At 43.4% G+C, this 128985-nt stretch overlaps 3 protein-coding genes and 1 long non-coding RNA gene across 4 annotated transcripts; 1 reads left to right on the top strand and 3 right to left on the bottom strand.

Annotated features, from left to right (window-relative positions):
• Positions 1-8748: 8748 nt before the first annotated feature.
• Positions 8749-9825, bottom strand: C5H11orf96 (chromosome 5 C11orf96 homolog). Its single transcript, XM_072338456.1, has one exon. It carries the CDS (start codon positions 9487-9489, stop codon positions 9127-9129), a length of 363 nt encoding a protein of 120 aa, XP_072194557.1. The 5' UTR covers positions 9490-9825; the 3' UTR covers positions 8749-9126.
• A 6475-nt stretch (positions 9826-16300) lies between these two features.
• On the top strand, positions 16301-18211 carry LOC140253556 (uncharacterized). The gene is made up of 3 exons (XR_011903891.1): positions 16301-16388; positions 17202-17347; positions 17529-18211. It is a non-coding gene; the product is annotated as an uncharacterized lncRNA (long non-coding RNA).
• ALKBH3 (alkB homolog 3, alpha-ketoglutarate dependent dioxygenase) lies at positions 16383-31902 on the bottom strand. The gene is made up of 9 exons (XM_072339227.1): positions 31817-31902; positions 31496-31608; positions 30652-30686; positions 29606-29653; positions 28497-28600; positions 27238-27326; positions 23818-24027; positions 17273-17371; positions 16383-16852 (listed from the first exon to the last, which is right to left on the bottom strand). The coding sequence occupies exons 1-9, from the start codon at positions 31884-31886 to the stop codon at positions 16760-16762; spliced, it is 861 nt and encodes a 286-aa protein (XP_072195328.1). The 5' UTR covers positions 31887-31902; the 3' UTR covers positions 16383-16759.
• Positions 31903-32126: 224 nt separating this feature from the next.
• Positions 32127-101947, bottom strand: HSD17B12 (hydroxysteroid 17-beta dehydrogenase 12). Its single transcript, XM_072338777.1, is given in 12 exon segments — positions 32127-33946; positions 34144-34293; positions 39356-39421; positions 43615-43696; positions 49042-49076; positions 56266-56310; positions 57224-57288; positions 61671-61781; positions 74564-74639; positions 78526-78572; positions 101525-101875; positions 101878-101947. Coding segments are annotated over 12 exon segments (1203 nt in total). The 3' UTR covers positions 32127-33841.
• Positions 101948-128985: the final 27038 nt, after the last annotated feature.

The raw sequence follows: 128985 nt of genomic DNA, 5'->3' as shown, positions 1-128985 counted from the left end.
CAGTGACTCTTCCCTCCAGGCAGTCAAAATTCTGAAGGAGCTGGCATCCAGCCCATGCTTATTCTGATAAATGCTATTTGCAACTAAAAATGGATTAAAATAACCTCTGAGAACCCATCTGAAGGGGAGCAAGCAGTCTTGCTTCAGCGATGCCATTAGCAGGAAGAGGTGGAGAGAACTATTCTGAGGGCTGCTTATTTTGGGTTTCACCCCACTTTGTCATTTGCCCTGACCGAAGCAGAATGAGAGGTCTATAATTAGCACTTGGGGCACTGTTGGTGGGAGCAATGAACAGGCTTTAGCCAAAATTCAGACTCAAGGATCCTCCAGTTCTTTGCCCCTTCCTCCAACAAAATGGAGCCAGGGAACCCAGGCTTTGGCCCCAGTGTCCATTAGTAGCATGGGTTCACTGCTGACCATGGAAAAGCAACACAACCATCTCATATGGAGCCCTCCTTTTGGTGTAGAGTTGCACCTTGAGGATCACTGCACTGGAGTACGCATTCATCTGCTGATCTACTGTGGCCCTTCCAAATGGGAATTGAAATCTCCCTTCCCAAATGACGGATGCAGACAGGTGGGCATTAAAATCCTCTACTGCCACATGGGTACTTGAAATCCAGGGAATGACAGAACAGATAAAATGTAGATGTCACTGTGAAAACCACAATGACTCCTGTATAAAAAAGGAGGAATATGGAATGCAGATGGTTTTCCATTGCCTTTTAGTGAAGTGGAACAAAGTTACAGAGATGCAACGTTCATAAAATGGGCAGATATAAAGGGTTGTTACAAAACCTGTTTGACACCTAGTGTCAAAAATACTGCTGAAAAATAAGCTGAAATGTGTCTTCTGAAGGGGCTGTAATCAAAAAGTTTTTCATCTGACAAAAAGTGTTTCCAACTGGGCAGCTCTAGAGCCATCCGCTTCACAAATGCATATTCTCATGGATTCATCAAGGGACACTGTCATGACCATTGGATGTACCAGGGCTGCATGATCCCTGCATGCATACTCTGCTGCCGGGGGACAGCACCAGCTGCTGCTGCTGCTCATTGCTGCTTAGCTCAAAAACTGTGTGAAGTGAGGTTTCATGGCAGCAGCAATAATCTTTGTCTTGCAAATGGCACCAAAATTAGAAGAGGTTTTGTTAAGAAGAGCACTGGAAATAAGCAGACAAACTAATCTGTTACTGGATCACTCAATTTTCATGACTGAGCTTCTAGGAAAGGCCTCACAAGGACAAGATTATCATGCATTACAAATAAGCAAGCAAACAAAAAGAACCCTACAAATACCCCCCAACCTTCAACAGGCAGAGCAGTTCCCTAAGCCATCAGACCATCCATCATCACTGTGAGAAAACAGCTATGATTGCTCTCCTCCAGTGGGGCCCCGCGTTCCCCCACAGACTCCCTCCAAGATGAGACTGCTGAAAAGTCATGCTTAGGTCCTAATAGCTGATGCATTTCCCCTCTCTTTCTCCAAGCCTGCAGAGAATACTGGAATCCCATTTCCAAGCTTCTTCTTGCCATAGACAGGAAGAGTGGGAAGTGTTACAAAAGCAAAAGCAGAGATTCTTGCCAGACCAGAGGCTTCTGGGAGCCAAGATTGTAAAGAAAAACAACAACAACAATCCCCCCACCCCTCCCCCCAAAATAGTTGCAATGAAACAAACAAACAAACAAATAACAGGAGATTTACAGTTCCACTGCAGAAGCAGGAATGCAGGCATTACTGTGCCATGAATCACCACGAGCACCTGCATGATGGCAGCTCATCCTGAACACAGGACTGGACAGGGTGCCAGCTCCGGGGGCCCTTCAAGGCAGAGCGTCCCTGAGGGACAGCTTTGCCACCAGAGACCAGAGCAAGTGACAGAAGTGGGAAGGAAAACCTCCTACACAAATGCCCTCTCCAGGTCAGCCCCTGTATGTCTCTGCAGCCAGCTCATGCAGCAGCGATGACACAGCCAACTCTTTCAAGTGCCTGCTTTGGGAAGGTGGGAAACCAATGCAAGGGGCAAATGCCCACAACTTGCTTGATGGACCATCCACAGGCAGCACTTCATCCTTCACTGCTGTGATGGCTCTCCTAAAATGCTTAAGGCATAACAGGACACATCTCATCGCATGAACCAGCACAGGGCAAATGAACTGCTGTTGGTAGACATGACAGGGAACTGTCCCATGCCTCTGCACTCTGTGTCTCTGTGTCTCTGCTCTGGTCCCTGGGCTGGCAGCTCTCACCTCAGAGGGCTCCTGCAGCAAGGAGGCAGGACGAGAAGTCAGTGACAAGAAATGCATAGCAAGGGGAATATTCTGAGAAAGGCTAAAAATAGACCTCTAACCCTGCTTGTTTATATATAGCCAGGTCTATACGTGCACTGCCTGGCAGCAAGGCAGCACGGGGGCAAAGACATCCTGCAGTGCTGACAAAGAGCTGAAAGAGCAAATCTGCATGGTGCAGCAGCCGGGCAGCCACAAAACAGGCAGAGGCAACGGTATGAAGGATGAAAACCTCAGTCCTCCTATAGGAGAGGTTGAAAGATCTGGGTCTTTGGCCTGGAGAAGAGAAGGCTCAGGGGGATCTTGTCAATGTCTGTAACATCTGAAGAGGGGTGCAGAGAGGATAGAGGTGGGCTCATGTCACCAGTGCCCTGTGCCAGGACCGTGCAATCAGGTCCTCCATCCTCCTGCCCACAACAAGGGGCCCTGCCACTTCCTTGTCATAACAGTATTAAATAAGACGTCTTACCAATGCACATAAGAAGTCTGAAGACTCTGACAGAGGCACTTGAACGTTTTTCACACGAGCAATTTAAAAGGTCACCCCTGGCAGCTGCTTGTGCTGGTGTGCAGCATCACACATCTCCTGTGCTTCTGTCCTCACAACCACATGTGGACGCTTGGCTGAAACCAGTATCAGCTTTTGGAGCGTGACAGGAAGAGAAGTAAACGGTCCCCTTCTGGAAAATGTTTGTCCTCCTGGTAAAAGAAACCCAAAATTTCAAAATCTGACTTTGGAGGGGTCCCTCACCCAGACAGCCCATATGTGCCCCCACTCTGATGCAGGGTGGATGCTGTGGTCAAATGCTGTCAGCAGGATGCTGCCATGAGCTCTGCCTTCAGACCCATCCTACCAGCAAGCAGGGGCAGATGGTAAAAATAACACTTATTTTGGAAGTGGGAATGTACTTGACAAGCTGCTGGGTCTGACACACTGTCCTGCTTGAGCATGCGTTGGGTCAAAGGACAGACAGTGAAATGGAAAATGTGAATGTGCTGGGCTCGTGGAGGCAGGCAGCTCCATGCGGTAGATCAGAGCTATGAGAAGAAGGGCTGGGGCAGGCAGTGTGAGCATTAAGTGGAGTTATGGCTTTCTTTGCAGTTTATTCACCTTGGGACAATGGCAGAAGAGCAGAACAGGGTGTGATGGACAGAGAGTACTGTGGTGGGGAGCTGCTCTTGGCCTCTTTGGAACCAGAGCTGGGAGCTCCAGCAAAACCTCTTCACAGCAAAAATGCATTGGGGGAGGGCTGAGATAAACAGCTGCTCAACCAGAAGAGGCCCTGCTCCCAGCACTGTGAAGAAGCCTAGAGGGCAAGCGGAGAAGCAGAAGGCTCCCAAGTGCCAGGGGATGGACAAGGGAGTCTTGGCATTTCCTTACTGTGACAGCATTAAGTAAAATTCCCAACAGCATCTAAAAAGAACCGCCTGGGGTCCCAGACATGGGCAGTGCTTGTGTGAGCTGAGCAAAGGGGCTTGGAAACCCAAAGCATGAGGGCAGAGGCCACCACTGGAGCCTACGTGCCCAGCCCACAGATAAGGAGCAGGAAACACGTCAGGCCACGCTGCGAGGCCCAGCCATGGCCCTGTGTATGTGCATGGGTTTATTTGTGCAGGAAGTGGGGGCATCACACAGTGACAGGAGCTTCCAGCTCGCTGTACGTGAGATGGAGACATACTGAACAAAAATAGGCACTGCACATCTGGTAACAGCAGGGAAAAGCACAGCCCCTGCTTTTCACGCACAATCCCAGTCTACCTGTTATTATTGTCTGGGCTCCAGCAGTGGACCTGGAGCCAAATGCTGGGGTGATTTATTCCTTGCTCAGTATAATTCCATTTACTGAGTGGAGTTATTTAGTCATTGCAAAATTCGGCCCAGTTATTTTCATTTGGACATTCTTCTTATTTTCATAACCATGCCCCCTGAAATGCTAGCCCTGCCATCTCCAGAAAGAGCCATTTTCTGCAGCAGGGCCAACCCAGCATTTGGAAAGAAACCATATGCTGGCATCCAACTTCTCCTGCATTATTTGGCTGAGTTCTGGAGATGATGCTGATGCTCATTTCGAGATCAGCCCCCAAATGTTTATGTAGGCATCGAGCAGAGGGCAGGAGATGGAGCACACATCCATAGGGACTCAGACATGGGAGGATGAGGAGTGGAGTGTGATTCCACAGTCCACTGTCGAAGAAAACTCTTTGCTATTGTTTGTCCTAAACCTGCTGTCTGCTAACTCATCCGGTGCTCCAGCCCAGTGTTCTCAGAAATCATGAACAAGCTCTTTATCAATCTTCTCAAACTGCTCAAGAATTCCTGCAGCTGTCTCCTACCCTCATTTTATTTTCTGAACTCTAAGGCCCCACACTATTACATCTCCACCCTGCCTTCACTGAAATACCTTTTTATGGAAACAAATGAACCAACACAAGAAAACACAGGTTTTTCTGTTACTGGCCTATCCTCTCTGAGGGTTCATTTTCTTCCCCATTCCAAAGAATGGCCAAAGACTTCCTAGTGAGCCTCCTTCATTCAACATGATCAGCAAAGTTGCTAGAAGCAGTTTCTAGCCTGCAGCATCAGCATCATGCCCCCTTGCAGTTGTTTGCCCAGTCTGTATGAAGTTTGATGACAATTCTCATTAATCTGCTGTCTACCTCATCGGCTCTCCCAGCCTGCATTCCTAAAGCCAATCCTGCATCTAAAGCTGGGCAGAAATCAGGGGCAGTCCTGTCCTTTCCCTGTTTTATCTGTATGATAAAAACACAGAGGGACACTTCACCAATATAGACACAGTCATAAAACTAACAGCTGAACTCCTAAAGGTAGCGGATTTGTTGTTTGGGGCTCGTTTTCTGGGAAAGGGAGGAGCTGATTGGTAAGTCTCATGCTTATTTTGGGAAGCAAACAAAAATGTCACAGAACAATATCAATACGCTTCCTAACTAGAATAAGCAGGCAACGCTGCAACTCGTTTCCTTGAATCCCTGGGTGCTCCCCATGGCAGATGGTGAAGGTGAAGGAGATCAAGAGCCAGCTGTCCCATGTACCTTCTCAGGCAGAATGGCCACATACAGCTTCTCTCAGAGGTCAGGTATTTTCACCACCAATGCGTGGTGCAGTCAATATAATAGAAGGAAGGGATTTCATCCAGAGGGAACTGGACAAGCTGGAAAAGTGGATCTGTGTGAACCTAATGAGGTTTAACAAGGCCAAGTGCAAGGTGCCACACTTGGGTTGGGGCAATCCAACCCAATGCACAGGCTGGGAGAAGAGCTCTTTGAGAGCAACACTGCAGGGAAGGACTTGAGGTTCTGGTGAATAAAACCTGGACATTAACCAGCTTATAACCAGGAGGGAGACAAACTTTTTACATGGTCTAACAGTGATAGGACAAAGTGGGATGGCTTTAAACTAAAAGAGCAGAAATTTAGGTTAGATGTAAGGGGGAAATTCTTTACTCAGAGAGTGGTGAGGCACAGGTTGCACAGAGAGATCTCTGGAGGTGTTCAAAGCCAGCTTGGATGGGCAGCCTGATCTGGTGGGAGGCAGCCCTGCGCATGGCAGTGGGTTGGGACTAAATAATCTTTAAGGTCCTTTCCAACCTAAGCTTTTCTATGATTCTATGTTCTTCCCTTCCATGCCACCTCTCCCTGCACCTTAGTTTGCCTTTACTTCAGGTACAGTGAAAAAGCTGTTCTGCCTTGCTGCCTTTCCCAAAAGGCTGGAAAGCAGAGCTCAAGCTCCCTCAGCCATTTGAGGCTGCTGTGAAAAGAGACAAAAATGGGTCTTTAACAAGCATGGGCAGGACCTCCAAACATTTCTCAAAGGGAAAACACAGACTTGCCAGAAGCCAGGACTAAAAGTAACAAGCACATAAACATCCTTCACGCAGCTCTGAGCTAGCCAAGAGCCATTCCACAAGTGAGCTGTGTTCTCTCCCTCCCTCACTGCCTTTTTGCCAGTCCCCTTCCCTCCTGCCCAAGAAAGGTCATTTTCTTCACAGGCAGGGAAATCTTCCACAACAACACAGTTTTAAATCAAGCCAAGGAAGAAAACTTCCCTTTCACCAGCTCCTAATAAATGACTTCAACCTCTTCGATGCAAGTATTTCCAAACAAAGAATCCCTGTTCAAGACAAAGCTGTAAATTACTGCAGCCAATCTTGCTTTGTTTGAAACCAGACCCAGGAGGACCTTGCTCATCTATGTTCCAAAGCAGTCTTCTGCTTCAAAGGTCTTCTGCTGCTCCCTACAAGCACTTGGTGGCTGAGGGAAAACCCTTTCCCATGTCCTTCCAGGAGCTCAGCTCCCCAGTGCACCTGGGAGACATTTGCAGGGCCATGCAAAGCTGAGGGGTGCCCAGGACATTGTAGAATTTCATGCCAGCTTGTGAACGTGCTCAGAAACATCAGCACAAAGCTCGAGTTGCTAAGGGAAAGGGACCAGAGCCAGGCTGGCACCACCGTGGCCAAAATCAGGAGCTGACTCCATGCTAACACCAGGGTAAAACGACCCAGGTCAGAAGCTCAATAGCCCTGAAGCTATTTCTCTGACACTAGAAACACCGATGTGACTCTGACACCGCAATTAGGAGCTGTGCAGCTTTAAGGCACGATTCCCTGTCCCCTGGCACCGGTTACACTAATTGCACTCATTAAATACCCAGAGGAGCCCTGCTCCATGCTCACACTCTCAGGCAGCTGGAGCTGAGGCGCAAAGCCGGCTGGAGGCAGCACCAGAGCTGTGCTCAGCGCCTCGCTGGGGCAGCTCAGAAAGCCCAGGACCACGCGCTCTGCTCTTTCTCTCCCCGTGTTCCCCACTCCCTCCCACGAAGATGCAGGCTGCCAGAGCCCTCTCGCCGAGTCCCGGCTCTGCCGCACAGCACCTCTGTGTGCTTTAGGCTGTGTGCTGCTGAAGGGAACGGAACGCTCAGCCCACATCTGCAGCCTGGGCTGCGGGTGGCAGCCTCGGCAGCCTTTGATGCAGTCATTAGCCTCAGCGAAGTGAATTTAATGCAGTGGTTTTGCAGCCCTTACAGGACGGATGTCCACGGCTCTAAAAAAAACATGGTAAGAGGAACCTTCAGAATTCAGTGAGGTGGCCTGGCACTCAGTGGGGCCACTCTGGGATGGAACTAAAGCACTTTGTGCTTCTCTGCTGCCCAGGGCAGAGTGCTGGGCAGGGAAACACCAGCCTGCAGAGGGCATCTTCCATTTGCAAGTTATTTGCTTTGAGAAGAAGAAGGAAGTTCTTAACAAGAAACTACTGAAGAGGAACTTATTCAGCCTAAACACTGGGATGGGGTTCTTACCTTTGTATTAATATCCAGCACGTTCTGTCTCTCAAAACCACTGCTTCTGACCATCCTGCTTCTTGAAGCTGGAAGCCGCTCTGTGTGCAGGTTGGGCATCGAGGGCAGCCAGGGGCAGCAGGCTGATGAAAGAGCAAGCTGGGGCTTATACACCGTGGGCAAAGCTTACTGTTTACAGCCTACCCCTCCTGCCTGGCCAGGTTGGCTCTTGCATTGCACAGGATACTGTAAGACTCTTCTGGTACTCAGAGAACTTGCGGCAGGACCTGCCCAAAGGAAGCTTCCCCATCCTGCTGCTGTCCCTCAGCTCCAAGGCAGAGGCAGCTCTGAGCATGGCACCCCAGCAGCCCTCAGCCACTCTGTGGTGGGTGCCATACAACCCACTGGGCTGCTCCCGGCCCTATCTGTCACACTCACCTGCACTCCTGCCACCAACGGTGTGGCTGCACCCAAAGGCAGGACATAAGGAACCTCCTCTCCACCTCTAACTGTAGAGATGTATGTCAGAGGCTCCCAACCCACTACTAGGGGTAACCCCAGTATCTGGGACGATCACAGGGCCCAAGGGGAGCTGCTGGCACAGGGATGCTGCCACTGGACAGAGGAATTACAGCAAGGAGATTCCCAGTCCTGTGATCTGCCTCTCACTCTGCAGAGAAATACATGATTAGAGACTGGGAAGCCTCACACACACTCATGCACCCTGAAGAGTCAAAGAATTCACTTTCGTCCCACACCAAAACCCTGTGCCCATCAGCTCCAGGTGAATCTCACCCCCCTGCTGTCAGATGACAGCGACAGGATAGGAGCCCGAGTCGGCCCCAGGTACTGAATCCGTGTGCAGCACTGTACAGCTGTGGGCAGGGAAAAGGAATGGAAACCCTCGGATGAGAGCAGAAAGTCAACGTACCGAGACACGAACTGCACCCGCCCGGCTGTGGCAATGCTTTTGGGCACAGCCAGTTCCAAGCGGTCCTTAAGCTCCAATCCAATCGAACACAACCGTCTTAACAAAGCCAACGAAGCTGCGTAAGATCATCCCGCAGCCCATCTCCGTCCCGTCGGTGCAGCCGGCACCTCCGCGAGCGGCAGCAGCAGCAACAGCGAGGGCAGGGCAGGGCATCGCAATAAGGACGGCCCGGGGGTACTGTGCAAATATATCGGATTTTATTACTCTTTTATGGAAATAATAACAGACATTCAGGTAGAAACATATTAAATTAACGCGGTCGACAGTTTAAATGCAAAAATAAATATAAAGTCCGGCAGCTCAATGCATCTAAAACAGCTCATTTCTTCTAACGGATAGAAAAGATTTTTTTTTAATTTTTTTTTTTTTTTGTCTTTTAGACGGAGAGTTTCGTACAATCAAATAGAAACGAAGGTACAAGCGCTTTCTCAGAAAACACCGCGACCCGGCAGGCGGCGGAGCCTCGCACCGCCGGATCCCCGCCGTCACCGGGAGCAGTCCGCGGGCCGGGCCGGGTCTCGCCGAGCCGGGCCAGGCAAAGCCGAGCAGCCCCTCAGAGGGCCGAGTCCGAGTCGCTGGAGTCGAGGCTGTTGCGCAGGCGGCAGCTGCCCAGGCGGTCCCGCTGCAGGCTGAGGTTCTGGGTGCTGCGCCGCAGGCACTCCAGCGACTGCAGGAAGGACTTCTTGGCCTTCTCCTCCTCCATGGGGGACACCCCTTCTTCCTCCACCTCCTGGATCTCGTCGAAAGTCACCGGCTGCGTCTTGAAGCGCGACTGCCGCGGCCGCCGCGCCTTGCCGCGAACGGGTCGGGCCGGCCGGGCGGGCGGCGGAAACTCCTCGGCCACGCTGACGAAGTGCGGCATCACCGCCTGGTAGCTGGAGCAGACGCCCAGCAGCTCGGCGGGCTTGGCGGCCATCCTGCCGCCCGCGGGGCCGCCCGCCGCGGGGGCCGGGGCCGGCGGCGCGGGGGGAGCTGCCTCGGCCGTGCCGGGCAACGGGGCCGGAGCGGAGAGGTGAGCGGCGGACGCGGAGCGGACGCGCTGCGGAGCCGAGGAGCGGTCGACAAGCTGCGCGGTGCCGAAAGAGATGCGGTGCCGGGCGATCAGGGGCGATCAGATGCGGTGCGACGCGATGCGATCCAAGCGCGTCCCGCCTGCCTCTGCTGAACCGGCTGCGCCCGCCGCCGTTATATAGAGCGACGGTGCCCACGCGGGAGCATGCTCGGCGGCGGCGGAGCCCACCCGCGGCCCCGCCGCCTGGCACCGCCCCGGTCCCCCGCCCCCGGCGCCGCCTCTCCTCCACCGCCCCCCGGCCGCGGGGGAACGGGGCGCTGCGAGCGCGGGGCAGCGCGCCTCGATCCGCACCTCCCGCGGCCCCCGAGCTGAGAGCCGCGGGTCCAGCGCTCAGCCCCGCAGCGCTGCGCTCAGGGCAAGCCCAGCTCTGGACCGGGATAAGACGCCCCAACGCCACAATAAACTACAGCGATCGCATAGTACTACTCCATAGCAGATCTCCTCCCACTTCTGCCCCTTTTGACGTGGTTTAATAAGCAGGGTTAGGTACCTGCTTCAGCGTGACCCCACGTCCGCTTATCTGAGGGAACCTAAAATTTTCCACTCCCCTCAGCCTCGGCCGCACGGGTGATGCACAAGCAGAGCAGCAGACAAGAAATGGCATACACTAGCACTGAGCCGAAACAAAAGCCCGCAAGTGAGCAGAGGCTGCAACCACACCTTGAAGCCAGTCAGGCCAAGGGGACACGGTCATAGAAAGTCATCAACATGAGGCAACATAGGGCAGGGATGGGGACAGAGCTAGGGGGAAGCAGAGAAGGAAAGCAGGAGGGAGGTAGAGCCTGATGTAGCTCAGCTGTTCCCTGTGCAGAGCCGATGTGAGAATACACCACTAAGACACCCTCTGGCAGCTTCACCCACACAGAACATTGCTGAGGCCTGGTAAGGAGCTGAGCAATGGCAGCCCCACTGCAGCCTGGCTCCAGAACATGGACATGGGGCTGGAAGCAAGGTATGGGCAGCACAGGAAGCACTGCCAGTGCTAAGGCAACGCTTCAGCTTCAGCATGAGGAGGCATCTGGCTGCAAGCAAGCGGCTCGCTCCTTGGCTGCTTGCAGCAGCCTCAGGGCCAGGCTTAGTCTGAAGCCTTTGTACTGGGAGATACAATTAACTTTAAAAGCGAACAAGCTTTTGGTTGATCTCAGTGGCTAAATGTATCCCCTTAGCCCTTGGCACACAACAAGGACTTACAGTAGGCCAATCCCTGGATCTCGGCTCTGCCATCACAACCACACCAGGGACAGAGCTATCGTCCAGGGGTCTTTGGGGCTGAGCTCTTCCCTGCAGCAACCCAGATGCTGCCCACACCAAGCCTGGTGAATGCAATCTGCACTAGCAATGGCCTCGGCACCAGAGGATCCCAGGCCTTGCTGAGAAATTCAGCACAAGCAGCCCCAGTCCCAACTGCCCACTGAGTTCGTTCAGCACAAACACAGAAGTTTTCTTTCAGGTACCTGAACAGGCAGGAGTATAAAAGGTTCTGGGAAATTCCAGTGTTGAGTTGGAGAAACATCACCATGGCAATAACCAGGAAGCCTTAAGTTTTTAGTTGAGACAATTTGGAAAAAAATATCCTGTGACATAATCCCCCCAAGCTAGGCCTGCAACGCGCTAATGTAACAACTATATTTATTCCGGTGGCTTAAATCATACCTTTAATCTGGGTGCTCCCAGGGTTGAAATGCGACCTCACTGCTGGGATGGCAGAGCCCGCTGCCAGGGGGCTCCCATGGAGGAGGGTTCTGTCTCACATAGTGAAGAGCTGAGGTCATCCCTGTGCACATGGCCCCGGTGCTGTGGGAATCCACACCTCTCTGACAGGGCATACAGGCTGCAGAAGGCCCATTGGAAGCCTGACTGGAGCCTGCTGGCTGGAGATGCACAGCCACTGTAGCAAGCAGGCAGCAGCACCCCAGATGTGCTGAACCCCAGTGCACTGAGCCTGCTGCTCCCTCAGTCAGCCTGCAGCACGATCTGACTTCTCATGTACTTCATGCCATCGTAACCTGAAACGTTTCTTTCTACCCATTGGACAATATAGACACTGGAAAGTTTGCATGTATTAATGCTCCACACAGAAATGCGCTGCGTTATTCTCTGCTTTGAATTATTTTAGTTATAAAGCCATAGCTGAAGTGAAGCCAGTATGTCAGTAGCAGCCACAGGATAACAGCGTTTTTGCTGTCATCACACTACTTCTAATTAATGGGGTAATAAAGCTCTTTGTTTTCAAAAAGAGCTGCAAAATGTTCCCTGACGGAAACTGCTATGCTGAGTTTCCTCTGTTTGGGCTGATGGGGTCAGGGCAGGCTGCAGCTCCTCCAGCACTGCCACAGACACAGCAGCATGCGGTGTGTGGGGATACACCATGGGAGCACGGCTAGACAACAGGAGCTGATATTTGGGGGGATCTGCTGCTTCAACAACAAAGCTGTGCTGTTAGCTCATGCAGACACCAATTGCTCTGAACATTCCCATTGCCTTTGGTACAAATCGCAGGTCCTTGGGACAAAGCTGAGCTGTCAGCTTCCATGGCTATACCTGCTCACGTATTTCTGTGTCTAATGGGTACTGCGATACAACCAATTAAGCAGTTTGCATTTCTAGTTCAATAACACACCTTGTAGCTGATGAAGTGCAGGCTGCCCCAGGTTGAAAAACTTGAAAAATGTTTTTCTCTCGTGTTTTAAATTCTTCTGGTTTAAAACCCTGAGCTGGAGCCACACGTGGGATTCCAACATTCCAACTATCAACTCCCAGTTCCTTCTGTGGCTACAGACACTGCAGGGAATCCATCTGCTTCAGAAGAAACTTCCTCTTTCCCCTCCTCTTTCCTTTTAAGCCTGTTTGTAAGTAATTGAGACAGAAATCAGCTTCATTCTAAGGATAAAAACACCAGAACTGTGTTGTGCTGGCAGAAATGGCTTTTGGTTGAGTACCATCCAGCTGGGTGATCCCCAGGACCTGAAGTCTTGCTCACCCATAGAAAAACCCTCCTAAGCGATTGGAGCACAAGGTGGCTCTGTTCCTCTTGGGGAACCTAAGGCAAGTGGCAGCCCGGTGTGACAGACCTCCACGCTCTGTATTCTGATAACAGCCCTTGATTTACTTCCCCCACTTCCTTCACTTAAAGCAAAGGAAAGATGCATCAAACCCATCTTCTGGCCGCCCAGAGACACATCCTCATGGTGTGGGGAGCCAGAGAGCTGCCAGCCAGTCTGGGTGCTGCTCCCACAGGGAGATCACACGGCACTCTAAAGCTGCACGGAATGGTGCACAGGAAGAGGAGGTAAATCAAACAGGTCAGCAAGCGAGAAAGCCCACATCTGTCATCCTACTGAGCGATGGCCCTCTGGGAAGGGCCCATGTTTTTACAGAGACCTGCTGGTGAGCCACTATGTGGTATTTACGAGTCACTCCCAGGCATGTCAAGAGAAGGAGTGATAGCTGCAGGATCCCAGCAGCAGTGAGGTGCAGGAGGACAGGCCGGTGAGCTGCAGTTTAAACAAATGGCATCGGTTACTATGGAAACCTTGAGCATTTACAAGAAGCACTTCAAAAACAAAACAGAGTGAGGCAGATTTCATATCCAATCTGAAAATGTTTATGACCAGAAAAGGCAAAGCGGGTGTTAAACGCTTTTTAGCTAAGTCAATAGCAGCAGTACTTGACAAGGAGGCATTATGGATTCGCAGCACCCATCCCAGGGCTCCTATCCGAAGCCCCCAGGAGAGCAATCTTCTGCACTCAGCCAGTGCTGCAGTACAAATGTTCTGGCTCCTTAACCCCTTCCTGGCACCCCATCTCTCTCTCAACAGCTACTGGCAGAAGCAGATTTCAGGTAGCTATAACTTAATCCATTAGTCATGACAAGTGGAAAACATAGAGCTAGAATTAATCTGATGTGAGAGAAATAAAACAACGGATTGCTTTAAAGTCAATGAGAACTCTAAATCCTACGTAATCACCTTTTTCCTGACAGAAATGATGAAATTTACTGTTGTTTTTAAACAGAACGTGCTCAGATCAAGCAGCTGTGGCCCAACAGCACGGTATTTAACCAGCTGTACTAGAGCTTTATCAAGAGCTTATGCTTGAACATTCAGGTATCCCATGGTTAGATGGCTACTGCAAGTAGTGCAGAGACATAGATTCCTGATATCACCGTGGTTTATTAATAATGCTACTGCTTATGTATGTGTTAAATGAACAACAAAACGAACTATGGATGGAACAACCCTGTGCACCAGTCACAAGGCGGTTGTTTTGTTTGGCTGGTTTGTTTTTGTTTGCTGTTTTCTGTTTCTTTGTTAAGAACAGCTCCATTCTGCATATTCTCTAGGGGCAAAAGACCACACTCTATCTTTACCAAAGACAGCTTCTAACATCTACCCCTGACCACCAAGCCTGAGAGTTGTATATTGGAAAACGTGGCGGTTACTTGGAAAAGGCAATCTGTAGGAAAACCACAGGCAATGAATGGTCTCGAGGAATGCAATTTTTCAGCTTACCGTGGAAAAGACTCTGCTGAAGTTCATATTCTGCTGGGAAATAACACTTCACAATGAAGAAACAGGAAAAAAGTAAAGGCGCAGTTGAAACCTGCTACATCACACACCTGCTGTTGGGAGTGTATGAGAAACAACTAGAGATCAGCGGGAACAAATAACATAGAAGTAGGGTTGGAACAGCAAATGGCTACAAAAGGCAGTTTGGGAGAGATGGCAACAACACCATGTTGGAAATACAGAAAATGAAGTCCAAAAGCACTCCATAGGCAAAGCGGCTCCTAACATCTGCTCCACCAGCTCATAAGGGCAGACAACTTCATGCTTTATTCTGGTGAGAACAGCAAAAACAAAACTGTCCAGGAAAAATCCCCTCTCTGAATCCTTTGTGTATGTAAAAACATTCGGTTTGGGATCAACCCAACAGCCCTGCAACACATTCTACTTTAAATTACTGTCACGAATTCTGAGTTTAAAACTTTTTTTCAATAAGCTTTTGGCTGGGAATGCTGTACTGTCAAAACAATTCTAGGAAGGAAGTAAAGCCTCATGACTGGAAAATAAACCTCTGGATAGCGCCTTTCGGAGGCACTGTTTTCAAATCCACTTAATGAGGGAAAAAGTTCCTTCAGCTATCTAAAAGTTGGACACTCTACACATTTAACATCTTAAATGAACATCACACTGTGCACTTGATTCCAACAGCAGAAACACCTGAAATTTTCAGTCTGGCTGATTTCCCATGAAAAATCAAGCCTTTTGGTGACACTAAACAGCACCAGAAGCAAGAACCACGAGAGTGCTTGCAGTATTAAGGAACAAATCTCTGCAAAGAAAATGTCCCTGCAGAAAGACCTCCTGAGGAGATGTGGGCTGAAATCTCCTCTGCTCTAAGCCATTTCCTGCTGTTCCGGCGGGCAGGAGGCCACAGTTTGCTGCCACCTGGCTAGGAGACATTCTGGGAGGAGGTGGGGGGGAGGAAGGAAGGACCCACAACACCCAACACCCCATCTGGCGTGAAGAAACCTGACCTCTGTGCCAACTGTTCCCCTTGCAGGACAGGGGGAGGAAGGACGCAACATGCCTTCTTCCCTCTGCCACTGATGTGGAAAAGCAAGCAGCACACAGGGGACAGCAGCGATAAAACGACATCGCCCCAGGAGAGAAATATGGGATACGGCAATTCTCTTGTAAATTGTTTTATTTTGGGGGCAAACCTTTGTCTTCTCACAGCTCAGAGCAAATAAACTAAACAATTTGCTAACATTATAAACTGGAGCTGAGAAAGTAAGTGAGAAACTGTTTTTCCTCAGCACAGCCCTGTCATCAGTTACACACCAGGGCTTCACTGAATTCAAACCAGTTGCCATTTCCATAGGCTAAAGTTTGGGGATTTAAAGGTTCCCAGTAGCCTTCACCTACTAGTCGCTCTAGCAGCATGACTACAGGTAACACAGCGTGAACAAATGCAGCTTGTCTGAGCTGACAGATGCTAAAATGTTGCCTTGTCAAAATACCTGGAAAAGTCTGCAGAGCAACTTGGTTAAGGGAAAACACTCTCTATAAGAACTGCCAAAACTGGGCATGCATATGGGGTAATAAAGTATCAGTTACCCAAACAAAATAAACATTAAAGGAAACAGCCGCCTGCTTCAATGCTTGCTCTCAGGAGGTACATCACAGAGCCTGGAACTTAGACTCAAATTGAAGGAATTAACATCAAATTGAAGATATATTTCCAAAAACATATTTCTGTAAGAACTGGGATGAAAGAGGAGACATTATTAGATAATGAAGCAAGTTTTCTAACAGCATTCATTCCTTTTAGAAGAATAAGCTGTGTCTAAAGCCATAAGGCAATTCAGATAAAGAAGTTGTTAACAAATTTGGCTGATACACGTGGAATTAAAGAGCTCGACAGCCTGTCCTGGAGGCTCAGCACCTTAACATACAGGCATAACTGAGTACTGACAACCTGACCACTCCTGTCAAGTAACAAACTTTAACTGCAGAAAATGCTCGCTAACAGAAGACAGACATCTTTCTAACACCAACTTACTCCCGCACCAAAGAGGTTTTCTAACGTGTTACACAGCATTGAGTATTTACCCATGCTTGGATCCTACTTGAAACAGAACATGAAGACAGCCCAAACCAATGTTCTAGTTCAGTACAGTGGGTTTCATTCAACTGCAGCAAGAACCATGCATACACTGTACCGGGCCTAACAGCGAGGTAAGCAATCACCAGCTTACTGGTTCCTAACAACAGGTAGGCCAGGTAAACTCCAGTATGGCAACCTAGAGTCAGTTCTGAGCCGCTGACAGCTCTGGTCAGTACCTCTCAGAGATTCCATGTTCTTTTAAGAATAGTCTTTTTTTTTGCAAACCAAGTATATGACTTAATATTCACCCGAATAAAAATATCACCACTTCTGAAAACAGCACAGCTTGCATAACAGGTAACTTCTGATCGTCAAGGATCTTCATGACATCAGTTCTCTTTCCCATCAGACTTTTCTCAGAACTCCTTCCTGTAAGGTTTCTTTTGAATCTGAGGCTCTCGATCTCCTGTGGTTTACGTTCAACAATGCCCAAAGTGCCTTTTCACTTCCAAACTCGATCAGGTTCCGGATAAATGATCCTAAAGGTCAAGTTTATCCGTGCGTCTCTGGAATGGTACTCCTTAGGTACTCGATGCTGTGAGCAGCATGATGGAAAAACAAACAAAACAAACAAACATCCATGAGCTTGTGCATCTAAAATGGAGGCATAATCAGTGTAAAGAATTGTAATATTGCAGATTACTGTGGGCTTGTTAAACTAAACTGCCTAAACTAAGTTCCTAAATTGATTTTACTCTTTCAGCTGCAGGCTGCAACTTTCACTGAGGAACTGCGATGAACACCTACATGTGAGACAGTTCTTACTATCACTTAGCAGCTGAATAAAAACCCGTAACTTTTTGGGGGTGCTTTGACATTCTGAAGTAATATCACGTACTGAAATATTTGTTCCAGTAGAAAACATATATTCCATATCTTTACAGGAGTGCCTTGCATATATTTAGAGAACTGCACTGGAAGTAAAGCGCAATAAGGAGTGCCAGTGAATTCTTACCTGCCAGTCCTCCTGGGTAGCTCCTTCCATCAGCAGCAGAGTCCCGTGATCAAGTGGGATTCTTAGCTTCTCTACGTAAGTATAGTCTCCATTCTCTTCCTAAAAAGAAACAGTGGACACTGAGGTAGGCAAGCACATTTGGCAGATAACCAGACCTCCATAGCAGAGCTTAAAAAACAGGGACATGGGAGGAAGAAAGGAAGCTCTTACAGGATCAGGAAATCTAACTAAACTTCTCTGCAACCATATTTCATAGAGAGATCAGGAGCCGAGCATGTTAAGGATGAAAGAAGCTGTATTACATCTCGCTGTCTGTACAGCACAGATCAAGTTCAACAACCGCTTTCTACATCCAGTGCAACATCCTGGAGAGAGGCTGCGACTCTTCTGGAGACATCCATATGGATTAAATGGTTCTGTGTGGAAGCGTTTTGCAATCATAACGGCGACCCCAATGGTTAGCTTCTTCATCAAAAATGAACACCTTCTATCAATCGGTTCTGTTTCAGATTCCAGATAGTACTTGTTGGTACAGTGCTATCTGCTAGATCAAGAGTTCTTAAAACAAGCTCCCTTCAAACTTCATTATTATTAAGCAAAAGAGATTGCTAAACTAGAAGACATGCATCAATTGCAAGACTTTTACTGAGCTCCCCCAATGACATACAACAGTTTTAAGCATGAACTATAACTAAATGCAGCAGTACCACAACCTTGGTCTGACACACGTGACATCATTCAGAAGAGGAACTCCTCATTTCCAGTTCTGCATCAGACCAACACATTGCCACTGTCGCATTGCTCAGGGAAGCCAATTACACTAACACACTTATCTTAGTCAGTCATCACAGTTACATCCTCATGAAACCACACTGCACCTGATGCCAACCGTCTCCCAGAACGCCACACGGGCAGGTACAACACTCCATGTACTCTTCTAATATTGGTATTAGCCTTCAACAGGTGCAAAATTTGCTACAAACCTTATGCAACTTCTATTCGGCATCTCACCTACTTACCACTGACACTTTAATTACTTCATCTTTATTAAAGTGCCAAGTAGGAGAAACACTATTCTTCTCCCAATACAGAATCCAAGTACATAGTTGGCACATTATAGATGTCTGCTGCCAATTTAAAAAGCTGCTTAGGAAGAGTAGAAAGCAACTCTCTGAAATAAGGAATTCAGAGGATTCAGGTAGAAAATTGCTTTCAAAATACAGGAGGGAGGAGGGGAAAACTTGTGCACTAATGCATCTCTGGAAGCAGAAAGACGGGCTTTTTTTTTCCAAACGGATCACCAAATCTGTTTTTAATTCATGCAAAAAAACCCCAACCTTGGTCAGGGTAAACTCAAATCCCAGTAACAAAAGCAAGCTTTCTGTCCATGCCTAGGACTGTTAGGCTTAGTGTGACAGAATACGGTTATTCACTCCTGCTGGTGCAAGGGGCAGTACTGGCTGGCAGTTCCACATTAGTACCTTGCCTGGTGATAGCTGAGGCTGTTCCTCACTTAGTTACGCTCATTCAACCTCTGACATCAGGGAGTGCTGAGGGCACTGAGAACCACTTGTAGTATTTTCTTTTTCAGAAGGACAGTGGCCATTTGCAAAGTATACTTTCAAGCATGTGGAATTATTCGGCATTTATCTTGCTCTCTTAGAAGTAACGCACAATGTCATTTCTTTTCCCCTTAAACATCGGGGGAAAAAAGGAGACAGTTTCAAGAACAGATACAAACATGACTGCTGATGAAAAGCAGTGAAATACCATTGCATGGCTGCTTTTTTGTTTCATGGGATTGCGCTGTTTCACTTTGTGGAAGGACAAAAGCGGACTTATTTTGAACGTCTCTTTCCTGCTGATCATAATTAAAATTAATCTTTTAAGTCAAATGATTCAGGAGAAAACATTCTTTTGGCTTAGAAAAACCAATATCTAAAAGCAGCACTTACAAAATCAAAAAGCTAAGATAGAGAAAAGATCTGGAAGCCAGAGTGCCAGCTCCTGGACTTCTACTTTACCTATCACCTCAAGCGTGAGAATTATCCTTACAAACTTTGAATCTTACATATTTTGGATTCCTATCCCTCTTTTCTAGTTTTCTCCTCTACCACCAGCTGTGGAAGCACCATTTGAATCTCCATGACAAACTGGGCTCATCTACAAGGACTGCTCTGAAAGTAATGCCTCCCCTATTATTATGTTGGCCCACGATGTCAGAGGCGGATGTTGGTGGTATGGCAGCAGAGGTCGAACTTTCCCACCAGTAACCCATTACATTTTGGTGCCATGTGACAGATGGCAGCAGAGGGGCAGCCTGACATGGAAGTGCATATGAAGCCAAGGTATGCCACTGAATTCCTCCGTGTTGAAAACATGGCACCCATAGGAACTCATTGATGTTTGCTGAACATTTCTGGAGACCAATCAGTGGATGTGAGCACAGTGAGGCAGTGGGTGGTGCATTTCAGCAGCGGTGACAATGGGCCACCTCTGCTGCTGCAGACCAGTAAGAGCATTCATTGCTCACTGTTCACTGCTGGTAAAAATGCACAGCTAATGGTGGTGACTGTTGAAAAACAGCATTTGGTAGCTGAGATTTTACTCTCCCAAGCAGTGTTGTTATGTTTTTTGTATTTGTTGTAGTTTCCATGGAAATAAACAGAAGGCATTACATTCAGAGTGATCTATGTATAAACCGTTTTGCATTTTTGCCTGTTTCTTCTTGCCACTTTGATGACATCCTCAGTGCAGCTCTTTTATGGATTCAGTGAGAATGAGTATCAGCATTATTGCTGTTTCCTCAAGTAATCCCCCCGCCCTCCTACACAGGACTATCTTTAAACTCCTTCTGCTGACCTCGCTTTCTGCAATTGTGGCAGCCTGAAGTAATTGCCTCTTCCTCTTACTAGTCTATAGCTGCTCACGCCCTGCCAATACCAGCAGAGAAAGCCACCTCCTCTACAGCTGCTGTTGCCCACAAGTCTCCTTCCTGCCAATCCACCCATCCTGATCCAAGTCTTTGTTTCTACTGTGCTCCATATACTCCTGTGTCAGTCTTCATTGAGGGCCATGAGGACACCAAGGGTTATTTTTCTGCTGTTTACTAGGAGTGCTAACTTCCATTGGAACAGCTACGCAAGGACAGCAGGACCTTGCCTTAGCATTTCATGTGAAGGACAGACCCACGTGAAGGCTGGTTCTCAGAATGCTACAAACACCCTGCTGTTACCTGACACGCACAGAACTCCCTCCATGCCCAGCACCCACCAGTCGCCATAGTTACCAAGGACCACAGCTGGCAGTGACTTGGCCCAGGCCTCTGTGCCCTCAGCTGTGGGCAACACAGGGCTGCTGGAGCATCATGTAGTTCCCTTCACCCTTCGGCTGAAACCTCTCACGCTTTCCAAAAATAGCTAATCAGGTACCCTGGTGCTGCCTGAATTGAACAGTGATGAGCAATAATAAGATGGTCCAAATGAACAGAAAGGGCTTCGTTTTAGAGAATGAACACTTGAAAACTCCAGTGGGTAAAGATAAACTGTTTCTGACATCGTGTTAATTTCTACAAAAAGTCCCTGTAGCAATTCTAGTGAGGGATTTGCTTCCAAAAAGCAGATGAGGCTTTTTCCTTGCACATGTGCTGGGCTGAAATCTGAGTAGGAATTATCTTCTACTTACTCAGAAGGGAGGCAATGCAGATACAGGCAGGCTCTGCGTGCCTCTCTGCACTCCTTCCCCACCTCCCCACCTATTACATGGTGAGCACTTACTCATCCAGTACAGCAGTCACCAAATAGGAAAAAAAAAGAGGACTGGACCTTTCCTTAGCCTCACTCTGGAATAATTTTCCAACAGCAAACAGCACCATTTGCAGCTAAATAGCTTCACCCTTCCCCCCACACCACTCCAAAGGACATAAAGATTGTCCTTTGTGGCAGTTTCAGAGTGACCTGTGTAAGTTCCATCAAATCTCTACAGAGCACATGTAAAAATCTCACACAAACATGCAATAACAGCAAATACAAAACAACCAACCTCAAACAAACACCATCATGACTTGTCTTTGCCATATGTGACTAAGGAAAATAGGTTTGTAGTCTCTAATAAGTCCATCAGTGTTTCAAGATGAAGTATGCTAGTACAGATGCACTCTATTACAAAGCAAAGTCTCTGAAGGCCCTGCTCCGGTGTTCCCCAATGGCAGTACAAGGTATTACTGACTTCTGGTACATGCTGTTTTGTGCCTGGTACACAATCACACACAGGCAGTTGCTTTACTTTTTTTGCAGCATCACTTACCACACCGAGATTCTACTACAGTACTTCTCACCCTGTATTTTCATGATGCCTTCCATCTCAGAATACTTAAAAGCACGCACTTGAACAGAGAGAAGCGATGGCCTCTGAAACACTAAGGTCAACATTAGTAGAATGCTGGCCCTTAAAGAAGTTTAACACGGGGATGAAAAGGAATTACTTTCCTCTTTTCCACCCCAGAGGAGATTGCCTCCAGAACTTCTTATGTACAAACAATGGCAGATTTCAAGCCAGATAAGAGCCTGAAATGCCTGCGATGACTGCTAGTGTAGATTCACCCTTCCCTAGACTACATCCCTCCTCATGCAATTTGCTTTTGAACGAAGTAATGATCAAGCTTCAAATGTCTGCAATCAACTTTAACTTTCTCTTAATGAAAGTGAGAATGCCACATTACAATAGAGCACAAAAATTACTTCTTTGCTGGTACAGCCTGAAAGGTTGTAATTTCCGTCAGAGACTCCAGCAACTCCCACTTGGCAGAGCACCTCGTGCCATAGGATGCTCAGAAAATTGCAGGCTTTTGGAACGCGCAAAGAATAAGTAACATGACATATAATTTCAGTAAAATGCCCTTAGGCACAGGATATACAGCTAACAGCAGTGTGTTCAAACGTCACTCTGCACGTGGGGACCTCACTTTAGAAACAGGTACGCCACAGTTGCAAAAGGAATACTTCATAGGTAACAAGACTGAGCTAGTCAGAAAGAGCTGATCAGAGACACTAAAGAAAAACATGATGAGAAGACCTGATGGATACATATATGAAAAATGATCCAGCTCGGGAAGAAAAAAAGGAACATACTACAGACCAAAGAAGCTGGCCAATTATGAATGGCATAGATTGAATTCCCCCTTTACTCATAGTAAGACATCTTGCCTAAGAACTGCGCCCAGTTTTTAAGCAGAAATTGCAGTCTATGCTGAAATCTAGGTGGCATAGACTGTGATCCATTGAAAGGGCACACATGCAATCTAGAAATGAACTCAAGCACCATTTACAACTTCCCAGAAGAATGAACTTGCCAGCTGACATTTTGTTAGAATCACAGCATCCGAGATACTTCCTCATGCTATGTCCAGAGATACAATGCACTGGTTATGTGATCTCATACTCAAGTACCACTGGATTAAAATCCTTTCACACAATAAGGGATCCACAAACTAAAGAACTGGTGAAAAATACAAATTATTTAGTTTTCCAATTGCAATTCTGATCCGTTCCATTTACAGCTGGGTAACCCATGGCAGGCAGATTTCAGTACATCAGTGCAGTTTTCTTATACACTGATCATCTCCACCTCTGCTTTCTGAACCAGTTTATTCAGAATTAATAATGACATAAGTAGTCAGCAAACTTCTTCCCTAAGATTCTGAAGTGCTTTTCAGACTATATATGCATATATTTAAAGAATAATAATTATTCTAACCAAAGCTCATCGCAAGCATACCGCCTCATAACAGAAGACATGCAGAAAAGACATCTGAAGCAAGATACCCTAAGGTAAGGCTCAGGTTCTCAACAAAGGAATGTGTGATTCCTTTACTTCAGTCAACACACATTGCAGAATTGGAGTGTGAAACTGGCTTGTAACATGGCATTTTATCTAGGAAAAGTATTCTCCACAGAATCAGCAACTAACCCCTGAGAGGATGTTCCACACATGCTTCCTATCCTAGTAATGACCCCTGTTTATTCTCTGAAGTGTGATACCAGAGTTTGGTATCTTAGGGGAAAGAAATGAGCAGTTCCTTCCTGCTGTTCACTGTCTCTCAGTCTGAACATACACAGGTCAGAATGCAAACAATGCAAAGGGGATTTTTACTTAGAACAGCGGTCAGAACTACTCTGCATCCCATACATACTATGAATTACACAGTGCTTACAGGAGTTTAACAAAATGGTATCAAATCTATGGTTCATTTACACAGTGAAAGCACCCTTCTAACATTACTGATGACAAGGAATGGGAAAGGACCTGCTTACGGCAAAGCAATACCTAGGCTGCAATTACACTGCTGTGTGTTATTTTGAAGACGTTCCATCCCCAAACTGAACACGTCACACTTCACATGATGGACTTTTTGCTTCCTAAGCTTACTGCGCAGAACTTTATGAATGCGTTTTCACTGACTACGAACATCACTAAATGTTTCTAGTGATTAAATTATATAAACAGAGGGAAAGTACTGAAGATACGACACTGCTGAGTGTACTCACAGCAGAGGGTTTCTTCCTCATCTCAAAGGTCCGGGTAGCACCAAAGCTGAGCGAGGCAATGACGGGATTTTTTCCCAGCGATGGCTCATCATCACTGTGCCAGTCCACGCTATCCTTCTCATTTCGGTACAGGTTGCAGAGAAGGGAGTTGAAGGTATGGCCGGTGAACTCCTCTATGTGCTCCTTTAGCATGGTCAGCACGGGATGCCACTGCAATTGGCACAAGAGGTGTAAGATAAATACAAAGAAAGCAGGCTAGCAAACAATGGCATTAGACACAAGAGGAAAATTGCTCTTGGACAAGAAACAAAGCACACTGCACTATTATCACAATAAACTTGAAGCTGAACAAATGCCTCTGCAAAAATCTCGCTGAAATTTTAGCAAAGCTGAGGAATGAGCTTTCTGCAAAACATGTTTCTGTTACCTATGGCTCAATACTATATCACCTCTTAAAAATGTGAAGCCAGTCTGCTTTTTGTACTGATGATGGCAGCCGCCTCAATTAACTGTAAGGTGAGAAAGTCAATGGAGTAAGACTTGTCTAATCTGACCATGAGCAAACAGTATCAGCTCTGAACTAAAACAAAAGCTATACAAGCTCTCCCACACATACCTCTCTTTGTAAATTTCCTGTCCAAGTCAGAACAGTTTAATGCATGGGTCTGACAGCAGCTGACTGACTTAACCACTGCTAGGAAAAAGTTGGACTTGGTGACTAAGTGACACACTCAGCTCCCTGCAGCTGACACAGATCCAGAGACAATAGTTGGCCAAACACTAGCACGGCACAGCCCTCTGTTCCCAGGTCTATTGGCACAGCTCGCTGAGCCCAGCTCATCTTCTCTTGGGGTTTTGACTTCAGCGTTGTAACTTTTTGGTGGTTCACAAAATGAGCATCACGGGTCCTGAATTTTAGCCTTTCCTTTGCTGATATCTTACTGTGCCCATAGCCTGTGGCAGCTATGCACATTCCATTACAACTCAGTCCAGTGAATCATTACTCAATGTTATAAGCTTACATCATGGCTTTCATCTGTCAGAGTGCTTTTAAGCACGATATAAGCTAAAAGAAAAAAAAGGCTCAAAGCAATGTAGGCCAGAATCTTTGGCCATTACATAAGCAGATCAAGAGAGGACAAAGAACTGTCTCCAACCCCCTGAGTGAACACTGGAAGGAGGAAGAACAGGCAGCAGGAATTAATTCCCAGTACCAACCTCAAATAATCAGGTCTGCACCACCTCCCTTCCACGATCCCCTGCATTTTGGGGGGGGTTTAACCTATTGGCTACACTGCAGGAGCCTTCAATATGTCATCTTTCTGTTTGGGGTTTTTTTAGCTAAGTCACCCCTTCAGTGACTAAGCAACCTATGAATAATTAACTATATTCGAACATAGCTTGTAGCTATGAGATACATAGGGAAATCAGTAGCAGCTGCCAAAAGTGCTACAGCTTGTACTTAGTTGGGTTGCCTAAAGGAAAACCACTGGATCTCAAGAACTGCAGTATGAGGTAAACATGCAATGCAGTGACAGAAGAACACAACGAAAATTACTGAAAGTACTTTTCAGAGACCCACCACACACTGGATTCCTTCAACACCTATCACAAATGCAGTATGGATGAAAATGTTATATAGTGAATTTTACAGTTCAGTGGAAACTTCACTATAAACCAGCAGTGATGGAAGTCATGTTATCACAAAACATTAGTGCTTCTTTAACTACACCTCTACTTAGAAAGAATTGTTCCTCAAATACCAAAATTCACTAGCACCAGCACTGCGTCATACTTAGCCATGCTGCCATCCCGCTCAGTCTTACCAAGCAAAAAAGGAGGGGCACAAAACTAATTACTCCTATGGATCAAAAGATCAAGGCAGTTAACTGGCTTTGGCCAAGCTGCATATCAAATGACATTTGCTTTCACGCAGGATATTTCTGTGATATAAATGCTATTCTGCAGGTAGGGGCAGTGTTCTTCACACCATCCACAGCTTCTTCAGGCTGCAGGAACTTCCACCTACAAAGCTGAGTAAGATGTCAGAGTGACTCTACACACATATGTGTCTATGGGCAGTTCTCATGAACAGTTTCCAGACAGCGGCAGGGTTGGTTGCCAGCTAAGTAAATCTGCTGGTGCATGTCACTTTCCTTTCCCCAGTAAAAAGGAGAAGGATTTGGGGGATAAAAGACGAGGTCAGTATGTGTGACTTATTTGGTCCTTGCAACTCAGAGATAAAAAAAAAATCAAATCAGAGTCCAACGGTGTTAATTCTCAGCTTCAGGTAAACTAGACTGAATCAGTGAACTTCAGGGCACATGGTCTCTACCCAACCTCTGAGCAGCAACGGCTTCCACAACAGGCAACTCTGAACTAGATTTAAATCATTAGCGTACAACAGAATGATTCTGTGGGTGCACTTCAAAGCCCTAAAGCCATTCAGCTTCTACAAGAGTCCAATTAAAATAATATTCAGTGATTAAGCACAAAAAAAATGCCTATTTTCTCACCACAAATTCCACAGGCTTCCAACTATGGAATTTCTGAGACTAGAAAAATCTTTAGAACTTGTCTTGTTAAGTAACACTTTCCTGCCCTCTAACTGAGTTTTGCAGGGGAACTGTTCCCCCCAGCAGCAGTTCTGGGACTCAGGATACTGTTTGCACACCATACAACCTTCAACAGTCCCAATGTATGGTTCAGATCACAGCAGACTACTGTCTCAGAATAGTGAAGCAAAGCAATATTAAGAAATAAGCAGATAGGACAACACGCTGGAAGCCAGCGAGAGTAACTGAACAAGAAGAAAATATCAACACGTCACTTGGAAGGTTTCTGACCATTCCAAAATAGCATGGGTAATAACGTGAAACAATCTGAAGCTGCTGAGCAGGCACATGATGTGCTGAATTCACACAGGAATCAACAACATGCCTAAATTCTCATTTCAGCGGTATTGAAGTGTTTCTAAATGTAAATATTTCAGCAGTTGATATTCTCACATCTTGACACTGAAAAACTCAGTATGACTGCATACGCTGTAAGCTCAGTATGACCACGTAGGCCACAGCCTTCGACATTACAATACATAGAGTAAGTCACACAGAATAGTTAAGAGTTCTGTCCAAAGCTACATAGCAACCCAAACCCCAAACTTGGAATTAAACCAGAGAAACTATTTCCTTTTCCCCAACTTTTATCCACTACATCATGCCTCTCTCAACCAGTCCACTCATAACACTTATTTCATACAGCTGTCCACAATCCACTGCAGCCTGATGCTGATCACAAAAGAAATTCTGATAGATGTTCCAGATAAAAAGAAGATGGAAGGGATTGTTTGACGCTCAATCTCCACAAAGTGTTTTTCATTCTCCAGACAACAGTAAAAGGAAACAGTGCACATATACATACGTGTGGGTTTGGCTGCATCGTTATCCTGGAGTAAGTGTAGGGAAGTTCCCCATACCAGGAGGTAAGCCGTGGCTCCTCAAAAGATCCCTCTGAAAAAGAAAGAACATGAAGGCTTTTCTCAGCCTTTTCTCAATCAAAGGGCTTGAAAATAGAAAATAGAAAGATGCAATTCTGCCACAGAAACTTCATCAGAAAGGAATGAGTGCCCACTCTCCTCAGGTTTAAAAGCAGCCCCTTAGAAATTCCTCAGCCTTACATAACGAACCCAAGAGAAGGAGTATTACTCAAGAGCAGGCCTTGTGCTACACAGTTTTGATCCCATGCAAAAAGGATCATCTGGCAAAAATCTTGGAACCACAGCAATTTTCTCATCCCTATGCAGGACAGGGCAACAACTGGACAAATTAAAGATAAAATTACACTGAAACTTCATTTACAATCATAGCCGCTTTGGATTCTCCCAGTTTCAGTACCCAATACACTGGCCTCTGCTGCAAGGTGTAACCATGGGGAAGCAAGAAGTGGAAAGTACTGCATCAGTGGGATTTTACAGAAGCAGGAGGCAGCAAAGCTGCACAAGATGTCACGTTTTTGTTAAATATACACGCATTCCTCGGTGTAATACAAACGCTGGGTATTTTCAGCTTCTGAAAAGACTATTTGGGTAGCTATATCTCATGTTTGATGGGCGGCATTCTCCATTATACAGTACCTTTATTGCCAGCTAATAAGCACAGATGCTGAAGAAATTTTCCAGCCACAATCAGTAACTACTCCAATATAATCTTTTAAATCAACTCCTGACTAAAAAAAGAGATCTAGATAGAACAGGTGCCCCTTAGTGAACAAATCCAGAATAGCAGACTCTTACTCACCAGATACTGCTACCAAAAGTCAAAGACAAGGGAGAGTAAATGTGCCCTGCTTGGATTTTAAGTGAGAGTGGCAAAAATATACTTGGTGATAGAAGGCAACGAACACAGTTTTTACATCATCACCGGGAGACGGTTAGAAGGAACGGAGATGGAAAATAAAAGAACAGGAAAAAGAGCTGGAGACAGCACAGAAAGAAAATGCCTTCGGGGTTTTAAGATAGAAAGGCACCTTCACTTTCTAAGCAGCAGTGCGCTTCAGGTACACACCAAAGAACTGGAAGGCAATGTGGAAAGGCAATATATAACGTGAAAAACAGGCAGCGTGTGGTTTTTGGTGCAGAAATGACATGGAGATGACCTGAAAAGTCAAGCTACACACCTTACCCTGCCTGGTGTGAGTTCTCTGACCCCAGGGTATGTCTTGGAGGAGTTGTTCAAACATCCAGTCTGCCTGTTCCGAGTCAATGAAGCCAGGAACCAAATGAATCCTAAAGGAAGAACACATAGAAAAGAACAAAGGAATAAAGGCTTCTGTATATGCTCTGATAAAATATCCTAATTTACAGGATTCCCAAAGAAGGTAAGAATGCCTATAATGCAAGCACAGAAGTCAGCAAGAGCTCCTGATGGATCTTCCTTTAACCAAATATACCTCATTGTTTTTCAGACCTACAAAACATGATGACAATGAGCCACAAATCCCACAGACAGCCATATGCTGAGCAAAGAACAGCATTCTTATCATACTCTATAAATTAGATATCTTCAATTATGGTACTACCATCAACACAGATGACAAATCCCCTTTACTCACCATGTCCATGGCACTTAGAAGACAACAGCCCTTTATCACTGCTGTCACTCTATCCTTTCTCTTGCAAGCAGAAGAGCGTGAGAGCATTTAACCTCCCCTATTTTTACGCGTATATGTATTTTTACTGTACTAACAGCAGAATGCAAAATCTCTGGCTACTGCGTTTGGCTGCAGAGCAGTGCTGCTTATAAGGGGTTAACTCTTATGAACGCGCATTGCTCCAATAAGACAGGCAAAAGATGTTAAAAAGAGATATAAAAGTCTAATTATTGACTTCTGATAAATGTTTGTGATCCAACAACAGCATAGGAAAATACAAACTCCAGTGACAGAATAACGGTACTGGCTGTGTACCATTTATCCATGCCCTTGCTGATACACAGTACCAAACCAAATTTGCAGCAGTAGCTTTGGAACATGAAACAAACAGACATGCTTCAGCCAAGAGCACTAGATGCAGCACATTAGAAGTGCATTCTTCTCTTCACTGCTGTTCAGAACTGTGTGAGTCTCTGCTGCTTGATAAGCAAATCACTTCCAGAGGCGCTCTGAGCAGACTGAAGGGCAACGTGCGCCTCCTACAGCCAGAACTATGCAAAGACCAGATTGCAGAGAGCTGCCTTCAAATCATTCAACAAAAAGCACAGAACAGGTTTCCAAAGGCATGTTCTTCACTTACCTAGAAACACCGGTTGGCCCTGTGCTGAGCTCATACATCCCGGGCTTGCTGCAGGTATAGAAAAGAAAGAGCCATCAGACCGACCAACAAGAGATCTCACACCAAACAGCACTGACCTAACTGCTGTAAGTGTGAGCTAGGAAAGCCTTCAAAAGACAGCAAGGTTTGTGTTACTACAGGAAGCAAAAGTGTTCTGAAGGGGTGGTCAGAGTGAGGCAGCAAGGGATGCTGCAGCAACAAATGAGTTTGTGAGTGCTTCCTGTCCTCCACTCCTACTCTTGCCCAGGCTCAGTACCTGGTTTTAGGGCTGTAGAGGTAAGTAAATGAGGGATCCCACCAGTAAATGAAAGGAGGCACCAACAGGACTATACTTTGACCATTATCCTTACAGTTATGGCTACACTAAGAGCACACTAAGATGCAAAGTAAATGGGTATCAATCAGAAGATAGATACCATCATCCTGACAATAGCAAAGCATTCATATGTCTGCAAGACGCAGAGAAACCAACCCACATGTAGGGAAACAACATTTTAACCACCGGAACAGGGAGTAGAGCAGTTCTTTCCTCTGTTACAGGCTGTGCTACTGTGAACTATTACTCTCAAATGAGCTGCTTGTTTCTCCCACTACCTCATTCTTCTCCTAAGCCAGCTCCATATTTTATATCCTTTTTTGCCTAAAACATCCCAGAAGCCAATCACTGTCCAGCATTGCTCCTCCAATATAGTTTACACTGGGAGTTTTCTAGGAGGACGCACGCTGTTAACTAAAGCAGACATGTTTGTGGTTCTCTCATTCAAGGATCCCCCTACTGTTTCATTCTATACCAAAGCTGCAGTAGCTACTAAAACAGATGTGAATTCTCTTAACTGCTGACTCTGGACAAAAAGGTTCATGTTTTATATTGAAATTTCTTTCAAAGGCATGGACATTATAAGAGGAATGGACGTTATAAGAGGAAAAGGAACACTTTTTTAGCAGTCACCCTGTCGAGCAGTGCAGAAAAGCTGCAGGAAGGGCAGTTAAGTCCACTGCATACTCACTCTATCACACCTGCCTCTGGAACTCGGCGTTCCACCTGGAAGGTAATCAGACAACAACAGGATGAGCACCAAATGTTGAAGCACCTGACACACCTCAGCCAAACAAAGGCCACTGCCACCTCTGGTGACTCTAGATAGGTGAACACTGTGCCACCAGTGAGAAAAACACAGCACTGGACAGCTGCTAAGCCGCAATATACCTCCCCCCTCCAGAACCCTTCTGTGCAGCCAAACCTCTAGACAGATTTTAACATCCAAATGCCCCTTCTAAAGGACATCCATTAATAAATTATTTGGATTACCACCAATACTGAATTACAATTTTAAATAAATCTTAGCCTTACATTCAGAAGTAGAACTATGTAGCGAGGAGAAATAAATCTCAGCCGCAGTCAAAGAGCAAAACATCAGACAGATCAGGAGTCAGCAGCTTAAAAGGTGCTGTGGGACAGCTGTTCTTAAAGGCCAGTTGTTTAATCCAACTTAGATGAGCTTTCTGGCTGCCCCGAGCTTCTCCCTGAGCTCAGCACTGAGACACAAGGTGGTACTGACAGCGAGCAAGCAGCACACAGCACTACGGAGGTACCAGGGCTCTGCCTGAAGAAAGAGAACCCTCCCAGAGCACCTCCAAGCCTTGAGAGCCAAGATAACTTCATGATATCTTTGCCTAGACTGAAGCCAAATGGACGGGCCGCACAGTTTCGAACTCAGCTTGGTAAACGCCTCCAGAAGTTCAGCTCAGTTTTTCATCTCAAATGTGAGACCATACCCTCAAAGCCCGCAGATTTTATTAATGAAAGTTTCAGAAAGCTTGTCATTCCGCTAGAAACCGCCTCGCTTTTACCTCTGATGGCTTTTCAAAGACAAACTGCGTCTGGGAGCGGAGCTGATCCCTCCTCCCCCACGCCTGCCCGCCGCTTGCGGGGGAACGGCTGCCGGCCTCGGGCGCCTTCGGTGCTACAGCAAAGGGTGAAACAAACCACGTGAAACTACACTCCACCCCAAGGAAAGCGCAGCGCTTCGTGTCACAGCCGCTTACGGATCCCGTGAAGAAGGAAGAAGTGAGCCCTGCCGAAGAGCGGGCTCCGGTGCTCGGCACCGTGGCACACAGCGCGGCTGCCTCCCCCGGCTCTGCCCGCCTGCCCCAGCCGCCGCCCCGCCTTGCCTGCCTGCCGTCCAGCCGCACCGCCGGCCCAGCCGCCCTGCACGCGGGCCCGCCGCCGCCTCTCCGCCATGGCGCTGCCGGGCACACGCGGCCCCGCCCCGGGCTCCTCCCCGAGCCGCGTCTCTACGGGGCCGGGAGCTGAACGGCGTGTCCGAGCTCCTATCTCCCTCTGGTGGCTGCAGCGGAGCCTGCAGGGCTGCGTCTCGGCACGGCGGGGCCGGCCGGGGACATAACTGAGTAGCTCCAGCTAAGGGCTCACCGCGCTGCTTCAGTGATGCATCTTAAGAAGAAAACCGACATGCCAAAGATTCAGAGTGAATGCCATTTTATTTGTTTGACCAAGTGAAAACCCGCACAGATCAGTTAGTCCAATGCTTCCACGTCACCTCCCGGCTTACAGAACTCTTACGCCTCTTCATCCCAAAAAAGTAGTAACAAAAAACTACGGGATAGGATTCTTCAGCTCAGATCTGATCAGCACCATTGCATCGGTATTTGGATTTTTCTCACCGTATAGGAATGTCAGCTCCAAATCGTGTCTCAGTGCAACACTTCAAAACCGGAGCTTGGAACTGCTCCTCAGGGACCAAAAACAACCTGCAGCCACAACACTGGTACCACATGCCATTTAATCTGGCTTGGAAGTTCTGGTACACTTCACACTTACAGAAAGGAATGTTAGCAACCATATCTTCACAGATCAGGTAATAGACAACAGCAGTGCAGGCCTCTCATGTACTCGGACCCATCTCTGAGCTGGCTAACTTCTGTAGCACAAATCAGTTACATTAAAAACAAAAGAGTTCTACCTTTAAGGAAGTTTATTGGTTCTCATTTGTAAGTCAGTCAGTATTCACATTCTGAATGGCCTCACCAAAAGACAGGCTGACATACTACAGAAAGAATGCATCCATCAGTGCTAAAGGAGAGTAACTCATTTCAAGCTCCACATTTAAAGTGCCGTTAGTCTTTTACAAGTAACATGTAACTCGTAGCATTTATCCACACTGTGTTACCACCCTCCGTTACAAACAGCAGGCACTGAACCTTTAAAAATGTTCCAAATTGAAGTGACGTACAACTGAAAAGTTTGATGACTTCAAATTCAAGAAGCAAGAATTTAAATTCTTATTGAAATATGATTTTATGTATGTAGCTACCGATGAGCAATTACACTCATTGGGGTTGGGGTATTTTTTTGGCCCACTTCCCTCAATTTTACAACCAAAAGTCACACTCAACCCCTGAAAGTACATAAATGACCGCTCAGGTTTTGGTGCAAGAACCCATTTCAATACAGTACCAACCCATGAGCAGACTTCTGAAACCATCAGGTTAAGGCCCATTTTGTGATCATGCATCCCAATAAGCGATCCTTTCTAAGTTTCACAGACTGTGCAAACACAGAAGTCTGAAGTGGAGGTACTCTTGTTTTACAGGGAGATGACTTTGACATAGCCTGAGTCTGTCCCTCCCTGCCCATGGTGTCCCTTGACTGGGTCACGCGGCAGGAGAGCACTTGCTAGCTGGCTGACGATGCTGAATCCTTGCAAGTATCCTTAACCCGAGCTGGGAAAAGCTACACTCTGAATAGAACCAGGTTTCCTTTTCAAACAAATATACTCCCTTCCCACACCTCCCCACCTTTCTAGGAACATGTCAGAGAACTACTATTGTTCTGCCCATCACCCACAATCATAAGACACTGATGTGATGGATGCTATATAACCAAGCTGTTCTTCAGCAGCGCAGTGTCTGATTGAGTCCATTTAAGTATTCCTTAAAGCACAGAGTTATTTTAGTCCAAAACACTTCCCAATTCAACAAAAACCTATAAGCAAATAAAGCCTATTACGAAACCAGTATTAGAAGTCAAGAATTTGTATCCTCTAAACGATACCGTTCTGTTTATTAGAAAGCACACTTACAACTGCAGATGTTCAAAACATTAGGTCTACAAGGTGCCGAGGTGCAGGCATGGAACCTGCACGAGTTCCAGGCTTCTGAGATTCAGCTGCCTGCTATTTATTTCTCCTTCAGCTTTTTCAAAAAACGAGCCCGTATTTGTTTGTTTGATTTCATGACTAAACTCTTGGCAGCAGAGGTAGGTAGAATAGAGAAGATCCAAGCCTAGAAATCAAAGGAGAAAAGCCTCAGTTTTTACAGTCTGTACTTGGCTAAATCAAACTGTTACCAGCTCATGTAAACATTACAAAATGATGATTAAAAGTTAAATAAAAATCACTTTTGTTCTTTACGACTCAAAACTGCTCTTCTATCAGGCAGGTAGAACATACCAGATCCTTGTGCCTCCCAAGGTAACTTACCATGACGGCGTGGGGCAGACACCCGTTGGTCTGGGACTGCAGGCCTACTGTGCCTATGGCAGCTCTCACATACGTTTCAGGACTGGGCTTACTGAAGGTCGGCTTGCGGATTTTGGACAGTTTTGTTGCCACGTAAAATGGGAGAACACTCTGCAAGTAGGAAAGATCACAATAGGCACAGAACACTTTCAAATTAACTTACAGATTCAATAAGGAGCCAAAACCCTCAGCAACCAGGTAACCCACATACTGAGTTTTGAAATGCACTACCCCTGTTTTTAATTCTGATTACAACATCTCAGTGCACAGCACTGACACTTCTAATCAGCTGTCCTGTGACACACTTCCTAATGGGCCCACAAGCCATGCTTTTGCTTTTTGCATGCTTGCTTTCAACTGCTCAACCTAGGCCTCTGAAGTAGTCAGAATGGCACAGACTATAGCTGTTCAACCAGGTATTAATATCTCAGAAATCTCAATCTTACAAACATTGGAACCTTACCAGCATTTTGAGGATACCCAAAGATACGCAGTCCTATACCAGTGATTCAGTACCTGCATTCCCTACGGTTTGCCACTGCAGCGAGCATCATGAGTAGCAAATCTTTATTAAAAAAAAATAAAAGCACCTTTTCCCTTCTGTTACACCAGTAGACCTCCAAATAAATAAGATCATCATCTCTAAACTCAGTGTATTTGGGCAAGTTACACTCCAGACACTTGTGTCAAAACATTTAGTCTTTAAGAGAACAATGACCACATGTACTCGATCTCAGAAACATTAGCTTCACCTCCTCTGAAAAGCGTAACATGGGTGAAAGGAACAACTACAAATCTCAGTGAATCCAAAACCACAGCTGTATAGCTATATATTCAACCACCACAAAGAGGAAGCATGACTATGCTAGCAGCTTAAAGAACGTGCACCTCTCTCTACAAGCGGGACTGAGAATACAGATAACATACTGAAAGATTCCACGTTCAAATGGAGAGAAAAACTTGGATACCTGAATTTCAGAAGTGTAAACAGTCACCACTAACTTCGAAGCCACCGAAAGCTTCAATAAGAAAGCTACTCAGTCTGTGTGGTGGTTTTGCCTATAGAGGTAGCTAAGCTCCACCACAGTGTTTTCTCATCTCACATCCTTGAAGAAAGATTCAGAGAAAAAGGGCACTGGAGTTGAGGTAAGGACAAAATCGCTGACCAATTACCATTATGGACTGAACAAATTCAATCTAGGGAGATATCCAATCATTTATTGCTTATTACTAACAGACTAGGGCAGTGAAAGCTATAACACACTAAAGACACCTTCCTCCTACTCGCCCTCTTCTACTCCTCCATATGCTGTACATGGAGATCTGCTCCACATAGTGCCTATGGGCTGCAGGGAGGCAGCCTGCGCCACTGTGAGCATCTCCTGGGCTGCAGGGAACAGCTGCTCCGCACCTGCAGCACCTCCTGCCCTCCTTCTGCAATGACTTCAGTTCCTGAAGGGCTGTTTCTCTTCATTTTCTAACTTTTCCATCCCAGCTGCTGTTGCTTAGCTCTTCCTTTCTTAAATCTGCTCTCCCAGAGGCACAACAAGCATTGCTCAAGGCTCAACTCTGGCCAGCAGCTTGTTCCTTTTGGAGCCAGATGGAGCTGACTCTTAACTCACATGGGGCAGCTTCTGTGCTCTGCTCACAGTAGCCACCCTTGCAGCCCATTCCCCACCACTACTAAGACCTTGGTGCATAAACCAATGGAGCCTGATATTGTAACAGCATATGTGTCTAGTTTAAACTTTGTCCACTTTTTGTTACATTTCTAAATTCAATTTATTATCTATATATCAAAACCAGCCAGCCCTCAGAATGGTATTCAACATCATATGGATACAAGAATGATTTCAGGTCCTGAGCAGAAGTTTCTAGTTACACTACAAGGACATGAAGAAACAAGAAATCGGAATAGCTTGTTTACACAGTCCTATTTCACTTTACTTTTAAAGAGAAAGACCTAAACTTCCACGTGTTTCCCCAGCAGCATCTGACACTTTAATACAGTGAATATGGCTGAAGAAAGGTAGAAGTTCTCACTGTTCCACTTCAGCCGTGCGTAGTAACCAAGTTTAGATGGAAAATGCTGATGTTAACAGGAATTTATAGAGTTGTTAGTAAAATACAGGGTGTTAAAGAACCAAGCAATGTGTTCAGATGCTCAAAGATATGTCTGCAGAAACTGTGGAGATTTTTCCAATTGATGATCAGAAGAAGTCCTCGCTGTCCTTCCCATTCCTTTTCATCTGATTACTGCTACAGTTCCATACCCTTCCCACACAGATGTAAACTAACACAGAATTAATCCTTTCATACGGTGAGCCCAACTGGAAGCACAGTTCTGAAATTAAAAGCACTATATTTCTGAAGGTCAGAGCGATGAACTTCAAACAGTCCAAAGTGAGTGCAGTTTTCCTAATGGCTCCAAGGAGATGTCAGCTAATCTTCACAGGAACGCACTTGTAATATTCATTAGTGGTTCACAGTAGCTTAGGAATGAGAAGAGAAGGACACAGACTGCAATAAAATTAGCATAACAAATGGAAACTGTGACAGGTATTGGTCATCAAGCCCACCTAACCCAGAACGGCAAAGCACATTCAGTGCTATCTGGAATTCAGCACCCTTACCCAACAAGTTACAGTTTACCAACACCCATCAAGTTTTCTGAAGGAAAAGCCTATCTGTTGATACAGAAAACCAAATTTAATCTTCATTCCTGTTAATAATGTAAGGAACTGAAAATATTTTTGTAGCTTTTCTGTATCCAAAGCTAGAAAGTATTTCCTCCCCATACTGTGCATGTTCATACTGCATTTAACACCTTGTCCTACTGCGGTTTTTTTGCTTGTTCTTTTTTTTCTTTTCCCCTTCATCTTTTCAGTGTGCATATAGATATTCTGTAACACGCTGAGTCATAAACGAGCAGCACATGCTCCTTCATTTTCCACTTAAAGCAACAACACTACTTAGAAAAAATACTGGGAGGATGATACCACCTGGTTACAAATACAGATAGGTATAGCACATCTCAAGGGCACAACGCTTCCTTCTCCCCATCTCTTAAATACTCTCACGCTGAGATAACCATCAGCACGCTTATACTTGAGAAGGCAGCAGAAAATGAAGATCAGACTCCCTAACTTAACAAGAGACTTTCCTAAATGAAACAAAGTATCTGAATCAAACTCCTAAATGCTGCTCTGGAAGGCTATTCAAGGATAGTATCTTCCACAGAAACCACTTATGTTGCCAGAGCTTGTTTCAACATCCTGTAAGTAGCTGGTAACCTCAGTAGCAGAAAAAACCTCACAAATCTCATGGAAGGGTGGGAGGGGGAGATCACAACCAGCTTGGCTGTAGCAGAAGCTGTGTGCTGTTAAGTATGTTTAAGCAGGAAAGAAAGGCTATCAGACGACTTATTGATGATGGATTATTGATGATCAGATTGACTTATTAATGTAGAAAAGAGAATCAGTATGCTTTATTAGGAGAACGAGGTGTTTTCAAAACAAAGAGCTAGCTGATGTTTATACTTTAAAATATAGCAGACTCAGCTGAATGTCCTGATCTAGGCTGAGGGTAGTGAGCTCTAGAATTAGACAAGCCAGGACCTGCTATCATTTGATGATAGGTGGCTGAGCAAGAGAGGATTAACAAAAGGCATCTTCCCAACTCCAGAATCAAAGACAAATCCAACAAGAATCCCAGAAACACGCTCTTTGCTAATATCTCAAAGCAGCGTCTAAACTTGGTTAAGTCTGGAAGATAGCTAAGATCGTCACCCACCCCCATCGTGTTTTTTATGCACCCTCTGTTGATGAGAGAAAATGGGTTTGGCTGAAGGAACATCCCCAGTGTGCCACTGCGGCATCAAGCACTCTGAAAAGTTATGTTAGAACTTGTTAGCCACACAATACTAATGCTATCTTACCTGACCTCAAGAAGCTCCATAACGACAGTGGTTAAGATGCTCTTTGGGAACCATTTTTTTGCTAGCTTTCTCTCTCTGCTTTGCTAACAGGCCCCAAAATAAACAGCACCCTTTAAGGTGTTTGATACAGGTTTAAATAGGGCTGCCATTGAATGGTAAGAGACCAATGGGAATAGCTCACCCAGTAACTTTCTTTCTTAACAGCCTAACACAGTTCTCTCAGGAACTGGGACAGGATATTTACTAGCCATGAGTTCTTTTCAATAAATACAGTTGAAAGGAAATAATAAAGAAAATCCCGCAAGTCAAACAGTAACACAGCCTTGAGTTTTAAAACCTTATGTTTTAATACCAACAACAAGAGCCGCACCCCCACACTTAATGACTGTAGAAATCAGACAAGCATCTTTATTCCTTACTCTTCACAGTGCCCCTGGAGTCGGGTGGCTTTGAAAATCACTGTAATAGGAAGGAAGCGAAGACAAAGGAATGGATGCAGGCTAACACTGTTCATATGAACCCTAACTGAATATTAAAAGATTCACAATTGTCTTTGCAGGACAGGTAAGATCTTACACCACTTGTATCAAGGCTGACCATTGCTCTTGAGAGCAACAGATGTAATCAGTAATGAAGAACTCAGCAGCTGTGATCCATAAACCAAGTCTGGACTGGGAAGCACTTGGGAAGCAAACACTAATATTAGTGCAAAATCCCTATAAAGCTGAGAGCACAAAACTCACTAGAAACATAGAAATCAAATACTGCAGAAAACCTACATCAGCCTATTACATACAGGGAGTCTAAGGTTGAAGTTCTTGTTACTATGCTTATCCTAGCAGTTGGTTCACTGACACTGTAGAGAAGGGACTGCTACTGTTTTAGTCTTTTCAGTAGTTACTTATTCAATACCTGTATGAAAGCAGTTCAAAGGTAGATTCCAGAAAATTGAGCTGTATAGGTGTATTTTAAAGAGTAATACACAATTTTCTGGAATGCACTGTACTTAAAAGTGCGATTACCAACTTTAGGTAAAATATACCTACGTATATATATATATTTGTTATTTCCAGATGCATTGTTTCAGGTAACTTAAGAAAACCACTAATAGGATCAAAGGAAATCCTCATCCCTAATCTGTGTCATGTTCATGAATAAAAGAATATGCTGATCTCCTTTTGTTTCCAAGACACCAGTGTTGCTGTGGTAACCACACTTACATGAGAAGCTACTCACCTGCACAATGATGCCCTTGGTCTTGTATTCTGCATGGAGGCCTCGAGAGAAGTAATCCACAAAAGCCTACAGAGGAAAGAGAAATATGCAGCATGCTATGCATTAAAATGGAAGCTGTCGTTTGGAGCTTTATGTAAGCATATTTGATTTGCTATTTATAGCTCCTGTTTTCAAAGTGAAAAACCTCTGGCTTTCAAAGAAACTTTGCAGATTACAGCAATGCCGTCTAAACAGAAACCTCACGCTTACGAAGCATTTTTACAGATGAGTCTATCTAAACAAACAAAACCCTTTTTAGTTTACAAGGAAGATGAACTAGATTTGTTACATAAAGTCCAGTTAAAAAAGGAAAATAATACTGAGTTCACATTATTCATTGTGTGTGTCATCTCCTAAGACTTCTGGTAAAATGAGCAATGTAAATTTCTCCTATGCGTGGTTTTAAAAACGTGTTTAAATACCCCACCTTTTGCCTTATAATGTTTAAGAATACTAAGACCATTCTACGATGATATATTTTCCAAGTCTCAAAGTCCACTACCATCAACTGTCTTCCAAACTCCTGGAAGTTTTAGAATTTCCAAGACCAATCATTTAAAGAAGGAAGGAAAAGGGCTATAAGAGATAACGTGACCCTGCTGTCACATCAGATACGCCACTTCCATAAATGGAGGCCCACACGCTCTCTTCTCCCTTACCACTTAGTCCAAGATGCACATCTCACACCTCAACAAAAGTACTGACCTAATAATCCAAGGCTATTCAGTAGCTCAAAGCAGTACAGATTCCCTCTTCCTTTCTTCTAAACTGTCTTCTCTCCCCAGGTCAAAAGAAACAAAATACTTTCTTCTGCTGTCATTTCTTGTTTTAGAAAAATGGTATGGCTCAATAGGATAAACAGTGCCCTCAACTGAAGGAGCTGAACTATTATACCACAACTGAAACCAAAAATAAATACAAAACAAACTGGTTCCAGTATTTAAGAACCACAGAGAATCACAGAACCATTAAGGGTAGAAAAGAAGAGACAGCTCTGGAGAAAAAAAGGCTATTAAAAATAACAGTATTTGCTTTAGACCAGTGCCAATACAAGCAGCAAAGCTCTAATATTGCACCTACTTTACAATTTTCTTTTGCTGACCATGTCATTAGTGGATTGCCACCAGTTCTACCTGAAACTAGTACTTAAAGTTTGCAGCGTCCAGTGTTTTCCCTATTAAGATCATCCTCCTGAACTCTGCCAACGCACAAAGCAAAGAAACACTCCCACACTGCTGGACTACTTCTATACTTTTCTAAGCATATACAAGATCTGAAAGAAAAATAGATTTTGCTGTGTAGCCAATATGGTTTTTTTTACTCTTCAAGTTGCACGTACCAGCTAGAAGTAGGCTCATTAAAGCAAATAAGCTTATCTTCTGCACAACTGTTCTTTCTCTTTTCCCTACCAGTGTAAGTTCCTAATGAAAGACAGTACTCAACATCAAGTCTCTGAAAATCAGACCTACCGGCCAAGATTAGAGTGAGCAAGCAATGCTACTGCAGCAATATGAGGAACTTTTATATATGGGAAATAGTTTGGTGCAGCCCCTGAACATTATTGTCAGATGTATGTGTGATAGCTGCACAGCAGAGTATACCAATGATCTATTACAAACAAATAAGCAAGCTATATTCTGTTAATCACAAAGTGCTTTGGTAATTCAAAGTTCTAGGTGCTTCCACATGACAGTCCTGAAATCAGTTACTGCTTCAAATATGGAGAGACCGCATAAAGAGTGCCATCTCTACTGCTCAGTGTGAGCTTAGCAATAAAGGAAATGTTTGTTTTACATGAGAGGGAACAAACAACTTCCAGTTTTCAAATAAACACCGGATTTTTTCCTTCAAGAATTCATTTCAGGACAAGTTGGGCTGTTTTACCTCCAGATGCTCAAAAGTGCTCCAACAGCCTATAACTTTAAAAAGTCCTAAGAATGATCCCGAAATAAGAACCCTCTGAATAAGCAGATAAATGCAGCACACAAGAACCAATTTCCTCTCCTTTGATATCTAGTAACAAATCCAAATACTTAAGAAGCAGTGGGGAAAAAAAAACATCAAACATCTTTCACTCTGCATTGGTATTAATGCAGGTAGATAGGGAAGCCGGTCAAAAAACAGGAGTATGATTGCTTTTAAAGCATCTAATAGGGAATTCTCTACATGAAGGTTAAAGACTTGGACTGCTTATGTTCCTGACGATTAGCCAAAGCCATTGACTTAGACCTGGAGGATACTACACTTTAAAACCCCTCTATACAGATGAGGAAAAAACCCTAGAAATTGCAGATACAGTCTTTCTATAGCTACATTAGTGGAGTCACTTTCATGCTCACTAATCTTTCTATGGTAGAAGGTGATCAGTGCTGAGAATAGGCAGATTACTTAGCCTGTAATTGAGTTTCTTAGGAGGAAGGAAGGAATATTTGAGATTCTAATTGAAAAAAAGACTAGGCAAAGCAGCCTAAGGTATATTATCTCTAAAATCAGCAGCTCACATCATTTGATAAAGCTGAAGGCAATGCCACAACAGAAGTGACCTTTCACATTAAAGCAAACTGTGCTGTCAGAAAATAGCTATTTCAAGAGCCAATTTTATCAGCTATGGCTAATTCAGGCTTCCACAATTTCTAAACTTAAATATCCCTTACTTGCACTAATATTGCTTCAGTGTAAATAAAACAGCATGCTAAGTTTTTTTCCTGATATATGAAAATTTAGATGAGAGCTTAAAGGAAACGTAAGTTTGTTCTGACATGAACAACACTGAAAGCACATACGTTCCACCAAGGTTCTGGTTAAACTCTGAACTTACTTTAAGTATTGAAGGTAATTGTCAGGTGTATCTAAATAAAACTACAGTGCTGCTGTACTGCTTGAATATCATGCCGTAACAATACTAGATGCAAGAGGCATGTATGAATACTGCGAACCCATGTTTTGCCCTTGGGGTGTTAACAGATCTTTTACTTGAACATTTCAGAAGCTCATACACATACCTTGGAAATAAAATTAACCCTGGCTGCAGAAAGTCAAAACTGTTCCAGATGACACAATGAGAAACTGGAGCAATAAATTTAACATGAAATGTAGATTTAGAGTAATAATATACTGTACGTCTAGAGAGCATATATTTGATATCATCTTCAGCATTCTCATTTGGAAGTTGAGCAGATACGTGCTGAAAGAACAAACTGCTGGATAGATAGAAAATTGTCTGGACCACCAGGCTCAAAGGGCCGTGATTAATGGCTTGACATCTGGCTAGTAACAAGCACAGAACCCCACAGATCAATACCAAGGCCTATACTCTTCAATATCTGCCATCAGCAACCTAGATGATGGCACATAGTACATTCTCAGCACATTTGCAGACGACAAAATTAGATGGAGTGGCTGACACGGCAGAGCTTCAGTCCAGAGGGACCCTGTTCAACTGGATGACTGTTAAACTTCATGAGATTTCTTGACTGGCACAGAGTGAAGTGCAAAGTTCTGCATACCAAGTAGAATAGCCCCACGTCTTAATGTTGGCTAAGCATCAGTGCTGCTGCAAAGAACCTGGAATTTATGGTGGCTGCTTAGGGAGATGGTAAGCCAATAATCCATCCACTGCAAGACAAACAAACCACATACTAGGCTACATTAACAGGACATGTGGCCAACAGCTCAAGAGGAGGTAGTTATTTGGTACTAGCAACAAACTAGAGCTCTATCTTTTCTCCTAACTGAAGTGCTAAACTTAAGGTGAATAATCAAAAAAGAAGACAAATGTTTGCTTCCTGCAAGCACCTGAAGAATCCTACTTAAATATATATGTGCATACATCCTTACCATAGGTACCTATCTTCTACAAGACTAGACAGTGAGACTTGTTTCAAAGTCTCAAAACAAGAAGTTGTATTAAACTTTGTCAGCATCCTTCCTCAACCTTACACTGAGACTGCTTGGTACAGTAACACCCTTTGTGGTGTGCAGTGCAGTATATAAAATTGTCACGTGATGAGTGTATGTGATATAATATATAAAACAGTAGCTTCCATGCCAGCAAGCCTTTGCATTCATTTTTATCTTGATCTTCCGGTTTCTACTATTTGCAAATTTTAAGTTAGAACTTTTAGTTCATGAAAGCACCACTAGATGGACACCAAAACATTTATTCCTGTAGTGTTGGCTCATGTTTGGCACTTGATTTCAGCGTACAAAAGAATATTTACCTTGGTTGCAGAGTAAAGAGTCAGCAGTGGAGTTGGATACATCCCAGCAGCTGATGAGATGTTCAAGATTACCCCTTTTGATCTGAAAGTGAAGATAAATTTCAATGAAATAAGCAGCAACAACAACAAAAACCTTTCATGTTTCATAAAATTAATGTAAGCCCTAAGAAAATCTTTAGGATGCAATTGAGATAATTAAGATGTGTTTAAAAACTTCAATCAAATTCTAAACTGAAATTTACTAATATGCCTTCAAGCACAATGCAAGGATTCAAGCAGCTGGTGTAAATCAGGAATAACTCCAAGGTCAATGCAGCAAGAGAATCCAGCTCCAGCATATGTATATTGAGCTCAACTATGCAAAAAAATCAATCAGGAGAATTTGGCACAAATTCAGAAGACAACCTTTAAACCTTAGGTTAAGGTGACAGAAATGACAAGTTTGTTACACAGATTACACTTTGATCATTCCTTTTGGCGTAAAATATCTTCCAAGTGTTACGTTCATGACAGATCTTTAAGATAGCAAGCATTTGAATCTACTACTTAAATACAGCAGTGCTTTAATAGAGAGTAGAAGATATGCAATGGATGACTACAGAAGAGTTACTATAGAGTTGCATCACAGTTGTATTTCAGGTATTCCACTATAATGTTTAGGTAAGAGTACCTGAAACTAGCTAATACCAGTTCTGTCAAGCACTTCTGAAGCATGTGCCGCTAGGACAGACACTAGGACTCCTGGATTTCCCAGTCCACTAACTATTTTGATTACGTCCATTTCCGTGACTAGTTCCACACACAAAAGCAGACCTGTTACTTAGTGCTAAGTAGAAATTGGCATTAATTAAAAAAAATAAATAAATAGGGCAAATAAGCTTTTAGAGGATGGGAGTAGACTGTCCAGTACAGCGAAAGCCGCCTCTGCTTCTTCCTACCCTACGGCAGACCTCAGCCAGTTTGCATGAACACACCATAAGGTTTTCTACATCTCGTGCAGAGAAAGAACACGCATGCAGGTCATCACACAGCTGCTGCAGATTCACAAGCTTCTTATCACATTTGTTCACCTATGCATAGCCTATGGCCACTGCTGCCACAATGAATTAAGAAACCATCTTAAAAACAAACAGCTGAGCTTAAGCAACAATTAAAAAAAACAAAATGTTACGATTCTTTGAGGATTGTGTCAACAGATTCATGGCCTCTGCCATGATACAAGCCAGGATTAGTTCTAGAAATGAGACAGTTGACATGACAGAAAATAAACATTTCACAGTCACTGAGGTCTCCAAACACTTTTGTTTTGTTCACTTTTTGTTCTTGGAGGTTCTGCTGGTCAAACAACGTAGTAATGTGGATCCAAATATGTGCTATGAAGAAAACACTGCTACAAATTCATCATGAGTTTTCACAACAGCTGAAGGCTACCAGTGGATGCTAGAAGTTTTTCATACCAAGACAGGTGGTGCTTGTGATATTTATCCATGAGCTCAGATGAGGATCAGCAGCGAAATGAGCATTCGTTCAGTTTTTAAGAGATTACCAGATTGGAGAATACCACAAGGAACTTTTCATAAAGCTAAGAAGGCTATGTGAGCAGACTACAGAATGGCTGCTGAAAAATCAATATTAACAAAACCAACTGCACTTGCTAAAGAAAATAACGTGAATGAATCACAGCCCTTGCAGAATTCTACATCAACTCTCTGTTCCCTTGAAGGGCTTGACTAAAGTCACCAAGGAATTGGTTCTCTTTTGTGCGGCTGTCACCAAGAGCAGCCCGAGGTGAGTCGGGCAGGGAATGGCAGGGACATGTCCATTGCACCCAAGTCCTGCCACATCTGCAGAATGCTTCTCTGTCCCTCCCAGCAAAGGACAAAAACAAAGAGAAAAGGAGGAAAAAGCCCTGATAGATGAGCAAGGTGAAAGGGTTCAATTTAGATATTTAAGAGACTATTAAGAAGAGCCTGCGATAAGATTATAAAGACTAATGAATAACAAAGATCAAGATCTTGATTTATCCTCCCATAATGCAAAAAGAAAGATGACATGAAGTGAACGACTGTGAAATCTAGATCCAATGGAGGCAGAGCTCTCCCTACACTCAGACTGGAGGAGTCACCACCACGACACGTAACAGAGGACGAAGCCTGGCAGGACTTGATGAGGGTTAAGCATTTCTAGGGAGGACAAGACTCCCCTGTACAACTAAGAAGCATGCATGGAGGGGTGCACGGGCACTCAGGGGAGACACTTGCAATTGCTCCCAACCCAGTGCAGCAGCAGCATTGTAGAGAGGACCCGGAGGGCAGCAGGCCACACCCAGCCCACCCCTCACGCTGCAGCCCTCGGCTGCTGCTATATTTAGAGCCATCCCGTTGCCATGGCAACCAGCGCCTGCTCCAGCTGCATGCCATGGAAGGAGCGCTTCCTCCCTAATGTCATTAGACACTTGCTACTTCCCCAGCAGTAAACAGCAGAGTTGGGTGTTTGTCTAGAAACAGTCAGCTGAGTTCGCTGCTGCGTGCCCAAAGACATTGAGGCTCGATGTTTGGTTCTGCATAGTCTCTCACCTAGATGGCTGCCTGAAAATTGACAGAGGAACTGCTCATTTAAGTGGAATTGGAAGCTGCAGATTATGAATGGTTACTGTATGAATCCAGAGCACAGGAGAAGAGCCAGAGAAACATCTAAACACCATTACAAAAAATGGCAGTCATCTGATGCTGTGGTACTCATCGCAAATAAGTAAGGGATATACGAAGATGTTGCTGAGTTTTCTGCTAACAGACCTGGACATAAAGCATGTCCACTCAGCTCTGCATTTGCCTAGGAACACTATCAAGCCAACCCGCAGGTACACCAAAGCATGCAGCGTAGGTGTGAGATGTCATGGTGCACCACGTGACCCTGCGCGCTCAGCTCACTGTCTTCCTTGAACACACGGGAGCAGCAACAGGACAGAAACCATGGCTTTGACTCAAAGAGACTTGCCACGTGAAGTGGCTTCACACAGGTGGAAGCATTCCAGATGTGTAAAACCTCCTTTTTTTTTTGTTATCTCTATTGACCCTTTCTTTCCAAACTGCTGTCCTGCCATCCTTAGGATTCCTGAAGGGAGCAAGTAGGTAGGAACTGTAAGGCAAAGAAACACGATTGTTTGCTCAAGGGTAGTCAGAAGCAAACCTGGACCCTGCTTTCATTCAAACCACCTCTGCTACTGTAATACTGAACAAAGACAGGACATTCTGCAAGCAGAATATGCATCATTCTCTTATGTGAAATGGAAGAGATCAATCTCAGTCAAAATGGATAACTACAATGTTTCTTCAGATAAAGAAGAAACTGAGGCAATAAGTTGCTGTTAGAGCTCCAAAAACTCATAGTGACAGTACCTTACATCCCTACAAAGGATTGCTTTGGTCACATTGCTATCTTCAGAAGGACAACACTTTCACAAAAGCCACGTGCCATTATCTGTCATGTAGAAGACCTGGGCAAGGCATAACATCTGACTTCTGAACCTTAAGTTCCACCACTGCAGTGCAATCTTCAGTCTCAGCCCCATCTTTCTCAGGAAATATCAATAATCAGATCTCCCAGATTATGAGGTTTTCTTCTCTAAATCAAGTTTCTTAGCATGAAATAAACCCCTTCTTCTGCTTCCATTCTTACCTCCAAATTGTCTCAACTAATGAGTCTAAGCTTGTCATCAATTTGATGTGTTAAGTACCAGCTCCCAGACTGGCCGCTACGTGTGACAGTTTGTACCCACAAAGAAACTTCATTTTAGATGTGAAATACTTGCTCTCCATTGGTACAGTGCTAGCATAATTGAACTCTATCTACAGTGAAGATTTCCAGATTGTGGGAAGATACAATAAATTATTTTTTCCACCCTTAAATAGTCATATTTTGAGGTTTGCCCCATATGTATGCTCCTTCTATAGTATTCACTTGGAGGTAGTACCAAAATGACTATCATGCATAGTCTTACACAGCCTTCCTCAATATTATCATAGAATCACAGAATCCTTAAGAGTTGGAAGGGATCTTTAAAGGTCATCTAGTGCATCTCCCCTGCAATGAACAGGGACAATGATCAGGCTGCCCAGGGCCTTTAAAGTCTCCAGGGATGGGACATCTACCACACCTGTGGGCATCCCGTTCCAGTACCTCACCACCCTCAGTGTACAAGACTTCTTCCTTACATCCAACCCAATTCTACCCTCCTGAAATTTGAAGTCATTTTCCCTTGTTCTGCCACCATAGGAACTGCTAAAGAGTCCACGTCCTCTCTTCCTGTAGCTCCCCTTTAGATACTGAAAGGCTGCTATCAGGTCACCTCACAGCCTTCTCTTCTCCAGACTGAACAGTTCCAGCTCTCACCTGATCTTGCAGATCATTTTTGTGGCCCTCCTCTGGACACCCTCCAACATGTCTATGTCTCTCCTGTACTGAGGACTCCACATCTGGACACAGTACTCCATTTGAGGCCTCACTAGTGTGGAGTAGAGGGACAGGATCACCTTCTCAACCTGTTAACCATGCTTCTTTTGGTGCAGCCCAGGATAGAGCTGGCTTTCCGGGCTGCAAGGACACATTGCTAGCTCATATCCAGCTTCCCATCCATCAGTATGCTCAGGTCTTTCTAGGCAGGGCTATACTCAATCCTTTCATCCCCCAGATTGCATTTGAATTTGTTGAACCTCATGAGATTTACCTGGGCCCCACTTCCCCAGTCTTTTGTTTTGTTTGTGAGTGCAGCTCAGCTCTAACCTAAAGCAATCCCCAGCAAGCCAGGGTTAGTGCTGCAGCTGACAGCAAACATCCTGCAACAGTCAACACCAGCTAGAGAACAGCCTGGAGGGACTGCACCGAACCTGGGTGCCTTTAGTTTCACCCGAGAGCTACCTAGGAAGTCAGTACATGTCTTCTGCAATGACAGCAGTGTGCGTTAACTCCTTTTTTAAAGACCTGGTCTCCAGCTCTTCTTCACCAAATGATCACAGACTTTCCTCAATATACCTCGTACTGTATAAGGAGAACATACTCTCTGCATCCATTTTACTTACAATGACTTAGAGAAATAGCCTTAAGAAGGTTATTCCCAGGAACTGTAACCACCCCCTCAGAATAGCAGGTTGTTGAGTTAGTGCTGATGAGTCAGACGGGCTTTTTAATTCTGTTCTAAAAGGAATCACCACAACAGTGGAGAAGGGAGAGGAAAAATAAAAAGGGAATCGAGTGGAAAAGGCTTCCACCGTCTGATGATTCATGCACCATCAGCGTGACTCACCCAGCATTACTCTGCCATTAAAACATGGAGACCAGGCTGATTAGTCACAGTAATGAATTTTTCAAGAAAGGATTCTCCCCTATAAATAATGATGACTTTGTCTGGATAGTGGTAGTGTGACTCACCTTTCCAGCATGCCGGGCAGCACCAATCGTGTCATCTGCAAAAAGAAAACATTCGTGATGGCTGAGAATGCAGGCACCAGACAGCCAGCAACAGGGAAGCCTCCCTTCCTCCCAGAAGCAGCTGCCACCCCCTCCACTCCAGCCACAGCTCGGGGAAGCAGAGACCATACTTTGCGTAGGCAGTTTATTTTTATTCTACCTGGATAACTTGGCTCTGTCAAGCAGTGTGTGTACTGAAACTGGTGAACCGAGCCAGCTAGCAGCATAAGTACAATAAGTGCAATAAGAATAAATAAAAATGACTCCACCACCATGCAGCATCCATGGCTTCTAAGGAAGATGGAAACACTAGAGTACTATCCTATGTTTATGATCTTTCTCTCCCCAGAAAAGCCATCTAATATTTCTTATGATTGACTAAAATTACCATCTACGCCGAGGAATTTAACAAGTTTTACTAAATGGCTGATTTTAAAATAAAAAACAAAACAACAACAACAAAAAACAACTAAATTGTGGAGCAGCAAGAGCACTGGACAAAAGCACTGGAGTATTCTAGCTCCAACACATTTCCTTTATTTTAGAATAAACTATATAAAACTTAACAGCATTAACATAGTAAGAATCATTGCTGTTAGGAGGCAGGCAAAAGAAGTTCATTTTGTTTCTGATAAAGGGCTGCCACTGTGTAAGAGTATTACTATATCATGCACACAGAAAATGAGCTTCTAGGGCACTACTTCACTACCGAGCTCTGAACAGCCCTAGTTTTTCAGCAGCTTGCTATAAATATTATGTTGCATACTGAAAGCATTTAAGAGCCTAGAACCTTACTTTGCTGATTACACAGGTGTCTGCACTAAGAAAATTTCCCCTGTGCTGAGGAAAACTTCCCCACTGCTCTGCAGACTCTGCCTTCACCACAGCTGTGAGCAATCCATCTATAACCCAGCTGAAAGCCTCTCCAGAGCTGTAATCCTATAACAAGCTTCCCAATGGCAGACCCAGCAGCTCTGGCAAAGGAAACAAAGCACTGGCCCAAACTAAGATGAATTTTCAATTTGCAAGAAAAACCAGTTCTTCTAATACTAATTGTTACCATCTTTAACTATGAACTGAATCCAAAACTGCTGCCTGTAAAAAATGATGAAGTCAAAGTTCAGTTGCTGCCAACTTCTACCCCGCTCCCAACCAACCCTGTTTGTACGCATAGTGACTGACACCAAAGACAGATCAGAAACATAAATCGTCACTTTTCACATCTTTAAACAAAAACATTTTCCAAACAAATGCTTGATGACTAAAATACAGCTGTATTCCCACTAATACCAAATTACCTTGATAGGTTAAAATATGAAGCTCTGGAGGGAAAAAAAAGCATATAGAGGAGAACAAAACATCTGCAAGCACTTATTAAAAGAAAAAAAGCTGACTTACTGTAGCAAGCTATGCTAGTATTACTGTTGCATGAACACTTAAGAGTGGAATCTGGTTTTGGTTTTGACTTTATTTTTTAATTGTGAACTATCAGATACACTGCATGACAACTACGGCAGGGCATTGCACACACAAGGGTTGAGCAGATCTTACAGTCATCGTGTGGGCTGCTGACACCTGCAACTCCCAGCATTGCTGCAGAAGTCAAACTAAGTTTTTTCTGAGGTGGTAAACATCACCAAGCTCATCAGGTCCGATGCAACTTCAAAATGCTATGCACGAGCTTTCTCACACACTAATACTTCAAAATAAATGTGAAAATACCCATTTTAGTATTAAAGGATAATGAATGATTCTGCTGATTTTCAGACTAGCTCAAGAATGGCAGATCTTTTACCTGTACAAACTTTATGATCTCTACCACAGATCTTTTGGCAAAAAGCGGCATATTGCTTCTTGACTGTCAGGGTAAGATAACCCTGCATTCAGTTTTCACAGATTGACATGGGGATGTGGCTTGTAATTGCCTCCCCTTAGGCAACCCAAAAATGGTTTGAAAAATGAGTACAGCAGCTCCATCATAATACAGAGAGGATCACATTTGAAACTTTTAGTCGTAAGTCCCCACCTATGCATTTAGGGTCTCAATTCCAACTGCAAGCTGGCAAACAGCTCTAACTTCACTACCAACATCCAAATAAGAATACACACAAAAACCCCACACTGATTAATGTTCAATTGATACAAATTATAAATGATGAAGCCAATGACAGCTGAGACACTACAGTAGGTGCACAACACCAGTGGAAATCACCAATGCTCTCCCCTGCAGCTTTGTTTTACACCATCTGTGTCCAAAGCTCAGCTGGATGGGCAAGCAAATCCCCACCCTCAAAAAACACCGATGGCAAAACCAGATTTCATAGTCAACATCACCTCCATTTGTCTCCATTAAAATGAGTATTTTGAGAGAACTTCAAAAATCTGACAAAAAAGGCAAAACTGTTTTTTCCCCCGTCTGTATTTACATCTTGCAACATGTCAAGAGATACATGAATATTCAGTATCTTTGTGCAAAAAAAACCAAAAAAACAAAAAACACACCAACAAAAAAAAAACTACCAAGTAACAGAAGGCAGCCCTTTGAGCCAGTCTCACCTCACCCAGCCAAGTACATACTAAGGCTGTTCCAATAATGCAGGAGCACTAGTGTAAAAACGCTGGCAAAGCATTCTGTAAGCATTTTCAGATTATCTGGCAAATCTCTACACTGCACACACAAAGAAAGCAAGCTTTAGCAAAAATGAATTTTTACCACTCATGATCGCATCCAATAATTGCTTGCATGATCTTTATCCAAAAGAGCCAAACTGGTTAACACCCTTGTCTTCAGCAGCTATAACTTCAGACATGCAATTCCAAAACAAGCAGTTCAACAACAAACAAATCTAGAATTGAATACATGTGTCCCGGAGAAAGAATCCAAATGTTTTGCTTGATCTGATTTATAGATATACAGTTCTGCAATGATGTCAGTTTAATAAATACCAATGTATTACAAGACTGAGTCCACAGGACTTGATGTGTAGGACACAGGAGAACTCTATGTGAATACTTCTTTCTCTGAAAGCAATCTAATAAAGGAAAAAGTGGTAGGAAACCTAAAGGAGAGGCTGGGAACTATCCTTAAGATTGCCTTTGGCTGGTGGATACTGAACTCACCCCAGCTATCTGAATGAAATGCTTATTGTCACGGAAATACATGTGCTGTAGTTGAACTCATGAAAGCTCCAAAAGAACCTGAAGGCTAAGGTAATTTCAGACAGAGTAGCCAGACACTAAACTATAGAGAACCTGCCTACTCACACAAATATCTTCTTTCTTTTCAAAAGCTTCAATTAGAGCACAGTGTGAATGTAGGTGCACGCATGTGCCAGAAAAATTTGCTCCAGACAGACTTCTTCATGTCAGAAGCTGTCAATACTTTACAGCTTGTACGGATTGGTACAACATATTGCATACAACTGTTCAATACTACTAGTTGGTGTTTTTCTGCTTGTTTTTCAATAATTTCACATATACACAGGAAAACCTCTAAGTAAAACTACCACAGAGTTTGGTGTCCTGCTCCTTTGTTTCGGTAGGTGAAAACAATACAGCCCTGACTCACACAAACACTCAGCCACTTCACAGATAGCTAACTGACACTGTGCACGTGCACCTCTCACACACAGATCTTACTGTGAAAGAACCAGGGGACTGTATTCCTGCACTACTGGTTGAATTATCATGAATGTTATTATCAGCATCTACTGTTAAGCTCTTATAATGCATCTCTCTCAAAAATAATTTGTTAATGCAGCTTGTACTTGCCACTTTTTACAAACACAAACCATTCTTGTTTGACTTGGGGTAAAACTAAAATAATTCTACAGAGAATAATACAATAATCTACACGACAAAGTCAGTAAGCAAAAAAGGGGCATAGGATACACGAAGGGTACTATGGATTTAATATGCTACAAGCCTTGTCCATTGTCAGTGATTTTCCATTGAACAACATTTCCCTCAGGACCATTCCAATGATACTCATGGCCACCTTCACAGTACACTTACTTCCCTTTCCAAGTACTGGGAACTGTGCTTCTCTGCTACAAACTTGCATTATCTTCTGGGCTAAGTCATCAGCTCCTCCTTCCATTATGACTTTGAATAAAGAAGTAAAAGTTATCCCTTGACCAGAGGTAAGGTACACACACATACACACACACACAGCCCTCTTTTCGAAAGCCAGCGTTGCCACTTCCTTCAGAAATATGTTCTGTTTGATATTATCCTTTCCAATACAAAACAAATACAACCATTCTATGCGCAGGCCTACAAAAGAACTTTTCCCCTTTCTCAGATAGACTAGCTGCTCCTCCTCCTCTCAGATTTGCATAAGTTGCTATTTGTTTTTGTCCCAAACTCCATCTTCGACTTCTCTGGCACTGCTTAGAGTTGCTCCCTTGTCTTGCCAGACGTTCACAACTTGATGTAATTTACCTTCCTTTTCCACTAAGAGTCAGCTGACACCACATCTCAGTTCAATGTAGAGTGTTTATAGTTTTTTGAAGTTTTAAGCAAATTATAAGACTCTCAAATACAGCGATGAATAAAAACCTTGATCTGGTAGGCCTGTTGTCCTTTCGTATTTAACACTCAGTACAGAACATAAATAAGGCAATGATGGCAAAGATTAGCACAGACACCAGGGCGTGTACATACATGTCATTTACTCTCCCCCTTCTTCCAATAATGCCGATTTCCAACTGAAGTCTGGCCTGTACGCCTGAAAACCACATTCCCCCTACAACATAATGGCTCTCAAACCAATTCGACTCCTTGCTTAATCAAGCGCTAAGCCAGCACCCCCTCAACTATTTAGTCCCACACATTTTTCAGAGCACACGTTTATGCCACACTCCCAATGCAATTAGCATACTGTCAAACTGCAAACAGAGACAATACACTCGCCATTTGTTTCTCACATACTTAGTATCTTGTGACAGGGAGGGGAAGTTACATTGCATTAGAAACTTTGGAGCTCAAAAAAAGGTTAAACAGGCCATTAATTTATCCTGTGAGGTGAACTTCATTATTTTATCATGCAAGAAGAGAGATTTAATTTTACGTATACTCTTGGAAAAGAAGTGATAAGGTGATATCTCCATTAAACACCAAACTAAATGCTTAAGGGATCCTATCCCAAAGATCTACGTGAAAGGACACAGCTTTTTCCTAAAATTACTTTTTCCTCTACTTTTATGCATTCTCCTGAAAAAAAAAAAAAAGAAAAAGAAAGAAAAACAGGGGAAAAAAAAGTCTTGCAGATGGTGCATATCTCTAATGTGCTCCTCTCCCCAAAACAGTAAGCATCTGGCATGCCTACTGTTTAATTACACAACAGGCTCATGCAAGAAGAACATTTTCAAGCCTAGAAGCTTATGCTCAGACTGCGATTATAACCAGTAGCATCAGCTGCTCATGGTCAAGGAAAGTTTTCAACCATATTGAAAAGCACTAACATGCACTAGGTCTCATGGAACTAGGTAATACGTTTTTACATGTGTGGGGATAACCATATTATAATGTGAAGAGGCTGACACAACACAAAACTTACCAGAAATGAAATCATACATCTGCTAACTGCAGTTGAACATCGCTGATTATAAACACAGAGAAACGAGCCACAAAGCAGCACTAGTTCGTTCTGGAAACCAAGATAATCTGGCTGCAACTCTCTCAAATTTTAGCATACCCAACAACACAGACCTCAAATCATCACAGTCTATCATCTTCAGAAACACATATTAAAGAACCCTTCTGTTCTGACCAAATGTTTCCAGGAGGATCGACACCCCAAATCCTTTAATCACTGAATAGTGCACTCCCTCTGCTGGTACAGTACATGTGTCACACTGTAGCAGTTCGCTGAGTACACCTGGTGTAACTGTATTAACAATGGCTGGGGCAGGGGGAATGTCTGCTAAATGGCTTCTGTAAGAGAAATAGCAAAAAGTGCCCACTAACAACTGCCCTCCCTGGTGCAAATCTTGTAGGAGCACAGCAAGACCCACGGGCCAAAAACCAAAATTAGTAGAAATTGGAGTTTGTCAGGTTTGCTGTGTTTTTAAGCAGAAAAGTTGCAGAAATGTTATTAGAGTGGTTCTTCTAACTTCATAACAAGTTGTTCTGAAGCGTCACATAAATACACAGGAAAGTGAGAGCAGCAAACTGACACCAACAGTACCATTCAGTCATACAAGGGCTGTGCTTTTCACTGTTTGCCTTGTTTAACCAAGGTGCACAAATCCTACAGCGGGCTTATTCTCAGAAGTCCTGAGCCTACACACATGGCAAAAAGACACCTACATTTTCAGCTCCCTGAGAGCACCATACTGAATGAATTCAGTACTTGACCTCATCAAAACAGCTGCAAGCAAATCAAATCTTTCAGGCCACCTTTGAAGTACCTAATATTTGGGCTAGGAGGCAAAAGGTTAACCCTCAGCTACTGGGGATGCAAACTTTTTATCATGCAGAAGAGAAAGTTGAAGCTTAACAGTGAATAATCACAAGGAGTTTCTGCAGCACTGTCTGCTAACACAGTAATTGACTCCCTGTGTCACATTAAGCAGCTGCCATTAGCTCTGACCACGGTTCGGCTTTGATATATCACGATGAAAAACTGTTTTGTGAATGGACCTCATTTTAATAAAGGCAATAGTTGCACTTTTTAGCCTGAAGTGCTATTCATTTCTTCGCAACAAAAACAACAACATATCTATCTCAAAAAGGGAAAGCATTTTGTTTCAAAAGTTATCACACAGTTCTGTAAGTTCGGGTTTTCATTTCACAGCAAGTATAACTGTGCTTTCTCATGACAGTGTACAAAAGCCCTACATGTGCAGCAGTCAACGGTGCTTACCTCAAGGAACACAGACACAGAAGAAGAACTGAAGATTTACAAGAAGGAGCAGAACAATGAGCATAAAGAAGCACTGTTTTGTGTACATATCACACTCTCCTAATTAGCTATGAATTATCTTAGTAACACATCATTGTAAAGTAACAGATTATTCAATAACTACTCAAATAATCTGCTGCAAGAAACACAAATTCTGAGTTACAGTAAGATGAAAAGTGCATCTGCGGTCCAATAGGTGAAAGTAAAGCTTTAGACACCTGAGTTTGAATTGTTTGAATTAGGATTTCAGGAATAAGTGCTGGCAGCAGGGCAATTACCTTACACACAGACGTGATGTTAATGTTGATCATTTGGTCGATCATCTGCAAGAAAACAACGATTTGCATTACGTTCTGATTGAAGGTATTTGAACAATATTTACAGACTGCCTGGTTTGCAACTGCCACGATAAATTAAATCTCACTCTTCAACATCCACATCCAGCTTTATTCCACACCTTCTTGCTTCAGTATCAGAAGCTACGACAGACTGTTAAAGCACTCTCTGAATTGCTATGGTCAAGTTTTATTTCTGATTAGGACCTCACGCTCATAAAGAACAGAGATACATCATACTGACACTGAATTTCCTCACACCATTTGTAGTACTTGTGAACTTCAGTAAATTCTGTTATTTCAGTCATATGTCCACATATTTATGTTTATATTTTGCTCTTCACCATTTTATAATGCTGTTTTAGTCACCTAAGCTCATTTATCAGGTTAATTTTATCGTTTGCTGTATGTGTTACAAAGTTTAGTGGATGGTGTACAAGAAAGAAGCCCCAAGAGATACATTCACTAACAGTGAAGCAGAGAGAAGAACTAACAATGGATACAATAAGCTACAGGGAGTTTGGAAATAAAGTCATGGTGAAAGTGTTCAAAACCAATGATTACAAAGTAGTCAAGTCAACCGCAACTGTTTCTACAGTACATAATGTATCCTCTGGCCCAACTTAAGTTTACAATGGATGTTCTGGAGTAGGCAGCTTCAATTCCAAAGTTACTTCCATCACTTCAATCTCTTAAAAGACCACCCCGCCTACTAAAAGCAGCACATGTTGCTCATCTAAACCTCTAAGAGCCCTTCTGGAATGCATTCTAATTGGGAAAGCTTGCTTCTTTGGGGTACTTTGACCAAACCTAAATACTTCTGCCTTATCCATTAAGTAGAGAGAGCAAACACTGAGAACAGTGTAAAGTAACAGAAACAATAATCATGATCATCACTCACTTTATCCAGGTCTGGAACATCAATAAAGTATTCCGGATAAGAATATGAAATCCCCACGTTGTTTACTGAAACGAAAACAAGAAGTTTTTATAGAAATTCCTTCAAATATTTGACTACCGATTGTCTGCAGTACTCTTTAACTGCTGCATTTGAACCATTTAACCCTTCTAGTCAAGTTTCCTTAACTGTAAGTATACACGTACACACAAGCGGAACCCTGGAACAAAAACATGAACCATTCTGACTGTGAAATGTCACTTCTCAGGCAGTTTGAGCACTGGCACCCTGAGCCCCCTGCAGCCCCATGAAGAGCCCACAGAGGCTGGCAAGACAGTCAGTGGGGCTGCATGACAAAAACCAAGCAAAAATAAGGTAGAAGAAACATCCCAAAAGTAATTTCTCTCAGAACTCATTTGGACATCGGCCCCCCCTACGCACATGTTGCAAGGCGTGCAGGTTCAGGATGGCCTAGGGACGTGCTCCAAGGCCTTCCTCAGTCTTAGAACAGTGCAGAAAAACAACGTGTGTGGTGGGGTTTTTGGCCCAAGAGAGCACTGGCAAGAAACTACCCCCTGCTTCCCAAAAGAAGGAGAGGAGAGGACAAAAGAGAGGAGGAGAAGATGAGCAGAGGACAGTAGGTGGCAGCAAGAGCCCAGGCGTGGCTGAGCTCCCAGAGAAGCTGGGGGAAGGAGGAGGCATGGCTCATAGCAAGAAGAAATCACATTAATGACAGGCTGTGTACATTAAGCAGCCAGTGTTTTTGACAGAGAGTCTCTGCCTTTAGAAATGGTTCCTGGTTCCCCCTCCCTGGGCTCACAGCTCACTGCACAGAGACCCACTGCAGCACACCACTCTCCCAGTCATACCCTCATGCTCCCCACATCTGTACAACTCATCCCCATCAGCAGCATTTCAAATTAACTGAGAGAATATATTAATTACTGAAACCTGATTTTTTCCTGAGCAACCGGTAAGGTTTTATTCTAAGACCAGAACCCAGTGCTCATCCTCCAGCCTCACTCCAAGTAGCACTAAACTTCTGGTATCATTAGAGAACAATGCAGCTCTGCAGTCGATTTCCTCAAACTTAATAGAGCATATTGGTATGGAGACCAAAAGAAAAACCAACAAAAAACAACCAAGCAAATGGGATCTCCGCTTCTTAAGTATCTGTTGTTCATCTCACACAAGTGAAACTTGTGACATTTGGTTGCTGTGGCAACATTTTACATTTCCATAGTGTCTTACACCCCAGAGAATCCTGAAATGCTCCATAAGCTCGGCAGCACTGCTCACCTCTAGGGCAGCAATAGGGTAAGAAACAAGGTTCAATGGTACTGATGCCCTTTTTGTGTGGCAGGTTGCTCCTACACCTCATTTTAACACCCAAACTGAAGGGTATGTAAACATCACAAGACATTCCGGACATGCAAGCAACACGCACAAGGGATTCTGGCAGAAGTTTGCCAAATTCATTCAGGAAACCTCTCAAAGGACAGTACTTCTAGCTCAGATCTCTTCATGTATTTATGGAAACCCTTAGCTGATTAATCAGGTTGTGATTAAAATTTTAACTTTTGGACGACCTTTACAAAGGCTTACAGGGAGTCTGGCAAATTCCCAACAGACATTTGCTATATTTAGAGGGAAAAGTTTTAAAACGAGGGAGGTCCAATCTTACTATTTCCACAGCAAGCCAGAAGGTATTTTCCTAATTTTAATCCTAAATTAAGCTATTTCTCAGTTTCTCTCTCCCTGAAAAGGATTTTTGCTATAAACTGTGGCAGAGCTTTGGAACTGCCCTTGGTTGCTTCTTCCAAAGCCAATGCACTGCACATGACCCATGCTACAGAGATAGTCACACAAAATTCATACCGGCTATTAGAAACTGCCACCCAGATACGTACCCTTACACCCTTAGCCATCATATTTGTCTACCAGATTGTATTTTGCTGCAGTTTGGAATAGGTTTATTTATCGAAGATCAATTTGCAATTTGTGAAGGCATATGTTACCTCCAAAGATCTGGATTAGAACAGGGTACGATAACTGCCCAGCTCTACCATCTTTTGAGACTTACAGAGATTTAAGAAGAGCGAAAGAAAGATTTCCCACCTCTGCTTGTTTAACATATTGCTGTAGCTAGCACATGTTCGAAGTCACTGACAGACGCTGTTTTGAACACACAGCAAAAACATTATGCAAACTCTTTTAGCCTCCGTACGTGGGTGAGAAGAAGCTTCCAAATAAGAAGTTTACAAGGATTCCAATCTCTAAGTACTTTAGTTCAACTCCATGCAACCATACAATCAGAAGCTCCATCTCTAGCCTTATAGGTGGAGACACCTTTGTCTAAGTGCAAGATTAAAACTAATTTCCCATAGGTCACCAGCAACTGTGCTACATCACCAAGGGCTCTCACAGCTATAGCCTCCACATGAGACCAAAAGAGGAAAATTCATGGTAACCTGAGAACCCATCCCTCGTGGTTGTTCTCATTGAAACCCACTCCTTCCTCACAAAAACATGCAAAACGCAGAGTAGTAAGAGCTGTATTCCAGATCACAAAAGAGTTACAGTATTTAAAATATAAGGCAAAAGAGCATGAAATCATTTGCCATGAGAAATTAAAGTATCGTCCTTCTAGAGTACCCACAGTCAGTGCTGAAAAAAATCACGCTGACAAGTGGTTTTGGTTAATGCAGCTATAGCTAGAGAAAGAGAAAAACCCTACGTATCAAATAATCTGATGATCTCAAGGCAGGAGACCTACTAAAAATGTCCTGTTTAGTTAGAAAAAAATATGTCTGTAAAGCTGAGCTGGCCAGCGCTGCAAGGAGATGGTGAAAGAGCTCAGCTAGAGAGTACACAACTCTCCAGCATTTTGGTGCTATTTTTACCATGCTTCTAGTCAAGGTGCTTGTGCAAATAAAAGAGAGAAGCAGGCTCTGCTTCAGGAGTGGCGTTTTCCTGTAATAAGCTTACACAACTTGAAACACATTCACTGCTTTGGTGCCCAAAACCTATAAAAAGTCCAATTTCCACAATTCCATGCATCACCATAACTTCATCGTGTCTAACAAACAGAAGCTCTTTCAGTTTGGATACGTATCTCACATAGTAAAAAGGTTTGCTATTCTCTAACAATTAGTTAAGGACAAACATTAATTTTAATCCTCAAAGCTTTGGAATTTTTTTCCTTCAGAAAGGGAAAAATCAAGGCATTCAGAGCCAACCACTCCGCATGCAACATGTTGTGAAGATGCTGACGCTTACTGTTACTCCACTTCAGGTGGATCTGAATTTTTATAGTAATTAAATGCTGAACATCATGAGTTGCACACACTCAAATCTGTCAGAAGTATCCACGAATGTTCCATGCTTTATTGTTTAACAATTGCATTTTTACATTGAGTTTTCATGAATACTATTGGTGGGGCATTATTTACAGGCATTATAAAACAAGACCCATCTATTAGAAGGAAAGCTCAGCTTCTGTATTATCATGTGTGATAAATTTATTTTGAAATAGGATTACAAAAAATAGATAGTTTGGGTTCCAATTACTGCACTTTGGGTTAGCAAAATGAGTTTTGTAGCACCAAAATGACTTGAACAGATGACATACACTGGCAGGCATCTGAGCCACAAGACTTGATAAAAATGTTGTGCCTTCTGTTTAGAACCACAAGTTCTCATCCCCATTCAGAAGAATTGTAGAAGTATAGGTTATGCACTCGTATGCATGCGCCTCTACAGAATAAACCAGAAAACTGATAGGAAACTGCCTTTGCCCCACAGTTCAGGCAAAAGTCGGGCAGTCCGCTTTATGCCAGTCCCTCTTGATTTGTGGCACTTGAGATCTACACCCTGCAATACACCTGGAGGGATCATTATGTCTTGCCAAGGACTCCTGTAGCACTTATAGCTCTGTGCTACCACAGGCTGTGCCAACAGAACGACAGCAGCTTCCCACCACCACCAGAATGCACTCAGAACTTTTGGAGCTGGACTCATTTTCTTGATGCTATATTCTAATGATTGAATTTCTACAGCTCTTAATTAAAGTTAACTGTTCTCCCAAAGGACTCTGCTGTGAAGTTCAAACTAAGTATATGGAGCTAGTTCAGATTCTGAGATGAGATACGGTCAAATAACTATGCATGCAGTCACAAGTTGAAGGGGACTTTAACAACTGCATAGTAACGCATCGAAGATGCCCAATAAACCTCTGTTCCTAGAACCTGAACACACATGCAGGCAGTGGCTTGTGCAGTATACCGTCAGGAAAAGAAGGAAACATATTGAGCACAGAGTGACATAGTTTCAGTTAGGCAAGCCATCAGCTTTTGTGAATTGCTTTCAGTAAACTTCCAAATGTGATCAAGTCAGTAAGCATGTTGGGACAAAACACAGTGCGAGAGATTGATAGAGATGAAACACAAACCCAAAACACCGATCTCCAGGCCTTCCAGTCCTGCCTTGATTCTGTTGTAAATGTCTTCTTTCTCTCCAAAGTCCGCCACAATAACTTTTGTTCCCACTTTGTACTTCTCCTCTAGAAAAAGAAAAGGGTTAAACAATAGATTGGAAACAGCTGAATTAAGCATTCAAACACCACAGATCTGTCAGTTATGGCTTTGTAAAACAACGCGTTGAGTAGTTAATATTACACTGAAACATTTTTGCTTCTTCAACAGGAATCCTTGAATTTTAACGCAAACTGCTCAAGAAGTTCGCAACGTTAAGCGACTTCTGGTGAGAACATTAATTCTCCAAAGATTCAGCACGTTTTGTTTGTAAGGACCATGAAGATGGCAAGAAAACAAATTATACAGATTTGCACAGAAGGCAAAAAATGCTGAAATCAGGAAACATACACACACAACAGCATCCAAGTACAACTTGACAAGGACGCTACTTTCCCACCTAAGGCAAACGGTGAGTTGCTTCAGATCCAGCAAACCAATTCTTTATTGCCCCTCATTTCCATTTTCAATTCTGATGCCATAAAATGTTTCAAATATTCAGTATTTCAAACATAAAGGGAACGTGTGGGTGAACAAGAGAAGAACTGCAAGTTCAATCATTCTTAAACCGTTCTGATGTGCTTTTATCTCCTTCCCTAATGGAATGGGAAAAATACGTATAACCAACCACATTTTGAAACAGAAAAGGGAAGTGCTAAAAACGCCTCACAGAAGGAACAATTCTGCTCCCATTAAGCCAAATTAATTACACTTAATTAACATCAGTACAATGTCCTCTTGGACTTCAAAAGGACGAAACAGCAGCTTAACAGTGAAGCATTTCACAAGTTTGCTGCGCCCAGATTCCACCCCATTCCTTAAGTGCTCTGCATCCATCCCGAGAAGGCTTTTGTAGCATTTTGCCCCCACGGCCATTCATAAAAGTAGTGTCAATTTGAAGGAAAAGAATCATTCACAAAAAGATTAGGAGCAGCCCGCTTCCCGTGATGCTCTTTGCCATTCAGGGAAAGCCGCAGCTCCCGTGATGCTGCCGTCCATTCATGCAGAATCATGAATCCCCTGAACTCGCTGGGCTGCTCCCCACCCCCCCCCCACTGCAATATCCCTAATGGCAGATGGGATTAGTTCTCCTCTTTTCCCTCTCCCCTCCCTCAGCCCCTTCATCTCTCGTGAACAGCTGCATTGTTTGAAAATCCCTGGAGAGATGTTGCTATGTCAAATGACGACGTAAATAGCATTAAGCCCCTACTGCAGCAGCAGTCTTGTGATCGCGTCAGAAGAAGAAAATCAAGTTCAACACTGGGGGGAGGAGGGGGAACGATTCTATTTTTAGACACAGCTGTTCTAATATTTAACATACACATTCAAATTCTTACAGGACACCAAATTAAAGGCAGCATTATAGGCACATCAAATATGTACGAGGGGACCAGTCAGGCAAAATCAAAGCAGAATGCATGCACACACATGCCATTTTTAGCTGTTGTACAGTATCTGCAGCTGTCTTCGCAGCCATTCAGATGCTTCGCAACGTGCACGTTGCTTAAAGGGCACAAACACCACCCTCCCCGATCCGTTCTGTTGTTTTGACCCTTCTAACTAAGCACTCCTCATTAGGATCGTTAATGATTTATCCTCTAAACCTTTTGAAATTGCTACAAAGATACTGAGAAAGGTTTAGACAAAAATCTTAGGACCTAATACTGTAAATAGAAAAAATGAAGTCCTCGCACTGCAGCTCATGTAAAACCCCTTCCTCAAGCCTTCAGAGCACTAGCTCACACCATTACATGTAAGGCAGTTGAGCAAGAGCCCTGTACAAAAACACACAGCACCTTTTGCAGGCTGATGACAGGTATCAGAACATATGGAACACAAAAAGAACAGGAGTCTCCCAGTACAGCCAGGACGTGGTCACTGCAGTTCTCTCTGCCAGCACTGAGATTTCCCTCCACAGCAGGCTTCCATGCAATGGCCTGACTCTGCCCCTCCACCCTGTGTCAGCAGCCAGCCATCGTGTAACTTTGGAGAACCCCATGCTCTGCCCCCCAATCTGCAACAGATGGGATGATCCGCTTGCCCAGAAAAAAGACTAACAGATAGATCGGATAAAATGGCTCTGTCAAACAGTGACGCAAACAGCATTAGGTCACTTCTGCATAAGCTCATACCAGCAGTCAGGGCACAGGGTGCTGGGGAGAAGAGGTGTGCACTGCTCTGTATGAACAGTGGGAAAGGGAGCTTCCTTCACCCTACACAGGACTAAGATGCACCCTAACAGCTGAGCTAGAAAAGACAACAGAACTTCATTTGATCTCTGAAAGAGACTGAGATGAAGTGTAACAGAGAAAGCAGCAGGAGGCTACGTTCTAACCCAAGCATGCCCAGCAGCAACTGGACTCCATTCAGGAAGAGAAAACTGAGACTGGTATCGGAGCTTCCAGCTTGAAGACCCTAAAGTACTCAAGGGCCACAAGGAATGGAAGAGCAAACCATGTTTTGCAGTCAGCAACCAGAACATTTGAAGCATCTGATAATAGGTGCCTGCGTGTCCAGCATTCTTGACGATTTATTGACAAGTGAATCTGATGTTTCATCTTCAAACCTGGTACTTTAAATGCTTTTTTAGCAAAGGACTGAATACAATCCATCACATTATCAATAGTTTTGCAGCGGTCAGTCATCACCCAGCCATACGGTCCCAGGGATGGGAAAGGTAGCTCAGTAAGTCTGTTTGTGTTTCTTAGCTGTGACACATCAGTGTTTTAATAATTTTCTCCCTGTTTATTTACTAAATATCCCAGGTTAGAACAGCCTTGACCCTACAAATGAAAGGTTTTAGCCTGAACTTCTCCAGCTAATTTGTAGGGCCCGTATTACCTTAGCCAAGACTTCTGTTAATTTAGTAACAGGCTGACAAAGCACAACGGTATCTCTGTAGTCTGATAAGAGCACATAGGAACTTCAGCAAATACTCTCATTTCGGAAGTAAGCTGCTGACCGCAAAGCCCTAACAAAACACCTTAATGGCTGTGGGAAGGCTGAATGAATCAGCAGTGGGGGACAGAGCAGGGCCTGAGCAGAAATTACATGAAGAAGCAAACTTACGGGAAGTCAACCCAGAATCAATAAACAAATCCATCTTACACAAGTTCATGATTCCTGTGATAAGTACTGTCTTCAGTGTCTAACATCTAGATTCACAAGGAGTCTCTACAGCAAGAGGTCTGAAAACAGCTTGCTGTTTTGCTGGAAATACGATGAGCTAGTCCAGTAGGTAAGCTCATACTGGAAGGAACTACAAAAAGAAACCACACTAATTAAAAGCTCTAACAGCATCACTGCCAAGATGACCAAAGCAGCTGATTCCACACTAGGCAAGCAATAAGGAGCAGCCCCAGTTCTCACTGAGTTGTTATACACCAGATTAACCTTGTGGGAGTGATCTCCTTGGCACATTCCAAACGAACACCAGCCACAACACCATTTGTGTACCCTGAGCTTTTGCCTTGGACCATCAGAACATCTTGCAACGAGACTGCTGCTGGATCCTGGTGGTGACTATCCCTGCTTTATGCAATTCTTGCCTCTTTCTATCTTTTCTATTGCCTGCCTTCCCTTGCCCATCTCCCTGATTAAGATTTGTAGTAAACTGGTCAAACCAACATTTGAACCGTTGGTTTTTAATCTCATGCCGGGTATACATATACTGAAGAACCTCCTCTCCCTCCTACAAAAGCAGTATTACAAACAAACCACCATGTGTAAAGTTGCCATGGTTTTGTTTTTGAACCTGTCGTGAGCAGAACCGATCAAATTTCAAAGCAGTGTACCTGGATTCATAACAATTGCCTTATACAAAACTAAATTTATGAACTGCCATCTCTTCTTTTTCAATCATTTCACATGACCATGTTTTTCTTTCCCATTCCTGTCACTATGGACTGTTTGATATCAACCATGTCAGTGTAGCATCCCTGTAGAGGTAACGTACTTTTCTTACTCCTCAACTTTGAGCCAGAGGACATTAAGATGTTAAAATGTACTTGCCTTCATCTTGGCCTTCTCAGTTTCCTCTGCATGTCAGATTTCCTGGTGACATCATTTACATTTTCCAGAATTTGAACCTGCCTCTTCCAGCTTTTACAAATCCTAGCTTTATTGAGCTTCACAAGCTAACAATGGTGGGATGGATCCAGCAAAAGCAAGAGCCACATCTGTCCTCCATGCTCCCTCTAACCGATCCTGACTATGCTAAATTTCAACAGGGTAAATACACACACTGTCTGCAAAGAAACAATGCATTAACTATGTGTCCAGATCTCAACAGCCTTCCTAAAGCCTTCTTTTTAGACAGTGTTGATATGCAAAACTGAAGTTTGTGAAAGTTCTGGCAAGAAAATGTTTCTGGAAACTTAGTCTGATGTATGAAAATCAGAAAGTAAATGGCAATTTAAGGATGTTCATTAAAAGGATACTTGTGTACTCTCACACAACTTTAAACATAACATAGTTGACAAGGAAAATAACCTCCACTCCCACACATTGATGACATTACTGTTCACTTATGAATGCAAGGTAACTATGAGAGCAAAGATTGCTAAAGAGTCCATGAAACCCAGGAGGCCCAGTTCTACCTTCCGATTCAAACAGCACCTGCATGTGCTCTGTCCATAGTCAACAAAAACAGAAGTGAGGAACGCTTCAGTATTTGAGGGGGTTCTGCTCAAGGGAGAGAGTGACAGAGCTGGAAGCCACAAACAGCCCAAACAGGGGGAAGAGAAGCACACAAAGCCAGGGCAGCCCAGAACTGAAGGTAGAGAAAGGAAAACTCCATGACAGGAACCACACCAGCATCATCCTGAGCAGCATCTGGAAAAACACACAGCTTGCCTGGTTTTTCATCTGCAGGAGAGTTAGTTACAACCTCACTAGGAGAAGCAAACAGCTATTTTTAGGTAACTCCAAAGTCCAGACAGAATAATTTACAGATAATGCACCCAGTGTCTTGGTATATTCAGGGAAATCTAAATGCATCTAAATGATAAAGCAAATTGGGGCAGGCCTTTATTACTGAAAAAAGTTGGGCAATGTGGCACCATCTCACACCTAGAGTACCAGAACACATGCATAACACTGGAATCTGGAAAACGGAAATCAGTAGTTTCTAACGGATCTATGCCCTAAATACAGGCTAATAAAAATTTTCGAAGTACCTTGGAGGAAGGCTTACCTCCTGTGTCACTGTTATGGAAGTTTAAGTAACTCAAAGCAGTAGCTTTCCCTCCCCACCAAACTGACATCTTGGTTAACAGGCTTAAAAATGCTAAGGAAGTGAAGTTTTGACACCCAAATAAGCTGGACTTGAAAGAAAGTTCTCCCAGAGAAGCAGACTCATGAACCTTGATGCAAATGAAAGCAGACAGCAGCCTGGTGGTCAGGAGAAGCAGCTCTGTTGGTATGACAGAGGCAGTGTCAGTGTTAATGGGTTCTGTGGTGACAAATCCTGCAGAGAAACAGGGAAACAAGAGGAGACTGTCCCTAAAAAATAACATTAGTACTTGCACTGCTGCTTTCAAAGTGGCTGGATTAAATTTATGCTACATACGTCGAAACAAACCCAGTCACCTTTACAACAGAAAGGTTCGGGATAAGGCACATGAGGCCCATACTGTAAGGTATGGATTACAGTTATTTCAGACTCAGAGAAAAGTACGTTAAAAACCTCTTGCTAGAACTGAAACACCTTATCTGCTTATAGTCAGAGCCTGATAGAAACATTGCCATCTCAATGATGTGGCAAAGAAACTGCCTGCAAAAATACAGAAGAGGTTTCACTTGGTCTTTAGCTTCTCAATGGCCAAAGAAGGAAGCAAACCAGTGGCAGGAGAAGAAAAATTGCTCTCAACTCTTCAACATACAGCTAAGAAAAATTTGGTTAAGAGTCAATCAGTTCAATCGCATTCACAAATAAGGACCTCATCTTTTCAGTTTCATGACAGTGGCAAGACTCACAGTGAACCAGGATCCAGTCTCTAGAAACAGTCTGTAACAACTGGATAAACTGAGAGAAGTAGAAAGATGAAAGCAAAACCTCCTGCTTTTCAGTGCTGTGTCTACACAAAGCAGATAGGAAGAAGAATTCAAGACTAGAGTGTCTGCAGACAGCTCTACAGCTTAGTTGTTTAGTAAGAGAGACCCACTCATTTGCAGAATGCATCATGTTTGGGACTTCCAAAGTCCACAGAAGTAGAACATAGAATGTTAAGCGTGCGCTGAATCTGTCTTCAAGAAAGACCATTAAATACTTTGACAGGCAGTAGCAGATTGCTGTACAATTTGTTGATACTATGCATCATATAGTTATATGTTATAGGTTATAGGTTATTAAAACCAGCCAGGTATAAGAACTACTCACTTTTTCTGATCATTTTGTAGGGACTTAAGATTGCAAGAAATCTGCTGCTAACTGTGGCTCAAAGTTACCCAATACCTTGGAATTGATTAAGATGTTTTGAAGTGGGATGCAAAAGAAAGTCAGTCACAATGTAATACAGGATTACCAAAGGTACATGGGGACATTTATTTGGGGGTGGAGGTGGGGGAAACAGCAAAAATCCTTGAGGAACCTGCAACAGCTTTCAGGAATTAGACAACAGAAGCACAGATAGAGAAAAGGTGACCTAGAGCAAAGGCTCTGGGCTCTTTTGCCGCCTGCATTTATTCATGGTTCAGTTACCAAGTCCACTAACATACTGAATACCAAAAAGGATGAGTCAGAAGAGACGTCCTATTTGTGCAATTCTATCAGTCCTACTCTTGAAGGATAGATCACACTATCCATTTCTGTGAGAGGGGCAGTGACACCAGCCCAGAAGATGGGCATCAGACACTGCTGACCCTAATCCAGAGGGATGCTGCACAGAGGAAGAGAATGTGGGTGTTCAGAAAGACAGCAGATATGCAGCAACAGTTAGGTATCCAAACAAAAGTCCTACAATAAGTCACAGATATCTCCATAAAACCCTGAAGCAGAGCACTGGTCACCAAAGGAATAAATTAAGCCATACCTAAAAGAAAGCTCTGCAAAGCTGGGTGCAAACAGAACTTGTTGTAATGTATCCATTTCTGCAAAGCATAATGAGATGCCTACCTACAATTTAACATAATTTGCTATGTTAAAACACACTTTATAAGCATTTATGTATACACAATTAATCAAGTTCTAAAGAACAGATTTGGACTCCTCTCATTCTACTTCTGAAGCAACGTTACCAAGTAATTCCTTATATAGTGCACTAATGTCTGCATACAATGTCCTTCAAAAACAGTAAATACTTTAAAAATCTAGTCACATAAAAGCGCAGAACAGGTAAGAAATGTCAGATCTTGTTTAAAATGTTAAAAATGTGTTAAACAGCTTCAAGTTCCAGTACACATATGCAAATCAGTTCTTCGCTTTTCAGCTTTGAAAGAGACAGCACAAGATGGATCTCTAAAGCCATAGTCCACAACCCTTCAAACTATATGGGACATCTAAGTTTTTAACTTGTGTGAACAGTAGAAAACATACAAAGAAAACACACTTTATTAACACTTGCCTTTGCTTGCTCCTCTGACTCCACCACTGCTATATATTATTGCCTCTATGATACACTTCTCAAGTCAGAAAAAACATTCTTAGCCACACACAGGATCAATCAATGAACCCTTTCACTCAAATTTTATGCTCAGTACTGTAAGCTTTCCTAAATCAACTAAAAGCACAGCACCAGACAGCCTGGAAGCAGCTGCACATGCAAACAGCTGGGGCTGCGCAGCCAAGCTGTGCCAGCACTTCCCATTGGCAGCCTTACGTCTGCAGGCACGGCCAATGCTCAACACTCACAGCCTGCCATCCAACTCGCCACAGTCCATCTGTGGGTAAGGCAGGAGATGTGCCCCAAGACGCAAAACAATCTGCCCCTGCTCCTAAGGCAGATTCAGGACATTTAAGTCAGTCACTACATGAACTGGAGTCAGCAGCTTCACAGTCATTCACTATTATTGGTTAAGTCTCTGATAGTTTCATCTGGGTTTGGCACCCACTGAAAAATAGTGTAATTAGAAGCCCGTAACTTGAAAACAAAGTCTTCAGGATTCTCCAAAGTATTAGTTGTAAGGGAAAATACACTGTTAAGTAGCCTAGTATTTGCACAGAATACAGAAAGCAGTACTGTGCCCAGTTGAGCACTGGAAGTGAGGCACATGCTAAGAGAGTTTGCAGCAAGCACAGCATACATGTAGTCATTAGCTGAGCCATCTTTAGATCACTTATTGTTCTTATTTATGGCTTTTTGTTGTTGTTGCTTGTTTTTTTCCCCTAAAGAATCCACAGTGAAAAACAGACCAACTGAGCCTCCTTTCTCTGTGAGCTAGTAACCGGCATTAAGCATTTTCCCCATCACAGCATACTCCTGGAAAACACAAAAGTGACCATCAATCAGCACTTCTTAAGCAGAGCTACAGATTTTTACAGCTTTGCTGTAATGCAATTCAACTTGCTTAAAAATGTCACCCGTAGAGCAAAGCTGTAGAAGGAGACAGCCATGTGTGGATCATCCAGTGCTCTTCCTGGGTCAGAGACTCTCAAAAGTCCCAGTTTTACATCTCTCAGGCAATCAGATTGCTAACAATTGCCTTAAAACAGATTTGCAATGAAGACTTGCCCTTGTGAAGACAACCTTCTTTTCCATGTAATACTAGGTTTATATTATGCTGAAAGTGATAAGCAATATATTGCAACTTTTGTGTTAGCAAAGTGACTAACAGCACAAGAGCTCTACTTTTTGGCATCCACAAAAGCGTATGTAACAAACAAGGGTTATTTAATAGAAACAGTCATTAAGTTTCTGTGCATTAAAGAAAATGTGAGCTTTCCCCCCACTGATAAGCCACATTTGCAAAGTTTCACTGAGAAAAAAACAACAAAAAATGTGCATAGAAAAAAGAGGGACTGGTGGGAGAAAAATGCAGAAGCAGAATGCTTTGTAATGAAAGAAAAACCAAAGACCATGAAAAAGAAGCTCCCTTCTTGACCACTCTAACTTTTCATGATATGCCAATTGTATTCAGGGTTCATCCATTTTATTTAATGACAAATTAATAACAACTTTGGCTTGAATCCTCCTTCAGCTTTCTATGCTGCCTAACAACTGCTCCTTTAGTAAGCATCTGACCCCATTCAAGGCAAACCCATAGAAAACTACTTTCACTCCATCGCAGTGAAACTTCCTCCCAAGATGAAGCCCAAGAGTTCATTCTGAATCAAAGATTTTTACGGTACAACATGTTAAATGTTATATCTCTAGTATCTTTGACTAATGCATTAAAACAAGTTAAAAATATTAGAAGCAATTTTGTCAAGTCCAAGAAACATAGGAGGATACAGTATGTCAACCCAAAGCCAACTCAAATGATGGAAGGCTGCAAGCATTAATTTACCTTGAAGTAGATCACAAAAGGTCAAAATAACTGCCAGACACAGTCAGCCTTCAAGTTAAGCTCAAGAAAGTGAACCTTGTCAATCCCCATGCAAGGAAAGTAAGATGATGTCCCCTTCCTCAGATCAAGTACGTCTGCTCTGCAGCCTCCCTTATTAAAGTACAAATGTTCTTCCTTGCATCTCAGAGCTGGTGGGTAAGATGTGCAAGGGCAGGGCGAGGAAACTCAATTGACAGGGCAGAGATAATGTGAAAAAGTACTCCAGAAGTACCTATATCTGAGGTACTTCAGAGTGCCACCCATAATTTTGTTACCAAGAAAGCAGGAAAAAAGGCAGTGAGAGCCATCTGCCTATGAAATGTTTCTGGTTTCGGCACCACATCCCATTCCTTACTTGTGCATACTTGCAGCACACCAAAGGGTAGTGTGAACATGACAGATCCCATGTCTGAAGATGAAAGCTCTCAATTTATGATGCAGCTCAAGTATCTGGGATCACAGTGTAGTTCAAGATAGTTAAACAACTTGAAAAACACTATGTGCTAAGTAAATAGTCATCAAGTGCAGATTTTAATGTTAATAGAAGGTTTTGCAGTGACATAAGTAGCAGAATCAAGACCATTCTAAAAATTGACTTCAGGAACCAAACCAGTAACGTTTTGGACAGTAACTGTTGAATAGTATTAGAGACAGACTGCCAACGAGTTGCTTTTTTTCTTTCCTCCTCACAGCTCATGCACAACACTACTGCCTGTCCTGGTCAGCTACCTGCTAACAATGTACACCAAGACCAAATTCTCCTTTTGACAGATTTCCATAAAGAAAAACTCTGTTTACAGCGTTCTCCTCACTAGGTGAGTTTTCATTATATCCTTCACATTTCAACCCCTAAAAAGTGAGTTTCTTTGGAGCTCTTCCCAAGTCTATTCAGAACATACCTACATACCTGCTGGCAACAGTGCAATAACTGAAGAAAAAAAAAAAACCATACATGCCCATCTTATACATGGCAACATCTGAACAGACTGCAGAGACCACATCATGAGCCTGGGTACAAGAAACTGCTGTACAGCTAAAGCCTATTAGGATCTGAGAGCACTATTCTGATTTGCTTGATTATGCAGACTATCCTAATCCTTTAGCATATGCTACAATGAACAAGGTATACATTTCAGTAGCTCAGTGTTGTCAAAAGAATGTTCTGAAAACCCAATATGAGTCATCTCATTTCAGAATCGTTTAGGAAAGAAAGCAGAAAAATGTTTGGGTGAGGCCTAACAGTAATTATGTATTACAGGTGGCTCTACAAAAGTAGATGTACTTTTTTTTTCCTCCCCTCATCTGAAGAACTCTCTCAGCAGCCATCATTTTGGTGTTGAAAGCACAAAGCAGGAGATTTATCTGTCTTGTCAGCATCATGCTCAAGTTCCAGGGAGAAAGAGATTTCCAGACTGGTTCAGAAAGGGTTATGACCATTTTCAGAAATGCTTCATGCTTAAGAAAGCATTTGTTTCTTGAACGAGATATTTGTAGATAACTTCCAGCAATTCAGTTTTTACTCAGGAAGATACCTGTATACAGCGCAGGAAGAAACACGACTGTGTGCCCACATACACAGCAAGCTATTACCCAGCTGCTGCAGTTAACCACCAAAAAGACTGTAGCTCCAACTTCAGTATTAGCAATAAGCTTCAGTACTCACATGGGTTACCCAAGCAGCGGTATCCGTACAGCTGATTTACTCTGCTGCTGCGTTGACAAGATTAGTGTAAAAGAGGTATGATCGGACACTGCAGTGACATTCTTAAATGAAGGATACTAACAAGCAGGGACAATTACTTCCAAACTAGAAGGTAGGATCTGATGCCATCTGAGTTCTAATAAGGATGCTCTTTACCATCTAAATACACACACAGATTTTTCTCTCTAGAAAACAGTTTTACCTGCTGTCTTACAATGGACATTAAAGTTACATACAGTGACATTTAAACTAATGTAAAGAGAACTGTATGCCCTGTTTTTCTCAGCAAACTAGTAAAGTAGTCATCAATAAGCAAGCTGAAGCCCTTTTGTGATTAAGTTATCATTAGACTAAGCAGCCCAGTACAACAGTACAAGACAGTTTGTGCATACTTCTAGACGACACTTCATAGTAAAGTGGTGCCACTAACAAATTCAATGGAAGTTTTAACTGTATTATTTTGGCTTGAGTCTGTTATGACCTCTGAAAGAGAGCAGCTCTTACAGTTACCTATATTATATACACAAACCATTTTAGGAAAGTCTAAGCAAAACAAGTAACACAGAAGAAGGATCTTAAAGCCTTCATTATCCAACATCATTATGCCGAGAAACATGCTTTATAGTACACGACTCCCACTCCTGCTTATCAAACAGCTCTACACACAAAGCTACATTTCTCCTTTTATCTTGACATACTATGCATAAACTAATAAACTCGTATTAAATCTGCCTTAATAAAAGAGATGTAGATTACAGTAGGAATTTTTCTGCATTATGGTTATATTTTGCTCTAGTTGGAAAATCATTTGTTTGCAAGAGACATAAGGAAACTAACTGACCTCATACAAATATTGATTTTACATTTGTGATAGGAAAACTGAAGTTACTCCCTTTTTCTTATATATAACCATTTACTAGATGCTTACTGAAGAAACAGTCCCTAGCATAGGCTCTTACACTTGCACAGTAACTCATTCCCCACATTCCCATGACTACAAACATTTGTTACCCTAATAGAGCTCCCAGCTCTTTACAATGATCTTTGAGTAGTTTATCCAAAACAAAATGAAATTAGAGGAGCAGGAGGGAAACAACCACTCATACTCACAGTAAATCTGTATGCTTTGTTATACAGTGAATAACACAAGGAACAAAGAAACCACCTCTGTGGTTGAAACCCATGAAATCATACTTGCTTCAAGCTGAGGTAATATTCAGGTGAAGGAATGGCTACATGTTTCTCTCCTCATTACCTTTCGAGATGCCTATCATGACAATCAGTGGTATTTCAGTCTGACTTGGCAGGCAGTTCTTATGCAATACTAACAGTTTTAGAAGTACATATTCATAGAACCTTGCCACAGAATGGCTTGGGTTAGAACCTGTTTCAGCGCCTCATCACCAGAACTAAAACCTACTGTCCCCAGAAGATAAAGAACATCTGCAAAATTATTTAGCAAGGTCTTTATCATTTATATCTGTAATATCTGTGCCGTGGACAAAAACAAGCTTTTATTTTTTAACTAGAGTTGCATATATCAGCCTGTAAGAAATTAACACATAATCACATTTATTTTAATTATAAGCACATATGTGAAATGTAAGGAAGAAGTTTTCAACTCACTTATTTCACCAGCAACTTGGTCCAACTTTTCTTTTGACCGACTGATTAGAACCACTTTCATTCCACGCCTTGCCAACTGAAAAAACAAACAGGAGACATAAGGACAGTCATACAACACTTCCAAATCAGCATTCTAATTACTGCAAGGATTGGTCAATACTGTAATAACAATCAGCAAGTTTGAAGAGTTACAGTTTCACACAGAGATATGGAGGGGGGAAAGAGGACAAGTGCTTGCACACACTTCCTTCTTGAATTCCCTCGTGGAAAACTTACTATATTCTTTGTCATCCCATACAGGTGTGCAAGCACACGTATGCAGCAGATAATCAAAAGCAGGTATTTCACAGTCTTTCTACACTTGTGAAAGTCGTACCAAAGAAGCTACTATCCACAATTAAGTTCAAAATGCCCAGTTACTATATCCAAGGTCACTTCAACACCTGCTGGCAAAATTACTCTTACACTGAATGCCTCTTTAGCAACTTACTCAGGGAGAACCCAGGCTCTACTCTTTGCCTATTCGTATGTAATAAAGGTCCACTTAACTCACACAGTTCCTTCAGAAAAGCAATCTGTGTAAATTCAGCTGTGGCCACAATGTATCCTGATCATCAAATCAGACCTAACTTTGCATGCTTGCAATGCAATCTAACAACTGAACATTGCAGAAAGACAGCTAGATACCTGAATTACACAGCAATGGAAAACAAACAGCCTTTCTTTTGCAAATGCCTATTTCAATGAAAAGTAAAAACACTGTATCCTATTGTTCCAGGCAGATAGCTTACTGGAACAGTTTCATCATAAACTCAGGCAGTAGGCTTTGGAGATGGTGGAAAAGAGAAGAAGGGATTAAGATAGCTTTCTCCAGTTCCACAGGATCAAGAAAGCAAAGACAAAAGGTTTAGGTAAAAGCATCTCTGCCTGTGATACTTTGGACAATCTTGACAATAATCTGCTTACTGTGAAACAGCTGAGGTACCAAGGGGCAGGAAAGCCCTACAGCTACTCCTCATAGGTGCAAACTCTAGACTGATGACACACAGCTTGCTTCCTGTCAGCAGTGAGCACTGGGCTCTCACAGACTGCTTTAAGCAGGTACCTCATCTTACAGAAAAGTGCCAAATTGTACCAGTCCCCAAAACAGATCAAGTAAAGTCACATTGCTACAGCAAGTTAGCAGACTCCCAGCAACTCTGAGAACTTCCAAAGCAAATGCAACTTGAGAGAAAGTGCTGCTATGTTGACACTGAAGAGTTTTCCTGAGAAGCTCACCTCAAATCCAGAAATGGAAACCAAATGACAAGAAGAATCATTTAAGTACAGAGCACAAAAAAAAAAATGTCTAAGAAACAACTTGTAACTAGGAATGGGTATCATCCAAAAGAAACAATATGTCTTAGAAAAGATACAGTGCTCACTGGCTGATGTAACCCGATAGAGTTCTGCCGTGTCTTTGAATATTCACCAATAGAGGCCTAGTGAATTGAAAAAAATCACAGCTGGCCAAAGAGAAAAAAAAATCATGCTCTGATGTTCCAGTAACTGATCACATTTTTCATATAAGGAATGAGGAAGATCCAGTTACATTGTAAATAACCAGCCATTAAACTCGAATCTTTGGCCAATGACCTCGTCAAGATGGAAACGCCAAATGAGAGGACCTTAAAATAATCACAAAAACTAATCTAGAGCAGCACAATGGGAAGATGCCCCTGCAGCTTAAGGATTAATTGATGCAAGCAAAAGTCATCGTTTTAATTGAGTTGGTGGATGTAGGAGTCTAATTTCCATAAATCCAATGTTAGTAACTACCACATTTTCCACTTTGATAGCAAAACATAGCTGCTGTTCAAACTCTTTCTCTCAAAGAAAAGAGTGTGATTGACAGCTCTCCCAAAAGTAGAGTTAGAGCTCCTGTTAGAGCAGCACTAAAGAGATGCAGATATGCATCATCATTCACTCAACTGGATCACAACCTGTAGTTTATCATCCAAGATGAAATTTCTTCTGTTTGCTTTTGCTAATCAGGAGTATAGCAACAATGGGTCAATAAATACCAAGTTCTGAGTATACCCTCATTAAAAAACAAGGAAGAAAGCAAGCATGCTCCGTTGGAGCCAAAGACAAGCACTGGAACCAAAGGCAAGCATTGGACAGAGAGCACCTGCATTTAGCAGAGCACTGTTCCTGAAGGGGTAGCACCATTATGAAAAGGATATCAATGCTGAGCAAGGAACAAAGGTCTTATTATTACAGCAATGTAAAGAGTAAAAACAGCTTACCGCTTGGAAAATAAAGAAAGCAACCATAGCATAAAACAACCAGGGAATATACCAATTTCTAACACTCTCCCACCAATAATCAGAGATGATACTGAACTTTTGAAGAGGAGATCTCAACAGTTGCATTACTCACTTTAACTCCTCCAAAGAGAAGGAAATAATCTGCATGATTATATTCACAGCTGTGAGTACCCAAGCAGCTGTGTATGCCAGTGGCACTTATATTAACCTGAAGGGAATTCCTAGTAGAAAGTCAAGCCTCTGCTGGCAGTCTTAGGAAGACAGACAAACCTGAGTTAACTGAAAGAGTGAGAAATCTTCCAGGGTATTTCATATTTCACCCTCTATTCGCTTGATGTAATTAAACATCTATCATCCACCTAAATATTCGAAGAGGAAAGTACATCTTATTCTATAGCTCTAGAATGACTGCACCCTCTGGAGTGCTCTGTGCCTACAGTAACACCAGCAAAAAAACTGAAACAGCCCATGTTTCCCATCAGGGCTTCATACTTAGAAATCAGCTTTCCCACTAGGTGTACATGTAACAGGAGTCTGCCAGCAGCACACATTTGTGTTCAAAGACAGCCTAGCTCTCACAGACACCGGCAGAACATAAAGCAAAACTGTAGTTTCACTCACCTGATAACCTAACATATAGAGCCCGAAACCAACAACCCACAATGTTCAGGGGGGTATCTTGCACATCAGAGGGCTTCCTCCCAGTAGTACTATGCCCTGGGCACAACAACCTCCTTCCACTTGCTCTAGGCAGTTATTTAAGTGTTGCATAATTTGCTTCAGGGCCATGTAACTGGCATAATTTGGCATGTAGGAGCTGTCAGCCCTGCACAAGAATCAGGTGCTCTTGACATCAGCCTCCCCCCTTAGTAGGGCCAGGTGTTCCTATCTGCAAAGCAGCAAGGAGCCTGGGGGAAGGAGTGCACATAGCAGGGCACACTGGGATGAAAGGGGAGTCTGAAGGCTGAGGACTGCCCTTAACGAGGGCCATGGGCCCTGCGAAACAGAAAACTCCTGAAAAGAGGATCCCTCACAGATCATTACCTCACACAATCATGCGAGTGCCTTAGAGAAGACAAAAAATGAATACAAACAGGCTCATTTTGATACTGATGCTGGAGTTCAAAAATATTTTTGCTGTTGGTTGCTGTAGCCAGCACTATTTGTTATGATGTTCTCTGGGCTCACAGGCTAAACTGCCCCACACTAAGAGGTACTTCCTCTCTTTAAACGATAACGCTGAAGTACCACATGTGGAACCTGCATACTTATCAAGAGCAAAAGCACAGTAAAATGGATAAAAAACCCAAGCTTCAGAGACTTGATAAACCATAGGGAATAATTAGAACACAGTGCAGGCAGCTAGAAATGCCATTTAGCCAGTGCCTGGAAATACCAAAAGAAAATTCCAAAGCTTGGGGTAGGTGAAAATAATTACAGTTACTAAATAAGTAAAAAATGAAGGAGAAGGTGAGCGCTGAAAATGGAAGTCACAAAATAAGTGAGATTTGACTTTCAGCTAGCCACCTGAGGGAAGCAACACAAAAGACCTCAATCTCCACACATACATATTAAAACAAGATGAAGGGACAAGGCCTGATGCTTGACATCTTGCCAGGGATCAGGACAGTTCCAAACAATAAGAATTCTTACCTCTTCTGCATAGGCTTTTCCAATTCCATCAGTAGCTCCTGTGACCACTGGGAAAGAAAGATGGATATCCATTAGCTGCTTCACAGAAATAACTGCAATAAGTGTTCATTAGCAGGCTACTGAAGTACTTATTCTAGCCAAGAGACAAAAAGTCTCTGGAATAGGCATACAACTTGAAATTTTATTAATAGTCTCTCAGGAAGCCCCCACTACCCTTTTCATGTACTGAAAGAGTTACGGGCCTTATAGTCGCATCAAGAATCATGTTTAGCATCTCTTCTCACACCAGTTTTCTGGCCTGCTATGCTACTTCCAAAGCAATGTGACTTAAGATGTTTCTAAAAATCATACACTGTACATAGCAAAATAAAAAGCATCCTAAAGCCTGTAAGAATTCAATATTTTATTACATGGACAGAATGTCTCAAAGCAGAAGACACCTGTTTAAGACTCTCCAGGAGTTTTCAGATCCCTGTGACTGCAATGCCTTGCCACCAGCAAGTCTGACTGACCAAAGCAGACAGTTGCATCTAGAGTTTTTTCACCTGTGGGTGGACTGGTATCTGTGTCAAGCCTCAAGTCTTTCTAGGATTCTTTTCCACACGCTGAAAATCACTGAATGACTCAACATGCCATTAGTTTGACAGATTATTCCGGGGCTCACCACACCAGTAGCTGATCATCTCAGTTTACTCACTAAACAGCAACTCCCTCATCCACCATCCGCTTCTCCCAACTACTGATGGAGCAAGCACATTCAGCACCACTTCCTTCTATCAACTATTCACTCCCATCAGCTCCAATTCCTACACCTCAACATTCTTACACTTGCAGCTCACCACTCCTTCATCCACCTCTGCTCTCTTAAGTGGCTACAGAATACACCATACTTATCCAGTTGCCCTCAGACAGATCAGAACAGCTTAGCCCTGAACCGAGGCATGCCTCAAATAACAGGGCTCATTTAACAGTTCAGAAAACTGAACGGGGAGTGCTGGTTCAATTCCCAAGCCCACCCATACCCCAGCACAGCTGAATGAGGTGTGCAACCAGCACTGCATCTAGCAGCAGTTTCCCCCCAGGGCAGCAGAAGGAAACATGTTTGCAGATGGCTTGATTAGTCACTGTGGATCACCCAAAACAGTTGGAATGCAAACAGTAGCCAGTATACTTCTGTTTGAGTAATAACAACTAGGAAATGCTGTAACCATTTCAGTTTCTCTGCCGCTAGCTATAAATAAGTAGACATAATAACAAGTGATGAAGCTGCCAGCAAAGGTCCTATTCCAGCTCAAATGGCAAGTCAACAATGCAATAATAGCCGAGGAATGAGATCCAGTAACATCCCTGACTCAAGCTAGATTTATAGATAACCCTACATGAAGGTATACACTCATACATTTATCCCTTCCCTCATTTCAAAGTTTGTTTGCAAGACATCATAGCTCCAATATGGTGAAGATACACAACTGTACTGCCAGTATGCTAGCACACACTGCACACAGAGGATGTGATGGCTAGTGATCAATTCTACCCGCCGCATTGTTAGCCCCTGTGAAATGTATTCAGAAGGTCATGTGAGTGTGTCACACTGTTTTGCCAATTCCTATTCAACTATAATTAGGTGAGTGTGAGTAAGCTTTGCTATAGATAGAAATCCAAATTTAGAAAGGTAAAGAAGTGGTCCAAACGACAGAAAAAGGCCTCGGAAAAGAAACAAAGAATACATTCACAGGAGCCCACCTGCCTGTAATCCAAGTTGTGTCAACACTACGACACCCATTTAGCCAGACAGCATTATAGCCCTGCAAGACGGTATCATCTCTTCGGTTCTAGAACCATCAGGCTTCAGTTTCAGCATCGCTGATCTTTGGTTTCATACTATGCATTATCACACAGTTCGTTATTTTTTCAACAAAATAATGGAATAAACAAGAGCACAGAAAATATGTACCAGCACCACTCCCTGTTACTCTTAGAGCAATAACCAGGCATAATTTAATTTGACCCAGGCTGAATAACATTTGACTTCAGTGACTCTTTGAAATGAGTTGCTTCTCTCATTCCAGAGTTAATGAGGTGCCTTAAGAATGGCTCCTCCACTGAGCGCTTGTGGACAGTTTCTCTACCTTCTGATTCAAAATTTGTGGACTTAATAGTTTTATTCTCAAATAACAAGTTCAGAATTTCTAAGTATTTTGAGTTTTATGATACCACTAGCTGTTCAGCCTTTAGCAACTGTAGCTGCGAGTGTATGCTCTGTAAGGCAGGGACTAACAAAAGTATCTGCAGCACTTCAAAGGATTAGTACCTAAGAGTGCAGGCACAACAGAAATCCCAGATACTTGTCTTGCTTATTGGATCCACCGTTGAAAGCAATGGAAGAGAGGTGGGGTGAAGGCAACTGGCTGTACAAACATCACTGAAGTCAAGGTTCAACTGTCTTATCCTCCACCATATTTTGGATTATCTGCATCACAAGTGTGATGGGACGGATGATAAAAAGAGGTTTTGTTAACTCTTGCACACTTACAGTTTTCACAGTGATTACATTCACGTCTGTCTTCCGCTCTGAAGCCAAATGCTGCAGCTTTAACTACTCCGGCTACATACACTAGTTTAACTCAGTTTTAACTATCACCTTGACGTGTTGAAGCCAGTTTAACTCCAAGTGTAGATTAATCATTTAAATTCTGTTTCTTCTACAGACTGCCTTCCAGCAAAGTTACAAACAGACTGCAGTTGGCAGAGCTTAAAGAAGGCAAAGCAAGCAGAGTAGGAATTAGTTATTGTCTTCACAAGAAAGCTGCACCAGCTCCTAAGTGTGACTATCCACATTTACTCAGTAGTCAGACGAGCTGTAGTAACTTCCCACTTCAGCCATCTGCGCTTTCCTGAAGAGAAGTGAGAAGAATGCCCAGGAAGCTTGTGTGGGAGTCGGCTGAATTAAAGTTGGTCTGAATGGAAGCTGGTAGCATGGCACTCGCTGATTTCAGGCAAAGAAGTCAACACTTGTCTTCCCCTGACAATAACCACCAGTGTACACCACACAAATATAAGTGACCGAAAAATCCCCCAAAGCATTGGATACAGCCTAAGGTATAAATGGGCAAAGAACTTCCAGCATGGTATCTAGGCCCCCAAACAAAAAACACTGTGGTATTCAAGTGTTTATCTTCAAAATGAAAACTTCTTCTCCCAAGCTCTGTAGCTGAATATACCTACACAACAACACATTTTCATGGTGCAACTGAGTAATAATAGTTCCAATTCTGAAGTCAGGTATGTTTAACACAGTGGTAACCAGACAATCCAAATGTTTCCTGTCAAGAGGATCTACTGAGCTTTAATCTCCGCTCTCATTCTCCTAACACTACAGCCACTGGCACTCAAAATCACAGATCTACATGCCTATCTTCCATCAGTATCTGTATTCTGCAGAACTGGGGGTCAGGGAGAAAACACACGCAAGCACTACGTAGAAAAGCAGCAAATACATTTTGTCTATTACTTGGCAGCTCTGTATTTTACACTGTTTCCTTCAGTGGCAGCCGGAGCACTGATGGGAAACACATGCAAATATATGGCTGGTCTCACTGGAACTTGAAGTGAATTTGCACAACGAACACGGACATATTTCTGTATGTGATGTATTGACATCAAGCCTCCTACTTCATCAGAACAAATAAGTGAAAGAGATTACTTTAGCTATCAACTCCAGCTCCAAGCAATCAGACACTATTCATTTAATAGCTATTATCCACATAAGAGTGGATCCACACCACCCAACGAAGCATACAACGAGTTTATGTCATTTGATCTTTGACTGCAGGAAATGCCACAGGAAGAGTATAAAAAATGATCAGGAGGATCTTAGGTCTTAGCTCTTTTCAAGAGTAGAAGGTGTTCTGACACGTTACAGCAGAAAGTGCAGCAGTTCCACCAAACCACAGCCTTGAGAGGAGAAGAAAGCCTTTCTAAACTTAACCTTACTGTTCCCTAACAGGTATCAGTGTATTTTGGAGCACTGGTTGCCATGTTGAGCACACTACAAATTATTCTATAAAATCATAGGTATTTCACTACAGAATCTGATAAGCAACTGAAAGTCCCAAAACACAGTATTAAATATACTATGGTAAGTACAGAACAGATTTGAGACCTCTCAGTTACCACTGCATGTATACTAACAAATCAATGGCACAAGAACTCAGATTATCAGTTCCCATTTTCAGTTGCAGCATTATCCTTACCACTTACCATTTGTGTAAATCAGAATCTCTGCTTTAGGTCAGTAAAGCAGCTCTTCCCAAAAGGCTGCGACATATCTTTGCTTCTTGCATGGTAAAAACATCATAACCTCCACTATGAGTTTGCTCACATATCTTTGAGCTCTTACAAGAATATCTTAAATTTAGGACAAAGACACATAGGAATCCACCATAGCTGCCCCTACCAGACTAGCTGTCAATAGATGCAGTTCATTCTATAACCCTTACCACCACCAAACCACTTTGCTTCACAATGCTTAGCACAGCCCATTTCACAGCTCATCCCATGCACTCCACACACAATTCATAAACACCTGAGTCACCTCCTAGGTGGTGCCAAATTCAAGGCAACCCATGACAAAGACAGCAAAGATGAATGACCTCAGCAGTCAGTAACATGCCTGGTATTGCACTGAAAGGGAAGAACTTCTGTTGTCGTAAGCCACGGACCAAGTCTACAAAACACACTGTTTAAGCAGTCAGCGACTTCAGTACACAAGATGATGAATATGCCCAGTGGTACACAGCTTCAGGGACTAAAAACCAGACTTTCCTCAGAAGGCCTACAAAGGGTCACCCATACGTGAATGCTGCCAGCAGCACCTACATCCCCCGGAAACCCCATGGCTCAAGATAAGGCATCAGTGCAGGCAATGAACCTATGCTCAAATGGCTTTTTTTGTTTGCAACAGGCAGCAGTTATTGCTTTCCCAAGGAAGAGGTGATCTAGTGAACACGTACCTCCTCTCAAGAGGCACGCTAGGTAAGCATTATCTGCTCTTACAAAGGTGACTGCAGTCCCACAGGTGAGAAAAAGTATGACCATGGCAGTACAGTCATTGAAGGAAGTGAATATTTGAGGTCCTGAAAGAACATTTTTGCTTGCTCCTTATCCAGCAAGGATATCTTAAAAACAAAAGTAGAGAATGGTGCAGTAGGGCATAAGGCAGGCATGCAGAAATCCTGCCTCACAACATGAGCAAGGAGCAGCATTTATACAGGGAGAGTGAGCAGCAGCAAGCGCAGAGAATCTGACTGCAGCTCTGCAGAGCAATCACGCTGAAACAAGATTAGAGATTCGTGACTCCCCAACTCAAGGTTAGACAACAGAGAAGACAAAGCTTAGAGATCTAGCCTGCAAAAACACAGCTCCTACAGCAAAATACTCTTTCAGAGATGCTTAATGGAGATAAAGCATGGAATGCTGTATCCATACTGCTGCTAGCAAACAGCACCAAGCACACTCTTTGCACTAATGACAGTTAGTTAGTTAGTGTTCTCTACTAGCCTCTCAGAACTACAAATTCATTTCAGTTTAGTCATTTTCCTGTTTTCGTTAAGAAAAGCATGAGTTTTAAGGGAGCCCTTCAAAGTACTGCAGATGCACTCAAGGAGGGCTGAAGCCACTAACCACGTTATTCCTTCCAGGGAGATGTGAGTCCTGCAGTTTGGGTCTAACTGTCCTCTTCTTGCCAACAAACTAAGCCAACAACCCAATCTTCAGGAGAGCAGCACAGCCACCACCTCTGCCCAACGAAAGATGGACAAATTTGTTGTCAAAATGGCACTGCAGAGGGAGTTTCCCAGACATTTCTCCACTCACACAGGAGAGCAGTCCCGGTCCTGCAGGACAGACTCCAAAGAACATCAGGTTCTTTCTTCACTGCAAACATCCTCCTGTAGCAGAAACACCATAAGGAATAAACCGGGAAGCTATGTGGCTTTTTTAAGCAGTACAGTTTGAAGAAACTTCCTAGCATAGCTAACCTTAGCATAGGTTTGAAGTACACTGCATAAATAACTAAAGACTCGAGATTCTTCTGCTACGAAACGCAGAGGCTATATTAAGAATATGACAGCTCCTGGGGAAAACAAAAGCTGGCAAGAGGAGAAGAGACTATCCCTGCTTGGCATCAAGCAGTGCTTCATCTATTACAGATTTATATAAATCACTGGCAATTGACCAATACCAAGCTTCTAGATTATCTCCAGCCAACAAAAGTACTTTAGTCTGTGCTGGTTAAAAATATTCTACTTTTTGTCCTCAACTTGCTAGGAACGGCTATTTTTAGCAAGAGTCCAATCAACCTTATCAAAATCAAGCATCAAAAATAGACCAGAGAAACACTGGAAGCAAATCCTATTTTTAGCCACTCTGTCTATTCCCTGCCGTTACCCACTGAGTCCTGACTGCACAGACCATGCACGAGTGCTCAGTTATTCTAGGCAGATCCTCGTCGTGACCCTTTTTTTCCCTGAACACCTGAATGCAGAAAACACTCGATTGATTAAAGATTAATACAGCCGCAAACCGTGACAGCTGCCTTTCGTCTGAGTGCTTTTGGGGAGGGGGAGAATATGGGATGACAGAGAGCTTGCATCAGTATTCCTCCTGGGGATCTATTACATGGAAAGAAAATTGCTATTTCAATTCCCTTTTGTTGCTAAAAATAGCAGCCCCAATTGATTCGAGCAAACAGGGCACCGGCTTAGCAATGCCAAATTTAGAAACCACTGAAGTCCCAAAGAGTGAACACTAACGCAGTCTAACACATGCCAGCTCATATTTAACAAAGAACAAAGAAGATAAGCATGCCGGCTGCAAGTTAATAAGACGGCAGCAACTCCCTGCATTTTTATTAAATAAAAACAGAAAACTTGGTGCAGGAATTACACAAACTTCAATTCCATACCCAATTTAATTTGCTGAAATAGAAATCCTCATCATAAAGATCATCTGTATCTAATCTGAAATCATCCAAATTCTGGATATTTTTTTCACATGAAGGCTTTTTTTTTTTCCTGTACAAAGCAACTAAAGCCTAATGGTCAGGTTCTGAAAAGACAGGCTACAGCAAGAGGTTCAATTCCCAGAACCACACACTTACTTGGTAACAGCTTGTGTCTAAGAGCTAGGATTGTGGGTAGAAAAATATTCTATAAATATCACACCACTGACAAGTTTCCATTTCATCTAGAACTACAGCAAGAAAGGTTTGGGGGCAGTGCACTCCTCAGTTTTCTTGAGACTCAAGAGCTAGAAGCAATCTAGAAATCTCAACAAGAACACAGAGCAGTTCAGGAAAGCTCCCCACTGCTCCTGTAAAACACCTCCAAGTGCCCCTTATCATCCACACTGCCCTCAAACCTCCACCATGGGGCCCACTGCCTGGGGCTGTGCAATGGGGACAGGGCACTCCATCATCTTCTCTCCTGCCTACAGAACTCTCATGGCACCCTGTCACAGATTTAGGAACCATGTTGCTTTCAAGGCTAGCAAGCAAGGACCTTGGAAGTGCAATGAAGAGTATGCCAGGAATGCCCTGAACTTCAGCTCCGCAACAGCAAGGGAACTGTCCAGGGTACCTGACCAGGGCTGGTCAAGACAAGCATATGCTACTGCAAGGTCTACCGTGCATCATTAGCATTAGGCAAAAACAAGTTCTCATTTGCTCTCCATTGAGAAATATGTGACAGATGCTCGCTGTCACACTAAGCATGACTGCACCATGAAAGCACACATAGGGAGGCTGGTTGGTCTTCCTGCCTCTAGTAGAGGATGAATGTAGTGAAGTTTTGAAGAACGGATAGCTCAGGACTGGCACCAGCTGAAGGCTTTTGCGTGTTTGCTTGGAAATAAGCATAGATGGATTGGACTCAAAGCTCTGCAAGTTCTCAGAATAATCAAGAGCACAGAAAATAGCAGAGACTAGGATCAAATGCAACACACGATCCATTTTTAATCAAAAGGCAATCTGTGCCAAGCTTCAAGAAAGTGTCATCAGTTTAGACAAGAATAATGCTCCAAACTCATGGGGCAAAAGAACATCATTTTACGTTATGACTATAGGAAACTACTAGTGTGAAGGTGACTGAGACGGAACATAACAATCTTAGAATTTTGTCAGGAACTTGGCAGGGAGGTGTCTAAAAACAAAAACAAAAGTAATACACCATGATTTTAAAACAAATTACTTAAGTGGGCAACTCAGTGACTAATCACAGCATAGATCTTGTTCAGTGTCATTATTACTGACCAGTGTGTTTTAGGAAATTTGCAGGCAACCTAACCACTGAAAAAGGATCATAGCATCCCATCACATAGATGACTTCATAGACCTAAGTAATAAAAACATAATGCCACCAGATACTGCCCAGTGACATGTCAGTACCAGATGCCAAGCCATGCTCTTGAGACTAATTTTGCTTGGAGTTGAGGTGACAAATCTAAGTGATGGTAGAGAGATAACTGAGGTGCAATGGCTGAACATAAAATGGACTGATGAGGTGTTTTCTATCACAACAGGAAGCAATAATATATTTTAAGTAATTTAAGTGAGAACAGTTTTGAAAAAGGGTTGCTAAGATGATTAAGAGTTACCTGTTTGGGGAGATGAGTTTGAAAGTGTTTTGTTTGCTCTTCATAAGCTCACAAAGTATAATCACCAGAAAACGAAAAGCCCAGATTCACATTGGGAAGAAAATACAAGATGTTCACAAACACACCTGGAAATCAGGAGGTCTCAAAAAAAGAAAAAATCCCAACTTTGAAGACCACAAGTTAAGGAAGCTGAACTGCTGAAGGAGCTCTGAGATACGGACAGCAGTGAAAGGCAAGGTAGACATAGTTCAGGGAACAGATCTAAAAACTTGCAGTAGGAACCTTAGTGGCCAGTTCAATGTACCAAAGGGAAAACGGGAAACAAAACAAGCCTGACTGCAGTTGGTTGATTGTTCTTGAAATGTTATATTAAACCCATGTTTCTAGACTACTTCATGATGTCAAAAGACTGTAGAAAAATACTTTTTCCACCCCATCTCAATGTATATTTAAACTTCCAGAGCATCTCCGCTCCTCCATTCAGAAAAGAGGCTGGCTGCAGCTAGACACACAAGAGACAAATGCACAGTGGCCCTAACAGAACTGAGACTGACTTCTGGAGCCTGATAGCGTGAACAAGATTCAAATCAGGTAGGGGTTGGATCACCAGGGAGAACATTCCCTTCTCTCAAGAACAGTATAACCTGAACAGCTTTCTTGCATTGCAGAATTTCCTAGATCAAAAGCCTTGAAAACAGCCACATTCATATTTCTAACAGGACAATGGCTAGAGCTTTTAAACGCAGAAGACAGGAAGAAAAAAGTTTCCCCCTATCTTCCTGAACTTCTGCATCCATCATACAACTGCCTGTGAGCTGATGACAGAGGGACCTACCCATTCTGCATTTGATCGAGTACAAGAAGACAGTACAAACATTTCCCCCATTCCCTCTCAAAGCCATGAAAAATCCACTGGACCATCCTCAGGAGTCCCTAAAGAAAGGTAAACGTAGCTCCTAGGCTACACGTTGTGAACCCATGGGCTACTGTGAAGAGAGCTTACGAGTAGGAGGGGAACCGACTTTTTGCATGGGCTGACAGTGATAAGACAAAAGGAAATGGCTTTAAACTAAAAGAGGGGAGATCACAGGTTAGCTGTTAGGAAGAAATTCTTTACTCTAGGTGTGGTGAGGCACAGGCTGCCCAAAGTTGCAGGTGCCCCAGCACTGGAGGGGCTCAAAGCCAGGCTGGGCCCTGTGCAGCCTGATCTAGCGGTTGGCAACCCTGGCCATAGCAGGGAGGTTGGGACTGGATGATCTTGAGGTTCTCTCCAACCTAAGCCGTTCTATGATTCTACGTGCAGGAAAGATATTCCACCATTTCAATAAGAGTATGCTGCAGAGGGTGAGAGGTGGAGAGCAGATCCCAGCACCGAGCTCAGCCTGCAGCAGGCAATGCAGAGCTATTGGGTAACTGTTAACACAGCTATAAATCTGCTTCATGGATAGGCACGCACAGAAAAATTTTCACTGAACTGGACTTAGCCAACAGATCACAGCTAGATATAAGAGCCCCCACACAGAAAGCAGAGAAAGCACACTGCTAGGGATGGGATGATGCTACATTTTCCAAAGTGTTCATAACACACACAGCAGAGCAAACCAAAGTTATACCACCACCATTCATTCATGCTGGCAATAACTTAAAGGATGTTACTCAAGCACTTCCATAATCACTGAGGAATACCAACTACAGCAGGGTTAACTACATTCTGCATAGAAAAAAAAACACAGTACCTTTTCCTTCCCTTCAGAATTGATCTGCTAGTTGTAGATTTGATGCTTTCTCTACCAGCTACCGATCACTATGAGAAGGCACTGATCATTTCACTTTCCTTCTGTCCTCTGAATCAAAGTCGTGGACTTTTCATTCAGTTATTAAGCAGGTACATATGGCGTATTAAGAAGTTATAAGGTTGGACACTACTGTGGCAACCCTTTGATTGTCTATCAGAATGTCTTTTCACTAGATGTTTACCGTCAGAAAAATGAATTTAAAATAACTAAATACATTTGAAATACCAAAATTATGCTCCTTTTCCATCTTCAGGATTAAAATCCTCAAATTTCAAATGCAAGTCAGAGTACAAACATCAGTATGTCAGCAACGTCCCAAAAATAAGAAAACTGGGAAGCACAGCACACAGTAAAGAAGTGACGCTGTAGGAGGTGATTGTTTTTTGCTTTCTTTAAGCTTCCAGCTCCTGTGGACCTCCAAGATGCAGAGCTGCTCGGACATTTCATCACCCCCCATCAACCAGGCTGCTGAGCCTGCTATCCAGACCCAAGCCACCCCCTGCAGAACCCCCAGGTCGTCCTCACTGAGCTCTGCAGCCTTCTGGAGTGATCAAAAACTCAGCCACAGCTGCAGCATCCCACTGAACACCTTCATCTCTGTCCAGAAGCAGCCAGATGTGTGCACACAACACTCAGACCAGACATGTCAGAGCACAGCATATGGACAATTAAGTGTTTATTCCGTACACTGTTTCCTCTGGTAAGGTTCTCCAACCTCAGTATCACTACCCTTCAACAGCAATAAAACATTTTAGGTCCAGACCCATATTCTTAATCTCTTACTTACAGAAGTGATTTCAAACTCAGTCAAAGGAGATCAAAATCTGAAATACAAGGGCTACTTCATTTCTGCTGAGATGCTACCTACCACTCTACCTGCTCCCACATGGCCACTTTCCTAGAGCTCACAAACACAGTATGCAAAATGAGAAGGGGAAATTTGATTTTTAGGAACAAACATCATAAATCAGGATAGCTACCTACCTGTGTAGAAGCAAAGACAAGTTTCAACCCTGAGAAATTCATAGTGCTATCTCGTGCAGCAGAAATGTAACTGAAAAAGCCAATCTGTAAGCTACGTTTCAGTTACGCACACAATGGGAAGTGATCATCTAAGCTGTTCCACATGCTATGTGTATCATATGCCCATACACCAAAGATGCATGACTGGACCAAGGAACCACCACAGGAAGGTCTCATTGGATACTGCCTCTAAAATAAGATGGAAATCCAGTCCTTTCCCCCCAGCTACTACAGAAAGCTTACCAACACATGTTTACGTACAGTCTAAGCATACCAAATCCACATTTCCAAGCTAGAAAATACATGACCAGTCACTCTAACCCACTGACTGCTTTCCTATTTGTGACTACCTACCATTAACCAGCATAACACTAAAGCCTGACCTTGCCCCAGCAACTCCCCTTGGGTACCAGTGCTCCCAGGATCTCAGAAGCTTTCGGAACTATGAATAAACCCAAACCTATCAAGACAGAGCTGACTCAGTTCATCAGTTATCAATAAAATCCCGTCACCATTTTCCCTGGTTTCACCCAGTGCTGTCGGTCTCCCAGAACTTGCATTGTGTTGTGTGACCCATAGCCATTCCAGGCAGGTCCCACTAGGCCATGAACAAACTCAGTTTGAACAAACTCCGTTTGACAAACTAATACTTGTCTGCCACTTCCCTATGCGACCATTCCTTCTCAGCACACAGAAGCAGCTGAAAGTCACACAAAGCTCCTGTCCCATGCCGGGGTCCCAAGCTACCAACCGGGAAGGCTCTTCAAGGGCTCAAAAAGAAATTCCTTTAGAATGCTATGGAAGATCCAAGTCCAGCACATAAGGAAGCAGTGGCAGCACACGGCACTTCTGCTTCCACAGAAAATGTGGGCTTTAGGTTTGGGCTCAGTGAGAGCTGCTGCCTAATGTTCCCATAGCCTCCAGCAGGCACCAGATACCTCCTCACATCCCAGACCAGAAGAACTGTGTCCACAGTTGTGTTTTTAGAGTCACCTGATCTATACAACTGTACTGCAAGGAGAACCAGGAAGTTATTTTCTATACCTTTATCATGTGTGTGTATGTATATTCACATACATGACGTTAGATGCATGTAGGGGACATACCTCAGTTGCATCACTGCAGCCACCCCAGTGTGGTTCAGGGTGTACTGAGGGAGGGGGCAGCCAAGGGGATCAGAGAAGCACTGGCCCTGCTTCCCCCTGTCCGCGCCTTTGGCTGCTCTGCACACCAGAGCACTTCACCCATGACAGACAATGAGCAAAGCTGCGTAAGCAGCCAAGTGCAGAAGATGAATGAACCGGGTGACGCTAAAGATCTGTGAATTGAAAAATCCAATGCATGAATTAAAACCCGCAACCCCTCTCCTTTTCCCCCTCAAAAAAGAATCGTGTACAGCAGGACATAAAAGGAGAAGGAAAGAGAGAAAGATGGAGAAAACGTGGTCTGACACATTTATAAAAACTGATGGCCTGTCACCCAGACGCTGATGAATATTTTTTACAGGATAAAAATGGCAACCCAGAGTCTAAAAATAAAACACTGTGCTGCAGACCTGTCTGGTTCAGCAACACCACTGGAATACAAACGCTCTCCCTTGCCGGTACAGCTTGACTGAGATTTCAGAACAAAACACCAGAGAACATAGCTACTATTTTCAGGGAAAAGGATTTGGATTTGTTTTTTTTCATAAGAATTTAGATTAGTTTTACATTTTGCTTGCATTGCATAATTGCAATTAAAAAACCAAACAACAAAACCCAAACAAAAAAACAGTCCTAAATTTCAATGAGGGTGGCAGAGCACTTTGTGCTGCACAAAGCAGCTTCTTCTTCTCTCCTTCCTCAGAAAATTACAGCATAAGAACATATTTACCAGAGCCTTTAGGTTGTAGTTTTAGTAAGCTTAAAAAAATGTATTTTTAGAGTCGTGCTGCAGACAGAACTGTGGACACTGCTACTTTCACACCTACCCCACCCCCGGGGACAGGAAAAGAAAACCTCTTATTTCATTTTGCCACAAAATTTAGACTTAAAATCTGCTTAGCTGAGAAGCAGAAGTGCCCAAACATCATTCACAAGAAGCACTAATTTCTCAAGCCTAGCCACACTGCAGACAAGCGGCCTTATGCAGCATAGATTCTATTTTTGGCAAGTGATGCAATAGCTGCAAGGGCTCTCCCAGAGCCTTTCACTTGAGAGCTCAAGCCATATTAAAATACGTTACAAGAAATATAATAACCCTGCGTTGTCACCTTCCACTCTCTGCACAGGCACATTACACACAGAAATAACCCTTTCCCGAGTCAGACACCCTAAAAAAGAGTCACATTTAATACACGGAGTGAAAAAAAATGTGTGCACATCTCAGCATATACACCTGCCCTGCACTGTGCATGACAAGAAGTTACACAATGCTGTGCAGGGATTTTCTGACCTCTTGATTTTCGGTCGGAACATGAAGCAGCTCGAGTTCCTTGCTGAATTCCAGTGAGGACTTTGAAAAGCCCACAAAGCTAATTCAAAGCCTAATCCTTCCAAAAGATATTTCCATTCTTAGAGATCTTTCAAAACCTTCTCGCGTCTAACTGACAACCGTTAAGACACATTTCTGCTGGGTGACTGTTTCTACAGCTAAAAATTCTCAAAGCGGAAGGAGTTCCAGAAATGCTATGGCCTTTTTCTTAAAAGAATTATTTTTGTACTGAAGTCGAATAAGGATTTTTTCAGCCCTTTGGATTTAGAGACCCTTCAGGTTTCCCCAACAGCCATGGGGGCCTCTGCATAACACATCACACACCCTGGCAGGTTTTGCACCAATCCCTCGTTAATCAAAACTCTACCTGCTCCTTCCCAAAAGTGGAGGTATTCCTGAAGCCAGAGCTACACCAGAAGCTACTTCTGTTTGAATTCTGATATCCAGACGATGTTGTGGGGCTTACCACAAACCTCCTCCCTGCCCAATACATGTGTAGTGACACAGATCCAGGTAGAACTCAGAGTCTGGAGGCTACTTGGGGGAAAGGGAACATGGCTACAGACAAACCTTATTCAGAAGCCATATACAGAACAGGGAGTTAAGTTGTCTTGGAGATCCCAACTGCTCAAAAGTAGAGCAGAAATTGAGGCAAGAAGACACCTAGTGATATTTTATTCATTTTGGCTAGGAGCAACATAAAAACAAACTGCACGCCAAAAAGTTTGCAATTGCTCTAAGGACACTGAGGTAGGAAAATAAGGACTCTGCAGAACAGCACAGACAGTGACAAGGATTGTGCCTCAACCACACAACCTGCTCCAAAGGAGGGAAGTTGGAGCACAAGAACTTCAACAAGCAGAGTCCTTGAACAGCTGTATGGGAGCAGTATCTGGGGAATTTCACATGACCTTGCACGTAGAGATGGGAAACACTCACTAAAGCAGTGAGAGTGCCTGGCAGGAATGCAGACCCGGCAGTACCTGCAGCTTCCAAGCAGGAGGGCTGGTCCACTGCACATCTACTGAACTGTATGCAGCCCACCCAGTGCAGGTGGGACTGAAACTTGTCTGATGACTACAGGTGAGTGTCTATCACCTTAAAGAGGCAACTGAACAAAGGCTTTAGAACACTAGTTAGCCCAGATGGTTTCTTAAAATAGCACATGTTAAGTGATGTCTTCTTGTGAAAGAGATATTGCATCCTCTAGTAAAAAGCAATGCTGCTCTTTCCACCGAGTGGCAAGATCCAACATCTCAGCACCCCATCTCCAGCTTCCAAACACAGAAAGGGGCAAAGGAGATTCCCTGAGCTGCCTGTTGCTACCCAACACCAACACCTGGTACGTGGCTGCTCACTTCCCCCTGCCCAGAAAGGCACCTTCATGCCCTCCTGCTGCCACCAACCACTACAGTAGTGCTCCTGGGAAGAAGGAAGCACTGGCAGATGTCCTGCATTACAGGAGGGGCTGGTGAGCCTCTTTGGTCTATCCCAGTAACAGCTCTCAGCCTGCTGCTACCTCTCCCTCTGAACATGGCTGTTATTTGTGCTAAAAGCAGAGCCCTCTCAGGCACACTGGAAATAGTTGCTTCTGTTGCAGTAGACATAGATGGCTTAAGAGTATTTTTAGGAGATAATGTGCTGTTAAAAAGATGCAATGGCAACCACAGATAAATGCTGATGTCGCTGGCAAGCCTTTATTCAGCTGCCAAGATGTTACAAAGATCAGTCTTAAAAATGTAGAGAAGTAAAACAAGTAGAATCTTAATCTCTTGAATCTTTGGAATAGAAGTTACCTAATGATGATGATGAGCGATCTATTCACACAGATGGCTCATACAAAAACAACAGAGTCTAAAGTTGTTGAAAAGCCATTAAACTTATCTTCTAAAAATACCCTGCCTTCGATTAAAAGCAAGAGGCACTCTGCAATGTTTTGTTTAAAGCCTCTGTTTTACATCTGAGCTTACGCTCTAGGAACCAACGCACAACAGCAGCTTTGTTCCAATTAGAAGTCATCTGATCATCTTGCATTTGTGCACTGCAGTTCTCAAGCAGAAGCTGAAAGAAGCTCAAACCACACCTTTCAGAAAAGTCTTTCTTCTCCGCATTGTATGAAGGATCGCTCAGGTGCTCACCAGCACCCTCTACCCGCAGATTTTCCAGCAGGAACATAGCCGGCTCAATCGAGCTAAAGCTGCCATTCATAAAACGGGGTTGCTTGGAGCTGAAAGACGGAGGCAGAGCAGTACAGACCAACCAGGCGGGAAGGCCAGCCTGCCTTTCTAGCCCTAGAATACGTATATTGCTTTATCTACAGCGCGATTACTGACAACTCTTCCACCTCATACTCTTAATTACATTTGCTTTTATTATTTCAATCCACCACTGGCGGGATGGGTGGGGGAAATTATGTTAAATGACGTTAATATATCCAAATTAATCAATTTAGAAGGTTACTTGATATCTCAACATCAAACATTAGGGGGAGACTTATGCTAAAGCGCTTTAGAAATACTTGAGTGTTTTATTTGGATCGGCTCTGTCTCGCAATAAGTGTTTGTGTTAAAGACTCAAGGAAAAGCTCAGACGACATTCCCTTTTCCTCCCCGTCTCTAAATAAAGAAACAGCCACAGATGCCTTCTATATTTCACTCTGAACCCTTGAAAACTCACAGTATTTTCTTCCCCTGGCAGAAGCCTCCCCAGATTTTCCTGCAGGAGCGAGGCTGCCAGCAAGCCTCCTTAGCTGCTGCAGCTCCCACCGACTCATTCTGGATTACTGTATAAGAGACAATTTCAATCCAAAGCTTACTCACGGTGATTGAAACAAGCTGGGCTACATTAGTACGTCACACTAATATTTCCCTGAACAAATAGTTTATTTTTATATGCTGGCAAAGCAGTGTTTCGTATCAGAGCTTCCACACTTCGCTTTTAACCACAACCAGCAACAGCACAGAACAGAAGGCTCCAGCTGGGGTGAGATCCTGCCACAATTCTGCACAGCTGGCAGCTCAAAAATCCACCTCTTTCTTGGAGAGCCATGGAAGTAAAGTCAAAGTGACTTCCTCAACACAGTTTCACAATGCTGCTGAGTTTGCCACAGCACTGGAGCTCATTTGACCCACAGCAAAGCAGTCTGAGGGTCACAAACAGCTAAAACCAAGCAATTTTCAGCAGGGCAGAATCCTCAGCCAGGGCAGGATAAGGCAAAAATCAGTGCCAGCACAAGGAAGAGAAAAGCTCTCTGTCTACTGTCTCCTCTCCCCATGCCAAGCCGATGAGAAAGGCATGTTGTTAAACCACACACTGGCTTCTTGTGATACCTCACCTACAAGCTGCCATCACACAAGTCAGGCAGTAAGCTGCTCCTGGTGCAAACGAATACAAGCAAGGCCCTCAGAGTTGGCGGAAACAGCCAAAAAAAGGCTAGAGCTGGCAAAAATCAGCAAAGATGAAGAAACAACCCATTGAATGGAGGATCTTCAAGGAGAATCTGGGAACCATTCCAAAGGTGTGGAGTACCAAAAGGTTCAGTGAAGATGCAATGATAGAATGAGCACTACTGAAACAAAAGGCTAATGGAAAGACTTGGTATCAGAACATTTAACATTGCTTTTAACACAGCTGTAACTTCAGCAGAGTGCAGATTCCTTTTTGAGTGCTTGAGACTGGGTTGGATACAGAGGAATATCTGAGAGCAGGAATGAACACCAAGATACGCAATTAACTGTGGTTTTGTTCAGCTACTGACAGGACACACACTTCTTCCAAAAGCTTAGAGACCCTCTGCTGTCCTGGTAGAGACCTGACTCCAGAGCTGCAATGAGCTGAGCCCTGCTATGCAGGCTGAAGGCTGCTGGGGTAGGTGGGAGATACCGCACTAACTTCTTCCCTCAGTAAAATAAGCCTTCGCCCCATTGAGAATATCCCACTCTTCATTCCTCCACCCTCACTCTAGCTCTTCTCCCTTTCTGCTTTATTGACAGTCTCCTAACACATGAAAATCCTTTGAGAAGTCTTTACAGGTAACATCCCAAGAGCTCAGCTCCCCAGACCTGCCCTTGCCCAGTAAGTATGGAGTCCTGCTAGAAACAGAGGCACAGCTTTTCACAGGCACTACCATGACTGATGGAATATATGCTCCCACAACATCTTGACTCACAGTTACACAAGAAGAGACAAATAGAAAGGACATAGGAAAAAAACAGAAACAAAAAAACAAGAAAAACACAACCACCACCAAAACAAATAAAGCAATCAAACCCAAGGTGCATATCATCAACCAGAAGGCAACCATTGCACACAGACTATGCTTCAACCTGAGCCTCAGGGGCATCTCCCTGCCTCTTTGGGACAAGTAACTGTGAGTAATGAAAGTGCTCTGGGAAAGATAAAGCTGGATGGGTGTAGCACGGGCATTAAAATTACACGATCTCAAAGGTCCCTTCCAGCCCAAACCATTCTGTGATCCTATAGAAGCAAAAAAGCACAAGCAGCAAAAGGACAGCACCATTTCCTCAGCCTCTGCTTTTCTGGACACCTCATTTCCAGTTCTACGCAGTGCTACACCAGAGGCTTCCAAACCCCAGACTTCAGGTGTCACTGCTTGTTGCTGAGGGTGCAGAAGTAAGTTGGAAGCTCTGCAAGGAAGCATGCATACAGCTCTTTGTCAGCATGAGCTGTAGTAGGAGCATTTAACTATCCTTCACTGTTGCTAAATAAGGCAAAGCCCACTCATATTCTGATTAAGTTTCCTCAGTGACACTAGATCCTCATTACTGAAAAAATTACACCCAGAATTTCACTTGAAAAATAAAAATGGTATCTCAAAAACCAGCAGAAGGGAAGCGTTCACATCAGGTTAAGCTCTGGAGCTGAAGGAGATGAGCTGGCTGATGCTGCGGGCAGAGGCGGCTGCACACCAGCACAAAGGCTGAGCAGGTGCCAATATGCGAGAGGCAGCAATCTGCAGGAGCTCGTCCACAGGGAGGCAGCAGCTCAGGGATGGGATGGTGTGCTCCTGGTGCTCAGTGCTCGCTCTGCCTCTTCTCCTCCCACAGTCGTGTGCAAGCAGGAGCATTTCACAAGCATTAAGCAATGCCACTAAGCAGACATTTTAAACAGCTGGTAACAGCAAGTGCAAAGCAAAACACCTAAAAGGCAGAACCAGAAAGCAGAGAGGCAACAAAACTGTAGAAAACACGACAGAGTATGCTGTACTCCTTTATACCGCCCAGGAAGCAGAACAGATGTTGGTGCATGAAAGCAGCAGCAGCAGCCCATGTAAAAGATTCCAGCGGCTCTCTGAGGGGCTGGGAGCTGGCCAAGTACCGCAGGCAGTAAAGGATGGAGCCATAGGGTCAGAGAACCCAGCTCTGCCTGACCTCAGTGTGAGCACAGTGCTTGTCCAGCCCTATGGACAGCCACTGGCACATTTAGTGCAGTAACTCCACATAAACACCTTGCACATACCCATACAAGAAAACAGTAGATGCTCCAGCTTGAAAATCTGTCTTGAGCTGTCACTGCCAGGGGTTAAAAGCAAGCTGGTAAATTTTCACATGTTCTCAGCATTACTTTTTGGCTTGACAAGTGCCGTGCTTTATCTCAACTAGGGTAGGAGTGTTTGCACAGGGTCCAGAATCATAAGCATCAAGTAATAATAATAATAATATTGCCACAGATTCAAAGTGCTGAAGATGATAAATCCCTGAGCAAAGACTTCTGCTATAGAATGACAGAACTGAAAACTGCCACAAAGCTCAGCCCACAGCGGCCATGCACTCAGGTGCAGGAAAACCAAGAGTTGTCAGACCCCCTCCTCTCCCACCCTGCAGAGAGCAGCACTAACAGAAGGCTGAATCTCTCCTCATTTCCCCACTACCTACATCCTCTTCCCACGCACAGTACTGGACTGGCTGCTTTCATCTGCAGCAGCGATTTACGATGTGGTCTGTCAACTACCATTGCACAGTGCCAAATGCCTGCAAAGCACGATTGCGCTTGTTTGTGCAATAGCGATTTAAATTTGTCTTCACAGAGCAAAGAAAAACACCCTTCCAGTAACAGAACTTTATTTCATTCAATGCTAAGGAGCTTGAGAAATGCTTGACAGTGCTTGCAAAAGCTGTTCAAAAGGTACCAACGAGTTGGTACCTGATGAGCAATACAGACAGGACTACAGCCAACATCCTCCGCATAGACCACATAGACCTCTTCCATTATCACTAAAATAATCTATCATCTGAGAAATTGCATGCTGGCTGTCCCGATAGCTTCATAAGGATTGGGGTTTCTTTTAGAGTACAGTTTCCAGGGACTACAGGAAGCAAATACCTGTACATGAAATCAAACTCAAACTCCTGACAAGCACAACATCCACCTCGTCACTTTGTCTTCCCATAAGCATCTCGCTGTATTAGAGATGACAATAAGATGATCGTTGAGAACTTTTTAGAGCTAGCTATTAGCCATGCTTCCTCGTCAACTAGAGCTTGGGAATCACCTGGCATGTCTTGGCTCTTGAACCTGACCATTAAGACGCTGGTATCTACTTCACTGCTTGGGTACCCAGTTGCATCTACCTTCCACATCTTCCTTAGTCATCCCCCAGAAGTCACTATTTTCAGATGTCAGACTACGCTTATCAAAGCCCAGTCTATGTTAAGGAGAACCAAGAGCAGGCAGAGCCACTCACCCATCCATGCTGCTGATGAAGGAAGTTACTGCTCAGCAGTTATGCAGGAAAAGAATGGGTCAGTGCTGAGTGTAGGAGTTTTGGCTAAAAGCAAACTACAGAAAGTTGGAGGCAGCCGAGTGCACCATTCTGATTAATGACCTTTTACAGACACTTCTTTATGAAATCTAGAGCAAGTTGCCCACATTTGGTTATTTTTGCACATCAGTGAATAATCTCCAAGAAGCTTAATTAAGGCAAGCTCATCTTTGCAAACATTTGTTGGCCCCAGTACAACTGTACAGCTGTATTCACCACATGAAAAAGCGTCACTGCTATCAGACATTTTGCAATCATGAAATGCCTGCTCGTTATTTTGTACTCATTTGTACTAAAGGCAGTGGGGAAGAAGAGCATGTTGTCCTAAGGAATCGTAAGGCCTGAAAGAAAACCAGGGTTTCAGAACCATAGAATCATTTGAGTGGGAAGGGACCCCTAAAGGCCACCAAACCCAACTGTCCTGCAATGAACAGGGACACTTACAGCTAGATCAGGGTGCTCAGAGCCACACTGAAACAAACCTGGCTTCCAGTTCAATGTCCTCATTATAATCTTTGCCATTTTGAGAGGAAAAAAATGATGAAGTAATTGACACAACCAAGATCCTAGAAGTCTTAGAGCATCAATGATCACTCCAACTTCGAGCGCCAGAGTATTTTGAATGCATAAAACTGATGACTTACATCAATCCAGCTCTGCCTCCAGATCTGCCCAGCTGGAGCAGGGCAGGGTGATGGCCTCATCATGCTGCCTATCCACCAGAATGACTCCCTGGCACCATGCTCCTACTGAGGCTTATTTAGCTAAACTTCCTTCCAAAGAAGGAAGATGCTATTCTTAGCTTCTCCCATCTATTTATGAGACAAATTAAAGCTGTGGAGCAGCTGACCCAGAGTTCAGCATATTCTCACAAGGTGCACCCAGAGATCCCATACTGACACAACATCCACCCAGCCCAGGTCGCTATGGAGAAGCCAAAACCAAGCCAGTGTGAGCTACAGGGGAAGAGGAAAAAAGAAAAGCCTCACACAGACCTTCAAACATACGTATCATAGCAGAGAAATGACCCTTTTGTAACTACGGCTGCTATTTAAAGCAGCACAAACTTCGTTTTCCCTGAGTACAATACTGGCTCACGTAGCTCCTCCTCCTTACATCCCCGCCTCCTAAGCACCAGCAACCAGGCACAGCACACAGCCAATTGTACGTATGCAAGCACAAGTCCGCTCAGAAAACAAAGAACAAACTCATAAATCAGTCCCAAATGCATAGAAGGGAGGGCAGGAAGGGTTGAGTGATCCCCATAGAGCTCCTGAGGGGTGGTGACAGCAGCACAGACTGAGCTGTGCCAGCGTGCCTCTTCTTTCACGCTCAGAGATCAGGATTGTGACAAAGAGAAAGAAAGAGTTTCTGTCAGCAGCCATCAGACGGGTGTATCACTAACAGGGAACGCTCTCATAGGGCTCTGCTGGAAGAGGTGGCTGGGGAACAGTCTGTGGGCTGCAGCATGTAGCTACATGCAATGTGCCTCACAAAGGCGCAGGGCTGTCACAGTGCAATGCCTCACGCAGCAGCCCACGGCAGAGAGATGATCTGGGGGCCCTTCCCAACCTCATTTCTAACCAGGACTCCACTTCCCTATCTAGAAGGAAGGCGTGGGTCTTGGCTAGTTACAGTCAGGCCACAACTTGCCCACACGCCTCCCAGGAGCAGATGCTCACTGCCCGACGCTCATCCGCCTACGGATTCTCCTCGTCTGCTGCAGGGACCACGATAGGGTCGGGCCGAACCCTTTGTGCCCCGCTCCGCCACACCGCTGCGGGCCCACAGCGCCTCAGCACCTGCAGCCCGCCTGCTCGCTCCCCTTTCAGGCAAGAAGAAAGTTTATTCCAGGGCCTTCCTAAGGACTCCGCCTGAGACGCGCCGCTTACAGTTTCTCACACCGCCTGCACAATCCTTACACCAGCCTCCCCAAAGCACGAGTGTTCGCGAGCGGCCTCGGTCCGAGCCGCTGTGCTGCGGCACAGAACTTCATTGCAACTCCTCGTAGTCCCTCAGATGGGGCGTACGGAGATGAGCTGTAAGCAGAGCCCCTTCCAGCTCCGCACACAGCAGCTGCCCCACGCGCTCCAGCCGCGCCGGCTCCTCGCAGCACAACCGGGAGAGTGAGAGGACGCCGGGGCAGTCCCGAGTGCGTCAGCAGCCCTGCCGAGGCCCGGCGCTGCCCCTCGGGGCCACCCGACACCGCCTCCCCCACGCACGGACGGACAGAACGCGGACCCCCCCCCGCCGCCCCGCGGAGAACACTCACCTGCCCATGCGCCCAGCTGGGGCCCCACGGCGCGGCCGCCGCCCAGCACCCAGACGCGCAGCCCGCTCAACAGGCGGAAGGCGCCCAGCACCGTCGCGTACAGGGCGCAAAACGCGCCCACCCAGTAGAGCAGGCCGGCGGCCGGCAGCGCGGCGGGAGCCAGCATGCTGCCTGCGGAGGCGGCCGCGACGGGACTGAACCCTCCCGGCCACCGCCGGCCCGATGCCGCAGCCGCTCCCGCCCCCGCCGCGCCGCCGTTGGCCGAAGGGGCGCTCAATCACGCGGTTACCTGGCAACGCGGCCGGCACCGCCCTCCCTCGGCTCGCGCGGCCGGAAGGGAGGGGGAGGGAGCGCGCGGCCACACGCCCCCGTACTACTTGCGGCCTGCGCCCCACGTGGTCGGCACCGCTGCGCTACCGCCATTGGCCGCTGGAGATAGCCGTCACGCGGCGAGCGCGCTCCGGTTGGCCCTCCGGTCCGAAGACCCCGCGGGATTGGCGGAGAGAGGAACCTCTCCTCCCGCCCCTCTTGACGTCATATGAGCCCATTCATAAAATGCCGTAGCCCCGCCTCGGGCCCGAGCTCGCCCCCAGGCTCTTCCTGCCCCCTCCGTCCGCACTCGGGCTGCCAACGCACGGAAGGGAACGGGGGGGGGGGCAGCGTCTCTCCCCCTATCCGGCCCCGCACCGCGTCTTCCGCGAGACCCCAATGTGCTCCTGTACGGCACGGATCGCGGTGCGGCCCGGGGTGAGGGACGTGGATGGGTAACTGAGCGCAAAGGGAATCAAACACCCAAAGGAAGTGAACGGAAACAAAGGGTGATTCGTTTCGTGGATTTATTAAAGAAATAAAGACGTTTATAAATATATATCAACATAAATAGATGCACAACGATTCTTCCTCTCAAAACCATGTAACCAATAGAAAAGAAAGGGATCCAACGCACAGATTCCATGCAGCCTGCAATGGGAACCAGGGCAAGCCACTGTCCTGCTGCCTGACCTGCAGCTCTATGGCTAAGTTTGGAAACTCACCCTTATCACACAGCACTTACAGCAGGTCTAACAGGAGACAGTTTGTTCCCGGGTTTCCTTCTATCCCACAGCAGACCCCACACACCAAGCTAGTTCTGCTCACTATATCAGCCATAGTGCAAATACTTCATTCTCCCTTTTGGAGTTCGTGAATTTGTAAACCTTACTTAATCTGCACTGGGAATCCTTGGTATTTCTGCAGGCTGTGGGAAAGGAACCGCTTGGTTACAGTAACAGAAAAGAATACAGATCATCTGAGGGAGGTTACAGCATCCCCTCGCTGGGAATAGGGTGCTACTGTACATTGTCAGATAGAGCACAGACAGGCTGTGATTACACTGCATAGTTGTTCTCCTGTTAGCTGTCAAAGTGGTTCTTCAACTGCCTGCAGGACGACACCACGCCGCTCATCGTCACTTCTGTCTTCCAGAGGGCAACACGATGAGGAGACAGGATACAGCAGCAGCATCTGGAAAGAGAAACCACTGTGACTCTGAAAGAGATCTGCTCCCAGTTACAGACAGAACCAGAGCTCAGGTGTGGGTTGGAAGATAATTGGACAGTCGAGGTCACTGTGGAGAATCCCAGCCCATTGGGCAGCACAGTGTAGGCACGAGCTGGAAGAAGGAGGCTGGGCAGCCTGCTGAACAGCTGCATGTCCACATCATGGCTACTGCATTTTCCAGAGGGATGCTGCCAGTGGGTCAGAAATGGGGAAGAAAGTACGTGGGTGCTAAGATTTTCTGGCCTTTGTCAGAGCCTACCACCTTCTATTTTAATATCTATTGCCCACGGCACTGCTACTGTGCTGCCCCTGAGCCCGTGCCTGAACAATCATCTTGTTGTCGGTCACGACAGAACCTGCTCCACTGTTCTCTCGGGGAACCAATAAATTTCTTGACAGAAAAGCACAAATACAGCAAGGCGGCCCTCAAAAAAAAAAGAAATTGTGTTAAAAAATAATACTGGTTATTCAACAGCGTTGCTATTTTTTATGTTGCTCTGCTCAGAGAGAAAGGCAGTCCTCCGAGAGCTCGCAGGCTGCATTTAGACAAGGATGAGTCACAGGCAGAGAGCGGGACTCACTGGAAGGGAAAGAATTAAACAAAGGTCAGGCGAGGGGGTTTGGATCTCTGGCTTAAGGTCATCATACATTCCCAGGAACAGGCATCTCCCTTCTGAGGGTGCACTCAACTCTTCCCCAAGCTCTGCAGCCCCGCTCTCACTTCCCTCATCTGCTGCCGAGCCTGAAGGAGCCTCTAGTCAGCTGAGCTGACGGACATTTTGAACACACTCACACAGCGACATGCACACACGAGTATGAGAATACCTTGCCAAGATGCTTCCCCAGCGTCGCTTATCAGTCCAAGCATGAAGGCAGATCTCTTCAGATGCAATCTTCCTCAGGGTTGCAGTGTTGCAAGCATAAGGCAACCTACAGCTTAGCTACATTGCTCCATCACATGGAAGGGTGGCCCAACTGTGTGGCAGATCACAAGAGAGATAACAAAGTTAGGAAAGCTAAGGGGATAAGTACATGGGTGAGTAAAACAGCAAACAAAAATGAAAACGAGGAGGCTGAGCTATAGACAGGGAGAAATCTAAAGAGGGCAAAAAAAGAGAAATAAATCAGAATGAAGGAAAGATGGCACAGCCAACCATTAGAGGCATTCAATTGTTATTTTCAAGACCTTGCTGCCATGCAAGTACCTCCTAGGCAGCCCCACATCTCAGTGAGATCACACTGCAGCCCCTCACACACGTTCACTGCCTCCTGCCCTGCTCCCCTAGTACTGAGGACCCCTCCCTGCAGACCCCACAGCCAGGATCCCCCGCACTGGCAGGCTGGGCACACACCCAGGTGGCCAGGCAGCGCAGCGCACTAGGGCTGGCATTCACCCCTCGCTCGGCTCTGACTAACCCAGCCCGCAGTGCTCTGCAGGGACACCAAGAACAGGAACGGGGACTGCTGGTTATCCAGGATGTGTCACTTTTCTCTGCCACTGAAAAAGAGGTACAGTCGCTTGTTTTACTAAGTGGCATTCTTGTACCCAGCACTAATTGAATCCCTTTACAAATATGTTTTTCACCTTAGCAAGTCAAGTGCAGATCTCTTCCCCCGTACAGTCATTCTGTTCTTATGACTCTGTTACCATTACTCACACACATTGCAGTGAGGCCAGATTCAGTATGGGGCCCGGCTGTTGCACTGCTGAGCGCTGCACTGTTCCTTTGCCCAAATTCAAAGCTCCAAATTAAGACACCCTGCCTCAGTGTATAACGCAGAAGAGCATATAACAATGGGTTCTGACCAGCCTTGTTAAGTGAAAAACTCTTTACATGAATCATATGGACGGGTCAATAAACATCTCAGGACATTTCACATATGGATCCCAGCTCCAGGTTGAAGCAAGCTATCTTGCTTGGGATTCCCAATCCTAAGACTTTCCTTAGGTACCTCCTCCATCCCTTCTACAAGGCTCATGCAAAAGGAACTCAGAAACTCACTATTCCTTCCCCTTCCTGAAAGCACCTGTACCCACAAACAGGCACAATTTCTGATCTGAACGTTTCTCCAACCTTGCATTTGCACACCTCTGACCATAGTTTCTACTAGAAGGAACCTGTAAAACAAGCCTGAAACACAAATATTTCAAACTAAGTCATCGAGGCTTCTTAGGTTACCACACCGTGCTACAATTGCACCTCTCTTCTTGTTTCTTAAAAGAAATGGAGGCATCATCTGCACGCCCTCATGCTTTAGGGATTAAAGTCCCATATTTCTCAACAACTAATCATGCCAGATAAATGTAGCAATGGAAGCTGAACAGAAACGAAAGCAAGACAGTTGTTTGCATATTAACTAGTCAAGTCTACAGCTGGTTATTTTCACATCACACAGGTGTACACTGATCTTTATGAATAGGTCCACTCCATTTCTCTAAAATAGAATAGGAACCAATATTAACAGCACTATAGCCTTCTACTACTCTATATAGGGAGTTCTGACTTCTTCCCACCCCCTCATAAATTATTACAATGAGATTATTACGGTGAGGCTCCAGATCCTCATGCAAAACCAGAAAAAACAGTGAGTAAAACATACGTATGAATGTTTTGAGGTTTGTTTTTTCAATCACCAGCAGTGCTGAAAATCAAGTAAGTATTTCTTCAAAACAACCCCTAATAGTCTTGCATGATGCAGAAATCCAAGCACAGAACGCCTTCAGTAAAGAGACACAGTACGGGCTGCAGCAATAGAAGATTAACCTTTCTCAATCCTACAGCCCATTGAAAGGTATTGATTTTGAGCTGAAAATATCATCTGTAGAAACAAAATACTGTGTTCTCATTGTTTAATCCTTGATGTCTCTGCTATCTAGTTTCGAAACTGTAGATAAGGGATACAGATATTTGTCCATATAAAATAAACAAAGTTCAGGGATGTGTGTCCCTCATGCCACTGCCAGCATGCAGTGTCACCTTGCATGATGAAGTCACTTTCAGACCCAGATGATGGACTTTGTTGGATAAGAAACCTTTTTCTCCTCATCTATGACCTCTTTTCACCCACCACCCTGTATTACGCACTCATCCATCTTTCACCAAATCCTTTTGTAGAGCGTACCGAGTGTGAAACTGTGCCCAAGCCCTCCACCACCCCCACCCAATCCAACTGCTGTCACTGACAGACTCTGTCTAGCAGCAGTTGGATCTTACCCATGGGACAGAAATCACACAGCACTTCATTTCTTCCACATAACTACTTCCCTTCTTCCATATTCCAGTGGAGTAGCATTGTCGTCACATCCTTTGGAAAAGTCCTTGTTCCTTCAGTGCCTCCTCAAACATTCACATGTTGGGTGGTTCTGGTGCCCCAACAGAACCTGGTTTTTCCAGGAGGTTTTCTGTACTGCCTACTGCCAGTGTCTTGGCATAGAGTTAACTATGGCACTAGCAGGGACAGAAGTTAAGAGAAAATCTGTTGTGTGTTCTTAAGAGGCAGATAAAAGCAGGGGCACGAACAGGAGAAGGTCCTCTCACCAGCATTCTAAGCAGGCAACTTGGCAGCCTCAGCCTCTGCTTCAGATGCCGAAAAGACATCCATGTGCTCCAGTCTTCCATTCATGGACTGTAACTGAAGCATCAAAGGGCAATACAATGTTGGAGAATTTATGGTAGCAGATCACTGCCTGGCTCAAACCGGCTAAGTCTGTCCTCTCTGAGCGCTTCTTTCTTCATGATGGTAGGAGAGCAAAACTCATTACACCTTCACGGTTTAAATCAAGCTGTCATCTCCCTGAATACAGCAGTTAAGAACAGTGGCAATCATTTGAAATCCTTCCACAGAAGCACTTGAGACAGAAATGACCACCACCTCTCTGAAACAAGCACAAATAGCATTTTTATCTCATAAGATAGCTCGATTAAATTTCTAGGTAAGCTTCTGCATAAGAAGGCAGTGCAGAAAATGTAGCTCCAAGATATGCAAATTTCCTTCCTAAAATTTTCACAAGTTGGAGAGAGAGCGAGGGAATGCCAGCCTTCCTTTTCTCTTCTTGCTATTTCTATTCCTGTAGATGCTGCTATAACAACAACATCTAGCAGCTTTTGTACCAACTGTATGATCATTTTAGGGGTTCTGAGCTATTTTTTCCTAGGAGAGGCTCTTCCAAGGGAGCTAGCCTATCATTTCCTCTCCTCTGATTGTTTTTTCAGTCTTCAAACACGAGGAAGTAAACTACATGAAGGACAACAGACACCCTAATAATGCTCCCATGCAGGAAGCCACCTATTCGGGGGGCATGAAACACTATCTCTCTGCAAACATCAGCACAAGAGGACGACAGTAATTGGTGACACCAGTAGAAGTGCCTCCTTTTGCAGTGGGAATACCCTGTAGGATGACCTGAGCACATCAAGTCAGAAAATCTTCCTTTGCTGTAGCCCTTGTTCCCAGTGCTACAGTGGGAAAGACAACAACATCCTTCTAATTCAGAAAGGTCAAGAGAAGAAAGAGAAAGCATATGCTAAGAGTGGGTATATTTTTCTTCAGAAAAATCAAACTTACTATAAAAGAAAAATGTTTCAGGAATCCTGTTTCAATAATGATCGAGCACGTTTTATTCCATACTCTCAGATTCAATTCACAGTCACATTTCTGCCCTGTGAGCCTCAAGTTTCTGTCTGCAGCTCACATACTACCATCTATTATAGACAAAGTGCACAAGAAGCCATTCAGAGATAATATATATATATTTTTGTATTCCCAGTCTTTTATACTGTCTCCTACCAAATAAGCCTTTCATTTTCACATGACTTGCTCACCTCTAGGGGAATGAAAGAAGTTTAATCCCTGTAATCCATTCACTTCTTGGTTTCACCAAGCAGAAAAAGAGACACTGGAAGCACTTAATGCATGCGTTGATGAAGAGAGAGATTCGATCACTTCGTTTTCTACTGACCACTGAATGGGATGTTACCGCCATAAAACTTCTTTTTTTTTTCCTCTCTGAATAACCTGGAACAGTTGTGGACTAAAAGATAAAATGAAAAAGAATGGCTGAGCAATGATCGTTTAATTTCCTGTGTTGTGGAGATTCCTCAGATAGCAATGGGGCCAGATAAGAATCTAAAATGTCTGCCTGGACCATGGCAGCCTTGGTCTGAAGAGCAACATTCTTTAGTTTCAAGGTTCTTCCCTTCATTTTTTGGTGCTGCGCTAAGTGTGGCATGTAAAAACTACAGACTCTAAGAATTAAAAGCAGAAGAAAGATGTTAAGGTCTCAGGTAACATCCCAAGGGAGCTGATAGCACATACATTCAGGAACGCAATATTGCCTTGCCCTGGATAACTTCCAGTTTTTCATTTAAATATTTTCCTAAAAACTGTTCCCTGAGGGCTTGTATGAATAGCACATCCAGGGACAGAAAGTCCTGCAGAGCTGTGTGAGTACACCTCAATGGTTATTCAATATATAAGGGTGGAAATGTACAGAAACTTCACACGTTGAAGTGAGCAAGACAAAGAACGCAGCTTCCTTCTGTTAGCACAGTGCCGAACGTACACATGAGATGCATCTGGTAGTGAATGTAATTGAAACGCTCTGCTTCTAGTAAGGGTCCCAGAGAAATAAAAACCTGGATAATGGGAAAGGAAATGACGATGATAACAGCTGTATCAAAATGGGCTCACTGCAGAAGTACTCATCCATCTCATAGTCCATTTTGCTGGGTCACGAGAGCATTGAACTAATAGGTAGGACATTCAGGATTCCTGAGTCAAACGCCCCGCTACTCTGCAGAACCACACAGTGATCTTCTTTTCTGAATTCTTCAAGCTTTATTTTAAAAGAAAATTCATTTTCTTGCCCATTTGAAATCTCTCCAGAGCATTTACAAGACAACAGTGAGAACTTTCCTTGCCATTTCCAGTGAACCGTGCTCACTTTTTTTCAGCTCGCTTATGCTAATCTTAAGCTGGCAAGTTCCTTTCTTCCCATACATAAAAACCACACAACTTCCAACTTTCCTGTCTCCCAGCAAGCAGACTCTTCATTCCTCTTAACATCTACAGCCCTATCCTGCATCTGTTCAGAACCATTTATCTGAGTGTGGGTGACCAGCTGGGCCGCAGATAAGGTCTCAGTCAGCCATGCACTCTGACATCAATATTTTGCACAGCCAATGGAGGCCCTCCCGTAGCACGTTCCAAAGGACGGCCTTTTTACTCACGTACTTTCTAAGCCCCCCCCACACCAGCAGCATGCTGCCATCCTGCTGCCTACTGCTCTGACCCCTAATTCGCTGCCAAGCCGGGGAGCTCTACTTGAAGAGATCACCACTGCCTTCTATTTGCATCAACAAATCTCATTAATCTTAGCTTTACTTCATCTCGTTGGCACACGGATGTTCCAAGCCTCCCCTCTGTTCACGCCGTTTCCCAGCTTTGCGTTGCAGAATTTCCTCTCTGTAACTCCACTTGTTTACAAGCCGCTTCCCTCCTCAGCTCGTCCTCGGACCAAACATCTCTACCGCCGAGTCCTGCCAGCTTCGCGGATCCGTCCCCATCCGCCCCGCAGCCCCCAGCCCAGCCCCGCCGCGGAGCTGGGCAGCCCCCGAGGAAGGGCCGGGCAGCCCCGCTCCCAGCCCAGGGAAGACGCTCCCCTGCCGCTGACCTGCGAGCATCGAGGCGGCCTGCCGGGGCGGCCGGGTCCGTCCCGCCTCGAGCCGATCCGAGCCGGCCGCAGGAGCGTAACCACGTCGTTCCCCGCACAGCGGGCCTGGGCCCGACAGCACCGAGGCGGCCGCCATGGCGGTCGCGGGGCGCGGCGGCGGCATTTACGACAGCTCCCGGCATGCCGCGGCGCCTACAACTCCCAGCTGCCCGCCGCCGCCCGCGTTAACCCTCTGCGGCACCGGGGTGGCCCCGCGGCCGCCGGCCCCTCGCCGGCCCACGATCTCGCTCCCGTTCGGCCGGGCCGCGCCGGGCCGCCGGGCCCGAGCCGCGCTCCCTGCGGGCCCTGGAGGCTCGGCCCGGTGCGGTGCGGCCCGCCGTCCCTGCTCCGAGCGGCCCGGCCCGGCCCGGCCCCGCTGGCGGCCGGGCTGTGCTCCTGCCCTCGGCTCTGCTCCCAGCCCGGCCGCTGAGTACGGGCCGCTCCGGGCTCCGTGACTGCCCGCTGCCCCCGGTTAGCGAACAGCCGGTGACAAATCCTCCTCCGCTTCTTTTGCCTTATTCTTAACTGTTTCTACAACACTGATGCCACTGAATGAATTAACTCGGAAGTAGCCAGGCAAGCCCCTCCAAAACTTTGCAACAAAGTTACCAAGATCGCTGTGTTTTCCTACAGAGAGAGCAGCGCGACCCTCCCTCGAGCTGTCATGCCCTCTCCCCCTTCCCACACGCTCCATACAGGTGCCCAACACGCGTACCGTTCACATGTGCAGCACTTCCCAGCTCCTGCCTTACAGCAAGCACCAGGTACGAGCACGCAAACAGCCCACTGCCAGCTAAAAATCACCCGCTCAGCCGGCACCCAGCTCCGAGGTGGCCCAGCCAAGGGGACGGCAGGCCCCCTCCCAGCAGCACCCCACCGGGACAGCCTCGGGGTCACCAACCCCGGCAGCACGCCGCTGTGCTCAGCCCTGTCCTTCACATCCACCCGGCTGCGAGCAATTTTTTAAGAGAGCACCGTACGACGATACAACTCCAACGGCTCTAATTTGTAGTGCTACAAACTGTAACATGCTCAGGCGTGTGCTGCCTGACAGACTACACAGAGCTGCCTCCTGCTCCAGCCTTGCAACGAAAGCAAATAGCCAGAAACATTCTGCTACGTCTCCAAAATTCAGACGCTGAGTAAAGGAAGCTCACTGCTGGCTTTTCGCATAAATACTGCTTTAATAAAAATTATAAACCTCTACAAATTCATTATTTGCCTTAGACCATAAACAACGCAGAGCAGCACTCACAGATTATTCCTTTTCTCAAAAAAAAACAATCACTAAAAAAATAATAATAATATCAAAAACAAATAATAGATAATAGAACCACAAACGCAGCTCCTTTTTTTTTTTAAGTGCATTTTTTAACGTCTTGCCCCTGAAATCGGCCCACGAGCCAACAACTTTATCCAGAGAAAGCACAATTGGAAAGGCTTTTTTTCTGCTGTCCTGTTTCCGAGACTTACAGGAGGTTTTTAGTGACAATTCGCAGCCACGCTGTTCCAAATGGCACAAACACAATTATTTCGAATTTATCCCTCGTTGTAGCATTTTTTACTTGGGTATATTATTCAACATTTCCTTGGGAAACACGACCGATTCCATCCAGCTCAGCGCACTTACACTGTTACCCCCTTTCTCTGCATTTTCTCCCTACCAAACAACCGCAAACATTTTCTAAGTATTTTACATATATACAGCAAAGACTTAAAGAGAACGATACAGAGAGAGAAACGCTCCAAAACAAACCAGAGGTGTCAATGACCTCCTCCCATATTCCAGACATAGCTCCAAAATCCCTGCACTGGTACAGGATTATATATTTCACTACGAGTTCGACCTTTTTCTATTTTGCGCTATTTTAACACCCCAAATTTATAGATTTTTAAAATTGGCGTGTTAAAAAGGGCTTTATTTCAGGATTTCAATGAAAATAGTGTTATGTTTTGTCATATTACCATAATCCTTCCCTTTAAATCACTTAGAATTTCAGTGTAACCTAATTAAGTAATTTTAAGTAAGTCTTAACCCAAATACGTAGATCTAATAAAAATGTATTTTGCAAACAGAGAAAATGGGCTTCTAAAATGGATTCCTCAGGTATGAGTAAAAATGCTGAAACATTTCCTGCCCACAAACTTTGAGATACAAACTGTTCCGGAGCACTTGCAGTTAAAAAACTAAATACTTAGAAGAGAACAAATTTCACCGGATATCAAGCGTAACGTTTCATTCCAATTGTATTTGTTTATTCATTTGATATTTGGAAGAAATCTTCCAATTTTCCTTTCCAAAAAGGAAGGAGAATTTGGGAAGAAAAATACTGCAAAGCCCTGTCTTTTTATTTGAACGGATCGTTTATTTCAAAGCTCTCCTAACAGCAATTTATATTGGTTTTAGATATTGTATGTAATTTTGGTAGTGAAAATTTGGCTGTTTTGATATTTTTTCCCCCTTTTCGAAAGGGCTACAGAACAGCATTATAGATTTTAGAGACTTCAAACCATTTTTATTCTCTCTCTTTTTTTTTCAATGCTACAAACACCCGATTTGCTAAATGCAATTTACGTTTCTCTCTTGTCTAAATTATCTGAGTCGAATAAGGGATCCAAACCAGACAGAACAAGCAAGGTACCATATGCAACACAACGTCCGACACTTTAACACAGCTGCTCTCTCTATCGGTGTATAAGAAGTTCACACAGAGTATACAGTATCTTCAAAATATCGCCTCTTTCCTCATCAGAAAATTTTGCTTAGTGACTAATTTCACCCCCAGGAACTGCTTATCGTCAGAAAGCATCCTGCCCATAGCTTTATGCCATCTACTAACTCTTGTTTAATTAACCAGCATGCTTTAAAAATGAGTATCTGTCCTTCCATTTCATCAAAACAAAATATTTTTAATCTCTACCGCATCAAATACATTTGTCAACACACAAAAGAAATAAGCCATAAACAATTAGAAAGAACCATTTCTTTTTTCTTTTTTGGCCCCGTCTTTGGCCAACCACAAGCTACAGCATCCACTTCGTATTTACTCTGTATTTTTATACAAGGTGAACTGAAACACACACCCCAGCTAACAAGTACATCTGCCTTTCTGTAACATCCTATCATTTGCATGTTTTAATGGGAAAACCCCATACGACTCTATCTGCACTGCTGTTCTCACACAACCGACCAGGCTTCAGGAGGGCTTCGTGTTTGCTTTCCTCCCTCACAACACTTGGCCTCTTCACCTCTCCCAAAACAAAGCAGAAATCTTTCACCTTCTGTAAAATATCACCAAGGAACTACAGAACTGAAAAGGCCAAAGGATCGGACACTATTTAGCCCTAATAAAAAAGTTCTTTTCTCTCTGTGTGAAAACCCACAAGTAGCAGCATGTTACCTGAGAACTGATGCTCTTTCTCCTGGGACGGACGTCCTCCTGTCCAATGCAGAGGTTGCGCCACATTCCTTGCAACAAAAGAGAAAATACATTACAATTATTTCAGTGTTTAGGCCCATTTCAGATCATTCAAACTATCTGACCGTCACAAGCTTCTGCATCTCTTGGGCTGAAAAGCATTTTAAAAGCTCCTGTTATGTTCTAACTGAGGCCATCAAATCTGTTCTTGTAAGTCAGGTAGAAGTAATAAAAATCACCCCCCTGCATGTTCTGCACAACTTCCAGAGCCTCCAAACCAGTTCCTGAGTTCTCAGAGGCCTGTGTACTGCTGCATGCTGCATGTCATTTGCATCACTTAGTCTGCAAATCGCTTGACCTTATATTGAAAAAGAAAAAAATATCACTTATTTTTACATATATGGAGATCTGTTTTTTTATTATTATTATTATTATTTTATTTTATTATATATATATTTTTTTAAGTCATTTATACGAGGGACAGAATCTTTAGATACTCCTTCCCAGAGCAACTTTTCCCTCCTCTGTTTTAAAAGTTGAATACCTTCCCAGAGAATCACCGTGTTTGCTCTACCCATTTTTATGGGATTTCTGTTACACTGTCCTTATTTGTTATCATGCAGAATTTACACAGACCTGCAGGCTGGAGGCTTCTATTTCTCCCCTTAACCTGTGAGAAGGCTACCAGCTAAAATCACTGCCTATATACGCCACTTTTACACCCTTTTTGCCTCTGCACCTTTTTGAACAAACACAAGAGAAAAAACAACAAACAAACTGGTAAGATGATGAGTATAAATTCACGACATACTAAATTCTCCCCAAGTCCCTTGTTTCAGTTTGCCATTGAACAAACATTATCAATGAAAGCCATGGTCAGAAAACCTCAATGGTGCAGCGTAGTATTTATGAGTAAACTGTTTTTTTGTGTTTTGTTTTTTTTTTTTTTTTTAATCTTAAGGTAAAAAAAAAAAGATCTGCCTATGTTGAAACATTTTCTTCCATCTTTTACTCTTCTTCTCCCATATATTTTCCCCTCCTCATACTGTCTAGATCCTAGCAGACTGTTGCCACATGTGTTTTTCCACTTAGTTCCCTAGACATTGACAAAAGTGAAGCAAGGAAGCACTTTACACAAGGTTAACGTACCTAAACCATACATTTCCTCCATGTTCTCTTTTTCTCTGTGACACCCCATGCTTTCTGCTTTTTCTTTTCCTTTTTTTCTTACCCTCTGCTGTTGCTGCATTTGCTCTTTGCCCACTTTTCTGTATGTTTCTCTCCTGCTGATCCTATCAGACCAAGCAGGAAGAAGTGAGTATCTCTTTCTCACATTTGCTATGCTCTTTCTCTCTTTTTTATTATTTTACAGGTTATACACATTCTACCACCATTTTCATATATTTTTACAGCTGTATATTTTTCTCCTCCTCCAGAAACATGCAGGTTATAGGCACTCATTTTTGCAAAGCAAGGTGAGCTTCCTGCAGCTCTGATGCATGTTCCCATCAGCATACTTGTGTAAATGACTCAAAACTTGGGATCAAGGCACGAAGAGGGAAAAGGGGGTGACATGAGGGGGTGCCCCTTAACATCGTAAAGAAACAAGAAGTCATTTCTTATCACTTCTGCCTTTTTAAGGAGATAACAAAAGCACCTATACCAGAGGGAAAATCTTTATCTAGATCACTAGCAACACTTTTTTACACTAATAAAAGTAAATGCATTTTTAAAACATAAATTTACAGTTGGGCATCACCTGTTTAGGATTTACTTCTCTGCATTTCACTCAGCCTGGGCAGTGAAAGTTGCCTGTTGGTTTCACTTTTGCTCTCAGACAGTTTCACATTCATTCACTGGCCCAATCTTTTATATTTTGGGTTCAGCAATGTTAAAGACAATATTTATATTTATAAACAAACCCCATCGTCCTTCTAAGATGCATAATTTGTGTCAATCTTTTTTTCTAGGAGAGTAAAGAAACAGAAATCAGGGGCCTGAAAGCAACAGGCAGCCTCCTTCCAAAGGAGCAGCTTTTACCTGTCACATGTTAAGTTGTGGTCTGCTCCTGCTTTCTGAAATAAATAGGAAACATGCCATTAACTGCCCTTCTAGCAGGATCAGGCCTCTGGTTCTGTAATTTGCAACAAAGGAATTCTACATGCAAACAAATATGTTGCCTATAAAACAGGATGCTCGCCTTTAATTATTCTCCTATGCGAAATCTAAGGAAAAAACAGTTGCTGCATTTACCTTTCTGCATGCTTTTAAATTAGCAATAAATGCCCTTCTTTATGTGGGCCATGTGAAATTACAGGGTATCTATGGACTTTGACATGAATGGGTGAGGGGGAACACTGTGTGTCACTGCTACCAACTGAGGATATCTGATCCTCCTTCTTGTGTGCGAGCGGCACGAAACCCTCCAAGCAATATAAAAGCACAACCACCTTGCACCAGGACCCTCTTAAAGTAAAGTTTCTAAAGCAAACACCTGTTAAGTCCTCATTTTGTCAGGACAAAGCACAGTGCTTTCAGAAACTACCATTTGCAACAGCAGGAGAAATGAGGGAAGAAAAAAAAAAAAAAAAAAGGAATAAAAATGCTTCAATTCATATTTTTCCCCCTTCTATATTCCTTTACCTCTTTATGAGGGGCTCCAAAATGCATCCATGCATACGTGCAGATATGTGCCATGTACATAATACAACGAAACATTCCCTCAGTTACCTAAGCCCTGCCAATTCTATCTTTGTAGACATAAGGGTTCCTGAGATATGGAGACTTAATGGAAAAGTTTTAGGAGCTTATAGGAGCTGTGCGGTGTTCACTTTTCCCATTTTTTTTCCCCCCCAGAAATTCTGTGCCTTGCAAAGACATGCAGAAACTGGCATTAGCTCTCTATGGCAATTGCTGTCCTGTTTATGTGGCTAGTGGTAAATCTTAAAAGCCTACATATGCAATTCCCATGAGAATATTTGCATCTATATTCATTTACCCTACATTTTACTGTGCCGTATCAAACATGAATGAAAGCGGGGAATCACACTGTGACCATGCACCCATCCCACTTCACTGATGCATGCACTCTTTCCTTCCTGAGCTAATTCTGGTGTGATACATTTGACCATTGCCACTTCACACACCTAGACATGAGTGGCAGCCACCAGTGCTATGTACCAAGTGCTCCCATCTTCTCCTGGGCCAGGTGCTACTGTACAGGAACAGAGCAGCCACCCTCCCAAAGGATTTCCCCCACCTTCCTCCACTTTTCCTCTCTGTTCTTCAGTAGACATCATTCATATTTCCAAGGCTAATTCAACATGAGACTTGCACAGACATTCAACTTTGAGCGTAGAAATACACTGCCATGTTCAGCATGTTCACTTACTCATTGAGGTCAGCAGGGCTTTAAAATGAATCCATGCCACACACTTACAAACCACTACAGTGTCCTGTATCACACAAAACTGAGTTTGCCAGGAAGCACCACAGCAGCACGGAATTTCACCAAGTCATATCACGCTATTTGCATGTCCAAGTGCAGCCACATTCCTCTGACGGGGTCAAATTGACTCCTAAAAATAATGTCTCATACTCGCTTGTTCCTAATTTCCTAATTCACAACTGAGTTTCTGACACAGTGCTTTGGTGAGAGGTGTCTGTCATACAGGGGGGTCACATCTCCCAATGCTGAAGTGAACCTGCATCAAAAGATAGCACTACCACCAGCATTCACTGCATTTGCTTTTTGGAGTAAAGACCCTGATCTGTACAAATTCCTGCAAGATACAATCAAGCTTAAATTACACCAGTAAAATCAGTAGTTATCCATCAGTTAATACTGGTGGACCATCACCAACAACAGAGAACCACAAGGCAACAAAATGGCCTGTGTCAAAATGGCTCCTCTGACAGAAGGGTTTTGTAACTTGGGCTTGCTTTTAAAATGCAGCTCTTGGTGCATGAGGATTTCCTTCTGGAGAATTCTCTCCTGTGTTTTACCTGCCTGTTACAGAAATCTGAAATACACCTCTTTGCTGCTCTAACTAGAAAGATAACTTTAGCTGTGTGATTGCTGTTTATCTTCTATCTTCTTAGTTTCTAAAGAGAAAAGCCTCACAGCAAACACCACCAATGGACCCTTCTGAACACTGCGAGGGCAGCAGCAGGGCCAAAGGCTATGGAAAGGGGTGGTTGCTTCTTCCCAGACACTTCACATCACCCTAATTCCTGAGGTGCAGGGACAGGAGCTCCACAGGTCCCTTCTGACAGATCTCCAGCATAACTTTCTTTTCCCATCTGGAGGCACAGGGGGAGCAACAAATACTCATTTACTTGCTTTGTAAGGCATCTGGTAGTATGGGACAGTCACATCCTTAATAATAACTGCAGCTGAGAGTGACCACCATGATAGGTAGGTTACGCTGAGGGACAGAGATGCGAGCAGGTCAAACAGTGGCTGTGACAGGAATAGGGAGCACAGCCTAGCATGGCTGACTCTTTACCTCTTCCTCACTCTATCTCAAACACCCTGGACATTTTCTTTTTCCCCCATCTCCCCAGCACTGCCCTGTTCCGAAAACAACAGGACATTCCCATAGGAAACACTGTGGTGGGTGCAGGACAGTGAGGCAGCAGCTATGACAGGTCAGGGTGAGCACCCCATCTCTTTGGGGACCCTTCCCTGTGACTTTGAGCCAACAGCATCCTACTGCTCACACCGAGGAACCGACAGAAATACAGGGAATACTGTAATACAGGTAGTGAGCCTGTCTTCAGACCCCTATTTAAAGAACCAGCATACTGCATTTACAGAGTATACCAGTACACTCTTCTTCAGCTTCCAAGGAAAGACCAGCCAACCCTGAACTACCCATCAGGAGAACTGTAACAACACACACAGCATAGGGGAGAATTTTTACATTTTTTTTTTCCCCCTTTAAATTGAAAGCAAATATGCCACCATCAGTATCTCCATCACCCATGTTGTTTAACAAGAAAAATTGTGTTTGAAGAGGAACATGAGAGAAAGGCAGCTGTAACTGAGATGATTACATGGAGTTTGCACTGTCATGAAATTACATAGATCCTCTACTACCATAAGCAGACCTTTACCACACCCAGATTCAACAAAACTAGTTTCTGCCACCTTCTAAAAACTGTGCTGCTAGGAAATTCATCAGTACACACAGAAGTAGGAATTCCACTTCTGCTAAAGAAGTATTCCACAAACTGTGGGCTCCAGACAAACCTGAAGACATTCAGAGCGTTGGAAAAAAAATAAGTTTCAGTAGCTGTTTTTTGACATTGGGGGTCTGTGAAGCCACTGCAAGTATCTTGGGTAGCCAGTAGGTAAAATACCCTTGATTGCTGGCCACACGGCAGTTCGTTCTGGGAAACAGAGTGGGTTTCCATGCAGTGACTACGGACAGTTGCTACCTTAGAAAGAGTGAAGAATTCAAGAAGATAACAGGAGGAAAGATGAATCCTAAAGGATGTAAAGGATCCAGAAAGTTTGATAAATACTGCACTAATTCATGGACATAATGATATTATATAGAGTAGGACACATAATGGAGGTACAGGCACTTCTGCTATCAAGAAATGGAAACACACTACACGTACTTAGTACATGATCCATGCAACCATAGGATGACAAAACACAAAACTTATTTTTCCTACTGATAGACTGACCAACAGAAGATTTAGGAGACCTGATCAATTAACAGTGCTTCATTTAGTGACTACATTCTTTTGCCAGATTTTCAGTATAATTCTACAATTAATAAGCAGGGCATGATTCTCCTAGTACAAAGGCATTAGTCTTCCTGAATGAGTTATTAGTGGAGGAATGGAAAGGAACACATCTCAGCTGGGAGAAGTGCTATGCAGGTCTAAAAATTCCGTGGATTCTTATTGTCTCAAAATGTTTCATGACCTTGGTACCTGTCATTTATTTTGACTTGTAAGGAAATAGCTGATGAGTTTGTCCTATTTCCCTCCAACTTTTTGAAGTTTCAGCTATGAAAACAACTTATTGCCAAACAGCCCTTCTATTTTCCAGCATTTAGACCAGTTTTGTACACTCCCAAGGTCCTTCCTGAGGATAGCTAGAGGGAGATAGTTTGCCATTTCTCCTACAGTAAGACTAACGTTAATATATTTTACTTATTTCTGCATTTTAGTTGACATTACAGGGCACCTAGGCAAATGGCCTCAGCTCATTGTATCAAACTAAACTATATGCAAAAGATAAAATACCTCTTATTTCTCCTGCCCTCTTAAGAAGTTAGCATAATAAATAACACCCTCTGATAATCTATTTCTTCTTTTTAAAAAATTTTGCTTTTTAGCATAATAAAGGTCTGAAACCATCTACTATATAGGAAAAAACAGGACATCCATTTTCACACACACTCAGGAATATCATTGAAAAATATATCTAGTTCCCAAGAGTGCATATTCATGAGTTGTACATAGAGGCGTGTCCAACAAAAGCTGAACAAATTGGTATGGTGTCCCTTTCCTAGATACCAGGTCTGTCCAATTCCAAATAGCAAAGTGCATTTGTTTGCACTGAACAAGTGAAGAGCATTTGAATAGTGTGCTGTCAAGGGTGACGTAATTTAAATGGAGTGAAACAAAATCCGATGGACTTCCATGAAAAGAAAATGCAATGTTTTAGTTTTGGAAACATTCTGGGGATATGATGTCTATCCTTCTCCATTAAAAAACAAACAAACAGAAAACAATGGAGAGAGAAGTATTAAAGCATTCCACAAAAATTACACCAATGACCCTTCCCATTTTTAAGAAGAATGGGATCTTGTCAGTCTTTCCCATTGAAATTTCTTATTGTGTTATATGATTTTGTAGCTCTTCAGTGTTAAAAATAATAATAATAATAATTCATTTAAAATTTTTCTATTATTTGTCTAAGTGCTCAAGGACTTCCAGCCATTGCTAATAGCAACCCAGTCTTCTCCAGCTGTCCAGACATAGCTGGAATAATCAGGAATCAGACAAGGGCGTAGAAGTAAAAAGCTGGGCCAGATATTTGTGCACACATTGTCACTTAATGACTGATCCACCTGTAAACAGTGTTGTGGGCCCAAATACTGACTCCTGATCAAAGATCGGGGTCAATACAAAATGGACACTTCATGCAGATAAGTCAAGACATATAGGTCTTTCTGCAAGTAATACCTCCTATTTATTTCCACGGAAACTACAACAGATACAAAGAGCACAGTAAAACTATTTGATAGAGTAAATTTCCAGCTGCAAAACAGTGCTTTTCAACATAGTCACCACCACTAGCTATGCATTTTCACCAGCAATGAACAAGAGAGCCTGAATGCCACCTGTAAAAATCTGGACCAGTAGAGGTGACCCACTGTTTCACATTGCTAGAAAAATGTTGCCCACACAGTCCAACTTTCACTGTACTCACATCCACTCTTTGGTCTCCATAAATATTCATTATCAGTGGATGTCAGTGGGTGCCATTTTTTCCACACAGAGGGATTCAGTGGCACACATTTGGTTCATACACACCTTCATGTCAGGCTGCTCCTCTGCTGCCATCTGTTACTTGGCAACAAAATGAAATGTTATTGGTAAGGTTCAACCTCTCCTACCATAACACCAACATCCACCTCTGAAGTTGTGGCCCAGTATAATAAAATAGGAGGCATTACTTTTAGAGCAGCCCTTATATTTCTGTTCTGTCAATAATGGAAAGTGGTCTTACCATGCTTCCTAAGGGGACCCAGCTAAATAACTAGAGTGTGAAGCCAAACAAAAAAGCAAGTTCAAGCAGATTATTTCAAACCTCACTGATACCCCTCATTCTTAACCAAAACACAGGACAGAGACTGTTAATCAACACAGTATAGCTAAGATATTCTTCTTCCCTTTTCAGCTTTCATAGCTTATAGACCACTAAAATATCATACAGCTGAAGAACAGTATGAACCACACAACACTATCGTTGCACTTCTGTGTGCAGCCAGAGAACTCTGAAAATTCCAGAGAATGACCTTGGTATACATGAAAACTTCTTAATATTAGCTACATTTGGAAAAGGAGCCCACACTGACACCAAGCGAATCCACCACTATCAGCCTGCTTTTCACTTGTCATCAGTTTATGGCCACCACCAGTACCTTAAAGCTTTGTGTTACTTTCTACCTCGTACGGGTAAGGAATGAATATGTCAGCAGTATAGTGACATGTAATCTACTTATATGGAATTTCTTCAACACAAAAACAGTTTTTCTTTGGACAAAGCTGTAGGTCTCTAATTCCAAAAGTTTCAGTTCTATGTAAGTTTAACAGAAAGAGTAGTCATGAAGTAAAGCCCATCATTATAGAATGCAGTATACATAAATACTCTGATAAAAACCACCTGATGAAAACCAAATGTGCTGTGCACTAGAATGCAGCCAAATAGCTTTTACAAAAAGAAGGCTGATCCAAAACATTCAGAAGACCAAGAAAATGCAGTCGCCACCACAGATGTGAACCCTCCCCATCATAAAGCTGGGCAACTCAAAGAATCAGGCCTATGCCCAGACTACGAAGCTCAGACTGTACCTCCACCTCACCCCAGCCCATCTCGAGACTGCAGCTGTACCTCCACCCCATCCAAATCTCATCTCTAAACCCCATTTCAATGTGGAGTCAAACTGCAGTGCAATGAGTCCCTGTGACTGAGCTGAAGCATCACTGACAATAGTTTGGTTGGATTTAGATAGGCGAGATTGCCTATGCACTCTTATATTTTCACACCCGTGATTTCATATAAAGTAAGATTTTACACCTTCGGCAATTTTTATTTTTAACATTTTTTAATTATTTTTTTTTTAACTAAAAGTTTTTGTGCTATCTGACATTAAGACAGGTATCCTTGCATTCTGAATGCCTCCCTTTCATTTCCCATTGTAGATCCCCTTGTGTACCCACTGCTATCTCATATCTCTATGTCATGAAATACATACTTGCTACATTATTGTAACAGAACATTGGTGAAGATGATTTGAATGGTCACTTTAAATCCTAAAAGCAGGAGGTCTGGTTGTTTAAATAGCACCCTGATACATACAGCTACATAAAAATTACTACCATTAAAATTAAGAGTCAATAACTGAAACCACACTTTGCAACCTCCAACCAATTAAATGGAAATTTTTTTAGCAAAATAAATTTAATTAATGGTATATTTTAGGTTAAAAAAATGCACACTAGTAGCTGCATGTCATTATTACCCTATGAATCTGTACTAGAGGAACACAGGATTTGATGCGATTTGGGAAATTATACTAACCTGAGTTCTATTTTTCCCCACTCCCAAATTAACCAGGGAAAGAAAGGGGAGAGGGAAAGCTCAAAGTTAATCAAAGTTATCATAATTAATTCTCATCCTGACTGGTTAGACTTATAGCGAACATGGACCAAGCAACTTCTTCTTTGAAATACATTAACAATGAAAACTGCAGTAAAGCTTTTGTTGGTAAACAGAACAGAAATCTGGATAGATGTAGTAGAAAAACAAACAAGCAAACAAACACAAAAATACAACAAACAACACAATTCAATTTAAACTTCCAATGCAGATATTTCTCTAATTGTAAGATTATAGCCACAAACTTAAACTTTACTCTGGATGCAACAATGCAAATCCTGCAGTACTTACTCTGCTTCATCTATAATGTCAAACTGGGAGTTTTGACTGCAGGGCTTTGCCTTATTGCTTTATATTTACCTTGTCCTACAGAAGAAATTCACATCAAATTACATAATGATGGCTTGCAATAATAATTTACAGCTGAAACTTCATCATTGGGAAATCTGAAATTAATGGATTACATTGAATCACCTTCAACATCTGCCTTATTTTAATGTAAAGGAATAGGAAGAGCTTGAAAAACTTTCACCGGAACTTATGCCAAAGCTTTAGTATGTTTGACCCTTTCAGCAACAGTGACACTATTTAGAGAGAGCAAAAAAGAATACCTAATTTGTTGAACAGGAGAACAAAACATGTTCTAAAAAGGTAAGAGAGGTATGTATTTGTGAATTTATTCAGGAGAATTTCCTATTCACCTCTAAAGCCATCCAGTAATAAATAAAGGATGAAGCATATTACTAATACATCAATTCTGTTTTCCAGACTGGTCTTACACAATGGCTTACAGGGCTCACTTTTCTAATTAATGAAATATTTAATAACATAATCATATTTAAGCTTATTAATAAGCCTTTTAGAAGCACATGATTTCTTTGAAGCACTTACAATTAACAAACTCAAGTTTAAGGTAGCATTCCACTGGAAACTGGAATCAAAGAAGCTGGACTTGGTCCCTGATATTTATATTTATCTGCCACCACTCCACACACGGAGCTCTCTCCCACTTCAGACCACACTGCACCTCCCTCCCACGAAGCTGATCACGCTGTTTATAGCACTAACACGGCTGGCAAAGGTATGCCCATTGATTTAAAATTTCTGTGGAAATAATGCTTTTCCATGAGTGGATCGCTTCTGTGATGTTCCCGTTTCCATTGCCCATATATTTATTCGGCTATTCTTTCTCAAGGTAAGCATCTCAGCTTACTTGATCCATGAGAACACATCATTTTAGATGTAGTCTCAATTAAATTTACCGAGATGGCCACTCCTTTAAAAAGCTATGGTCTGTGCATTGTTTTAATGGCATTCTGTCAGTGTGAATATATATTCCCAAAGTGAGTAAGCTCTTTTCCCCTCATGAAAAAAATTGTTGTGGGCATTTTAAGATATTTTGATTCACATGTTTTTATTTTTAGTTGGCTGTTGTTCTTCTAACTTCTTCCCCTTGCTTCAAAACTTCAGTGCCTCCACTGCATGAAGTTACATGTGCAAAAGAGCTGCATGTCTCCTTCCGTCAGTAATTTCTTTCTACATCAAACCAAAATCAATATTGGTTATATATTATCAATTTCAAAAACAAGGATATCGAGTTTGTTATTATGGGAGCTGGGTGGGGGGGGAAAGAAAAAGAAAAAGAAAAAAAAAAACCCAAACAACAAGATTATGAAGTAGAAATTGAAAAGAAAGCTTCCAGAGTCGTGATCAATGTGGGACAGTTGACATACATTAATTATTTGAAGTGGTATTATTTGGATACAGCTTCTCTCAGAATACTGCTATAGCTCATTGCTCTGTTAGTTAAATAAGTCTCAGCTAAACTTACAAACAAATGCGATGTAACCCCGACGGCTCAGGCAGTTTAATGAAATATGAACTACCTAAAAATAGAAATCCTTTATCGTAAGAAGGTTTATAAATAACCTATACATAGCAGGGCAAAAAAAGATATATCGAATCACATTTAGAAACATTTCTGAACTTTTTAAGGTAGGTTTGAAATAGATCTTTTTCATCTCTATTTATTTTCATGCCTAACTGCTCCAAAGCCTTACAAAAGAGCAAACCCCCTACTAAGATTAAATAAAGCAAATTAATGTTCCTAATAATTGTAACTGTATCTTCATCCACGTGTTTTGTTAATTATTATGTATAGTATTTGATTTGAAAGAGGGCTGTATTCCAGCTGCAGTTAGTTGTAAGGATGACAGTATGATAACTTTCCAAAAGCTTCTTATATAAATTAATTTGGAATTAAAAAAATGGTTAAAGTAATTTTCTGGTAATAATTTTGAAGTAAAAGCCTGTCACAAGAAAAAGAACATTTGTGAATTTTGATCAAATTTACTGATTCTTTTCGTTCCTCTGAAGAAAAGTCAGGAGAAATTTTCACAACAGATGAAAAAAAAAAAAAACCTACGAATTTTCTATAGAAATCTATTTGGTAAGGATCAGAAATGGTTCTAATATTTTAGTTTTTAAGTCACATGAATTAGCATGAAGTACTGGAAGCCACAGGATAGTAATAAACCCTTCTGTTTATTCTGTCTGCCTTTATCAAAATAGTTTCTCTTTATCCAAATAGCAGATTTAAATCCCAGCAGTTCCCCCCTCTTTGAAGATCCTTTCTCCCTGCTATTTGGAACAATGTATTTACTAAACAGAAAATTCAAACTCACAAGTACAATTATTATTTATTTTTTTTTTTTTCTGAAGGTCTGAAAGCTCGAATTTGTATATTTTACTTAAAGAAGTTCTTTCTTGATGCAAAAAATCTCTCTCCTTCATTTTCTACAGCTAACATTAAAATGTCAGTCCTTAGGTAACTAAGTTTTAGACTCAGTAGCTTTATCATCTTTCTTTCTAATTGCCAAAACCTGTTTCAGGATTTGTTTTGCAAGGGCAGGGCTTTGTTTTTTTTTCTTTTTAATTTGACTCAGATCCTGAACAAGTTAAAAGGAAAACTGAAAACATCCCAATCCTACAAATCTCTCAAAAACAGAAAACAAATACGACAGCATCCTTTCTATCGAATTATCAGCTGATATGCTGGCAATAGCAGATACCTGAAAGCTTCATGAAGCATTTTCTACTTAGATTTTAATCCAATATTTTTGTTGCTTTGCTTTTAAAGAGACAGTGAATTTCTATTCTTCAGCAAAATACTGAAAAGTTAATACATTATATTTCACATCCTGACATGATATTCAGCTCCCTTTGAAACTGAAGGGAATTTTACCACTGATTTCGGTGAGCAGGGTCTGCCACGAGAATTTAAAATCCAATTGCCTCCCAACTTCTGCCTTCTGAATTTGTTACTCACTGGATATACTTACTCTTTGGAAATAGGTGATAATTCACATCTTTTTTATTCCTGTAAAGAAATTAATCCAGCAAAAGGAAAAAAAAATATATTTGGTTGAAATTTTGGCTGAAGTATTCCGTATTCCCTCTTCAGTTTTTTTCCTTCTGTATATTAAAGTACAAAACACCCCACCCTTGTTCTAAATAGATGTCACAAATACTTATATTTATGTCTATATTAGATAACGGAGCTTACTTTGTTTTATATTTAGCTGCATACTGCGTAGTACTTTGGCTATTATGAGCCTAACTTCCCAGAATATAATAGAAGAAAATATCTTCCCTGAAACTGATTTTTCAACTGGATGCCGTTTAGTATAAATATTCCCTTAAAACAAGCTGCCCACTCAAATTATCTGTCTGATGGCTGCAGTCCTATAGTGTTTTTTCCTAAATGTTAATCTATTTTTATTTTTAACTTCCCCAAAGTCTGAATCCTAGATAATTAGGAGAACCCATTTCTCTAAGTCCATCTTTCACAACATACCACATAAACAAACGCAGGCTGTACATGCCTAATTCCTCCCCTCTTTCCCCCTTTCTCTCCCAGACAAAAGTAACTTTGGGCAGCAGATTTAAAGGCTGTAAGCATTTTGCCTAGGTTAACTGTGGAGGTCAAAGGATGTTTAGAAAACTGCTCTCACAATCAAAATATACGTTTTTTTATGATTATGTGAAAATAATGGTGGTGGTGGGCAGGTCCCCAAGCATCTTTGGGAGCTGGTACAGTTACCTTCTCTGAAAGCTCTGGCTAATCCTGGTTTTCCCTCATCTGGAAGACAAAGCTGTTTTCCAAGTTAAATTTGCAAATTATTGTTACAAATCTCATCACAGTTTTCATTCCCTAAAACAAACAGACAAACAAAAAAAATCCCCCAAATATTTTGCAACATTCTGTTTATACAAAAATTCAAGCTGTTGGTCCTGAAGGTTTTCATTTTTGGTAGAACTGACTGTAGGAGATTCCAGATATCCAAGGGAAGCAACCCATGCATACCTACAGCTAAGGACCTCTTCTGATGACTTGGTTTTTAATTCCTCTGAAATACCGAATGTTTTCTGACCTATACTGCATTTTGAAACACACTTAAATGTTTTAACCTTTACTTATGATTTACTGCTTTGGAAACTCAGCTGTCAGGGGCAGGTGTTGCAAACAGAAGTGCTGCAGCATTACCAACCAGACGTTCTTGCTGGGGCTGTATTACACCAACACGGACCTCTTGGAATAATCCTTACTCACACTTGTGTTGCTTCAGATTATTTTCATGCGTACATATGAATGTTCACTGTGGGTTGGGGCATTTAGCCTCCAATTAGCCGGCACAGGCTTCTCGCTTTTCAGAATGAGAGCAGAGCGCACCTTTAGCTCGGATGTTCAGGTGGCTATTTAACTGGACAACTTTTGGAAGCCACTGTTTAAATTCAGCCCCCAGGATGTATGAGCTCCTTTGGTATGCAGCACAGCTGAGCCCCAGTGAATACCTGTGACCGAGGCAGGAAACAGTTGCAGAGGAGGACCAGAACAGCACACCCACGGCCACCAGCCCATTATCGCCTGCCACAGCCCTCCTGCAGGACGGGACACAGTCCCAGCTAAAGCATGCTGAGGAGTCTGCCCCTAAGCCCCAAACCTGCAGGTGTCAGAAGGCAGCAGAGGTGTGCAGAAGGCTACTCAGGATCGGTCCATCTTTGTGTACATTGATGCCAGTATCTAGTTCTGAAAAATGAGCTGTTCCATCTATAGCGCTCGAGCTCTTGATGCCTCTGCTCTGTATGCTGCTATGCAGACCTCCCTTCACCTCAAAAGAAGAAAAAGTTAACTGGCAAGAAGTATTTCCAACAAATACAAAAAGTACTGAACAGGGGCAGGGAGAGGTGGAATCGGTGAAAACTCCTTTTATTTCTCCAAAACAAAATAAGTTAATTCAAAGTAAAGACTAACTGAACCAAGCAAAACAAACTTTCCACTGCTGATGCTTCACATTGCTGCCAAAGTAACTCGCTGAGAATGTGGTGGGCAGCAAAGGGTTAATGGGGTTTGTTAGTGAATCCAACTGCTCTACCTGAAGTGACAAAGGTGCTTATGTGTCTGACCCACCCAGATGGCAGCGCTTCCACAGAGCAAGAACAGGGACTGCACACCACGTAGGAGAACACACCTTGTGTCCGTCTGCAGAGCAGCTGCCAGAAATAAAGCTCTGCTATCGTTTCTGCTCAGACCTACCCCTCTTTCATCCACAAACTGTCTACCTACATTAAAACATGGCATCTACAAGTTCAGAATAAATGTATAACCAACTTTTATTTAAACGAGATGGGAATCTTAAAACGTAATTAATAAGTTTTTCTATTTTTTATTTCTGAAAGATGAAGAAATGCTTTACTAATAAATTGAAAGTAGTGATATTCTGGTGATTTTAAATATTTCTGTCATTGCAAACATGGTAATTATTTACCATCTGAGCCCATTATCATTAATAAGGGTAATTATTTAAACGAGAGAAGGACTTTTTATAGATGTGAGGTAGCCAACACAGTGTATGGAAAGAGTTAACAGTACTTTAAAGAGCGCTTTATGTGTGCTACAGCCTGTGGGGTTGCTGATTTTACCCTTTTCCAGCCCTTTCATCAAAGACCCTAAGTTCTTAGCGCTTCCCTACAAAACCTGCACCCCGTTTTAAAAAGCCCCAATTGCAAAGGGTTAACCAAACAGTTTAATCCCAGAATTTCTTTTCCAAGAGCCTAACTAGAATCTAATGGTTACAGTTCAGCCTGTTCCCAGTGGTGGGGCTCTTTGTTTGTAGTTCTCCCTGACTCAGGTGAGTTATCTCACCTTTTTGGTGCTGGTGTCCTAACCTGCACAAAAGCCCTTCAGGAAAGCTGCCAGCCCAGAGGACCGTGTGGACAGGACAAGAGGTAGGATCTACCTTCTAAAAAAAGCTACAACATTCTGCATTGAGCAGCAACCATCGTTTTTATGATACCTTTATCTTTCCTGCCAAATGCAACA

Source organism: Excalfactoria chinensis, chromosome 5 (assembly GCF_039878825.1).
Source record: "Excalfactoria chinensis isolate bCotChi1 chromosome 5, bCotChi1.hap2, whole genome shotgun sequence".
Taxonomy (NCBI): Eukaryota; Metazoa; Chordata; class Aves; order Galliformes; family Phasianidae; genus Excalfactoria; species Excalfactoria chinensis.
This window is presented reverse-complemented; position numbering and strand designations above follow the sequence as displayed.

What these genes read in the sequence shown, in the direction of transcription:
- C5H11orf96 (XM_072338456.1), bottom strand. Translation starts at nt 9,489, where the DNA reads ATGGCCGCCAAGCCCGCCGAGCTGCTGGGCGTCTGCTCCAGCTACCAG.
- ALKBH3 (XM_072339227.1), bottom strand. Translation starts at nt 31,886, where the DNA reads ATGGCGGAGAGGCGGCGGCGGGCCCGCGTGCAGGGCGGCTGGGCCGGC. An exon ending in GGGCCAACCGGTGTTTCTAG is followed by an intron (nt 28,601 to 29,605) that starts GTAAGTGAAGAA and finishes TTCTTCCTTTAG; the next exon opens with GATTCATTTGGTTCCTGGCT. An exon ending in TGAGGAAGAAACCCTCTGCT is followed by an intron (nt 17,372 to 23,817) that starts GTGAGTACACTC and finishes GTTTCTTTTTAG; the next exon opens with GAAGAGAATGGAGACTATAC.